This window comes from Lepisosteus platostomus, chromosome 21 (genome assembly GCF_059453375.1).
Source record: "Lepisosteus platostomus isolate fLepPlt1 chromosome 21, fLepPlt1.hap1, whole genome shotgun sequence".
NCBI lineage: Eukaryota > Metazoa > Chordata > Actinopteri > Semionotiformes > Lepisosteidae > Lepisosteus > Lepisosteus platostomus.
Window position 1 is genome coordinate 7,004,948 of NC_142631.1, and position 144,179 is coordinate 7,149,126.

Here is a 144,179-nt window from a genome sequence, read left to right on the forward strand (position 1 = left end):
ACTCAGAAGAGCCCACACACTCAGCTCTTAACCCCAGTGTGCAGAAAGTGTCAAAACGTGTTTTTCAGCAGAAATAAACATGTTTCTGCAAGTTTGGTCACCCCCATGTAAGTTATGGGGCAGTAACAGCACACTTTTGAAAACGTGTTTTTCAGCCCGAAATAAACGCGTTTTTTCAGACAACTGAATCCCTATGTAACTGCAAGGCTCAAAAGAGCCCACACACTCAGCTCTTAACCCCAGTGTGCAGAAAGTGTCAAAACGTGATTTTCAGCAGAAATAAACATGTTTCTGCAAGTTTGGTCACCCCCATGTAAGTTATGGGGCAGTAACAGCACACTCTTGAAAACGTGTTTTTCAGCCCGAAATAAACGCGTTTTTTCAGACAACTGAATCCCTATGTAACTGCAAGACTCAGAAGAGCCCACACACTCAGCTCTTAACCCCAGTGTGCAGAAAGTGTCAAAACGTGATTTTCAGCAGAAATAAACATGTTTCTGCAAGTTTGGTCACCCCCATGTAAGTTATGGGGCAGTAACAGCACACTTTTGAAAACGTGTTTTTCAGCCCGAAATAAACGCGTTTTTTCAGACAACTGAATCCCTATGTAACTGCAAGGCTCAAAAGAGCCCACACACTCAGCTCTTAACCCCAGTGTGCAGAAAGTGTCGAAACGTGTTTTTCAGCAGAAATAAACATGTTTCTGCAAGTTTGGTCACCCCCATGTAAGTTATGGGACAGTAACAGCACACTTTTGAAAACGTGTTTTTCAGCCCGAAATAAACGCGTTTTTTCAGACAACTGAATCCCTATGTAACTGCAAGGCTCAAAAGAGCCCACACACTCAGCTCTTAACCCCAGTGTGCAGAAAGTGTCAAAACGTGTTTTTCAGCAGAAATAAACATGTTTCTGCAAGTTTGGTCACCCCCATGTAAGTTATGGGGCAGTAACAGCACACTTTTGAAAACGTGTTTTTCAGCCCGAAATAAACGCGTTTTTTCAGACAACTGAATCCCTATGTAACTGCAAGACTCAGAAGAGCCCACACACTCAGCTCTTAACCCCAGTGTGCAGAAAGTGTCAAAACGTGATTTTCAGCAGAAATAAACATGTTTCTGCAAGTTTGGTCACCCCCATGTAAGTTATGGGGCAGTAACAGCACACTTTTGAAAACGTGTTTTTCAGCCCGAAATAAACGCGTTTTTTCAGACAACTGAATCCCTATGTAACTGCAAGGCTCAAAAGAGCCCACACACTCAGCTCTTAACCCCAGTGTGCAGAAAGTGTCAAAACGTGTTTTTCAGCAGAAATAAACATGTTTCTGCAAGTTTGGTCACCCCCATGTAAGTTATGGGGCAGTAACAGCACACTTTTGAAAACGTGTTTTTCAGCCCGAAATAAACGCGTTTTTTCAGACAACTGAATCCCTATGTAACTGCAAGACTCAGAAGAGCCCACACACTCAGCTCTTAACCCCAGTGTGCAGAAAGTGTCAAAACGTGATTTTCAGCAGAAATAAACATGTTTCTGCAAGTTTGGTCAACCCCATGTAAGTTATGGGGCAGTAACAGCACACTTTTGAAAACGTGTTTTTCAGCCCGAAATAAACGCGTTTTTTCAGACAACTGAATCCCTATGTAACTGCAAGGCTCAAAAGAGCCCACACACTCAGCTCTTAACCCCAGTGTGCAGAAAGTGTCAAAACGTGTTTTTCAGCAGAAATAAACATGTTTCTGCAAGTTTGGTCACCCCCATGTAAGTTATGGGGCAGTAACAGCACACTTTTGAAAACGTGTTTTTCAGCCCGAAATAAACGCGTTTTTTCAGACAACTGAATCCCTATGTAACTGCAAGGCTCAAAAGAGCCCACACACTCAGCTCTTAACCCCAGTGTGCAGAAAGTGTCAAAACGTGTTTTTCAGCAGAAATAAACATGTTTCTGCAAGTTTGGTCACCCCCATGTAAGTTATGGGGCAGTAACAGCACACTTTTGAAAACGTGTTTTTCAGCCCGAAATAAACGCGTTTTTTCAGACAACTGAATCCCTATGTAACTGCAAGGCTCAAAAGAGCCCACACACTCAGCTCTTAACCCCAGTGTGCAGAAAGTGTCAAAACGTGATTTTCAGCAGAAATAAACATGTTTCTGCAAGTTTGGTCACCCCCATGTAAGTTATGGGGCAGTAACAGCACACTTTTGAAAACGTGTTTTTCAGCCCGAAATAAACGCGTTTTTTCAGACAACTGAATCCCTATGTAACTGCAAGGCTCAAAAGAGCCCACACACTCAGCTCTTAACCCCAGTGTGCAGAAAGTGTCAAAACGTGTTTTTCAGCAGAAATAAACATGTTTCTGCAAGTTTGGTCACCCCCATGTAAGTTATGGGGCAGTAACAGCACACTTTTGAAAACGTGTTTTTCAGCCCGAAATAAACGCGTTTTTTCAGACAACTGAATCCCTATGTAACTGCAAGACTCAGAAGAGCCCACACACTCAGCTCTTAACCCCAGTGTGCAGAAAGTGTCAAAACGTGATTTTCAGCTGAAATAAACATGTTTCTGCAAGTTTGGTCACCCCCATGTAAGTTATGGGGCAGTAACAGCACAATTTTGAAAACGTGTTTTTCAGCCCGAAATAAACGCGTTTTTTCAGACAACTGAATCCCTATGTAACTGCAAGACTCAGAAGAGCCCACACACTCAGCTCTTAACCCCAGTGTGCAGAAAGTGTCAAAACGTGTTTTTCAGCAGAAATAAACATGTTTCTGCAAGTTTGGTCACCCCCATGTAAGTTATGGGGCAGTAACAGCACACTTTTGAAAACGTGTTTTTCAGCCCGAAATAAACGCGTTTTTTCAGACAACTGAATCCCTATGTAACTGCAAGGCTCAAAAGAGCCCACACACTCAGCTCTTAACCCCAGTGTGCAGAAAGTGTCAAAACGTGATTTTCAGCAGAAATAAACATGTTTCTGCAAGTTTGGTCACCCCCATGTAAGTTATGGGGCAGTAACAGCACACTCTTGAAAACGTGTTTTTCAGCCCGAAATAAACGCGTTTTTTCAGACAACTGAATCCCTATGTAACTGCAAGGCTCAAAAGAGCCCACACACTCAGCTCTTAACCCCAGTGTGCAGTAAGTGTCAAAACGTGTTTTTCAGCAGAAATAAACATGTTTCTGCAAGATTGGTCACCCCCATGTAAGTTATGGGGCAGTAACAGCACACTTTTGAAAACGTGTTTTTCAGCCCGAAATAAACGCGTTTTTTCAGACAACTGAATCCCTATGTAACTGCAAGACTCAGAAGAGCCCACACACTCAGCTCTTAACCCCAGTGTGCAGAAAGTGTCAAAACGTGATTTTCAGCTGAAATAAACATGTTTCTGCAAGTTTGGTCACCCCCATGTAAGTTATGGGGCAGTAACAGCACAATTTTGAAAACGTGTTTTTCAGCCCGAAATAAACGCGTTTTTTCAGACAACTGAATCCCTATGTAACTGCAAGACTCAGAAGAGCCCACACACTCAGCTCTTAACCCCAGTGTGCAGAAAGTGTCAAAACGTGTTTTTCAGCAGAAATAAACATGTTTCTGCAAGTTTGGTCACCCCCATGTAAGTTATGGGGCAGTAACAGCACACTTTTGAAAACGTGTTTTTCAGCCCGAAATAAACGCGTTTTTTCAGACAACTGAATCCCTATGTAACTGCAAGGCTCAAAAGAGCCCACACACTCAGCTCTTAACCCCAGTGTGCAGAAAGTGTCAAAACGTGTTTTTCAGCAGAAATAAACATGTTTCTGCAAGTTTGGTCACCCCCATGTAAGTTATGGGGCAGTAACAGCACACTTTTGAAAACGTGTTTTTCAGCCCGAAATAAACGCGTTTTTTCAGACAACTGAATCCCTATGTAACTGCAAGACTCAGAAGAGCCCACACACTCAGCTCTTAACCCCAGTGTGCAGAAAGTGTCAAAACGTGTTTTTCAGCAGAAATAAACATGTTTCTGCAAGTTTGGTCACCCCCATGTAAGTTATGGGGCAGTAACAGCACACTTTTGAAAACGTGTTTTTCAGCCCGAAATAAACGCGTTTTTTCAGACAACTGAATCCCTATGTAACTGCAAGGCTCAAAAGAGCCCACACACTCAGCTCTTAACCCCAGTGTGCAGAAAGTGTCAAAACGTGATTTTCAGCAGAAATAAACATGTTTCTGCAAGTTTTGTCACCCCCATGTAAGTTATGGGGCAGTAACAGCACACTTTTGAAAACGTGTTTTTCAGCCCGAAATAAACGCGTTTTTTCAGACAACTGAATCCCTATGTAACTGCAAGACTCAGAAGAGCCCACACACTCAGCTCTTAACCCCAGTGTGCAGAAAGTGTCAAAACGTGTTTTTCAGCAGAAATAAACATGTTTCTGCAAGTTTGGTCACCCCCATGTAAGTTATGGGGCAGTAACAGCACACTTTTGAAAACGTGTTTTTCAGCCCGAAATAAACGCGTTTTTTCAGACAACTGAATCCCTATGTAACTGCAAGGCTCAAAAGAGCCCACACACTCAGCTCTTAACCCCAGTGTGCAGAAAGTGTCAAAACGTGTTTTTCAGCAGAAATAAACATGTTTCTGCAAGTTTGGTCACCCCCATGTAAGTTATGGGGCAGTAACAGCACACTTTTGAAAACGTGTTTTTCAGCCCGAAATAAACGCGTTTTTTCAGACAACTGAATCCCTATGTAACTGCAAGACTCAGAAGAGCCCACACACTCAGCTCTTAACCCCAGTGTGCAGAAAGTGTCAAAACGTGATTTTCAGCTGAAATAAACATGTTTCTGCAAGTTTGGTCACCCCCATGTAAGTTATGGGGCAGTAACAGCACAATTTTGAAAACGTGTTTTTCAGCCCGAAATAAACGCGTTTTTTCAGACAACTGAATCCCTATGTAACTGCAAGACTCAGAAGAGCCCACACACTCAGCTCTTAACCCCAGTGTGCAGAAAGTGTCAAAACGTGTTTTTCAGCAGAAATAAACATGTTTCTGCAAGTTTGGTCACCCCCATGTAAGTTATGGGGCAGTAACAGCACACTTTTGAAAACGTGTTTTTCAGCCCGAAATAAACGCGTTTTTTCAGACAACTGAATCCCTATGTAACTGCAAGGCTCAAAAGAGCCCACACACTCAGCTCTTAACCCCAGTGTGCAGAAAGTGTCAAAACGTGATTTTCAGCAGAAATAAACATGTTTCTGCAAGTTTGGTCACCCCCATGTAAGTTATGGGGCAGTAACAGCACACTTTTGAAAACTTGTTTTTCAGCCCGAAATAAACGCGTTTTTTCAGACAACTGAATCCCTATGTAACTGCAAGGCTCAAAAGAGCCCACACACTCAGCTCTTAACCCCAGTGTGCAGAAAGTGTCAAAACGTGTTTTTCAGCAGAAATAAATATGTTTCTGCAAGTTTGGTCACCCCCATGTAAGTTATGGGGCAGTAACAGCACACTTTTGAAAACGTGTTTTTCAGCCCGAAATAAACGCGTTTTTTCAGACAACTGAATCCCTATGTAACTGCAAGACTCAGAAGAGCCCACACACTCAGCTCTTAACCCCAGTGTGCAGAAAGTGTCAAAACGTGATTTTCAGCTGAAATAAACATGTTTCTGCAAGTTTGGTCATCCCCATGTAAGTTATGGGGCAGTAACAGCACAATTTTGAAAACGTGTTTTTCAGCCCGAAATAAACGCGTTTTTTCAGACAACTGAATCCCTATGTTACTGCAAGGCTCAAAAGGGCCCACACACTCAGCTCTTAACCCCAGTGTGCAGAAAGTGTCAAAACGTGTTTTTCAGCAGAAATAAACATGTTTCTGCAAGTTTGGTCACCCCCATGTAAGTTATGGGGCAGTAACAGCACACTTTTGAAAACGTGTTTTTCAGCCCGAAATAAACGCGTGTTTTCAGACAACTTAATCCCTATGTAACTGCAAGGCTCAAAAGAGCCCACACACTCAGCTCTTAACCCCAGTGTGCAGAAAGTGTCAAAACGTGTTTTTCAGCAGAAATAAACATGTTTCTGCAAGTTTGGTCAACCCCATGTAAGTTATGGGGCAGTAACAGCACACTTTTGAAAACGTGTTTTTCAGCCCGAAATAAACGCGTTTTTTCAGACAACTGAATCCCTATGTAACTGCAAGACTCAGAAGAGCCCACACACTCAGCTCTTAACCCCAGTGTGCAGAAAGTGTCAAAACGTGATTTTCAGCAGAAATAAACATGTTTCTGCAAGTTTGGTCACCCCCATGTAAGATATGGGGCAGTAACAGCACCCTTTTGAAAACATGTTTTTCAGCCCGAAATAAACGCGTTTTTTCAGACAACTGAATCCCTATGTAACTGCAAGGCTCAAAAGAGCCCACACACTCAGCTCTTAACTCCAGTGTGCAGAAAGTGTCAAAACGTGTTTTTCAGCAGAAATAAACATGTTTCTGCAAGTTTGGTCACCCCCATGTAAGTTATGGGGCAGTAACAGCACACTTTTGAAAACATGTTTTTCAGCACGAAATAAACGCGTTTTTTCAGGCAACTGAATCCCTATGTAACTGCAAGGCTCAGAAGAGCCCACACACTCAGCTCTTAACCCCAGTGTGCAGAAAGTGTCAAAACGTGATTTTCAGCAGAAATAAACATGTTTCTGCAAGTTTGCTCACCCCCATGTAAGTTATGGGGCAGTAACAGCACACTTTTGAAAACGTGTTTTTCAGCCCGAAATAAACGCGTTTTTTCAGACAACTGAATCCCTATGTAACTGCAAGGCTCAAAAGAGCCCACACACTCAGCTCTTAACCCCAGTGTGCAGAAAGTGTCAAAACGTGTTTTTCAGCAGAAATAAACATGTTTCTGCAAGTTTTGTCACCCCCATGTAAGTTATGGGGCAGTAACAGCACACTTTTGAAAACGTGTTTTTCAGCCCGAAATAAACGCGTTTTTTCAGACAACTGAATCCCTATGTAACTGCAAGACTCAGAAGAGCCCACACACTCAGCTCTTAACCCCAGTGTGCAGAAAGTGTCAAAACGTGATTTTCAGCAGAAATAAACATGTTTCTGCAAGTTTGGTCACCCCCATGTAAGTTATGGGGAAGTAACAGCACACTTTTGAAAACGTGTTTTTCAGCCCGAAATAAACGCGTTTTTTCAGACAACTGAATCCCTATGTAACTGCAAGGCTCAAAAGAGCCCACACACTCAGCTCTTAACCCCAGTGTGCAGAAAGTGTCAAAACGTGTTTTTCAGCAGAAATAAACATGTTTCTGCAAGTTTGGTCACCCCCATGTAAGTTATGGGGCAGTAACAGCACACTTTTGAAAACGTGTTTTTCAGCACGAAATAAACGCGTTTTTTCAGGCAACTGAATCCCTATGTAACTGCAAGGCTCAGAGGAGCCCACACACTCAGCTCTTAACCCCAGTGTGCAGAAAGTGTCAAAACGTGATTTTCAGCAGAAATAAACATGTTTCTGCAAGTTTGGTCACCCCCATGTAAGTTATGGGGCAGTAACAGCACACTTTTGAAAACGTGTTTTTCAGCCCGAAATAAACGCGTTTTTTCAGACAACTGAATCCCTATGTAACTGCAAGGCTCAAAAGAGCCCACACACTCAGCTCTTAACCCCAGTGTGCAGAAAGTGTCAAAACGTGTTTTTCAGCAGAAATAAACATGTTTCTGCAAGTTTGGTCACCCCCGTGTAAGTTATGGGGCAGTAACAGCACACTTTTGAAAACGTGTTTTTCAGCCCGAAATAAACGCGTTTTTTCAGACAACTGAATCCCTATGTAACTGCAAGGCTCAAAAGAGCCCACACACTCAGCTCTTAACCCCAGTGTGCAGAAAGTGTCAAAACGTGATTTTCAGCAGAAATAAACATGTTTCTGCAAGTTTGGTCACCCCCATGTAAGTTATGGGGCAGTAACAGCACACTTTTGAAAACGTGTTTTTCAGCCCGAAATAAACGCGTTTTTTCAGACAACTGAATCCCTATGTAACTGCAAGGCTCAAAAGAGCCCACACACTCAGCTCTTAACCCCAGTGTGCAGAAAGTGTCAAAACGTGTTTTTCAGCAGAAATAAACATGTTTCTGCAAGTTTGGTCACCCCCATGTAAGTTATGGGGCAGTAACAGCACACTTTTGAAAACGTGTTTTTCAGCCCGAAATAAACGCGTTTTTTCAGACAACTGAATCCCTATGTAACTGCAAGACTCAGAAGAGCCCACACACTCAGCTCTTAACCCCAGTGTGCAGAAAGTGTCAAAACGTGTTTTTCAGCAGAAATAAACATGTTTCTGCAAGTTTGGTCACCCCCATGTAAGTTATGGGGCAGTAACAGCACACTTTTGAAAACGTGTTTTTCAGCCCGAAATAAACGCGTTTTTTCAGACAACTGAATCCCTATGTAACTGCAAGGCTCAAAAGAGCCCACACACTCAGCTCTTAACCCCAGTGTGCAGAAAGTGTCAAAACGTGATTTTCAGCAGAAATAAACATGTTTCTGCAAGTTTTGTCACCCCCATGTAAGTTATGGGGCAGTAACAGCACACTTTTGAAAACGTGTTTTTCAGCCCGAAATAAACGCGTTTTTTCAGACAACTGAATCCCTATGTAACTGCAAGACTCAGAAGAGCCCACACACTCAGCTCTTAACCCCAGTGTGCAGAAAGTGTCAAAACGTGTTTTTCAGCAGAAATAAACATGTTTCTGCAAGTTTGGTCACCCCCATGTAAGTTATGGGGCAGTAACAGCACACTTTTGAAAACGTGTTTTTCAGCCCGAAATAAACGCGTTTTTTCAGACAACTGAATCCCTATGTAACTGCAAGGCTCAAAAGAGCCCACACACTCAGCTCTTAACCCCAGTGTGCAGAAAGTGTCAAAACGTGTTTTTCAGCAGAAATAAACATGTTTCTGCAAGTTTGGTCACCCCCATGTAAGTTATGGGGCAGTAACAGCACACTTTTGAAAACGTGTTTTTCAGCCCGAAATAAACGCGTTTTTTCAGACAACTGAATCCCTATGTAACTGCAAGACTCAGAAGAGCCCACACACTCAGCTCTTAACCCCAGTGTGCAGAAAGTGTCAAAACGTGATTTTCAGCTGAAATAAACATGTTTCTGCAAGTTTGGTCACCCCCATGTAAGTTATGGGGCAGTAACAGCACAATTTTGAAAACGTGTTTTTCAGCCCGAAATAAACGCGTTTTTTCAGACAACTGAATCCCTATGTAACTGCAAGACTCAGAAGAGCCCACACACTCAGCTCTTAACCCCAGTGTGCAGAAAGTGTCAAAACGTGTTTTTCAGCAGAAATAAACATGTTTCTGCAAGTTTGGTCACCCCCATGTAAGTTATGGGGCAGTAACAGCACACTTTTGAAAACGTGTTTTTCAGCCCGAAATAAACGTGTTTTTTCAGACAACTGAATCCCTATGTAACTGCAAGGCTCAAAAGAGCCCACACACTCAGCTCTTAACCCCAGTGTGCAGAAAGTGTCAAAACGTGATTTTCAGCAGAAATAAACATGTTTCTGCAAGTTTGGTCACCCCCATGTAAGTTATGGGGCAGTAACAGCACACTTTTGAAAACTTGTTTTTCAGCCCGAAATAAACGCGTTTTTTCAGACAACTGAATCCCTATGTAACTGCAAGGCTCAAAAGAGCCCACACACTCAGCTCTTAACCCCAGTGTGCAGAAAGTGTCAAAACGTGTTTTTCAGCAGAAATAAACATGTTTCTGCAAGTTTGGTCACCCCCATGTAAGTTATGGGGCAGTAACAGCACACTTTTGAAAACGTGTTTTTCAGCCCGAAATAAACGCGTTTTTTCAGACAACTGAATCCCTATGTAACTGCAAGACTCAGAAGAGCCCACACACTCAGCTCTTAACCCCAGTGTGCAGAAAGTGTCAAAACGTGATTTTCAGCTGAAATAAACATGTTTCTGCAAGTTTGGTCATCCCCATGTAAGTTATGGGGCAGTAACAGCACAATTTTGAAAACGTGTTTTTCAGCCCGAAATAAACGCGTTTTTTCAGACAACTGAATCCCTATGTTACTGCAAGGCTCAAAAGGGCCCACACACTCAGCTCTTAACCCCAGTGTGCAGAAAGTGTCAAAACGTGTTTTTCAGCAGAAATAAACATGTTTCTGCAAGTTTGGTCACCCCCATGTAAGTTATGGGGCAGTAACAGCACACTTTTGAAAACGTGTTTTTCAGCCCGAAATAAACGCGTGTTTTCAGACAACTGAATCCCTATGTAACTGCAAGGCTCAAAAGAGCCCACACACTCAGCTCTTAACCCCAGTGTGCAGAAAGTGTCAAAACGTGTTTTTCAGCAGAAATAAACATGTTTCTGCAAGTTTGGTCACCCCCATGTAAGTTATGGGGCAGTAACAGCACACTTTTGAAAACGTGTTTTTCAGCCCGAAATAAACGCGTTTTTTCAGACAACTGAATCCCTATGTAACTGCAAGGCTCAAAAGAGCCCACACACTCAGCTCTTAACCCCAGTGTGCAGAAAGTGTCAAAACGTGTTTTTCAGCAGAAATAAACATGTTTCTGCAAGTTTGGTCACCCCCATGTAAGTTATGGGGCAGTAACAGCACACTTTTGAAAACGTGTTTTTCAGCCCGAAATAAACGCGTTTTTTCAGACAACTGAATCCCTATGTAACTGCAAGACTCAGAAGAGCCCACACACTCAGCTCTTAACCCCAGTGTGCAGAAAGTGTCAAAACGTGATTTTCAGCTGAAATAAACATGTTTCTGCAAGTTTGGTCACCCCCATGTAAGTTATGGGGCAGTAACAGCACACTTTTGAAAACGTGTTTTTCAGCCCGAAATAAACGCGTTTTTTCAGACAACTGAATCCCTATGTAACTGCAAGGCTCAAAAGAGCCCACACACTCAGCTCTTAACCCCAGTGTGCAGAAAGTGTCAAAACGTGTTTTTCAGCAGAAATAAACATGTTTCTGCAAGTTTGGTCACCCCCATGTAAGTTATGGGGCAGTAACAGCACACTTTTGAAAACGTGTTTTTCAGCCCGAAATAAACGCGTTTTTTCAGACAACTGAATCCCTATGTAACTGCAAGACTCAGAAGAGCCCACACACTCAGCTCTTAACCCCAGTGTGCAGAAAGTGTCAAAACGTGATTTTCAGCTGAAATAAACATGTTTCTGCAAGTTTGGTCACCCCCATGTAAGTTATGGGGCAGTAACAGCACAATTTTGAAAACGTGTTTTTCAGCCCGAAATAAACGCGTTTTTTCAGACAACTGAATCCCTATGTAACTGCAAGACTCAGAAGAGCCCACACACTCAGCTCTTAACCCCAGTGTGCAGAAAGTGTCAAAACGTGTTTTTCAGCAGAAATAAACATGTTTCTGCAAGTTTGGTCACCCCCATGTAAGTTATGGGGCAGTAACAGCACACTTTTGAAAACGTGTTTTTCAGCCCGAAATAAACGCGTTTTTTCAGACAACTGAATCCCTATGTAACTGCAAGACTCAGAAGAGCCCACACACTCAGCTCTTAACCCCAGTGTGCAGAAAGTGTCAAAACGTGATTTTCAGCAGAAATAAACATGTTTCTGCAAGTTTGGTCACCCCCATGTAAGTTATGGGGCAGTAACAGCACACTTTTGAAAACGTGTTTTTCATCCCGAAATAAACGCGTTTTTTCAGGCAACTGAATCCCTATGTAACTGCAAGACTCAGAAGAGCCCACACACTCAGCTCTTAACCCCAGTGTGCAGAAAGTGTCAAAACGTGATTTTCAGCAGAAATAAACATGTTTCTGCAAGTTTGGTCAACCCCATGTAAGTTATGGGGCAGTAACAGCACACTTTTGAAAACGTGTTTTTCAGCCCGAAATAAACGCGTTTTTTCAGACAACTGAATCCCTATGTAACTGCAAGACTCAGAAGAGCCCACACACTCAGCTCTTAACCCCAGTGTGCAGAAAGTGTCAAAACGTGTTTTTCAGCAGAAATAAACATGTTTCTGCAAGTTTGGTCACCCCCATGTAAGTTATGGGGCAGTAACAGCACACTTTTGAAAACGTGTTTTTCAGCCCGAAATAAACGCGTTTTTTCAGACAACTGAATCCCTATGTAACTGCAAGACTCAGAAGAGCCCACACACTCAGCTCTTAACCCCAGTGTGCAGAAAGTGTCAAAACGTGATTTTCAGCAGAAATAAACATGTTTCTGCAAGTTTGGTCACCCCCATGTAAGTTATGGGGCAGTAACAGCACACTTTTGAAAACGTGTTTTTCATCCCGAAATAAACGCGTTTTTTCAGGCAACTGAATCCCTATGTAACTGCAAGACTCAGAAGAGCCCACACACTCAGCTCTTAACCCCAGTGTGCAGAAAGTGTCAAAACGTGATTTTCAGCAGAAATAAACATGTTTCTGCAAGTTTGGTCAACCCCATGTAAGTTATGGGGCAGTAACAGCACACTTTTGAAAACGTGTTTTTCAGCCCGAAATAAACGCGTTTTTTCAGACAACTGAATCCCTATGTAACTGCAAGGCTCAAAAGAGCCCACACACTCAGCTCTTAACCCCAGTGTGCAGAAAGTGTCAAAACGTGATTTTCAGCAGAAATAAACATGTTTCTGCAAGTTTGGTCACCCCCATGTAAGTTATGGGGCAGTAACAGCACACTTTTGAAAACGTGTTTTTCAGCCCGAAATAAACGCGTTTTTTCAGACAACTGAATCCCTATGTAACTGCAAGGCTCAAAAGAGCCCACACACTCAGCTCTTAACCCCAGTGTGCAGAAAGTGTCAAAACGTGTTTTTCAGCAGAAATAAACATGTTTCTGCAAGTTTGGTCACCCCCATGTAAGTTATGGGGCAGTAACAGCACACTTTTGAAAACGTGTTTTTCAGCACGAAATAAACGCGTTTTTTCAGACAACTGAATCCCTATGTAACTGCAAGACTCAGAAGAGCCCACACACTCAGCTCTTAACCCCAGTGTGCAGAAAGTGTCAAAACGTGATTTTCAGCTGAAATAAACATGTTTCTGCAAGTTTGGTCACCCCCATGTAAGTTATGGGGCAGTAACAGCACAATTTTGAAAACGTGTTTTTCAGCCCGAAATAAACGTGTTTTTTCAGGCAACTGAATCCCTATGTAACTGCAAGACTCAGAAGAGCCCACACACTCAGCTCTTAACCCCAGTGTGCAGAAAGTGTCAAAACGTGTTTTTCAGCAGAAATAAACATGTTTCTGCAAGTTTGGTCACCCCCATGTAAGTTATGGGGCAGTAACAGCACACTTTTGAAAACGTGTTTTTCAGCCCGAAATAAACGCGTTTTTTCAGACAACTGAATCCCTATGTAACTGCAAGACTCAGAAGAGCCCACACACTCAGCTCTTAACCCCAGTGTGCAGAAAGTGTCAAAACGTGTTTTTCAGCAGAAATAAACATGTTTCTGCAAGTTTGGTCACCCCCATGTAAGTTATGGGGCAGTAACAGCACACTTTTGAAAACGTGTTTTTCAGCCCGAAATAAACGCGTTTTTTTAGACAACTGAATCCCTATGTAACTGCAAGACTCAGAAGAGCCCACACACTCAGCTCTTAACCCCAGTGTGCAGAAAGTGTCAAAACGTGATTTTCAGCAGAAATAAACATGTTTCTGCAAGTTTGGTCACCCCCATGTAAGTTATGGGGCAGTAACAGCACACTTTTGAAAACGTGTTTTTCAGCCCGAAATAAACGCGTTTTTTCAGACAACTGAATCCCTATGTTACTGCAAGGCTCAAAAGGGCCCACACACTCAGCTCTTAACCCCAGTGTGCAGAAAGTGTCAAAACGTGTTTTTCAGCAGAAATAAACATGTTTCTGCAAGTTTGGTCACCCCCATGTAAGTTATGGGGCAGTAACAGCACACTTTTGAAAACGTGTTTTTCAGCCCGAAATAAACGCGTTTTTTTCAGACAACTGAATCCCTATGTAACTGCAAGGCTCAAAAGAGCCCACACACTCAGCTCTTAACCCCAGTGTGCAGAAAGTGTCAAAACGTGTTTTTCAGCAGAAATAAACATGTTTCTGCAAGTTTGGTCACCCCCATGTAAGTTATGGGGCAGTAACAGCACACCTTTGAAAACGTGTTTTTCATCCCGAAATAAACGCGTTTTTTCAGGCAACTGAATCCCTATGTAACTGCAAGACTCAGAAGAGCCCACACACTCAGCTCTTAACCCCAGTGTGCAGAAAGTGTCAAAACGTGATTTTCAGCAGAAATAAACATGTTTCTGCAAGTTTGGTCAACCCCATGTAAGTTATGGGGCAGTAACAGCACACTTTTGAAAACGTGTTTTTCAGCCCGAAATAAACGCGTTTTTTCAGACAACTGAATCCCTATGTAACTGCAAGACTCAGAAGAGCCCACACACTCAGCTCTTAACCCCAGTGTGCAGAAAGTGTCAAAACGTGTTTTTCAGCAGAAATAAACATGTTTCTGAAAGTTTGGTCACCCCCATGTAAGTTATGGGGCAGTAACAGCACACTTTTGAAAACGTGTTTTTCAGCCCGAAATAAACGCGTTTTTTCAGACAACTGAATCCCTATGTTACTGCAAGGCTCAAAAGGGCCCACACACTCAGCTCTTAACCCCAGTGTGCAGAAAGTGTCAAAACGTGTTTTTCAGCAGAAATAAACATGTTTCTGCAAGTTTGGTCACCCCCATGTAAGTTATGGGGCAGTAACAGCACACTTTTGAAAACGTGTTTTTCAGCCCGAAATAAACGCGTTTTTTCAGACAACTGAATCCCTATGTAACTGCAAGACTCAGAAGAGCCCACACACTCAGCTCTTAACCCCAGTGTGCAGAAAGTGTCAAAACGTGTTTTTCAGCAGAAATAAACATGTTTCTGCAAGTTTGGTCACCCCCATGTAAGTTATGGGGCAGTAACAGCACACTTTTGAAAACGTGTTTTTCAGCCCGAAATAAACGCGTTTTTTCAGACAACTGAATCCCTATGTAACTGCAAGACTCAGAAGAGCCCACACACTCAGCTCTTAACCCCAGTGTGCAGAAAGTGTCAAAACGTGATTTTCAGCAGAAATAAACATGTTTCTGCAAGTTTGGTCACCCCCATGTAAGTTATGGGGCAGTAACAGCACACTTTTGAAAACGTGTTTTTCAGCCCGAAATAAACGCGTTTTTTCAGACAACTGAATCCCTATGTTACTGCAAGGCTCAAAAGGGCCCACACACTCAGCTCTTAACCCCAGTGTGCAGAAAGTGTCAAAACGTGTTTTTCAGCAGAAATAAACATGTTTCTGCAAGTTTGGTCACCCCCATGTAAGTTATGGGGCAGTAACAGCACACTTTTGAAAACGTGTTTTTCAGCCCGAAATAAACGCGTTTTTTCAGACAACTGAATCCCTATGTAACTGCAAGGCTCAAAAGAGCCCACACACTCAGCTCTTAACCCCAGTGTGCAGAAAGTGTCAAAACGTGTTTTTCAGCAGAAATAAACATGTTTCTGCAAGTTTGGTCACCCCCATGTAAGTTATGGGGCAGTAACAGCACACTTTTGAAAACGTGTTTTTCATCCCGAAATAAACGCGTTTTTTCAGGCAACTGAATCCCTATGTAACTGCAAGACTCAGAAGAGCCCACACACTCAGCTCTTAACCCCAGTGTGCAGAAAGTGTCAAAACGTGATTTTCAGCAGAAATAAACATGTTTCTGCAAGTTTGGTCAACCCCATGTAAGTTATGGGGCAGTAACAGCACACTTTTGAAAACGTGTTTTTCAGCCCGAAATAAACGCGTTTTTTCAGACAACTGAATCCCTATGTAACTGCAAGGCTCAAAAGAGCCCACACACTCAGCTCTTAACCCGTGTGCAGAAAGTGTCAAAACGTGTTTTTCAGCAGAAATAAACATGTTTCTGCAAGTTTGGTCACCCCCATGTAAGTTATGGGGCAGTAACAGCACACTTTTGAAAACGTGTTTTTCAGCCCGAAATAAACGCGTTTTTTCAGACAACTGAATCCCTATGTAACTGCAAGGCTCAAAAGAGCCCACACACTCAGCTCTTAACCCCAGTGTGCAGAAAGTGTCAAAACGTGTTTTTCAGCAGAAATAAACATGTTTCTGCAAGTTTGGTCACCCCCATGTAAGTTATGGGGCAGTAACAGCACACTTTTGAAAACGTGTTTTTCAGCCCGAAATAAACGCGTTTTTTCAGACAACTGAATCCCTATGTAACTGCAAGGCTCAAAAGAGCCCACACACTCAGCTCTTAACCCCAGTGTGCAGAAAGTGTCAAAACGTGTTTTTCAGCAGAAATAAACATGTTTCTGCAAGTTTGGTCACCCCCATGTAAGTTATGGGGCAGTAACAGCACACTTTTGAAAACGTGTTTTTCAGCCCGAAATAAACGCGTTTTTTCAGACAACTGAATCCCTATGTAACTGCAAGACTCAGAAGAGCCCACACACTCAGCTCTTAACCCCAGTGTGCAGAAAGTGTCAAAACGTGTTTTTCAGCAGAAATAAACATGTTTCTGCAAGTTTGGTCACCCCCATGTAAGTTATGGGGCAGTAACAGCACACTTTTGAAAACGTGTTTTTCAGCCCGAAATAAACGCGTTTTTTCAGACAACTGAATCCCTATGTAACTGCAAGGCTCAAAAGAGCCCACACACTCAGCTCTTAACCCCAGTGTGCAGAAAGTGTCAAAACGTGATTTTCAGCAGAAATAAACATGTTTCTGCAAGTTTTGTCACCCCCATGTAAGTTATGGGGCAGTAACAGCACACTTTTGAAAACGTGTTTTTCAGCCCGAAATAAACGCGTTTTTTCAGACAACTGAATCCCTATGTAACTGCAAGACTCAGAAGAGCCCACACACTCAGCTCTTAACCCCAGTGTGCAGAAAGTGTCAAAACGTGTTTTTCAGCAGAAATAAACATGTTTCTGCAAGTTTGGTCACCCCCATGTAAGTTATGGGGCAGTAACAGCACACTTTTGAAAACGTGTTTTTCAGCCCGAAATAAACGCGTTTTTTCAGACAACTGAATCCCTATGTAACTGCAAGGCTCAAAAGAGCCCACACACTCAGCTCTTAACCCCAGTGTGCAGAAAGTGTCAAAACGTGTTTTTCAGCAGAAATAAACATGTTTCTGCAAGTTTGGTCACCCCCATGTAAGTTATGGGGCAGTAACAGCACACTTTTGAAAACGTGTTTTTCAGCCCGAAATAAACGCGTTTTTTCAGACAACTGAATCCCTATGTAACTGCAAGACTCAGAAGAGCCCACACACTCAGCTCTTAACCCCAGTGTGCAGAAAGTGTCAAAACGTGATTTTCAGCTGAAATAAACATGTTTCTGCAAGTTTGGTCACCCCCATGTAAGTTATGGGGCAGTAACAGCACAATTTTGAAAACGTGTTTTTCAGCCCGAAATAAACGCGTTTTTTCAGACAACTGAATCCCTATGTAACTGCAAGACTCAGAAGGGCCCACACACTCAGCTCTTAACCCCAGTGTGCAGAAAGTGTCAAAACGTGTTTTTCAGCAGAAATAAACATGTTTCTGCAAGTTTGGTCACCCCCATGTAAGTTATGGGGCAGTAACAGCACACTTTTGAAAACGTGTTTTTCAGCCCGAAATAAACGCGTGTTTTCAGACAACTGAATCCCTATGTAACTGCAAGGCTCAAAAGAGCCCACACACTCAGCTCTTAACCCCAGTGTGCAGAAAGTGTCAAAACGTGTTTTTCAGCAGAAATAAACATGTTTCTGCAAGTTTGGTCAACCCCATGTAAGTTATGGGGCAGTAACAGCACACTTTTGAAAACGTGTTTTTCAGCCCGAAATAAACGCGTTTTTTCAGACAACTGAATCCCTATGTAACTGCAAGACTCAGAAGAGCCCACACACTCAGCTTAACCCCAGTGTGCAGAAAGTGTCAAAACGTGATTTTCAGCAGAAATAAACATGTTTCTGCAAGTTTGGTCACCCCCATGTAAGATATGGGGCAGTAACAGCACCCTTTTGAAAACATGTTTTTCAGCCCGAAATAAACGCGTTTTTTCAGACAACTGAATCCCTATGTAACTGCAAGGCTCAAAAGAGCCCACACACTCAGCTCTTAACTCCAGTGTGCAGAAAGTGTCAAAACGTGTTTTTCAGCAGAAATAAACATGTTTCTGCAAGTTTGGTCACCCCCATGTAAGTTATGGGGCAGTAACAGCACACTTTTGAAAACATGTTTTTCAGCACGAAATAAACGCGTTTTTTCAGGCAACTGAATCCCTATGTAACTGCAAGGCTCAGAAGAGCCCACACACTCAGCTCTTAACCCCAGTGTGCAGAAAGTGTCAAAACGTGTTTTTCAGCAGAAATAAACATGTTTCTGCAAGTTTGGTCACCCCCATGTAAGTTATGGGGCAGTAACAGCACACTTTTGAAAACGTGTTTTTCAGCCCGAAATAAACGCGTTTTTTCAGACAACTGAATACCTATGTAACTGCAAGACTCAGAAGAGCCCACACACTCAGCTCTTAACCCCAGTGTGCAGAAAGTGTCAAAACGTGTTTTTCAGCAGAAATAAACATGTTTCTGCAAGTTTGGTCACCCCCATGTAAGTTATGGGGCAGTAACAGCACACTTTTGAAAACGTGTTTTTCAGCCCGAAATAAACGCGTTTTTTCAGACAACTGAATCCCTATGTTACTGCAAGGCTCAAAAGGGCCCACACACTCAGCTCTTAACCCCAGTGTGCAGAAAGTGTCAAAACGTGTTTTTCAGCAGAAATAAACATGTTTCTGCAAGTTTGGTCACCCCCATGTAAGTTATGGGGCAGTAACAGCACACTTTTGAAAACGTGTTTTTCAGCCCGAAATAAACGCGTTTTTTCAGACAACTGAATCCCTATGTAACTGCAAGGCTCAAAAGAGCCCACACACTCAGCTCTTAACCCCAGTGTGCAGAAAGTGTCAAAACGTGTTTTTCAGCAGAAATAAACATGTTTCTGCAAGTTTGGTCACCCCCATGTAAGTTATGGGGCAGTAACAGCACACTTTTGAAAACGTGTTTTTCATCCCGAAATAAACGCGTTTTTTCAGGCAACTGAATCCCTATGTAACTGCAAGACTCAGAAGAGCCCACACACTCAGCTCTTAACCCCAGTGTGCAGAAAGTGTCAAAACGTGATTTTCAGCAGAAATAAACATGTTTCTGCAAGTTTGCTCAACCCCATGTAAGTTATGGGGCAGTAACAGCACACTTTTGAAAACGTGTTTTTCAGCCCGAAATAAACGCGTTTTTTCAGACAACTGAATCCCTATGTAACTGCAAGGCTCAAAAGAGCCCACACACTCAGCTCTTAACCCCAGTGTGCAGAAAGTGTCAAAACGTGATTTTCAGCAGAAATAAACATGTTTCTGCAAGTTTGGTCACCCCCATGTAAGTTATGGGGCAGTAACAGCACACTTTTGAAAACGTGTTTTTCAGCCCGAAATAAACGTGTTTTTTCAGGCAACTGAATCCCTATGTAACTGCAAGGCTCAAAAGAGCCCACACACTCAGCTCTTAACCCCAGTGTGCAGAAAGTGTCAAAACGTGTTTTTCAGCAGAAATAAACATGTTTCTGCAAGTTTGGTCACCCCCATGTAAGTTATGGGGCAGTAACAGCACACTTTTGAAAACGTGTTTTTCAGCCCGAAATAAACGCGTTTTTTCAGACAACTGAATCCCTATGTAACTGCAAGACTCAGAAGAGCCCACACACTCAGCTCTTAACCCCAGTGTGCAGAAAGTGTCAAAACGTGTTTTTCAGCAGAAATAAACATGTTTCTGAAAGTTTGGTCACCCCCATGTAAGTTATGGGGCAGTAACAGCACACTTTTGAAAACGTGTTTTTCAGCCCGAAATAAACGCGTTTTTTCAGACAACTGAATCCCTATGTTACTGCAAGGCTCAAAAGGGCCCACACACTCAGCTCTTAACCCCAGTGTGCAGAAAGTGTCAAAACGTGTTTTTCAGCAGAAATAAACATGTTTCTGCAAGTTTGGTCACCCCCATGTAAGTTATGGGGCAGTAACAGCACACTTTTGAAAACGTGTTTTTCAGCCCGAAATAAACGCGTTTTTTCAGACAACTGAATCCCTATGTAACTGCAAGACTCAGAAGAGCCCACACACTCAGCTCTTAACCCCAGTGTGCAGAAAGTGTCAAAACGTGTTTTTCAGCAGAAATAAACATGTTTCTGCAAGTTTGGTCACCCCCATGTAAGTTATGGGGCAGTAACAGCACACTTTTGAAAACGTGTTTTTCAGCCCGAAATAAACGCGTTTTTTCAGACAACTGAATCCCTATGTAACTGCAAGACTCAGAAGAGCCCACACACTCAGCTCTTAACCCCAGTGTGCAGAAAGTGTCAAAACGTGATTTTCAGCAGAAATAAACATGTTTCTGCAAGTTTGGTCACCCCCATGTAAGTTATGGGGCAGTAACAGCACACTTTTGAAAACGTGTTTTTCAGCCCGAAATAAACGCGTTTTTTCAGACAACTGAATCCCTATGTTACTGCAAGGCTCAAAAGGGCCCACACACTCAGCTCTTAACCCCAGTGTGCAGAAAGTGTCAAAACGTGTTTTTCAGCAGAAATAAACATGTTTCTGCAAGTTTGGTCACCCCCATGTAAGTTATGGGGCAGTAACAGCACACTTTTGAAAACGTGTTTTTCAGCCCGAAATAAACGCGTTTTTTCAGACAACTGAATCCCTATGTAACTGCAAGGCTCAAAAGAGCCCACACACTCAGCTCTTAACCCCAGTGTGCAGAAAGTGTCAAAACGTGTTTTTCAGCAGAAATAAACATGTTTCTGCAAGTTTGGTCACCCCCATGTAAGTTATGGGGCAGTAACAGCACACTTTTGAAAACGTGTTTTTCATCCCGAAATAAACGCGTTTTTTCAGGCAACTGAATCCCTATGTAACTGCAAGACTCAGAAGAGCCCACACACTCAGCTCTTAACCCCAGTGTGCAGAAAGTGTCAAAACGTGATTTTCAGCAGAAATAAACATGTTTCTGCAAGTTTGGTCAACCCCATGTAAGTTATGGGGCAGTAACAGCACACTTTTGAAAACGTGTTTTTCAGCCCGAAATAAACGCGTTTTTTCAGACAACTGAATCCCTATGTAACTGCAAGGCTCAAAAGAGCCCACACACTCAGCTCTTAACCCCAGTGTGCAGAAAGTGTCAAAACGTGTTTTTCAGCAGAAATAAACATGTTTCTGCAAGTTTGGTCACCCCCATGTAAGTTATGGGGCAGTAACAGCACACTTTTGAAAACGTGTTTTTCAGCCCGAAATAAACGCGTTTTTTCAGACAACTGAATCCCTATGTAACTGCAAGGCTCAAAAGAGCCCACACACTCAGCTCTTAACCCCAGTGTGCAGAAAGTGTCAAAACGTGTTTTTCAGCAGAAATAAACATGTTTCTGCAAGTTTGGTCACCCCCATGTAAGTTATGGGGCAGTAACAGCACACTTTTGAAAACGTGTTTTTCAGCCCGAAATAAACGCGTTTTTTCAGACAACTGAATCCCTATGTAACTGCAAGACTCAGAAGAGCCCACACACTCAGCTCTTAACCCCAGTGTGCAGAAAGTGTCAAAACGTGATTTTCAGCTGAAATAAACATGTTTCTGCAAGTTTGGTCACCCCCATGTAAGTTATGGGGCAGTAACAGCACACTTTTGAAAACGTGTTTTTCAGCCCGAAATAAACGCGTTTTTTCAGACAACTGAATCCCTATGTAACTGCAAGGCTCAAAAGAGCCCACACACTCAGCTCTTAACCCCAGTGTGCAGAAAGTGTCAAAACGTGTTTTTCAGCAGAAATAAACATGTTTCTGCAAGTTTGGTCACCCCCATGTAAGTTATGGGGCAGTAACAGCACACTTTTGAAAACGTGTTTTTCAGCCCGAAATAAACGCGTTTTTTCAGACAACTGAATCCCTATGTAACTGCAAGACTCAAAAGAGCCCACACACTCAGCTCTTAACCCCAGTGTGCAGAAAGTGTCAAAACGTGTTTTTCAGCAGAAATAAACATGTTTCTGCAAGTTTGGTCACCCCCATGTAAGTTATGGGGCAGTAACAGCACACTTTTGAAAACGTGTTTTTCATCCCGAAATAAACGCGTTTTTTCAGGCAACTGAATCCCTATGTAACTGCAAGACTCAGAAGAGCCCACACACTCAGCTCTTAACCCCAGTGTGCAGAAAGTGTCAAAACGTGATTTTCAGCAGAAATAAACATGTTTCTGCAAGTTTGGTCAACCCCATGTAAGTTATGGGGCAGTAACAGCACACTTTTGAAAACGTGTTTTTCAGCCCGAAATAAACGCGTTTTTTCAGACAACTGAATCCCTATGTAACTGCAAGGCTCAAAAGAGCCCACACACTCAGCTCTTAACCCCAGTGTGCAGAAAGTGTCAAAACGTGATTTTCAGCAGAAATAAACATGTTTCTGCAAGTTTGGTCACCCCCATGTAAGTTATGGGGCAGTAACAGCACACTTTTGAAAACGTGTTTTTCAGCCCGAAATAAACGTGTTTTTTCAGGCAACTGAATCCCTATGTAACTGCAAGGCTCAAAAGAGCCCACACACTCAGCTCTTAACCCCAGTGTGCAGAAAGTGTCAAAACGTGTTTTTCAGCAGAAATAAACATGTTTCTGCAAGTTTGGTCACCCCCATGTAAGTTATGGGGCAGTAACAGCACACTTTTGAAAACGTGTTTTTCAGCCCGAAATAAACGCGTTTTTTCAGACAACTGAATCCCTATGTTACTGCAAGGCTCAAAAGGGCCCACACACTCAGCTCTTAACCCCAGTGTGCAGAAAGTGTCAAAACGTGTTTTTCAGCAGAAATAAACATGTTTCTGCAAGTTTGGTCACCCCCATGTAAGTTATGGGGCAGTAACAGCACACTTTTGAAAACGTGTTTTTCAGCCCGAAATAAACGCGTTTTTTCAGACAACTGAATCCCTATGTAACTGCAAGGCTCAAAAGAGCCCACACACTCAGCTCTTAACCCCAGTGTGCAGAAAGTGTCAAAACGTGTTTTTCAGCAGAAATAAACATGTTTCTGCAAGTTTGGTCACCCCCATGTAAGTTATGGGGCAGTAACAGCACACTTTTGAAAACGTGTTTTTCATCCCGAAATAAACGCGTTTTTTCAGGCAACTGAATCCCTATGTAACTGCAAGACTCAGAAGAGCCCACACACTCAGCTCTTAACCCCAGTGTGCAGAAAGTGTCAAAACGTGATTTTCAGCAGAAATAAACATGTTTCTGCAAGTTTGGTCAACCCCATGTAAGTTATGGGGCAGTAACAGCACACTTTTGAAAACGTGTTTTTCAGCCCGAAATAAACGCGTTTTTTCAGACAACTGAATCCCTATGTAACTGCAAGGCTCAAAAGAGCCCACACACTCAGCTCTTAACCCCAGTGTGCAGAAAGTGTCAAAACGTGTTTTTCAGCAGAAATAAACATGTTTCTGCAAGTTTGGTCACCCCCATGTAAGTTATGGGGCAGTAACAGCACACTTTTGAAAACGTGTTTTTCAGCCCGAAATAAACGCGTTTTTTCAGACAACTGAATCCCTATGTAACTGCAAGGCTCAAAAGAGCCCACACACTCAGCTCTTAACCCCAGTGTGCAGAAAGTGTCAAAACGTGTTTTTCAGCAGAAATAAACATGTTTCTGCAAGTTTGGTCACCCCCATGTAAGTTATGGGGCAGTAACAGCACACTTTTGAAAACGTGTTTTTCAGCCCGAAATAAACGCGTTTTTTCAGACAACTGAATCCCTATGTAACTGCAAGACTCAGAAGAGCCCACACACTCAGCTCTTAACCCCAGTGTGCAGAAAGTGTCAAAACGTGATTTTCAGCTGAAATAAACATGTTTCTGCAAGTTTGGTCACCCCCATGTAAGTTATGGGGCAGTAACAGCACACTTTTGAAAACGTGTTTTTCAGCCCGAAATAAACGCGTTTTTTCAGACAACTGAATCCCTATGTAACTGCAAGGCTCAAAAGAGCCCACACACACAGCTCTTAACCCCAGTGTGCAGAAAGTGTCAAAACGTGTTTTTCAGCAGAAATAAACATGTTTCTGCAAGTTTGGTCACCCCCATGTAAGTTATGGGGCAGTAACAGCACACTTTTGAAAACGTGTTTTTCAGCCCGAAATAAACGCGTTTTTTCAGACAACTGAATCCCTATGTAACTGCAAGACTCAGAAGAGCCCACACACTCAGCTCTTAACCCCAGTGTGCAGAAAGTGTCAAAACGTGATTTTCAGCTGAAATAAACATGTTTCTGCAAGTTTGGTCACCCCCATGTAAGTTATGGGGCAGTAACAGCACAATTTTGAAAACGTGTTTTTCAGCCCGAAATAAACGCGTTTTTTCAGACAACTGAATCCCTATGTAACTGCAAGACTCAGAAGAGCCCACACACTCAGCTCTTAACCCCAGTGTGCAGAAAGTGTCAAAACGTGTTTTTCAGCAGAAATAAACATGTTTCTGCAAGTTTGGTCACCCCCATGTAAGTTATGGGGCAGTAACAGCACACTTTTGAAAACGTGTTTTTCAGCCCGAAATAAACGCGTTTTTTCAGACAACTGAATCCCTATGTAACTGCAAGACTCAGAAGAGCCCACACACTCAGCTCTTAACCCCAGTGTGCAGAAAGTGTCAAAACGTGATTTTCAGCAGAAATAAACATGTTTCTGCAAGTTTGGTCACCCCCATGTAAGTTATGGGGCAGTAACAGCACACTTTTGAAAACGTGTTTTTCATCCCGAAATAAACGCGTTTTTTCAGGCAACTGAATCCCTATGTAACTGCAAGACTCAGAAGAGCCCACACACTCAGCTCTTAACCCCAGTGTGCAGAAAGTGTCAAAACGTGATTTTCAGCAGAAATAAACATGTTTCTGCAAGTTTGGTCAACCCCATGTAAGTTATGGGGCAGTAACAGCACACTTTTGAAAACGTGTTTTTCAGCCCGAAATAAACGCGTTTTTTCAGACAACTGAATCCCTATGTAACTGCAAGACTCAGAAGAGCCCACACACTCAGCTCTTAACCCCAGTGTGCAGAAAGTGTCAAAACGTGTTTTTCAGCAGAAATAAACATGTTTCTGCAAGTTTGGTCACCCCCATGTAAGTTATGGGGCAGTAACAGCACACTTTTGAAAACGTGTTTTTCAGCCCGAAATAAACGCGTTTTTTCAGACAACTGAATCCCTATGTAACTGCAAGACTCAGAAGAGCCCACACACTCAGCTCTTAACCCCAGTGTGCAGAAAGTGTCAAAACGTGATTTTCAGCAGAAATAAACATGTTTCTGCAAGTTTGGTCACCCCCATGTAAGTTATGGGGCAGTAACAGCACACTTTTGAAAACGTGTTTTTCATCCCGAAATAAACGCGTTTTTTCAGGCAACTGAATCCCTATGTAACTGCAAGACTCAGAAGAGCCCACACACTCAGCTCTTAACCCCAGTGTGCAGAAAGTGTCAAAACGTGATTTTCAGCAGAAATAAACATGTTTCTGCAAGTTTGGTCAACCCCATGTAAGTTATGGGGCAGTAACAGCACACTTTTGAAAACGTGTTTTTCAGCCCGAAATAAACGCGTTTTTTCAGACAACTGAATCCCTATGTAACTGCAAGGCTCAAAAGAGCCCACACACTCAGCTCTTAACCCCAGTGTGCAGAAAGTGTCAAAACGTGATTTTCAGCAGAAATAAACATGTTTCTGCAAGTTTGGTCACCCCCATGTAAGTTATGGGGCAGTAACAGCACACTTTTGAAAACGTGTTTTTCAGCCCGAAATAAACGCGTTTTTTCAGACAACTGAATCCCTATGTAACTGCAAGGCTCAAAAGAGCCCACACACTCAGCTCTTAACCCCAGTGTGCAGAAAGTGTCAAAACGTGTTTTTCAGCAGAAATAAACATGTTTCTGCAAGTTTGGTCACCCCCATGTAAGTTATGGGGCAGTAACAGCACACTTTTGAAAACGTGTTTTTCAGCACGAAATAAACGCGTTTTTTCAGACAACTGAATCCCTATGTAACTGCAAGACTCAGAAGAGCCCACACACTCAGCTCTTAACCCCAGTGTGCAGAAAGTGTCAAAACGTGATTTTCAGCTGAAATAAACATGTTTCTGCAAGTTTGGTCACCCCCATGTAAGTTATGGGGCAGTAACAGCACAATTTTGAAAACGTGTTTTTCAGCCCGAAATAAACGTGTTTTTTCAGGCAACTGAATCCCTATGTAACTGCAAGACTCAGAAGAGCCCACACACTCAGCTCTTAACCCCAGTGTGCAGAAAGTGTCAAAACGTGTTTTTCAGCAGAAATAAACATGTTTCTGCAAGTTTGGTCACCCCCATGTAAGTTATGGGGCAGTAACAGCACACTTTTGAAAACGTGTTTTTCAGCCCGAAATAAACGCGTTTTTTCAGACAACTGAATCCCTATGTAACTGCAAGACTCAGAAGAGCCCACACACTCAGCTCTTAACCCCAGTGTGCAGAAAGTGTCAAAACGTGTTTTTCAGCAGAAATAAACATGTTTCTGCAAGTTTGGTCACCCCCATGTAAGTTATGGGGCAGTAACAGCACACTTTTGAAAACGTGTTTTTCAGCCCGAAATAAACGCGTTTTTTTAGACAACTGAATCCCTATGTAACTGCAAGACTCAGAAGAGCCCACACACTCAGCTCTTAACCCCAGTGTGCAGAAAGTGTCAAAACGTGATTTTCAGCAGAAATAAACATGTTTCTGCAAGTTTGGTCACCCCCATGTAAGTTATGGGGCAGTAACAGCACACTTTTGAAAACGTGTTTTTCAGCCCGAAATAAACGCGTTTTTTCAGACAACTGAATCCCTATGTTACTGCAAGGCTCAAAAGGGCCCACACACTCAGCTCTTAACCCCAGTGTGCAGAAAGTGTCAAAACGTGTTTTTCAGCAGAAATAAACATGTTTCTGCAAGTTTGGTCACCCCCATGTAAGTTATGGGGCAGTAACAGCACACTTTTGAAAACGTGTTTTTCAGCCCGAAATAAACGCGTTTTTTCAGACAACTGAATCCCTATGTAACTGCAAGGCTCAAAAGAGCCCACACACTCAGCTCTTAACCCCAGTGTGCAGAAAGTGTCAAAACGTGTTTTTCAGCAGAAATAAACATGTTTCTGCAAGTTTGGTCACCCCCATGTAAGTTATGGGGCAGTAACAGCACACTTTTGAAAACGTGTTTTTCATCCCGAAATAAACGCGTTTTTTCAGGCAACTGAATCCCTATGTAACTGCAAGACTCAGAAGAGCCCACACACTCAGCTCTTAACCCCAGTGTGCAGAAAGTGTCAAAACGTGATTTTCAGCAGAAATAAACATGTTTCTGCAAGTTTGGTCAACCCCATGTAAGTTATGGGGCAGTAACAGCACACTTTTGAAAACGTGTTTTTCAGCCCGAAATAAACGCGTTTTTTCAGACAACTGAATCCCTATGTAACTGCAAGACTCAGAAGAGCCCACACACTCAGCTCTTAACCCCAGTGTGCAGAAAGTGTCAAAACGTGTTTTTCAGCAGAAATAAACATGTTTCTGAAAGTTTGGTCACCCCCATGTAAGTTATGGGGCAGTAACAGCACACTTTTGAAAACGTGTTTTTCAGCCCGAAATAAACGCGTTTTTTCAGACAACTGAATCCCTATGTTACTGCAAGGCTCAAAAGGGCCCACACACTCAGCTCTTAACCCCAGTGTGCAGAAAGTGTCAAAACGTGTTTTTCAGCAGAAATAAACATGTTTCTGCAAGTTTGGTCACCCCCATGTAAGTTATGGGGCAGTAACAGCACACTTTTGAAAACGTGTTTTTCAGCCCGAAATAAACGCGTTTTTTCAGACAACTGAATCCCTATGTAACTGCAAGACTCAGAAGAGCCCACACACTCAGCTCTTAACCCCAGTGTGCAGAAAGTGTCAAAACGTGTTTTTCAGCAGAAATAAACATGTTTCTGCAAGTTTGGTCACCCCCATGTAAGTTATGGGGCAGTAACAGCACACTTTTGAAAACGTGTTTTTCAGCCCGAAATAAACGCGTTTTTTCAGACAACTGAATCCCTATGTAACTGCAAGACTCAGAAGAGCCCACACACTCAGCTCTTAACCCCAGTGTGCAGAAAGTGTCAAAACGTGATTTTCAGCAGAAATAAACATGTTTCTGCAAGTTTGGTCACCCCCATGTAAGTTATGGGGCAGTAACAGCACACTTTTGAAAACGTGTTTTTCAGCCCGAAATAAACGCGTTTTTTCAGACAACTGAATCCCTATGTTACTGCAAGGCTCAAAAGGGCCCACACACTCAGCTCTTAACCCCAGTGTGCAGAAAGTGTCAAAACGTGTTTTTCAGCAGAAATAAACATGTTTCTGCAAGTTTGGTCACCCCCATGTAAGTTATGGGGCAGTAACAGCACACTTTTGAAAACGTGTTTTTCAGCCCGAAATAAACGCGTTTTTTCAGACAACTGAATCCCTATGTAACTGCAAGGCTCAAAAGAGCCCACACACTCAGCTCTTAACCCCAGTGTGCAGAAAGTGTCAAAACGTGTTTTTCAGCAGAAATAAACATGTTTCTGCAAGTTTGGTCACCCCCATGTAAGTTATGGGGCAGTAACAGCACACTTTTGAAAACGTGTTTTTCATCCCGAAATAAACGCGTTTTTTCAGGCAACTGAATCCCTATGTAACTGCAAGACTCAGAAGAGCCCACACACTCAGCTCTTAACCCCAGTGTGCAGAAAGTGTCAAAACGTGATTTTCAGCAGAAATAAACATGTTTCTGCAAGTTTGGTCAACCCCATGTAAGTTATGGGGCAGTAACAGCACACTTTTGAAAACGTGTTTTTCAGCCCGAAATAAACGCGTTTTTTCAGACAACTGAATCCCTATGTAACTGCAAGGCTCAAAAGAGCCCACACACTCAGCTCTTAACCCCAGTGTGCAGAAAGTGTCAAAACGTGTTTTTCAGCAGAAATAAACATGTTTCTGCAAGTTTGGTCACCCCCATGTAAGTTATGGGGCAGTAACAGCACACTTTTGAAAACGTGTTTTTCAGCCCGAAATAAACGCGTTTTTTCAGACAACTGAATCCCTATGTAACTGCAAGGCTCAAAAGAGCCCACACACTCAGCTCTTAACCCCAGTGTGCAGAAAGTGTCAAAACGTGTTTTTCAGCAGAAATAAACATGTTTCTGCAAGTTTGGTCACCCCCATGTAAGTTATGGGGCAGTAACAGCACACTTTTGAAAACGTGTTTTTCAGCCCGAAATAAACGCGTTTTTTCAGACAACTGAATCCCTATGTAACTGCAAGACTCAGAAGAGCCCACACACTCAGCTCTTAACCCCAGTGTGCAGAAAGTGTCAAAACGTGATTTTCAGCTGAAATAAACATGTTTCTGCAAGTTTGGTCACCCCCATGTAAGTTATGGGGCAGTAACAGCACACTTTTGAAAACGTGTTTTTCAGCCCGAAATAAACGCGTTTTTTCAGACAACTGAATCCCTATGTAACTGCAAGGCTCAAAAGAGCCCACACACTCAGCTCTTAACCCCAGTGTGCAGAAAGTGTCAAAACGTGTTTTTCAGCAGAAATAAACATGTTTCTGCAAGTTTGGTCACCCCCATGTAAGTTATGGGGCAGTAACAGCACACTTTTGAAAACGTGTTTTTCAGCCCGAAATAAACGCGTTTTTTCAGACAACTGAATCCCTATGTAACTGCAAGACTCAGAAGAGCCCACACACTCAGCTCTTAACCCCAGTGTGCAGAAAGTGTCAAAACGTGATTTTCAGCTGAAATAAACATGTTTCTGCAAGTTTGGTCACCCCCATGTAAGTTATGGGGCAGTAACAGCACAATTTTGAAAACGTGTTTTTCAGCCCGAAATAAACGCGTTTTTTTCAGACAACTGAATCCCTATGTAACTGCAAGACTCAGAAGAGCCCACACACTCAGCTCTTAACCCCAGTGTGCAGAAAGTGTCAAAACGTGTTTTTCAGCAGAAATAAACATGTTTCTGCAAGTTTGGTCACCCCCATGTAAGTTATGGGGCAGTAACAGCACACTTTTGAAAACGTGTTTTTCATCCCGAAATAAACGCGTTTTTTCAGGCAACTGAATCCCTATGTAACTGCAAGACTCAGAAGAGCCCACACACTCAGCTCTTAACCCCAGTGTGCAGAAAGTGTCAAAACGTGATTTTCAGCAGAAATAAACATGTTTCTGCAAGTTTGGTCAACCCCATGTAAGTTATGGGGCAGTAACAGCACACTTTTGAAAACGTGTTTTTCAGCCCGAAATAAACGCGTTTTTTCAGACAACTGAATCCCTATGTAACTGCAAGACTCAGAAGAGCCCACACACTCAGCTCTTAACCCCAGTGTGCAGAAAGTGTCAAAACGTGTTTTTCAGCAGAAATAAACATGTTTCTGCAAGTTTGGTCACCCCCATGTAAGTTATGGGGCAGTAACAGCACACTTTTGAAAACGTGTTTTTCAGCCCGAAATAAACGCGTTTTTTCAGACAACTGAATCCCTATGTAACTGCAAGACTCAGAAGAGCCCACACACTCAGCTCTTAACCCCAGTGTGCAGAAAGTGTCAAAACGTGATTTTCAGCAGAAATAAACATGTTTCTGCAAGTTTGGTCAACCCCATGTAAGTTATGGGGCAGTAACAGCACACTTTTGAAAACGTGTTTTTCAGCCCGAAATAAACGCGTTTTTTCAGACAACTTAATCCCTATGTAACTGCAAGGCTCAAAAGAGCCCACACACTCAGCTCTTAACCCCAGTGTGCAGAAAGTGTCAAAACGTGATTTTCAGCAGAAATAAACATGTTTCTGCAAGTTTGGTCACCCCCATGTAAGTTATGGGGCAGTAACAGCACACTTTTGAAAACGTGTTTTTCAGCCCGAAATAAACGCGTTTTTTCAGACAACTGAATCCCTATGTAACTGCAAGGCTCAAAAGAGCCCACACACTCAGCTCTTAACCCCAGTGTGCAGAAAGTGTCAAAACGTGTTTTTCAGCAGAAATAAACATGTTTCTGCAAGTTTGGTCACCCCCATGTAAGTTATGGGGCAGTAACAGCACACTTTTGAAAACGTGTTTTTCAGCACGAAATAAACGCGTTTTTTCAGACAACTGAATCCCTATGTAACTGCAAGACTCAGAAGAGCCCACACACTCAGCTCTTAACCCCAGTGTGCAGAAAGTGTCAAAACGTGATTTTCAGCTGAAATAAACATGTTTCTGCAAGTTTGGTCACCCCCATGTAAGTTATGGGGCAGTAACAGCACAATTTTGAAAACGTGTTTTTCAGCCCGAAATAAACGTGTTTTTTCAGGCAACTGAATCCCTATGTAACTGCAAGACTCAGAAGAGCCCACACACTCAGCTCTTAACCCCAGTGTGCAGAAAGTGTCAAAACGTGTTTTTCAGCAGAAATAAACATGTTTCTGCAAGTTTGGTCACCCCCATGTAAGTTATGGGGCAGTAACAGCACACTTTTGAAAACGTGTTTTTCAGCCCGAAATAAACGCGTTTTTTCAGACAACTGAATCCCTATGTAACTGCAAGACTCAGAAGAGCCCACACACTCAGCTCTTAACCCCAGTGTGCAGAAAGTGTCAAAACGTGTTTTTCAGCAGAAATAAACATGTTTCTGCAAGTTTGGTCACCCCCATGTAAGTTATGGGGCAGTAACAGCACACTTTTGAAAACGTGTTTTTCAGCCCGAAATAAACGCGTTTTTTTAGACAACTGAATCCCTATGTAACTGCAAGACTCAGAAGAGCCCACACACTCAGCTCTTAACCCCAGTGTGCAGAAAGTGTCAAAACGTGATTTTCAGCAGAAATAAACATGTTTCTGCAAGTTTGGTCACCCCCATGTAAGTTATGGGGCAGTAACAGCACACTTTTGAAAACGTGTTTTTCAGCCCGAAATAAACGCGTTTTTTCAGACAACTGAATCCCTATGTTACTGCAAGGCTCAAAAGGGCCCACACACTCAGCTCTTAACCCCAGTGTGCAGAAAGTGTCAAAACGTGTTTTTCAGCAGAAATAAACATGTTTCTGCAAGTTTGGTCACCCCCATGTAAGTTATGGGGCAGTAACAGCACACTTTTGAAAACGTGTTTTTCAGCCCGAAATAAACGCGTTTTTTCAGACAACTGAATCCCTATGTAACTGCAAGGCTCAAAAGAGCCCACACACTCAGCTCTTAACCCCAGTGTGCAGAAAGTGTCAAAACGTGTTTTTCAGCAGAAATAAACATGTTTCTGCAAGTTTGGTCACCCCCATGTAAGTTATGGGGCAGTAACAGCACACTTTTGAAAACGTGTTTTTCATCCCGAAATAAACGCGTTTTTTCAGGCAACTGAATCCCTATGTAACTGCAAGACTCAGAAGAGCCCACACACTCAGCTCTTAACCCCAGTGTGCAGAAAGTGTCAAAACGTGATTTTCAGCAGAAATAAACATGTTTCTGCAAGTTTGGTCAACCCCATGTAAGTTATGGGGCAGTAACAGCACACTTTTGAAAACGTGTTTTTCAGCCCGAAATAAACGCGTTTTTTCAGACAACTGAATCCCTATGTAACTGCAAGACTCAGAAGAGCCCACACACTCAGCTCTTAACCCCAGTGTGCAGAAAGTGTCAAAACGTGTTTTTCAGCAGAAATAAACATGTTTCTGAAAGTTTGGTCACCCCCATGTAAGTTATGGGGCAGTAACAGCACACTTTTGAAAACGTGTTTTTCAGCCCGAAATAAACGCGTTTTTTCAGACAACTGAATCCCTATGTTACTGCAAGGCTCAAAAGGGCCCACACACTCAGCTCTTAACCCCAGTGTGCAGAAAGTGTCAAAACGTGTTTTTCAGCAGAAATAAACATGTTTCTGCAAGTTTGGTCACCCCCATGTAAGTTATGGGGCAGTAACAGCACACTTTTGAAAACGTGTTTTTCAGCCCGAAATAAACGCGTTTTTTCAGACAACTGAATCCCTATGTAACTGCAAGACTCAGAAGAGCCCACACACTCAGCTCTTAACCCCAGTGTGCAGAAAGTGTCAAAACGTGATTTTCAGCAGAAATAAACATGTTTCTGCAAGTTTGGTCACCCCCATGTAAGTTATGGGGCAGTAACAGCACACTTTTGAAAACGTGTTTTTCAGCCCGAAATAAACGCGTTTTTTCAGACAACTGAATCCCTATGTTACTGCAAGGCTCAAAAGGGCCCACACACTCAGCTCTTAACCCCAGTGTGCAGAAAGTGTCAAAACGTGTTTTTCAGCAGAAATAAACATGTTTCTGCAAGTTTGGTCACCCCCATGTAAGTTATGGGGCAGTAACAGCACACTTTTGAAAACGTGTTTTTCAGCCCGAAATAAACGCGTTTTTTCAGACAACTGAATCCCTATGTAACTGCAAGGCTCAAAAGAGCCCACACACTCAGCTCTTAACCCCAGTGTGCAGAAAGTGTCAAAACGTGTTTTTCAGCAGAAATAAACATGTTTCTGCAAGTTTGGTCACCCCCATGTAAGTTATGGGGCAGTAACAGCACACTTTTGAAAACGTGTTTTTCATCCCGAAATAAACGCGTTTTTTCAGGCAACTGAATCCCTATGTAACTGCAAGACTCAGAAGAGCCCACACACTCAGCTCTTAACCCCAGTGTGCAGAAAGTGTCAAAACGTGATTTTCAGCAGAAATAAACATGTTTCTGCAAGTTTGGTCAACCCCATGTAAGTTATGGGGCAGTAACAGCACACTTTTGAAAACGTGTTTTTCAGCCCGAAATAAACGCGTTTTTTCAGACAACTGAATCCCTATGTAACTGCAAGGCTCAAAAGAGCCCACACACTCAGCTCTTAACCCCAGTGTGCAGAAAGTGTCAAAACGTGTTTTTCAGCAGAAATAAACATGTTTCTGCAAGTTTGGTCACCCCCATGTAAGTTATGGGGCAGTAACAGCACACTTTTGAAAACGTGTTTTTCAGCCCGAAATAAACGCGTTTTTTCAGACAACTGAATCCCTATGTAACTGCAAGGCTCAAAAGAGCCCACACACTCAGCTCTTAACCCCAGTGTGCAGAAAGTGTCAAAACGTGTTTTTCAGCAGAAATAAACATGTTTCTGCAAGTTTGGTCACCCCCATGTAAGTTATGGGGCAGTAACAGCACACTTTTGAAAACGTGTTTTTCAGCCCGAAATAAACGCGTTTTTTCAGACAACTGAATCCCTATGTAACTGCAAGACTCAGAAGAGCCCACACACTCAGCTCTTAACCCCAGTGTGCAGAAAGTGTCAAAACGTGTTTTTCAGCAGAAATAAACATGTTTCTGCAAGTTTGGTCACCCCCATGTAAGTTATGGGGCAGTAACAGCACACTTTTGAAAACGTGTTTTTCAGCCCGAAATAAACGCGTTTTTTCAGACAACTGAATCCCTATGTAACTGCAAGGCTCAAAAGAGCCCACACACTCAGCTCTTAACCCCAGTGTGCAGAAAGTGTCAAAACGTGATTTTCAGCAGAAATAAACATGTTTCTGCAAGTTTGGTCACCCCCATGTAAGTTATGGGGCAGTAACAGCACACTTTTGAAAACGTGTTTTTCAGCCCGAAATAAACGCGTTTTTTCAGACAACTGAATCCCTATGTAACTGCAAGGCTCAAAAGAGCCCACACACTCAGCTCTTAACCCCAGTGTGCAGAAAGTGTCAAAACGTGTTTTTCAGCAGAAATAAACATGTTTCTGCAAGTTTGGTCACCCCCATGTAAGTTATGGGGCAGTAACAGCACACTTTTGAAAACGTGTTTTTCAGCCCGAAATAAACGCGTTTTTTCAGACAACTGAATCCCTATGTAACTGCAAGACTCAGAAGAGCCCACACACTCAGCTCTTAACCCCAGTGTGCAGAAAGTGTCAAAACGTGATTTTCAGCTGAAATAAACATGTTTCTGCAAGTTTGGTCACCCCCATGTAAGTTATGGGGCAGTAACAGCACAATTTTGAAAACGTGTTTTTCAGCCCGAAATAAACGCGTTTTTTCAGACAACTGAATCCCTATGTAACTGCAAGGCTCAAAAGAGCCCACACACTCAGCTCTTAACCCCAGTGTGCAGAAAGTGTCAAAACGTGTTTTTCAGCAGAAATAAACATGTTTCTGCAAGTTTGGTCACCCCCATGTAAGTTATGGGGCAGTAACAGCACACTTTTGAAAACGTGTTTTTCAGCCCGAAATAAACGCGTTTTTTCAGACAACTGAATCCCTATGTAACTGCAAGACTCAGAAGAGCCCACACACTCAGCTCTTAACCCCAGTGTGCAGAAAGTGTCAAAACGTGATTTTCAGCTGAAATAAACATGTTTCTGCAAGTTTGGTCACCCCCATGTAAGTTATGGGGCAGTAACAGCACAATTTTGAAAACGTGTTTTTCAGCCCGAAATAAACGCGTTTTTTCAGACAACTGAATCCCTATGTAACTGCAAGACTCAGAAGAGCCCACACACTCAGCTCTTAACCCCAGTGTGCAGAAAGTGTCAAAACGTGTTTTTCAGCAGAAATAAACATGTTTCTGCAAGTTTGGTCACCCCCATGTAAGTTATGGGGCAGTAACAGCACACTTTTGAAAACGTGTTTTTCAGCCCGAAATAAACGCGTTTTTTCAGACAACTGAATCCCTATGTAACTGCAAGACTCAGAAGAGCCCACACACTCAGCTCTTAACCCCAGTGTGCAGAAAGTGTCAAAACGTGATTTTCAGCAGAAATAAACATGTTTCTGCAAGTTTGGTCACCCCCATGTAAGTTATGGGGCAGTAACAGCACACTTTTGAAAACGTGTTTTTCATCCCGAAATAAACGCGTTTTTTCAGGCAACTGAATCCCTATGTAACTGCAAGACTCAGAAGAGCCCACACACTCAGCTCTTAACCCCAGTGTGCAGAAAGTGTCAAAACGTGATTTTCAGCAGAAATAAACATGTTTCTGCAAGTTTGGTCAACCCCATGTAAGTTATGGGGCAGTAACAGCACACTTTTGAAAACGTGTTTTTCAGCCCGAAATAAACGCGTTTTTTCAGACAACTGAATCCCTATGTAACTGCAAGACTCAGAAGAGCCCACACACTCAGCTCTTAACCCCAGTGTGCAGAAAGTGTCAAAACGTGTTTTTCAGCAGAAATAAACATGTTTCTGCAAGTTTGGTCACCCCCATGTAAGTTATGGGGCAGTAACAGCACACTTTTGAAAACGTGTTTTTCAGCCCGAAATAAACGCGTTTTTTCAGACAACTGAATCCCTATGTAACTGCAAGACTCAGAAGAGCCCACACACTCAGCTCTTAACCCCAGTGTGCAGAAAGTGTCAAAACGTGATTTTCAGCAGAAATAAACATGTTTCTGCAAGTTTGGTCACCCCCATGTAAGTTATGGGGCAGTAACAGCACACTTTTGAAAACGTGTTTTTCATCCCGAAATAAACGCGTTTTTTCAGGCAACTGAATCCCTATGTAACTGCAAGACTCAGAAGAGCCCACACACTCAGCTCTTAACCCCAGTGTGCAGAAAGTGTCAAAACGTGATTTTCAGCAGAAATAAACATGTTTCTGCAAGTTTGGTCAACCCCATGTAAGTTATGGGGCAGTAACAGCACACTTTTGAAAACGTGTTTTTCAGCCCGAAATAAACGCGTTTTTTCAGACAACTGAATCCCTATGTAACTGCAAGGCTCAAAAGAGCCCACACACTCAGCTCTTAACCCCAGTGTGCAGAAAGTGTCAAAACGTGATTTTCAGCAGAAATAAACATGTTTCTGCAAGTTTGGTCACCCCCATGTAAGTTATGGGGCAGTAACAGCACACTTTTGAAAACGTGTTTTTCAGCCCGAAATAAACGCGTTTTTTCAGACAACTGAATCCCTATGTAACTGCAAGGCTCAAAAGAGCCCACACACTCAGCTCTTAACCCCAGTGTGCAGAAAGTGTCAAAACGTGTTTTTCAGCAGAAATAAACATGTTTCTGCAAGTTTGGTCACCCCCATGTAAGTTATGGGGCAGTAACAGCACACTTTTGAAAACGTGTTTTTCAGCCCGAAATAAACGCGTTTTTTCAGACAACTGAATCCCTATGTAACTGCAAGACTCAGAAGAGCCCACACACTCAGCTCTTAACCCCAGTGTGCAGAAAGTGTCAAAACGTGATTTTCAGCTGAAATAAACATGTTTCTGCAAGTTTGGTCACCCCCATGTAAGTTATGGGGCAGTAACAGCACAATTTTGAAAACGTGTTTTTCAGCCCGAAATAAACGTGTTTTTTCAGGCAACTGAATCCCTATGTAACTGCAAGACTCAGAAGAGCCCACACACTCAGCTCTTAACCCCAGTGTGCAGAAAGTGTCAAAACGTGTTTTTCAGCAGAAATAAACATGTTTCTGCAAGTTTGGTCACCCCCATGTAAGTTATGGGGCAGTAACAGCACACTTTTGAAAACGTGTTTTTCAGCCCGAAATAAACGCGTTTTTTCATACAACTGAATCCCTATGTAACTGCAAGACTCAGAAGAGCCCACACACTCAGCTCTTAACCCCAGTGTGCAGAAAGTGTCAAAACGTGTTTTTCAGCAGAAATAAACATGTTTCTGCAAGTTTGGTCACCCCCATGTAAGTTATGGGGCAGTAACAGCACACTTTTGAAAACGTGTTTTTCAGCCCGAAATAAACGCGTTTTTTCAGACAACTGAATCCCTATGTAACTGCAAGACTCAGAAGAGCCCACACACTCAGCTCTTAACCCCAGTGTGCAGAAAGTGTCAAAACGTGATTTTCAGCAGAAATAAACATGTTTCTGCAAGTTTGGTCACCCCCATGTAAGTTATGGGGCAGTAACAGCACACTTTTGAAAACGTGTTTTTCAGCCCGAAATAAACGCGTTTTTTCAGACAACTGAATCCCTATGTAACTGCAAGGCTCAAAAGAGCCCACACACTCAGCTCTTAACCCCAGTGTGCAGAAAGTGTCAAAACGTGTTTTTCAGCAGAAATAAACATGTTTCTGCAAGTTTGGTCACCCCCATGTAAGTTATGGGGCAGTAACAGCACACTTTTGAAAACGTGTTTTTCAGCCCGAAATAAACGCGTGTTTTCAGACAACTGAATCCCTATGTAACTGCAAGGCTCAAAAGAGCCCACACACTCAGCTCTTAACCCCAGTGTGCAGAAAGTGTCAAAACGTGATTTTCAGCAGAAATAAACATGTTTCTGCAAGTTTGGTCACCCCCATGTAAGTTATGGGGCAGTAACAGCACACTTTTGAAAACGTGTTTTTCAGCCCGAAATAAACGCGTTTTTTCAGACAACTGAATCCCTATGTAACTGCAAGGCTCAAAAGAGCCCACACACTCAGCTCTTAACCCCAGTGTGCAGAAAGTGTCAAAACGTGTTTTTCAGCAGAAATAAACATGTTTCTGCAAGTTTGGTCACCCCCATGTAAGTTATGGGGCAGTAACAGCACACTTTTGAAAACGTGTTTTTCAGCCCGAAATAAACGCGTTTTTTCAGACAACTGAATCCCTATGTTACTGCAAGGCTCAAAAGGGCCCACACACTCAGCTCTTAACCCCAGTGTGCAGAAAGTGTCAAAACGTGTTTTTCAGCAGAAATAAACATGTTTCTGCAAGTTTGGTCACCCCCATGTAAGTTATGGGGCAGTAACAGCACACTTCTGAAAACGTGTTTTTCAGCCCGAAATAAACGCGTTTTTTCAGACAACTGAATCCCTATGTAACTGCAAGGCTCAAAAGAGCCCACACACTCAGCTCTTAACCCCAGTGTGCAGAAAGTGTCAAAACGTGTTTTTCAGCTGAAATAAACATGTTTCTGCAAGTTTGGTCACCCCCATGTAAGTTATGGGGCAGTAACAGCACACTTTTGAAAACGTGTTTTTCATCCCGAAATAAACGTGTTTTTTCAGGCAACTGAATCCCTATGTAACTGCAAGACTCAGAAGAGCCCACACACTAAGCTCTTAACCCCAGTGTGGAGAAAGTGTCAAAACGTGATTTTCAGCAGAAATAAACATGTTTCTGCAAGTTTGGTCAACCCCATGTAAGTTATGGGGCAGTAACAGCACACTTTTGAAAACGTGTTTTTCAGCCCGAAATAAACGCGTTTTTTCAGACAACTGAATCCCTATGTAACTGCAAGGCTCAAAAGAGCCCACACACTCAGCTCTTAACCCCAGTGTGCAGAAAGTGTCAAAACGTGTTTTTCAGCAGAAATAAACATGTTTCTGCAAGTTTGGTCACCCCCATGTAAGTTATGGGGCAGTAACAGCACACTTTTGAAAACGTGTTTTTCAGCCCGAAATAAACGCGTTTTTTCAGACAACTGAATCCCTATGTAACTGCAAGGCTCAAAAGAGCCCACACACTCAGCTCTTAACCCCAGTGTGCAGAAAGTGTCAAAACGTGTTTTTCAGCAGAAATAAACATGTTTCTGCAAGTTTGGTCACCCCCATGTAAGTTATGGGGCAGTAACAGCACACTTTTGAAAACGTGTTTTTCAGCCCGAAATAAACGCGTTTTTTCAGACAACTGAATCCCTATGTAACTGCAAGACTCAGAAGAGCCCACACACTCAGCTCTTAACCCCAGTGTGCAGAAAGTGTCAAAACGTGATTTTCAGCTGAAATAAACATGTTTCTGCAAGTTTGGTCACCCCCATGTAAGTTATGGGGCAGTAACAGCACAATTTTGAAAACGTGTTTTTCAGCCCGAAATAAACGCGTTTTTTCAGACAACTGAATCCCTATGTAACTGCAAGACTCAGAAGAGCCCACACACTCAGCTCTTAACCCCAGTGTGCAGAAAGTGTCAAAACGTGTTTTTCAGCAGAAATAAACATGTTTCTGCAAGTTTGGTCACCCCCATGTAAGTTATGGGGCAGTAACAGCACACTTTTGAAAACGTGTTTTTCAGCCCGAAATAAACGCGTTTTTTCAGACAACTGAATCCCTATGTAACTGCAAGACTCAGAAGAGCCCACACACTCAGCTCTTAACCCCAGTGTGCAGAAAGTGTCAAAACGTGATTTTCAGCAGAAATAAACATGTTTCTGCAAGTTTGGTCACCCCCATGTAAGTTATGGGGCAGTAACAGCACACTTTTGAAAACGTGTTTTTCAGCCCGAAATAAACGCGTTTTTTCAGACAACTGAATCCCTATGTAACTGCAAGGCTCAAAAGAGCCCACACACTCAGCTCTTAACCCCAGTGTGCAGAAAGTGTCAAAACGTGTTTTTCAGCAGAAATAAACATGTTTCTGCAAGTTTGGTCACCCCCATGTAAGTTATGGGGCAGTAACAGCACACTTTTGAAAACGTGTTTTTCAGCCCGAAATAAACGCGTTTTTTCAGACAACTGAATCCCTATGTAACTGCAAGGCTCAAAAGAGCCCACACACTCAGCTCTTAACCCCAGTGTGCAGAAAGTGTCAAAACGTGATTTTCAGCAGAAATAAACATGTTTCTGCAAGTTTGGTCACCCCCATGTAAGTTATGGGGCAGTAACAGCACACTTTTGAAAACGTGTTTTTCAGCCCGAAATAAACGCGTTTTTTCAGACAACTGAATCCCTATGTAACTGCAAGGCTCAAAAGAGCCCACACACTCAGCTCTTAACCCCAGTGTGCAGAAAGTGTCAAAACGTGTTTTTCAGCAGAAATAAACATGTTTCTGCAAGTTTGGTCACCCCCATGTAAGTTATGGGGCAGTAACAGCACACTTTTGAAAACGTGTTTTTCAGCCCGAAATAAACGCGTTTTTTCAGACAACTGAATCCCTATGTAACTGCAAGACTCAGAAGAGCCCACACACTCAGCTCTTAACCCCAGTGTGCAGAAAGTGTCAAAACGTGATTTTCAGCTGAAATAAACATGTTTCTGCAAGTTTGGTCACCCCCATGTAAGTTATGGGGCAGTAACAGCACAATTTTGAAAACGTGTTTTTCAGCCCGAAATAAACGCGTTTTTTCAGACAACTGAATCCCTATGTAACTGCAAGACTCAGAAGAGCCCACACACTCAGCTCTTAACCCCAGTGTGCAGAAAGTGTCAAAACGTGTTTTTCAGCAGAAATAAACATGTTTCTGCAAGTTTGGTCACCCCCATGTAAGTTATGGGGCAGTAACAGCACACTTTTGAAAACGTGTTTTTCAGCCCGAAATAAACGCGTTTTTTCAGACAACTGAATCCCTATGTAACTGCAAGGCTCAAAAGAGCCCACACACTCAGCTCTTAACCCCAGTGTGCAGAAAGTGTCAAAACGTGATTTTCAGCAGAAATAAACATGTTTCTGCAAGTTTGGTCACCCCCATGTAAGTTATGGGGCAGTAACAGCACACTTTTGAAAACGTGTTTTTCAGCCCGAAATAAACGCGTTTTTTCAGACAACTGAATCCCTATGTAACTGCAAGGCTCAAAAGAGCCCACACACTCAGCTCTTAACCCCAGTGTGCAGAAAGTGTCAAAACGTGTTTTTCAGCAGAAATAAACATGTTTCTGCAAGTTTGGTCACCCCCATGTAAGTTATGGGGCAGTAACAGCACACTTTTGAAAACGTGTTTTTCAGCCCGAAATAAACGCGTTTTTTCAGACAACTGAATCCCTATGTAACTGCAAGACTCAGAAGAGCCCACACACTCAGCTCTTAACCCCAGTGTGCAGAAAGTGTCAAAACGTGATTTTCAGCTGAAATAAACATGTTTCTGCAAGTTTGGTCACCCCCATGTAAGTTATGGGGCAGTAACAGCACAATTTTGAAAACGTGTTTTTCAGCCCGAAATAAACGCGTTTTTTCAGACAACTGAATCCCTATGTAACTGCAAGACTCAGAAGAGCCCACACACTCAGCTCTTAACCCCAGTGTGCAGAAAGTGTCAAAACGTGTTTTTCAGCAGAAATAAACATGTTTCTGCAAGTTTGGTCACCCCCATGTAAGTTATGGGGCAGTAACAGCACACTTTTGAAAACGTGTTTTTCAGCCCGAAATAAACGCGTTTTTTCAGACAACTGAATCCCTATGTAACTGCAAGGCTCAAAAGAGCCCACACACTCAGCTCTTAACCCCAGTGTGCAGAAAGTGTCAAAACGTGATTTTCAGCAGAAATAAACATGTTTCTGCAAGTTTGGTCACCCCCATGTAAGTTATGGGGCAGTAACAGCACACTCTTGAAAACGTGTTTTTCAGCCCGAAATAAACGCGTTTTTTCAGACAACTGAATCCCTATGTAACTGCAAGACTCAGAAGAGCCCACACACTCAGCTCTTAACCCCAGTGTGCAGAAAGTGTCAAAACGTGATTTTCAGCAGAAATAAACATGTTTCTGCAAGTTTGGTCACCCCCATGTAAGTTATGGGGCAGTAACAGCACACTTTTGAAAACGTGTTTTTCAGCCCGAAATAAACGCGTTTTTTCAGACAACTGAATCCCTATGTAACTGCAAGGCTCAAAAGAGCCCACACACTCAGCTCTTAACCCCAGTGTGCAGAAAGTGTCGAAACGTGTTTTTCAGCAGAAATAAACATGTTTCTGCAAGTTTGGTCACCCCCATGTAAGTTATGGGACAGTAACAGCACACTTTTGAAAACGTGTTTTTCAGCCCGAAATAAACGCGTTTTTTCAGACAACTGAATCCCTATGTAACTGCAAGGCTCAAAAGAGCCCACACACTCAGCTCTTAACCCCAGTGTGCAGAAAGTGTCAAAACGTGTTTTTCAGCAGAAATAAACATGTTTCTGCAAGTTTGGTCACCCCCATGTAAGTTATGGGGCAGTAACAGCACACTTTTGAAAACGTGTTTTTCAGCCCGAAATAAACGCGTTTTTTCAGACAACTGAATCCCTATGTAACTGCAAGACTCAGAAGAGCCCACACACTCAGCTCTTAACCCCAGTGTGCAGAAAGTGTCAAAACGTGATTTTCAGCAGAAATAAACATGTTTCTGCAAGTTTGGTCACCCCCATGTAAGTTATGGGGCAGTAACAGCACACTTTTGAAAACGTGTTTTTCAGCCCGAAATAAACGCGTTTTTTCAGACAACTGAATCCCTATGTAACTGCAAGGCTCAAAAGAGCCCACACACTCAGCTCTTAACCCCAGTGTGCAGAAAGTGTCAAAACGTGTTTTTCAGCAGAAATAAACATGTTTCTGCAAGTTTGGTCACCCCCATGTAAGTTATGGGGCAGTAACAGCACACTTTTGAAAACGTGTTTTTCAGCCCGAAATAAACGCGTTTTTTCAGACAACTGAATCCCTATGTAACTGCAAGACTCAGAAGAGCCCACACACTCAGCTCTTAACCCCAGTGTGCAGAAAGTGTCAAAACGTGATTTTCAGCAGAAATAAACATGTTTCTGCAAGTTTGGTCAACCCCATGTAAGTTATGGGGCAGTAACAGCACACTTTTGAAAACGTGTTTTTCAGCCCGAAATAAACGCGTTTTTTCAGACAACTGAATCCCTATGTAACTGCAAGGCTCAAAAGAGCCCACACACTCAGCTCTTAACCCCAGTGTGCAGAAAGTGTCAAAACGTGTTTTTCAGCAGAAATAAACATGTTTCTGCAAGTTTGGTCACCCCCATGTAAGTTATGGGGCAGTAACAGCACACTTTTGAAAACGTGTTTTTCAGCCCGAAATAAACGCGTTTTTTCAGACAACTGAATCCCTATGTAACTGCAAGGCTCAAAAGAGCCCACACACTCAGCTCTTAACCCCAGTGTGCAGAAAGTGTCAAAACGTGTTTTTCAGCAGAAATAAACATGTTTCTGCAAGTTTGGTCACCCCCATGTAAGTTATGGGGCAGTAACAGCACACTTTTGAAAACGTGTTTTTCAGCCCGAAATAAACGCGTTTTTTCAGACAACTGAATCCCTATGTAACTGCAAGGCTCAAAAGAGCCCACACACTCAGCTCTTAACCCCAGTGTGCAGAAAGTGTCAAAACGTGATTTTCAGCAGAAATAAACATGTTTCTGCAAGTTTGGTCACCCCCATGTAAGTTATGGGGCAGTAACAGCACACTTTTGAAAACGTGTTTTTCAGCCCGAAATAAACGCGTTTTTTCAGACAACTGAATCCCTATGTAACTGCAAGGCTCAAAAGAGCCCACACACTCAGCTCTTAACCCCAGTGTGCAGAAAGTGTCAAAACGTGTTTTTCAGCAGAAATAAACATGTTTCTGCAAGTTTGGTCACCCCCATGTAAGTTATGGGGCAGTAACAGCACACTTTTGAAAACGTGTTTTTCAGCCCGAAATAAACGCGTTTTTTCAGACAACTGAATCCCTATGTAACTGCAAGACTCAGAAGAGCCCACACACTCAGCTCTTAACCCCAGTGTGCAGAAAGTGTCAAAACGTGATTTTCAGCTGAAATAAACATGTTTCTGCAAGTTTGGTCACCCCCATGTAAGTTATGGGGCAGTAACAGCACAATTTTGAAAACGTGTTTTTCAGCCCGAAATAAACGCGTTTTTTCAGACAACTGAATCCCTATGTAACTGCAAGACTCAGAAGAGCCCACACACTCAGCTCTTAACCCCAGTGTGCAGAAAGTGTCAAAACGTGTTTTTCAGCAGAAATAAACATGTTTCTGCAAGTTTGGTCACCCCCATGTAAGTTATGGGGCAGTAACAGCACACTTTTGAAAACGTGTTTTTCAGCCCGAAATAAACGCGTTTTTTCAGACAACTGAATCCCTATGTAACTGCAAGGCTCAAAAGAGCCCACACACTCAGCTCTTAACCCCAGTGTGCAGAAAGTGTCAAAACGTGATTTTCAGCTGAAATAAACATGTTTCTGCAAGTTTGGTCATCCCCATGTAAGTTATGGGGCAGTAACAGCACAATTTTGAAAACGTGTTTTTCAGCCCGAAATAAACGCGTTTTTTCAGACAACTGAATCCCTATGTTACTGCAAGGCTCAAAAGGGCCCACACACTCAGCTCTTAACCCCAGTGTGCAGAAAGTGTCAAAACGTGTTTTTCAGCAGAAATAAACATGTTTCTGCAAGTTTGGTCACCCCCATGTAAGTTATGGGGCAGTAACAGCACACTTTTGAAAACGTGTTTTTCAGCCCGAAATAAACGCGTGTTTTCAGACAACTGAATCCCTATGTAACTGCAAGGCTCAAAAGAGCCCACACACTCAGCTCTTAACCCCAGTGTGCAGAAAGTGTCAAAACGTGTTTTTCAGCAGAAATAAACATGTTTCTGCAAGTTTGGTCAACCCCATGTAAGTTATGGGGCAGTAACAGCACACTTTTGAAAACGTGTTTTTCAGCCCGAAATAAACGCGTTTTTTCAGACAACTGAATCCCTATGTAACTGCAAGACTCAGAAGAGCCCACACACTCAGCTCTTAACCCCAGTGTGCAGAAAGTGTCAAAACGTGATTTTCAGCAGAAATAAACATGTTTCTGCAAGTTTGGTCACCCCCATGTAAGATATGGGGCAGTAACAGCACCCTTTTGAAAACATGTTTTTCAGCCCGAAATAAACGCGTTTTTTCAGACAACTGAATCCCTATGTAACTGCAAGGCTCAAAAGAGCCCACACACTCAGCTCTTAACTCCAGTGTGCAGAAAGTGTCAAAACGTGTTTTTCAGCAGAAATAAACATGTTTCTGCAAGTTTGGTCACCCCCATGTAAGTTATGGGGCAGTAACAGCACACTTTTGAAAACATGTTTTTCAGCACGAAATAAACGCGTTTTTTCAGGCAACTGAATCCCTATGTAACTGCAAGGCTCAGAAGAGCCCACACACTCAGCTCTTAACCCCAGTGTGCAGAAAGTGTCAAAACGTGATTTTCAGCAGAAATAAACATGTTTCTGCAAGTTTGCTCACCCCCATGTAAGTTATGGGGCAGTAACAGCACACTTTTGAAAACGTGTTTTTCAGCCCGAAATAAACGCGTTTTTTCAGACAACTGAATCCCTATGTAACTGCAAGGCTCAAAAGAGCCCACACACTCAGCTCTTAACCCCAGTGTGCAGAAAGTGTCAAAACGTGTTTTTCAGCAGAAATAAACATGTTTCTGCAAGTTTTGTCACCCCCATGTAAGTTATGGGGCAGTAACAGCACACTTTTGAAAACGTGTTTTTCAGCCCGAAATAAACGCGTTTTTTCAGACAACTGAATCCCTATGTAACTGCAAGACTCAGAAGAGCCCACACACTCAGCTCTTAACCCCAGTGTGCAGAAAGTGTCAAAACGTGATTTTCAGCAGAAATAAACATGTTTCTGCAAGTTTGGTCACCCCCATGTAAGTTATGGGGAAGTAACAGCACACTTTTGAAAACGTGTTTTTCAGCCCGAAATAAACGCGTTTTTTCAGACAACTGAATCCCTATGTAACTGCAAGGCTCAAAAGAGCCCACACACTCAGCTCTTAACCCCAGTGTGCAGAAAGTGTCAAAACGTGTTTTTCAGCAGAAATAAACATGTTTCTGCAAGTTTGGTCACCCCCATGTAAGTTATGGGGCAGTAACAGCACACTTTTGAAAACGTGTTTTTCAGCACGAAATAAACGCGTTTTTTCAGGCAACTGAATCCCTATGTAACTGCAAGGCTCAGAGGAGCCCACACACTCAGCTCTTAACCCCAGTGTGCAGAAAGTGTCAAAACGTGATTTTCAGCAGAAATAAACATGTTTCTGCAAGTTTGGTCACCCCCATGTAAGTTATGGGGCAGTAACAGCACACTTTTGAAAACGTGTTTTTCAGCCCGAAATAAACGCGTTTTTTCAGACAACTGAATCCCTATGTAACTGCAAGGCTCAAAAGAGCCCACACACTCAGCTCTTAACCCCAGTGTGCAGAAAGTGTCAAAACGTGTTTTTCAGCAGAAATAAACATGTTTCTGCAAGTTTGGTCACCCCCATGTAAGTTATGGGGCAGTAACAGCACACTTTTGAAAACGTGTTTTTCAGCCCGAAATAAACGCGTTTTTTCAGACAACTGAATCCCTATGTAACTGCAAGGCTCAAAAGAGCCCACACACTCAGCTCTTAACCCCAGTGTGCAGAAAGTGTCAAAACGTGATTTTCAGCAGAAATAAACATGTTTCTGCAAGTTTGGTCACCCCCATGTAAGTTATGGGGCAGTAACAGCACACTTTTGAAAACGTGTTTTTCAGCCCGAAATAAACGCGTTTTTTCAGACAACTGAATCCCTATGTAACTGCAAGGCTCAAAAGAGCCCACACACTCAGCTCTTAACCCCAGTGTGCAGAAAGTGTCAAAACGTGTTTTTCAGCAGAAATAAACATGTTTCTGCAAGTTTGGTCACCCCCATGTAAGTTATGGGGCAGTAACAGCACACTTTTGAAAACGTGTTTTTCAGCCCGAAATAAACGCGTTTTTTCAGACAACTGAATCCCTATGTAACTGCAAGACTCAGAAGAGCCCACACACTCAGCTCTTAACCCCAGTGTGCAGAAAGTGTCAAAACGTGTTTTTCAGCAGAAATAAACATGTTTCTGCAAGTTTGGTCACCCCCATGTAAGTTATGGGGCAGTAACAGCACACTTTTGAAAACGTGTTTTTCAGCCCGAAATAAACGCGTTTTTTCAGACAACTGAATCCCTATGTAACTGCAAGGCTCAAAAGAGCCCACACACTCAGCTCTTAACCCCAGTGTGCAGAAAGTGTCAAAACGTGATTTTCAGCAGAAATAAACATGTTTCTGCAAGTTTTGTCACCCCCATGTAAGTTATGGGGCAGTAACAGCACACTTTTGAAAACGTGTTTTTCAGCCCGAAATAAACGCGTTTTTTCAGACAACTGAATCCCTATGTAACTGCAAGACTCAGAAGAGCCCACACACTCAGCTCTTAACCCCAGTGTGCAGAAAGTGTCAAAACGTGTTTTTCAGCAGAAATAAACATGTTTCTGCAAGTTTGGTCACCCCCATGTAAGTTATGGGGCAGTAACAGCACACTTTTGAAAACGTGTTTTTCAGCCCGAAATAAACGCGTTTTTTCAGACAACTGAATCCCTATGTAACTGCAAGGCTCAAAAGAGCCCACACACTCAGCTCTTAACCCCAGTGTGCAGAAAGTGTCAAAACGTGTTTTTCAGCAGAAATAAACATGTTTCTGCAAGTTTGGTCACCCCCATGTAAGTTATGGGGCAGTAACAGCACTCTTTTGAAAACGTGTTTTTCAGCCCGAAATAAACGCGTTTTTTCAGACAACTGAATCCCTATGTAACTGCAAGACTCAGAAGAGCCCACACACTCAGCTCTTAACCCCAGTGTGCAGAAAGTGTCAAAACGTGATTTTCAGCTGAAATAAACATGTTTCTGCAAGTTTGGTCACCCCCATGTAAGTTATGGGGCAGTAACAGCACAATTTTGAAAACGTGTTTTTCAGCCCGAAATAAACGCGTTTTTTCAGACAACTGAATCCCTATGTAACTGCAAGACTCAGAAGAGCCCACACACTCAGCTCTTAACCCCAGTGTGCAGAAAGTGTCAAAACGTGTTTTTCAGCAGAAATAAACATGTTTCTGCAAGTTTGGTCACCCCCATGTAAGTTATGGGGCAGTAACAGCACACTTTTGAAAACGTGTTTTTCAGCCCGAAATAAACGCGTTTTTTCAGACAACTGAATCCCTATGTAACTGCAAGGCTCAAAAGAGCCCACACACTCAGCTCTTAACCCCAGTGTGCAGAAAGTGTCAAAACGTGATTTTCAGCAGAAATAAACATGTTTCTGCAAGTTTGGTCACCCCCATGTAAGTTATGGGGCAGTAACAGCACACTTTTGAAAACGTGTTTTTCAGCCCGAAATAAACGCGTTTTTTCAGACAACTGAATCCCTATGTAACTGCAAGGCTCAAAAGAGCCCACACACTCAGCTCTTAACCCCAGTGTGCAGAAAGTGTCAAAACGTGTTTTTCAGCAGAAATAAACATGTTTCTGCAAGTTTGGTCACCCCCATGTAAGTTATGGGGCAGTAACAGCACACTTTTGAAAACGTGTTTTTCAGCCCGAAATAAACGCGTTTTTTCAGACAACTGAATCCCTATGTAACTGCAAGACTCAGAAGAGCCCACACACTCAGCTCTTAACCCCAGTGTGCAGAAAGTGTCAAAACGTGATTTTCAGCTGAAATAAACATGTTTCTGCAAGTTTGGTCATCCCCATGTAAGTTATGGGGCAGTAACAGCACAATTTTGAAAACGTGTTTTTCAGCCCGAAATAAACGCGTTTTTTCAGACAACTGAATCCCTATGTTACTGCAAGGCTCAAAAGGGCCCACACACTCAGCTCTTAACCCCAGTGTGCAGAAAGTGTCAAAACGTGTTTTTCAGCAGAAATAAACATGTTTCTGCAAGTTTGGTCACCCCCATGTAAGTTATGGGGCAGTAACAGCACACTTTTGAAAACGTGTTTTTCAGCCCGAAATAAACGCGTGTTTTCAGACAACTGAATCCCTATGTAACTGCAAGGCTCAAAAGAGCCCACACACTCAGCTCTTAACCCCAGTGTGCAGAAAGTGTCAAAACGTGTTTTTCAGCAGAAATAAACATGTTTCTGCAAGTTTGGTCAACCCCATGTAAGTTATGGGGCAGTAACAGCACACTTTTGAAAACGTGTTTTTCAGCCCGAAATAAACGCGTTTTTTCAGACAACTGAATCCCTATGTAACTGCAAGACTCAGAAGAGCCCACACACTCAGCTCTTAACCCCAGTGTGCAGAAAGTGTCAAAACGTGATTTTCAGCAGAAATAAACATGTTTCTGCAAGTTTGGTCACCCCCATGTAAGATATGGGGCAGTAACAGCACCCTTTTGAAAACATGTTTTTCAGCCCGAAATAAACGCGTTTTTTCAGACAACTGAATCCCTATGTAACTGCAAGACTCAGAAGAGCCCACACACTCAGCTCTTAACCCCAGTGTGCAGAAAGTGTCAAAACGTGATTTTCAGCTGAAATAAACATGTTTCTGCAAGTTTGGTCACCCCCATGTAAGTTATGGGGCAGTAACAGCACAATTTTGAAAACGTGTTTTTCAGCCCGAAATAAACGCGTTTTTTCAGACAACTGAATCCCTATGTAACTGCAAGACTCAGAAGAGCCCACACACTCAGCTCTTAACCCCAGTGTGCAGAAAGTGTCAAAACGTGTTTTTCAGCAGAAATAAACATGTTTCTGCAAGTTTGGTCACCCCCATGTAAGTTATGGGGCAGTAACAGCACACTTTTGAAAACGTGTTTTTCAGCCCGAAATAAACGCGTTTTTTCAGACAACTGAATCCCTATGTAACTGCAAGGCTCAAAAGAGCCCACACACTCAGCTCTTAACCCCAGTGTGCAGAAAGTGTCAAAACGTGTTTTTCAGCAGAAATAAACATGTTTCTGCAAGTTTGGTCACCCCCATGTAAGTTATGGGGCAGTAACAGCACACTTTTGAAAACGTGTTTTTCAGCCCGAAATAAACGCGTTTTTTCAGACAACTGAATCCCTATGTAACTGCAAGACTCAGAAGAGCCCACACACTCAGCTCTTAACCCCAGTGTGCAGAAAGTGTCAAAACGTGTTTTTCAGCAGAAATAAACATGTTTCTGCAAGTTTGGTCACCCCCATGTAAGTTATGGGGCAGTAACAGCACACTTTTGAAAACGTGTTTTTCAGCCCGAAATAAACGCGTTTTTTCAGACAACTGAATCCCTATGTAACTGCAAGGCTCAAAAGAGCCCACACACTCAGCTCTTAACCCCAGTGTGCAGAAAGTGTCAAAACGTGATTTTCAGCAGAAATAAACATGTTTCTGCAAGTTTTGTCACCCCCATGTAAGTTATGGGGCAGTAACAGCACACTTTTGAAAACGTGTTTTTCAGCCCGAAATAAACGCGTTTTTTCAGACAACTGAATCCCTATGTAACTGCAAGACTCAGAAGAGCCCACACACTCAGCTCTTAACCCCAGTGTGCAGAAAGTGTCAAAACGTGTTTTTCAGCAGAAATAAACATGTTTCTGCAAGTTTGGTCACCCCCATGTAAGTTATGGGGCAGTAACAGCACACTTTTGAAAACGTGTTTTTCAGCCCGAAATAAACGCGTTTTTTCAGACAACTGAATCCCTATGTAACTGCAAGGCTCAAAAGAGCCCACACACTCAGCTCTTAACCCCAGTGTGCAGAAAGTGTCAAAACGTGTTTTTCAGCAGAAATAAACATGTTTCTGCAAGTTTGGTCACCCCCATGTAAGTTATGGGGCAGTAACAGCACACTTTTGAAAACGTGTTTTTCAGCCCGAAATAAACGCGTTTTTTCAGACAACTGAATCCCTATGTAACTGCAAGACTCAGAAGAGCCCACACACTCAGCTCTTAACCCCAGTGTGCAGAAAGTGTCAAAACGTGATTTTCAGCTGAAATAAACATGTTTCTGCAAGTTTGGTCACCCCCATGTAAGTTATGGGGCAGTAACAGCACAATTTTGAAAACGTGTTTTTCAGCCCGAAATAAACGCGTTTTTTCAGACAACTGAATCCCTATGTAACTGCAAGACTCAGAAGAGCCCACACACTCAGCTCTTAACCCCAGTGTGCAGAAAGTGTCAAAACGTGTTTTTCAGCAGAAATAAACATGTTTCTGCAAGTTTGGTCACCCCCATGTAAGTTATGGGGCAGTAACAGCACACTTTTGAAAACGTGTTTTTCAGCCCGAAATAAACGCGTTTTTTCAGACAACTGAATCCCTATGTAACTGCAAGGCTCAAAAGAGCCCACACACTCAGCTCTTAACCCCAGTGTGCAGAAAGTGTCAAAACGTGATTTTCAGCAGAAATAAACATGTTTCTGCAAGTTTGGTCACCCCCATGTAAGTTATGGGGCAGTAACAGCACACTTTTGAAAACGTGTTTTTCAGCCCGAAATAAACGCGTTTTTTCAGACAACTGAATCCCTATGTAACTGCAAGGCTCAAAAGAGCCCACACACTCAGCTCTTAACCCCAGTGTGCAGAAAGTGTCAAAACGTGTTTTTCAGCAGAAATAAACATGTTTCTGCAAGTTTGGTCACCCCCATGTAAGTTATGGGGCAGTAACAGCACACTTTTGAAAACGTGTTTTTCAGCCCGAAATAAACGCGTTTTTTCAGACAACTGAATCCCTATGTAACTGCAAGACTCAGAAGAGCCCACACACTCAGCTCTTAACCCCAGTGTGCAGAAAGTGTCAAAACGTGATTTTCAGCTGAAATAAACATGTTTCTGCAAGTTTGGTCATCCCCATGTAAGTTATGGGGCAGTAACAGCACAATTTTGAAAACGTGTTTTTCAGCCCGAAATAAACGCGTTTTTTCAGACAACTGAATCCCTATGTTACTGCAAGGCTCAAAAGGGCCCACACACTCAGCTCTTAACCCCAGTGTGCAGAAAGTGTCAAAACGTGTTTTTCAGCAGAAATAAACATGTTTCTGCAAGTTTGGTCACCCCCATGTAAGTTATGGGGCAGTAACAGCACACTTTTGAAAACGTGTTTTTCAGCCCGAAATAAACGCGTGTTTTCAGACAACTGAATCCCTATGTAACTGCAAGGCTCAAAAGAGCCCACACACTCAGCTCTTAACCCCAGTGTGCAGAAAGTGTCAAAACGTGTTTTTCAGCAGAAATAAACATGTTTCTGCAAGTTTGGTCAACCCCATGTAAGTTATGGGGCAGTAACAGCACACTTTTGAAAACGTGTTTTTCAGCCCGAAATAAACGCGTTTTTTCAGACAACTGAATCCCTATGTAACTGCAAGACTCAGAAGAGCCCACACACTCAGCTCTTAACCCCAGTGTGCAGAAAGTGTCAAAACGTGATTTTCAGCAGAAATAAACATGTTTCTGCAAGTTTGGTCACCCCCATGTAAGATATGGGGCAGTAACAGCACCCTTTTGAAAACATGTTTTTCAGCCCGAAATAAACGCGTTTTTTCAGACAACTGAATCCCTATGTAACTGCAAGGCTCAAAAGAGCCCACACACTCAGCTCTTAACTCCAGTGTGCAGAAAGTGTCAAAACGTGTTTTTCAGCAGAAATAAACATGTTTCTGCAAGTTTGGTCACCCCCATGTAAGTTATGGGGCAGTAACAGCACACTTTTGAAAACATGTTTTTCAGCACGAAATAAACGCGTTTTTTCAGGCAACTGAATCCCTATGTAACTGCAAGGCTCAGAAGAGCCCACACACTCAGCTCTTAACCCCAGTGTGCAGAAAGTGTCAAAACGTGTTTTTCAGCAGAAATAAACATGTTTCTGCAAGTTTGGTCACCCCCATGTAAGTTATGGGGCAGTAACAGCACACTTTTGAAAACGTGTTTTTCAGCCCGAAATAAACGCGTTTTTTCAGACAACTGAATACCTATGTAACTGCAAGACTCAGAAGAGCCCACACACTCAGCTCTTAACCCCAGTGTGCAGAAAGTGTCAAAACGTGTTTTTCAGCAGAAATAAACATGTTTCTGCAAGTTTGGTCACCCCCATGTAAGTTATGGGGCAGTAACAGCACACTTTTGAAAACGTGTTTTTCAGCCCGAAATAAACGCGTTTTTTCAGACAACTGAATCCCTATGTTACTGCAAGGCTCAAAAGGGCCCACACACTCAGCTCTTAACCCCAGTGTGCAGAAAGTGTCAAAACGTGTTTTTCAGCAGAAATAAACATGTTTCTGCAAGTTTGGTCACCCCCATGTAAGTTATGGGGCAGTAACAGCACACTTTTGAAAACGTGTTTTTCAGCCCGAAATAAACGCGTTTTTTCAGACAACTGAATCCCTATGTAACTGCAAGGCTCAAAAGAGCCCACACACTCAGCTCTTAACCCCAGTGTGCAGAAAGTGTCAAAACGTGTTTTTCAGCAGAAATAAACATGTTTCTGCAAGTTTGGTCACCCCCATGTAAGTTATGGGGCAGTAACAGCACACTTTTGAAAACGTGTTTTTCATCCCGAAATAAACGCGTTTTTTCAGGCAACTGAATCCCTATGTAACTGCAAGACTCAGAAGAGCCCACACACTCAGCTCTTAACCCCAGTGTGCAGAAAGTGTCAAAACGTGATTTTCAGCAGAAATAAACATGTTTCTGCAAGTTTGGTCAACCCCATGTAAGTTATGGGGCAGTAACAGCACACTTTTGAAAACGTGTTTTTCAGCCCGAAATAAACGCGTTTTTTCAGACAACTGAATCCCTATGTAACTGCAAGGCTCAAAAGAGCCCACACACTCAGCTCTTAACCCCAGTGTGCAGAAAGTGTCAAAACGTGATTTTCAGCAGAAATAAACATGTTTCTGCAAGTTTGGTCACCCCCATGTAAGTTATGGGGCAGTAACAGCACACTTTTGAAAACGTGTTTTTCAGCCCGAAATAAACGTGTTTTTTCAGGCAACTGAATCCCTATGTAACTGCAAGGCTCAAAAGAGCCCACACACTCAGCTCTTAACCCCAGTGTGCAGAAAGTGTCAAAACGTGTTTTTCAGCAGAAATAAACATGTTTCTGCAAGTTTGGTCACCCCCATGTAAGTTATGGGGCAGTAACAGCACACTTTTGAAAACGTGTTTTTCAGCCCGAAATAAACGCGTTTTTTCAGACAACTGAATCCCTATGTAACTGCAAGACTCAGAAGAGCCCACACACTCAGCTCTTAACCCCAGTGTGCAGAAAGTGTCAAAACGTGTTTTTCAGCAGAAATAAACATGTTTCTGAAAGTTTGGTCACCCCCATGTAAGTTATGGGGCAGTAACAGCACACTTTTGAAAACGTGTTTTTCAGCCCGAAATAAACGCGTTTTTTCAGACAACTGAATCCCTATGTTACTGCAAGGCTCAAAAGGGCCCACACACTCAGCTCTTAACCCCAGTGTGCAGAAAGTGTCAAAACGTGTTTTTCAGCAGAAATAAACATGTTTCTGCAAGTTTGGTCACCCCCATGTAAGTTATGGGGCAGTAACAGCACACTTTTGAAAACGTGTTTTTCAGCCCGAAATAAACGCGTTTTTTCAGACAACTGAATCCCTATGTAACTGCAAGACTCAGAAGAGCCCACACACTCAGCTCTTAACCCCAGTGTGCAGAAAGTGTCAAAACGTGTTTTTCAGCAGAAATAAACATGTTTCTGCAAGTTTGGTCACCCCCATGTAAGTTATGGGGCAGTAACAGCACACTTTTGAAAACGTGTTTTTCAGCCCGAAATAAACGCGTTTTTTCAGACAACTGAATCCCTATGTAACTGCAAGACTCAGAAGAGCCCACACACTCAGCTCTTAACCCCAGTGTGCAGAAAGTGTCAAAACGTGATTTTCAGCAGAAATAAACATGTTTCTGCAAGTTTGGTCACCCCCATGTAAGTTATGGGGCAGTAACAGCACACTTTTGAAAACGTGTTTTTCAGCCCGAAATAAACGCGTTTTTTCAGACAACTGAATCCCTATGTTACTGCAAGGCTCAAAAGGGCCCACACACTCAGCTCTTAACCCCAGTGTGCAGAAAGTGTCAAAACGTGTTTTTCAGCAGAAATAAACATGTTTCTGCAAGTTTGGTCACCCCCATGTAAGTTATGGGGCAGTAACAGCACACTTTTGAAAACGTGTTTTTCATCCCGAAATAAACGCGTTTTTTCAGGCAACTGAATCCCTATGTAACTGCAAGACTCAGAAGAGCCCACACACTCAGCTCTTAACCCCAGTGTGCAGAAAGTGTCAAAACGTGATTTTCAGCAGAAATAAACATGTTTCTGCAAGTTTGGTCAACCCCATGTAAGTTATGGGGCAGTAACAGCACACTTTTGAAAACGTGTTTTTCAGCCCGAAATAAACGCGTTTTTTCAGACAACTGAATCCCTATGTAACTGCAAGGCTCAAAAGAGCCCACACACTCAGCTCTTAACCCCAGTGTGCAGAAAGTGTCAAAACGTGTTTTTCAGCAGAAATAAACATGTTTCTGCAAGTTTGGTCACCCCCATGTAAGTTATGGGGCAGTAACAGCACACTTTTGAAAACGTGTTTTTCAGCCCGAAATAAACGCGTTTTTTCAGACAACTGAATCCCTATGTAACTGCAAGGCTCAAAAGAGCCCACACACTCAGCTCTTAACCCCAGTGTACAGAAAGTGTCAAAACGTGTTTTTCAGCAGAAATAAACATGTTTCTGCAAGTTTGGTCACCCCCATGTAAGTTATGGGGCAGTAACAGCACACTTTTGAAAACGTGTTTTTCAGCCCGAAATAAACGCGTTTTTTCAGACAACTGAATCCCTATGTAACTGCAAGACTCAGAAGAGCCCACACACTCAGCTCTTAACCCCAGTGTGCAGAAAGTGTCAAAACGTGATTTTCAGCTGAAATAAACATGTTTCTGCAAGTTTGGTCACCCCCATGTAAGTTATGGGGCAGTAACAGCACACTTTTGAAAACGTGTTTTTCAGCCCGAAATAAACGCGTTTTTTCAGACAACTGAATCCCTATGTAACTGCAAGGCTCAAAAGAGCCCACACACTCAGCTCTTAACCCCAGTGTGCAGAAAGTGTCAAAACGTGTTTTTCAGCAGAAATAAACATGTTTCTGCAAGTTTGGTCACCCCCATGTAAGTTATGGGGCAGTAACAGCACACTTTTGAAAACGTGTTTTTCAGCCCGAAATAAACGCGTTTTTTCAGACAACTGAATCCCTATGTAACTGCAAGACTCAAAAGAGCCCACACACTCAGCTCTTAACCCCAGTGTGCAGAAAGTGTCAAAACGTGTTTTTCAGCAGAAATAAACATGTTTCTGCAAGTTTGGTCACCCCCATGTAAGTTATGGGGCAGTAACAGCACACTTTTGAAAACGTGTTTTTCATCCCGAAATAAACGCGTTTTTTCAGGCAACTGAATCCCTATGTAACTGCAAGACTCAGAAGAGCCCACACACTCAGCTCTTAACCCCAGTGTGCAGAAAGTGTCAAAACGTGATTTTCAGCAGAAATAAACATGTTTCTGCAAGTTTGGTCAACCCCATGTAAGTTATGGGGCAGTAACAGCACACTTTTGAAAACGTGTTTTTCAGCCCGAAATAAACGCGTTTTTTCAGACAACTGAATCCCTATGTAACTGCAAGGCTCAAAAGAGCCCACACACTCAGCTCTTAACCCCAGTGTGCAGAAAGTGTCAAAACGTGATTTTCAGCAGAAATAAACATGTTTCTGCAAGTTTGGTCACCCCCATGTAAGTTATGGGGCAGTAACAGCACACTTTTGAAAACGTGTTTTTCAGCCCGAAATAAACGTGTTTTTTCAGGCAACTGAATCCCTATGTAACTGCAAGGCTCAAAAGAGCCCACACACTCAGCTCTTAACCCCAGTGTGCAGAAAGTGTCAAAACGTGTTTTTCAGCAGAAATAAACATGTTTCTGCAAGTTTGGTCACCCCCATGTAAGTTATGGGGCAGTAACAGCACACTTTTGAAAACGTGTTTTTCAGCCCGAAATAAACGCGTTTTTTCAGACAACTGAATCCCTATGTAACTGCAAGACTCAGAAGAGCCCACACACTCAGCTCTTAACCCCAGTGTGCAGAAAGTGTCAAAACGTGTTTTTCAGCAGAAATAAACATGTTTCTGAAAGTTTGGTCACCCCCATGTAAGTTATGGGGCAGTAACAGCACACTTTTGAAAACGTGTTTTTCAGCCCGAAATAAACGCGTTTTTTCAGACAACTGAATCCCTATGTTACTGCAAGGCTCAAAAGGGCCCACACACTCAGCTCTTAACCCCAGTGTGCAGAAAGTGTCAAAACGTGTTTTTCAGCAGAAATAAACATGTTTCTGCAAGTTTGGTCACCCCCATGTAAGTTATGGGGCAGTAACAGCACACTTTTGAAAACGTGTTTTTCAGCCCGAAATAAACGCGTTTTTTCAGACAACTGAATCCCTATGTAACTGCAAGACTCAGAAGAGCCCACACACTCAGCTCTTAACCCCAGTGTGCAGAAAGTGTCAAAACGTGTTTTTCAGCAGAAATAAACATGTTTCTGCAAGTTTGGTCACCCCCATGTAAGTTATGGGGCAGTAACAGCACACTTTTGAAAACGTGTTTTTCAGCCCGAAATAAACGCGTTTTTTCAGACAACTGAATCCCTATGTAACTGCAAGACTCAGAAGAGCCCACACACTCAGCTCTTAACCCCAGTGTGCAGAAAGTGTCAAAACGTGATTTTCAGCAGAAATAAACATGTTTCTGCAAGTTTGGTCACCCCCATGTAAGTTATGGGGCAGTAACAGCACACTTTTGAAAACGTGTTTTTCAGCCCGAAATAAACGCGTTTTTTCAGACAACTGAATCCCTATGTTACTGCAAGGCTCAAAAGGGCCCACACACTCAGCTCTTAACCCCAGTGTGCAGAAAGTGTCAAAACGTGTTTTTCAGCAGAAATAAACATGTTTCTGCAAGTTTGGTCACCCCCATGTAAGTTATGGGGCAGTAACAGCACACTTTTGAAAACGTGTTTTTCATCCCGAAATAAACGCGTTTTTTCAGGCAACTGAATCCCTATGTAACTGCAAGACTCAGAAGAGCCCACACACTCAGCTCTTAACCCCAGTGTGCAGAAAGTGTCAAAACGTGATTTTCAGCAGAAATAAACATGTTTCTGCAAGTTTGGTCAACCCCATGTAAGTTATGGGGCAGTAACAGCACACTTTTGAAAACGTGTTTTTCAGCCCGAAATAAACGCGTTTTTTCAGACAACTGAATCCCTATGTAACTGCAAGGCTCAAAAGAGCCCACACACTCAGCTCTTAACCCCAGTGTGCAGAAAGTGTCAAAACGTGTTTTTCAGCAGAAATAAACATGTTTCTGCAAGTTTGGTCACCCCCATGTAAGTTATGGGGCAGTAACAGCACACTTTTGAAAACGTGTTTTTCAGCCCGAAATAAACGCGTTTTTTCAGACAACTGAATCCCTATGTAACTGCAAGACTCAGAAGAGCCCACACACTCAGCTCTTAACCCCAGTGTGCAGAAAGTGTCAAAACGTGATTTTCCGCTGAAATAAACATGTTTCTGCAAGTTTGGTCACCCCCATGTAAGTTATGGGGCAGTAACAGCACAATTTTGAAAACGTGTTTTTCAGCCCGAAATAAACGCGTTTTTTCAGACAACTGAATCCCTATGTAACTGCAAGACTCAGAAGAGCCCACACACTCAGCTCTTAACCCCAGTGTGCAGAAAGTGTCAAAACGTGTTTTTCAGCAGAAATAAACATGTTTCTGCAAGTTTGGTCACCCCCATGTAAGTTATGGGGCAGTAACAGCACACTTTTGAAAACGTGTTTTTCAGCCCGAAATAAACGCGTTTTTTCAGACAACTGAATCCCTATGTAACTGCAAGACTCAGAAGAGCCCACACACTCAGCTCTTAACCCCAGTGTGCAGAAAGTGTCAAAACGTGATTTTCAGCAGAAATAAACATGTTTCTGCAAGTTTGGTCACCCCCATGTAAGTTATGGGGCAGTAACAGCACACTTTTGAAAACGTGTTTTTCATCCCGAAATAAACGCGTTTTTTCAGGCAACTGAATCCCTATGTAACTGCAAGACTCAGAAGAGCCCACACACTCAGCTCTTAACCCCAGTGTGCAGAAAGTGTCAAAACGTGATTTTCAGCAGAAATAAACATGTTTCTGCAAGTTTGGTCAACCCCATGTAAGTTATGGGGCAGTAACAGCACACTTTTGAAAACGTGTTTTTCAGCCCGAAATAAACGCGTTTTTTCAGACAACTGAATCCCTATGTAACTGCAAGACTCAGAAGAGCCCACACACTCAGCTCTTAACCCCAGTGTGCAGAAAGTGTCAAAACGTGTTTTTCAGCAGAAATAAACATGTTTCTGCAAGTTTGGTCACCCCCATGTAAGTTATGGGGCAGTAACAGCACACTTTTGAAAACGTGTTTTTCAGCCCGAAATAAACGCGTTTTTTCAGACAACTGAATCCCTATGTAACTGCAAGACTCAGAAGAGCCCACACACTCAGCTCTTAACCCCAGTGTGCAGAAAGTGTCAAAACGTGATTTTCAGCAGAAATAAACATGTTTCTGCAAGTTTGGTCACCCCCATGTAAGTTATGGGGCAGTAACAGCACACTTTTGAAAACGTGTTTTTCATCCCGAAATAAACGCGTTTTTTCAGGCAACTGAATCCCTATGTAACTGCAAGACTCAGAAGAGCCCACACACTCAGCTCTTAACCCCAGTGTGCAGAAAGTGTCAAAACGTGATTTTCAGCAGAAATAAACATGTTTCTGCAAGTTTGGTCAACCCCATGTAAGTTATGGGGCAGTAACAGCACACTTTTGAAAACGTGTTTTTCAGCCCGAAATAAACGCGTTTTTTCAGACAACTGAATCCCTATGTAACTGCAAGGCTCAAAAGAGCCCACACACTCAGCTCTTAACCCCAGTGTGCAGAAAGTGTCAAAACGTGATTTTCAGCAGAAATAAACATGTTTCTGCAAGTTTGGTCACCCCCATGTAAGTTATGGGGCAGTAACAGCACACTTTTGAAAACGTGTTTTTCAGCCCGAAATAAACGCGTTTTTTCAGACAACTGAATCCCTATGTAACTGCAAGGCTCAAAAGAGCCCACACACTCAGCTCTTAACCCCAGTGTGCAGAAAGTGTCAAAACGTGTTTTTCAGCAGAAATAAACATGTTTCTGCAAGTTTGGTCACCCCCATGTAAGTTATGGGGCAGTAACAGCACACTTTTGAAAACGTGTTTTTCAGCACGAAATAAACGCGTTTTTTCAGACAACTGAATCCCTATGTAACTGCAAGACTCAGAAGAGCCCACACACTCAGCTCTTAACCCCAGTGTGCAGAAAGTGTCAAAACGTGATTTTCAGCTGAAATAAACATGTTTCTGCAAGTTTGGTCACCCCCATGTAAGTTATGGGGCAGTAACAGCACAATTTTGAAAACGTGTTTTTCAGCCCGAAATAAACGTGTTTTTTCAGGCAACTGAATCCCTATGTAACTGCAAGACTCAGAAGAGCCCACACACTCAGCTCTTAACCCCAGTGTGCAGAAAGTGTCAAAACGTGTTTTTCAGCAGAAATAAACATGTTTCTGCAAGTTTGGTCACCCCCATGTAAGTTATGGGGCAGTAACAGCACACTTTTGAAAACGTGTTTTTCAGCCCGAAATAAACGCGTTTTTTCAGACAACTGAATCCCTATGTAACTGCAAGACTCAGAAGAGCCCACACACTCAGCTCTTAACCCCAGTGTGCAGAAAGTGTCAAAACGTGTTTTTCAGCAGAAATAAACATGTTTCTGCAAGTTTGGTCACCCCCATGTAAGTTATGGGGCAGTAACAGCACACTTTTGAAAACGTGTTTTTCAGCCCGAAATAAACGCGTTTTTTCAGACAACTGAATCCCTATGTTACTGCAAGGCTCAAAAGGGCCCACACACTCAGCTCTTAACCCCAGTGTGCAGAAAGTGTCAAAACGTGTTTTTCAGCAGAAATAAACATGTTTCTGCAAGTTTGGTCACCCCCATGTAAGTTATGGGGCAGTAACAGCACACTTTTGAAAACGTGTTTTTCAGCCCGAAATAAACGCGTTTTTTCAGACAACTGAATCCCTATGTAACTGCAAGGCTCAAAAGAGCCCACACACTCAGCTCTTAACCCCAGTGTGCAGAAAGTGTCAAAACGTGTTTTTCAGCAGAAATAAACATGTTTCTGCAAGTTTGGTCACCCCCATGTAAGTTATGGGGCAGTAACAGCACACTTTTGAAAACGTGTTTTTCATCCCGAAATAAACGCGTTTTTTCAGGCAACTGAATCCCTATGTAACTGCAAGACTCAGAAGAGCCCACACACTCAGCTCTTAACCCCAGTGTGCAGAAAGTGTCAAAACGTGATTTTCAGCAGAAATAAACATGTTTCTGCAAGTTTGGTCAACCCCATGTAAGTTATGGGGCAGTAACAGCACACTTTTGAAAACGTGTTTTTCAGCCCGAAATAAACGCGTTTTTTCAGACAACTGAATCCCTATGTAACTGCAAGGCTCAAAAGAGCCCACACACTCAGCTCTTAACCCCAGTGTGCAGAAAGTGTCAAAACGTGTTTTTCAGCAGAAATAAACATGTTTCTGCAAGTTTGGTCACCCCCATGTAAGTTATGGGGCAGTAACAGCACACTTTTGAAAACGTGTTTTTCAGCCCGAAATAAACGCGTTTTTTCAGACAACTGAATCCCTATGTAACTGCAAGACTCAGAAGAGCCCACACACTCAGCTCTTAACCCCAGTGTGCAGAAAGTGTCAAAACGTGTTTTTCAGCAGAAATAAACATGTTTCTGCAAGTTTGGTCACCCCCATGTAAGTTATGGGGCAGTAACAGCACACTTTTGAAAACGTGTTTTTCAGCCCGAAATAAACGCGTTTTTTCAGACAACTGAATCCCTATGTAACTGCAAGACTCAGAAGAGCCCACACACTCAGCTCTTAACCCCAGTGTGCAGAAAGTGTCAAAACGTGATTTTCAGCAGAAATAAACATGTTTCTGCAAGTTTGGTCACCCCCATGTAAGTTATGGGGCAGTAACAGCACACTTTTGAAAACGTGTTTTTCAGCCCGAAATAAACGCGTTTTTTCAGACAACTGAATCCCTATGTTACTGCAAGGCTCAAAAGGGCCCACACACTCAGCTCTTAACCCCAGTGTGCAGAAAGTGTCAAAACGTGTTTTTCAGCAGAAATAAACATGTTTCTGCAAGTTTGGTCACCCCCATGTAAGTTATGGGGCAGTAACAGCACACTTTTGAAAACGTGTTTTTCAGCCCGAAATAAACGCGTTTTTTCAGACAACTGAATCCCTATGTTACTGCAAGGCTCAAAAGGGCCCACACACTCAGCTCTTAACCCCAGTGTGCAGAAAGTGTCAAAACGTGTTTTTCAGCAGAAATAAACATGTTTCTGCAAGTTTGGTCACCCCCATGTAAGTTATGGGGCAGTAACAGCACACTTTTGAAAACGTGTTTTTCAGCCCGAAATAAACGCGTTTTTTCAGACAACTGAATCCCTATGTAACTGCAAGGCTCAAAAGAGCCCACACACTCAGCTCTTAACCCCAGTGTGCAGAAAGTGTCAAAACGTGTTTTTCAGCAGAAATAAACATGTTTCTGCAAGTTTGGTCACCCCCATGTAAGTTATGGGGCAGTAACAGCACACTTTTGAAAACGTGTTTTTCAGCCCGAAATAAACGCGTTTTTTCAGACAACTGAATCCCTATGTAACTGCAAGACTCAGAAGAGCCCACACACTCAGCTCTTAACCCCAGTGTGCAGAAAGTGTCAAAACGTGATTTTCAGCAGAAATAAACATGTTTCTGCAAGTTTGGTCACCCCCATGTAAGTTATGGGGCAGTAACAGCACACTTTTGAAAACGTGTTTTTCAGCCCGAAATAAACGCGTTTTTTCAGACAACTGAATCCCTATGTTACTGCAAGGCTCAAAAGGGCCCACACACTCAGCTCTTAACCCCAGTGTGCAGAAAGTGTCAAAACGTGTTTTTCAGCAGAAATAAACATGTTTCTGCAAGTTTGGTCACCCCCATGTAAGTTATGGGGCAGTAACAGCACACTTTTGAAAACGTGTTTTTCAGCCCGAAATAAACGCGTTTTTTCAGACAACTGAATCCCTATGTTACTGCAAGGCTCAAAAGGGCCCACACACTCAGCTCTTAACCCCAGTGTGCAGAAAGTGTCAAAACGTGTTTTTCAGCAGAAATAAACATGTTTCTGCAAGTTTGGTCACCCCCATGTAAGTTATGGGGCAGTAACAGCACACTTTTGAAAACGTGTTTTTCAGCCCGAAATAAACGCGTTTTTTCAGACAACTGAATCCCTATGTAACTGCAAGGCTCAAAAGAGCCCACACACTCAGCTCTTAACCCCAGTGTGCAGAAAGTGTCAAAACGTGTTTTTCAGCAGAAATAAACATGTTTCTGCAAGTTTGGTCACCCCCATGTAAGTTATGGGGCAGTAACAGCACACTTTTGAAAACGTGTTTTTCATCCCGAAATAAACGCGTTTTTTCAGGCAACTGAATCCCTATGTAACTGCAAGACTCAGAAGAGCCCACACACTCAGCTCTTAACCCCAGTGTGCAGAAAGTGTCAAAACGTGATTTTCAGCAGAAATAAACATGTTTCTGCAAGTTTGGTCAACCCCATGTAAGTTATGGGGCAGTAACAGCACACTTTTGAAAACGTGTTTTTCAGCCCGAAATAAACGCGTTTTTTCAGACAACTGAATCCCTATGTAACTGCAAGGCTCAAAAGAGCCCACACACTCAGCTCTTAACCCCAGTGTGCAGAAAGTGTCAAAACGTGTTTTTCAGCAGAAATAAACATGTTTCTGCAAGTTTGGTCACCCCCATGTAAGTTATGGGGCAGTAACAGCACACTTTTGAAAACGTGTTTTTCAGCCCGAAATAAACGCGTTTTTTCAGACAACTGAATCCCTATGTAACTGCAAGGCTCAAAAGAGCCCACACACTCAGCTCTTAACCCCAGTGTGCAGAAAGTGTCAAAACGTGTTTTTCAGCAGAAATAAACATGTTTCTGCAAGTTTGGTCACCCCCATGTAAGTTATGGGGCAGTAACAGCACACTTTTGAAAACGTGTTTTTCAGCCCGAAATAAACGCGTTTTTTCAGACAACTGAATCCCTATGTAACTGCAAGACTCAGAAGAGCCCACACACTCAGCTCTTAACCCCAGTGTGCAGAAAGTGTCAAAACGTGATTTTCAGCTGAAATAAACATGTTTCTGCAAGTTTGGTCACCCCCATGTAAGTTATGGGGCAGTAACAGCACACTTTTGAAAACGTGTTTTTCAGCCCGAAATAAACGCGTTTTTTCAGACAACTGAATCCCTATGTAACTGCAAGGCTCAAAAGAGCCCACACACTCAGCTCTTAACCCCAGTGTGCAGAAAGTGTCAAAACGTGTTTTTCAGCAGAAATAAACATGTTTCTGCAAGTTTGGTCACCCCCATGTAAGTTATGGGGCAGTAACAGCACACTTTTGAAAACGTGTTTTTCAGCCCGAAATAAACGCGTTTTTTCAGACAACTGAATCCCTATGTAACTGCAAGACTCAGAAGAGCCCACACACTCAGCTCTTAACCCCAGTGTGCAGAAAGTGTCAAAACGTGATTTTCCGCTGAAATAAACATGTTTCTGCAAGTTTGGTCACCCCCATGTAAGTTATGGGGCAGTAACAGCACAATTTTGAAAACGTGTTTTTCAGCCCGAAATAAACGCGTTTTTTCAGACAACTGAATCCCTATGTAACTGCAAGACTCAGAAGAGCCCACACACTCAGCTCTTAACCCCAGTGTGCAGAAAGTGTCAAAACGTGTTTTTCAGCAGAAATAAACATGTTTCTGCAAGTTTGGTCACCCCCATGTAAGTTATGGGGCAGTAACAGCACACTTTTGAAAACGTGTTTTTCAGCCCGAAATAAACGCGTTTTTTCAGACAACTGAATCCCTATGTAACTGCAAGACTCAGAAGAGCCCACACACTCAGCTCTTAACCCCAGTGTGCAGAAAGTGTCAAAACGTGATTTTCAGCAGAAATAAACATGTTTCTGCAAGTTTGGTCACCCCCATGTAAGTTATGGGGCAGTAACAGCACACTTTTGAAAACGTGTTTTTCATCCCGAAATAAACGCGTTTTTTCAGGCAACTGAATCCCTATGTAACTGCAAGACTCAGAAGAGCCCACACACTCAGCTCTTAACCCCAGTGTGCAGAAAGTGTCAAAACGTGATTTTCAGCAGAAATAAACATGTTTCTGCAAGTTTGGTCAACCCCATGTAAGTTATGGGGCAGTAACAGCACACTTTTGAAAACGTGTTTTTCAGCCCGAAATAAACGCGTTTTTTCAGACAACTGAATCCCTATGTAACTGCAAGACTCAGAAGAGCCCACACACTCAGCTCTTAACCCCAGTGTGCAGAAAGTGTCAAAACGTGTTTTTCAGCAGAAATAAACATGTTTCTGCAAGTTTGGTCACCCCCATGTAAGTTATGGGGCAGTAACAGCACACTTTTGAAAACGTGTTTTTCAGCCCGAAATAAACGCGTTTTTTCAGACAACTGAATCCCTATGTAACTGCAAGACTCAGAAGAGCCCACACACTCAGCTCTTAACCCCAGTGTGCAGAAAGTGTCAAAACGTGATTTTCAGCAGAAATAAACATGTTTCTGCAAGTTTGGTCACCCCCATGTAAGTTATGGGGCAGTAACAGCACACTTTTGAAAACGTGTTTTTCATCCCGAAATAAACGCGTTTTTTCAGGCAACTGAATCCCTATGTAACTGCAAGACTCAGAAGAGCCCACACACTCAGCTCTTAACCCCAGTGTGCAGAAAGTGTCAAAACGTGATTTTCAGCAGAAATAAACATGTTTCTGCAAGTTTGGTCAACCCCATGTAAGTTATGGGGCAGTAACAGCACACTTTTGAAAACGTGTTTTTCAGCCCGAAATAAACGCGTTTTTTCAGACAACTGAATCCCTATGTAACTGCAAGGCTCAAAAGAGCCCACACACTCAGCTCTTAACCCCAGTGTGCAGAAAGTGTCAAAACGTGATTTTCAGCAGAAATAAACATGTTTCTGCAAGTTTGGTCACCCCCATGTAAGTTATGGGGCAGTAACAGCACACTTTTGAAAACGTGTTTTTCAGCCCGAAATAAACGCGTTTTTTCAGACAACTGAATCCCTATGTAACTGCAAGGCTCAAAAGAGCCCACACACTCAGCTCTTAACCCCAGTGTGCAGAAAGTGTCAAAACGTGTTTTTCAGCAGAAATAAACATGTTTCTGCAAGTTTGGTCACCCCCATGTAAGTTATGGGGCAGTAACAGCACACTTTTGAAAACGTGTTTTTCAGCACGAAATAAACGCGTTTTTTCAGACAACTGAATCCCTATGTAACTGCAAGACTCAGAAGAGCCCACACACTCAGCTCTTAACCCCAGTGTGCAGAAAGTGTCAAAACGTGATTTTCAGCTGAAATAAACATGTTTCTGCAAGTTTGGTCACCCCCATGTAAGTTATGGGGCAGTAACAGCACAATTTTGAAAACGTGTTTTTCAGCCCGAAATAAACGTGTTTTTTCAGGCAACTGAATCCCTATGTAACTGCAAGACTCAGAAGAGCCCACACACTCAGCTCTTAACCCCAGTGTGCAGAAAGTGTCAAAACGTGTTTTTCAGCAGAAATAAACATGTTTCTGCAAGTTTGGTCACCCCCATGTAAGTTATGGGGCAGTAACAGCACACTTTTGAAAACGTGTTTTTCAGCCCGAAATAAACGCGTTTTTTCAGACAACTGAATCCCTATGTAACTGCAAGACTCAGAAGAGCCCACACACTCAGCTCTTAACCCCAGTGTGCAGAAAGTGTCAAAACGTGTTTTTCAGCAGAAATAAACATGTTTCTGCAAGTTTGGTCACCCCCATGTAAGTTATGGGGCAGTAACAGCACACTTTTGAAAACGTGTTTTTCAGCCCGAAATAAACGCGTTTTTTTAGACAACTGAATCCCTATGTAACTGCAAGACTCAGAAGAGCCCACACACTCAGCTCTTAACCCCAGTGTGCAGAAAGTGTCAAAACGTGATTTTCAGCAGAAATAAACATGTTTCTGCAAGTTTGGTCACCCCCATGTAAGTTATGGGGCAGTAACAGCACACTTTTGAAAACGTGTTTTTCAGCCCGAAATAAACGCGTTTTTTCAGACAACTGAATCCCTATGTTACTGCAAGGCTCAAAAGGGCCCACACACTCAGCTCTTAACCCCAGTGTGCAGAAAGTGTCAAAACGTGTTTTTCAGCAGAAATAAACATGTTTCTGCAAGTTTGGTCACCCCCATGTAAGTTATGGGGCAGTAACAGCACACTTTTGAAAACGTGTTTTTCATCCCGAAATAAACGCGTTTTTTCAGGCAACTGAATCCCTATGTAACTGCAAGACTCAGAAGAGCCCACACACTCAGCTCTTAACCCCAGTGTGCAGAAAGTGTCAAAACGTGATTTTCAGCAGAAATAAACATGTTTCTTCAAGTTTGGTCAACCCCATGTAAGTTATGGGGCAGTAACAGCACACTTTTGAAAACGTGTTTTTCAGCCCGAAATAAACGCGTTTTTTCAGACAACTGAATCCCTATGTAACTGCAAGACTCAGAAGAGCCCACACACTCAGCTCTTAACCCCAGTGTGCAGAAAGTGTCAAAACGTGTTTTTCAGCAGAAATAAACGTTTCTTCAAGTTTGGTCACCCCCATGTAAGTTATGGGGCAGTAACAGCACACTTTTGAAAACGTGTTTTTCAGCCCGAAATAAACGCGTTTTTTCAGACAACTGAATCCCTATGTTACTGCAAGGCTCAAAAGGGCCCACACACTCAGCTCTTAACCCCAGTGTGCAGAAAGTGTCAAAACGTGTTTTTCAGCAGAAATAAACATGTTTCTGCAAGTTTGGTCACCCCCATGTAAGTTATGGGGCAGTAACAGCACACTTTTGAAAACGTGTTTTTCAGCCCGAAATAAACGCGTTTTTTCAGACAACTGAATCCCTATGTAACTGCAAGACTCAGAAGAGCCCACACACTCAGCTCTTAACCCCAGTGTGCAGAAAGTGTCAAAACGTGTTTTTCAGCAGAAATAAACATGTTTCTGCAAGTTTGGTCACCCCCATGTAAGTTATGGGGCAGTAACAGCACACTTTTGAAAACGTGTTTTTCAGCCCGAAATAAACGCGTTTTTTCAGACAACTGAATCCCTATGTAACTGCAAGACTCAGAAGAGCCCACACACTCAGCTCTTAACCCCAGTGTGCAGAAAGTGTCAAAACGTGATTTTCAGCAGAAATAAACATGTTTCTGCAAGTTTGGTCACCCCCATGTAAGTTATGGGGCAGTAACAGCACACTTTTGAAAACGTGTTTTTTCAGCCCGAAATAAACGCGTTTTTTCAGACAACTGAATCCCTATGTTACTGCAAGGCTCAAAAGGGCCCACACACTCAGCTCTTAACCCCAGTGTGCAGAAAGTGTCAAAACGTGTTTTTCAGCAGAAATAAACATGTTTCTGCAAGTTTGGTCACCCCCATGTAAGTTATGGGGCAGTAACAGCACACTTTTGAAAACGTGTTTTTCAGCCCGAAATAAACGCGTTTTTTCAGACAACTGAATCCCTATGTAACTGCAAGGCTCAAAAGAGCCCACACACTCAGCTCTTAACCCCAGTGTGCAGAAAGTGTCAAAACGTGTTTTTCAGCAGAAATAAACATGTTTCTGCAAGTTTGGTCACCCCCATGTAAGTTATGGGGCAGTAACAGCACACTTTTGAAAACGTGTTTTTCATCCCGAAATAAACGCGTTTTTTCAGGCAACTGAATCCCTATGTAACTGCAAGACTCAGAAGAGCCCACACACTCAGCTCTTAACCCCAGTGTGCAGAAAGTGTCAAAACGTGATTTTCAGCAGAAATAAACATGTTTCTGCAAGTTTGGTCAACCCCATGTAAGTTATGGGGCAGTAACAGCACACTTTTGAAAACGTGTTTTTCAGCCCGAAATAAACGCGTTTTTTCAGACAACTGAATCCCTATGTAACTGCAAGGCTCAAAAGAGCCCACACACTCAGCTCTTAACCCCAGTGTGCAGAAAGTGTCAAAACGTGTTTTTCAGCAGAAATAAACATGTTTCTGCAAGTTTGGTCACCCCCATGTAAGTTATGGGGCAGTAACAGCACACTTTTGAAAACGTGTTTTTCAGCCCGAAATAAACGCGTTTTTTCAGACAACTGAATCCCTATGTAACTGCAAGGCTCAAAAGAGCCCACACACTCAGCTCTTAACCCCAGTGTGCAGAAAGTGTCAAAACGTGTTTTTCAGCAGAAATAAACATGTTTCTGCAAGTTTGGTCACCCCCATGTAAGTTATGGGGCAGTAACAGCACACTTTTGAAAACGTGTTTTTCAGCCCGAAATAAACGCGTTTTTTCAGACAACTGAATCCCTATGTAACTGCAAGACTCAGAAGAGCCCACACACTCAGCTCTTAACCCCAGTGTGCAGAAAGTGTCAAAACGTGATTTTCAGCTGAAATAAACATGTTTCTGCAAGTTTGGTCACCCCCATGTAAGTTATGGGGCAGTAACAGCACACTTTTGAAAACGTGTTTTTCAGCCCGAAATAAACGCGTTTTTTCAGACAACTGAATCCCTATGTAACTGCAAGGCTCAAAAGAGCCCACACACTCAGCTCTTAACCCCAGTGTGCAGAAAGTGTCAAAACGTGTTTTTCAGCAGAAATAAACATGTTTCTGCAAGTTTGGTCACCCCCATGTAAGTTATGGGGCAGTAACAGCACACTTTTGAAAACGTGTTTTTCAGCCCGAAATAAACGCGTTTTTTCAGACAACTGAATCCCTATGTAACTGCAAGACTCAGAAGAGCCCACACACTCAGCTCTTAACCCCAGTGTGCAGAAAGTGTCAAAACGTGATTTTCAGCTGAAATAAACATGTTTCTGCAAGTTTGGTCACCCCCATGTAAGTTATGGGGCAGTAACAGCACAATTTTGAAAACGTGTTTTTCAGCCCGAAATAAACGCGTTTTTTCAGACAACTGAATCCCTATGTAACTGCAAGACTCAGAAGAGCCCACACACTCAGCTCTTAACCCCAGTGTGCAGAAAGTGTCAAAACGTGTTTTTCAGCAGAAATAAACATGTTTCTGCAAGTTTGGTCACCCCCATGTAAGTTATGGGGCAGTAACAGCACACTTTTGAAAACGTGTTTTTCAGCCCGAAATAAACGCGTTTTTTCAGACAACTGAATCCCTATGTAACTGCAAGACTCAGAAGAGCCCACACACTCAGCTCTTAACCCCAGTGTGCAGAAAGTGTCAAAACGTGATTTTCAGCAGAAATAAACATGTTTCTGCAAGTTTGGTCACCCCCATGTAAGTTATGGGGCAGTAACAGCACACTTTTGAAAACGTGTTTTTCATCCCGAAATAAACGCGTTTTTTCAGGCAACTGAATCCCTATGTAACTGCAAGACTCAGAAGAGCCCACACACTCAGCTCTTAACCCCAGTGTGCAGAAAGTGTCAAAACGTGATTTTCAGCAGAAATAAACATGTTTCTGCAAGTTTGGTCAACCCCATGTAAGTTATGGGGCAGTAACAGCACACTTTTGAAAACGTGTTTTTCAGCCCGAAATAAACGCGTTTTTTCAGACAACTGAATCCCTATGTAACTGCAAGACTCAGAAGAGCCCACACACTCAGCTCTTAACCCCAGTGTGCAGAAAGTGTCAAAACGTGTTTTTCAGCAGAAATAAACATGTTTCTGCAAGTTTGGTCACCCCCATGTAAGTTATGGGGCAGTAACAGCACACTTTTGAAAACGTGTTTTTCAGCCCGAAATAAACGCGTTTTTTCAGACAACTGAATCCCTATGTAACTGCAAGACTCAGAAGAGCCCACACACTCAGCTCTTAACCCCAGTGTGCAGAAAGTGTCAAAACGTGATTTTCAGCAGAAATAAACATGTTTCTGCAAGTTTGGTCACCCCCATGTAAGTTATGGGGCAGTAACAGCACACTTTTGAAAACGTGTTTTTCATCCCGAAATAAACGCGTTTTTTCAGGCAACTGAATCCCTATGTAACTGCAAGACTCAGAAGAGCCCACACACTCAGCTCTTAACCCCAGTGTGCAGAAAGTGTCAAAACGTGATTTTCAGCAGAAATAAACATGTTTCTGCAAGTTTGGTCAACCCCATGTAAGTTATGGGGCAGTAACAGCACACTTTTGAAAACGTGTTTTTCAGCCCGAAATAAACGCGTTTTTTCAGACAACTGAATCCCTATGTAACTGCAAGGCTCAAAAGAGCCCACACACTCAGCTCTTAACCCCAGTGTGCAGAAAGTGTCAAAACGTGATTTTCAGCAGAAATAAACATGTTTCTGCAAGTTTGGTCACCCCCATGTAAGTTATGGGGCAGTAACAGCACACTTTTGAAAACGTGTTTTTCAGCCCGAAATAAACGCGTTTTTTCAGACAACTGAATCCCTATGTAACTGCAAGGCTCAAAAGAGCCCACACACTCAGCTCTTAACCCCAGTGTGCAGAAAGTGTCAAAACGTGTTTTTCAGCAGAAATAAACATGTTTCTGCAAGTTTGGTCACCCCCATGTAAGTTATGGGGCAGTAACAGCACACTTTTGAAAACGTGTTTTTCAGCACGAAATAAACGCGTTTTTTCAGACAACTGAATCCCTATGTAACTGCAAGACTCAGAAGAGCCCACACACTCAGCTCTTAACCCCAGTGTGCAGAAAGTGTCAAAACGTGATTTTCAGCTGAAATAAACATGTTTCTGCAAGTTTGGTCACCCCCATGTAAGTTATGGGGCAGTAACAGCACAATTTTGAAAACGTGTTTTTCAGCCCGAAATAAACGTGTTTTTTCAGGCAACTGAATCCCTATGTAACTGCAAGACTCAGAAGAGCCCACACACTCAGCTCTTAACCCCAGTGTGCAGAAAGTGTCAAAACGTGTTTTTCAGCAGAAATAAACATGTTTCTGCAAGTTTGGTCACCCCCATGTAAGTTATGGGGCAGTAACAGCACACTTTTGAAAACGTGTTTTTCAGCCCGAAATAAACGCGTTTTTTCAGACAACTGAATCCCTATGTAACTGCAAGGCTCAAAAGAGCCCACACACTCAGCTCTTAACCCCAGTGTGCAGAAAGTGTCAAAACGTGTTTTTCAGCAGAAATAAACATGTTTCTGCAAGTTTGGTCACCCCCATGTAAGTTATGGGGCAGTAACAGCACACTTTTGAAAACGTGTTTTTCAGCCCGAAATAAACGCGTTTTTTCAGACAACTGAATCCCTATGTAACTGCAAGACTCAGAAGAGCCCACACACTCAGCTCTTAACCCCAGTGTGCAGAAAGTGTCAAAACGTGATTTTCAGCTGAAATAAACATGTTTCTGCAAGTTTGGTCACCCCCATGTAAGTTATGGGGCAGTAACAGCACAATTTTGAAAACGTGTTTTTCAGCCCGAAATAAACGCGTTTTTTCAGACAACTGAATCCCTATGTAACTGCAAGACTCAGAAGAGCCCACACACTCAGCTCTTAACCCCAGTGTGCAGAAAGTGTCAAAACGTGTTTTTCAGCAGAAATAAACATGTTTCTGCAAGTTTGGTCACCCCCATGTAAGTTATGGGGCAGTAACAGCACACTTTTGAAAACGTGTTTTTCAGCCCGAAATAAACGCGTTTTTTCAGACAACTGAATCCCTATGTAACTGCAAGACTCAGAAGAGCCCACACACTCAGCTCTTAACCCCAGTGTGCAGAAAGTGTCAAAACGTGATTTTCAGCAGAAATAAACATGTTTCTGCAAGTTTGGTCACCCCCATGTAAGTTATGGGGCAGTAACAGCACACTTTTGAAAACGTGTTTTTCATCCCGAAATAAACGCGTTTTTTCAGGCAACTGAATCCCTATGTAACTGCAAGACTCAGAAGAGCCCACACACTCAGCTCTTAACCCCAGTGTGCAGAAAGTGTCAAAACGTGATTTTCAGCAGAAATAAACATGTTTCTGCAAGTTTGGTCAACCCCATGTAAGTTATGGGGCAGTAACAGCACACTTTTGAAAACGTGTTTTTCAGCCCGAAATAAACGCGTTTTTTCAGACAACTGAATCCCTATGTAACTGCAAGACTCAGAAGAGCCCACACACTCAGCTCTTAACCCCAGTGTGCAGAAAGTGTCAAAACGTGTTTTTCAGCAGAAATAAACATGTTTCTGCAAGTTTGGTCACCCCCATGTAAGTTATGGGGCAGTAACAGCACACTTTTGAAGACGTGTTTTTCAGCCCGAAATAAACGCGTTTTTTCAGACAACTGAATCCCTATGTAACTGCAAGACTCAGAAGAGCCCACACACTCAGCTCTTAACCCCAGTGTGCAGAAAGTGTCAAAACGTGATTTTCAGCAGAAATAAACATGTTTCTGCAAGTTTGGTCACCCCCATGTAAGTTATGGGGCAGTAACAGCACACTTTTGAAAACGTGTTTTTCATCCCGAAATAAACGCGTTTTTTCAGGCAACTGAATCCCTATGTAACTGCAAGACTCAGAAGAGCCCACACACTCAGCTCTTAACCCCAGTGTGCAGAAAGTGTCAAAACGTGATTTTCAGCAGAAATAAACATGTTTCTGCAAGTTTGGTCAACCCCATGTAAGTTATGGGGCAGTAACAGCACACTTTTGAAAACGTGTTTTTCAGCCCGAAATAAACGCGTTTTTTCAGACAACTGAATCCCTATGTAACTGCAAGGCTCAAAAGAGCCCACACACTCAGCTCTTAACCCCAGTGTGCAGAAAGTGTCAAAACGTGATTTTCAGCAGAAATAAACATGTTTCTGCAAGTTTGGTCACCCCCATGTAAGTTATGGGGCAGTAACAGCACACTTTTGAAAACGTGTTTTTCAGCCCGAAATAAACGCGTTTTTTCAGACAACTGAATCCCTATGTAACTGCAAGGCTCAAAAGAGCCCACACACTCAGCTCTTAACCCCAGTGTGCAGAAAGTGTCAAAACGTGTTTTTCAGCAGAAATAAACATGTTTCTGCAAGTTTGGTCACCCCCATGTAAGTTATGGGGCAGTAACAGCACACTTTTGAAAACGTGTTTTTCAGCACGAAATAAACGCGTTTTTTCAGACAACTGAATCCCTATGTAACTGCAAGACTCAGAAGAGCCCACACACTCAGCTCTTAACCCCAGTGTGCAGAAAGTGTCAAAACGTGATTTTCAGCTGAAATAAACATGTTTCTGCAAGTTTGGTCACCCCCATGTAAGTTATGGGGCAGTAACAGCACAATTTTGAAAACGTGTTTTTCAGCCCGAAATAAACGTGTTTTTTCAGGCAACTGAATCCCTATGTAACTGCAAGACTCAGAAGAGCCCACACACTCAGCTCTTAACCCCAGTGTGCAGAAAGTGTCAAAACGTGTTTTTCAGCAGAAATAAACATGTTTCTGCAAGTTTGGTCACCCCCATGTAAGTTATGGGGCAGTAACAGCACACTTTTGAAAACGTGTTTTTCAGCCCGAAATAAACGCGTTTTTTCAGACAACTGAATCCCTATGTAACTGCAAGACTCAGAAGAGCCCACACACTCAGCTCTTAACCCCAGTGTGCAGAAAGTGTCAAAACGTGTTTTTCAGCAGAAATAAACATGTTTCTGCAAGTTTGGTCACCCCCATGTAAGTTATGGGGCAGTAACAGCACACTTTTGAAAACGTGTTTTTCAGCCCGAAATAAACGCGTTTTTTTAGACAACTGAATCCCTATGTAACTGCAAGACTCAGAAGAGCCCACACACTCAGCTCTTAACCCCAGTGTGCAGAAAGTGTCAAAACGTGATTTTCAGCAGAAATAAACATGTTTCTGCAAGTTTGGTCACCCCCATGTAAGTTATGGGGCAGTAACAGCACACTTTTGAAAACGTGTTTTTCAGCCCGAAATAAACGCGTTTTTTCAGACAACTGAATCCCTATGTTACTGCAAGGCTCAAAAGGGCCCACACACTCAGCTCTTAACCCCAGTGTGCAGAAAGTGTCAAAACGTGTTTTTCAGCAGAAATAAACATGTTTCTGCAAGTTTGGTCACCCCCATGTAAGTTATGGGGCAGTAACAGCACACTTTTGAAAACGTGTTTTTCAGCCCGAAATAAACGCGTTTTTTCAGACAACTGAATCCCTATGTAACTGCAAGGCTCAAAAGAGCCCACACACTCAGCTCTTAACCCCAGTGTGCAGAAAGTGTCAAAACGTGTTTTTCAGCAGAAATAAACATGTTTCTGCAAGTTTGGTCACCCCCATGTAAGTTATGGGGCAGTAACAGCACACTTTTGAAAACGTGTTTTTCATCCCGAAATAAACGCGTTTTTTCAGGCAACTGAATCCCTATGTAACTGCAAGACTCAGAAGAGCCCACACACTCAGCTCTTAACCCCAGTGTGCAGAAAGTGTCAAAACGTGATTTTCAGCAGAAATAAACATGTTTCTGCAAGTTTGGTCAACCCCATGTAAGTTATGGGGCAGTAACAGCACACTTTTGAAAACGTGTTTTTCAGCCCGAAATAAACGCGTTTTTTCAGACAACTGAATCCCTATGTAACTGCAAGGCTCAAAAGAGCCCACACACTCAGCTCTTAACCCCAGTGTGCAGAAAGTGTCAAAACGTGTTTTTCAGCAGAAATAAACATGTTTCTGCAAGTTTGGTCACCCCCATGTAAGTTATGGGGCAGTAACAGCACACTTTTGAAAACGTGTTTTTCAGCCCGAAATAAACGCGTTTTTTCAGACAACTGAATCCCTATGTAACTGCAAGGCTCCAAAGAGCCCACACACTCAGCTCTTAACCCCAGTGTGCAGAAAGTGTCAAAACGTGTTTTTCAGCAGAAATAAACATGTTTCTGCAAGTTTGGTCACCCCCATGTAAGTTATGGGGCAGTAACAGCACACTTTTGAAAACGTGTTTTTCAGCCCGAAATAAACGCGTTTTTTCAGACAACTGAATCCCTACGTAACTGCAAGACTCAGAAGAGCCCACACACTCAGCTCTTAACCCCAGTGTGCAGAAAGTGTCAAAACGTGATTTGCAGCTGAAATAAACATGTTTCTGCAAGTTTGGTCACCCCCATGTAAGTTATGGGGCAGTAACAGCACAATTTTGAAAACGTGTTTTTCAGCCCGAAATAAACGCGTTTTTTCAGACAACTGAATCCCTATGTAACTGCAAGACTCAGAAGAGCCCACACACTCAGCTCTTAACCCCAGTGTGCAGAAAGTGTCAAAACGTGTTTTTCAGCAGAAATAAACATGTTTCTGCAAGTTTGGTCACCCCCATGTAAGTTATGGGGCAGTAACAGCACACTTTTGAAAACGTGTTTTTCAGCCCGAAATAAACGCGTTTTTTCAGACAACTGAATCCCTATGTAACTGCAAGACTCAGAAGAGCCCACACACTCAGCTCTTAACCCCAGTGTGCAGAAAGTGTCAAAACGTGATTTTCAGCAGAAATAAACATGTTTCTGCAAGTTTGGTCACCCCCATGTAAGTTATGGGGCAGTAACAGCACACTTTTGAAAACGTGTTTTTCAGCCCGAAATAAACGCGTTTTTTCAGACAACTGAATCCCTATGTAACTGCAAGACTCAGAAGAGCCCACACACTCAGCTCTTAACCCCAGTGTGCAGAAAGTGTCAAAACGTGATTTTCAGCTGAAATAAACATGTTTCTGCAAGTTTGGTCATCCCCATGTAAGTTATGGGGCAGTAACAGCACAATTTTGAAAACGTGTTTTTCAGCCCGAAATAAACGCGTTTTTTCAGACAACTGAATCCCTATGTTACTGCAAGGCTCAAAAGGGCCCACACACTCAGCTCTTAACCCCAGTGTGCAGAAAGTGTCAAAACGTGTTTTTCAGCAGAAATAAACATGTTTCTGCAAGTTTGGTCACCCCCATGTAAGTTATGGGGCAGTAACAGCACACTTTTGAAAACGTGTTTTTCAGCCCGAAATAAACGCGTTTTTTCAGACAACTGAATCCCTATGTAACTGCAAGGCTCAAAAGAGCCCACACACTCAGCTCTTAACCCCAGTGTGCAGAAAGTGTCAAAACGTGTTTTTCAGCAGAAATAAACATGTTTCTGCAAGTTTGGTCAACCCCATGTAAGTTATGGGGCAGTAACAGCACACTTTTGAAAACGTGTTTTTCAGCCCGAAATAAACGCGTTTTTTCAGACAACTGAATCCCTATGTAACTGCAAGACTCAGAAGAGCCCACACACTCAGCTCTTAACCCCAGTGTGCAGAAAGTGTCAAAACGTGATTTTCAGCAGAAATAAACATGTTTCTGCAAGTTTGGTCACCCCCATGTAAGATATGGGGCAGTAACAGCACCCTTTTGAAAACATGTTTTTCAGCCCGAAATAAATGCGTTTTTTCAGACAACTGAATCCCTATGTAACTGCAAGGCTCAAAAGAGCCCACACACTCAGCTCTTAACTCCAGTGTGCAGAAAGTGTCAAAACGTGTTTTTCAGCAGAAATAAACATGTTTCTGCAAGTTTGGTCACCCCCATGTAAGTTATGGGGCAGTAACAGCACACTTTTGAAAACATGTTTTTCAGCACGAAATAAACGCGTTTTTTCAGGCAACTGAATCCCTATGTAACTGCAAGGCTCAGAAGAGCCCACACACTCAGCTCTTAACCCCAGTGTGCAGAAAGTGTCAAAACGTGATTTTCAGCAGAAATAAACATGTTTCTGCAAGTTTGCTCACCCCCATGTAAGTTATGGGGCAGTAACAGCACACTTTTGAAAACGTGTTTTTCAGCCCGAAATAAACGCGTTTTTTCAGACAACTGAATCCCTATGTAACTGCAAGGCTCAAAAGAGCCCACACACTCAGCTCTTAACCCCAGTGTGCAGAAAGTGTCAAAACGTGTTTTTCAGCAGAAATAAACATGTTTCTGCAAGTTTTGTCACCCCCATGTAAGTTATGGGGCAGTAACAGCACACTTTTGAAAACGTGTTTTTCAGCCCGAAATAAACGCGTTTTTTCAGACAACTGAATCCCTATGTAACTGCAAGACTCAGAAGAGCCCACACACTCAGCTCTTAACCCCAGTGTGCAGAAAGTGTAAAAACGTGATTTTCAGCAGAAATAAACATGTTTCTGCAAGTTTGGTCACCCCCATGTAAGTTATGGGGAAGTAACAGCACACTTTTGAAAACGTGTTTTTCAGCCCGAAATAAACGCGTTTTTTCAGACAACTGAATCCCTATGTAACTGCAAGGCTCAAAAGAGCCCACACACTCAGCTCTTAACCCCAGTGTGCAGAAAGTGTCAAAACGTGTTTTTCAGCAGAAATAAACATGTTTCTGCAAGTTTGGTCACCCCCATGTAAGTTATGGGGCAGTAACAGCACACTTTTGAAAACGTGTTTTTCAGCACGAAATAAACGCGTTTTTTCAGGCAACTGAATCCCTATGTAACTGCAAGGCTCAGAGGAGCCCACACACTCAGCTCTTAACCCCAGTGTGCAGAAAGTGTCAAAACGTGATTTTCAGCAGAAATAAACATGTTTCTGCAAGTTTGGTCACCCCCATGTAAGTTATGGGGCAGTAAAAACACACTTTTGAAAACGTGTTTTTCAGCCCGAAATAAACGCGTTTTTTCAGACAACTGAATACCTATGTAACTGCAAGACTCAGAAGAGCCCACACACTCAGCTCTTAACCCCAGTGTGCAGAAAGTGTCAAAACGTGTTTTTCAGCAGAAATAAACATGTTTCTGCAAGTTTGGTCACCCCCATGTAAGTTATGGGGCAGTAACAGCACACTTTTGAAAACGTGTTTTTCAGCCCGAAATAAACGCGTTTCTTCAGACAACTGAATCCCTATGTTACTGCAAGGCTCAAAAGGGCCCACACACTCAGCTCTTAACCCCAGTGTGCAGAAAGTGTCAAAACGTGTTTTTCAGCAGAAATAAACATGTTTCTGCAAGTTTGGTCACCCCCATGTAAGTTATGGGGCAGTAACAGCACACTTTTGAAAACGTGTTTTTCAGCCCGAAATAAACGCGTTTTTTCAGACAACTGAATCCCTATGTAACTGCAAGGCTCAAAAGAGCCCACACACTCAGCTCTTAACCCCAGTGTGCAGAAAGTGTCAAAACGTGTTTTTCAGCAGAAATAAACATGTTTCTGCAAGTTTGGTCACCCCCATGTAAGTTATGGGGCAGTAACAGCACACTTTTGAAAACGTGTTTTTCATCCCGAAATAAACGCGTTTTTTCAGGCAACTGAATCCCTATGTAACTGCAAGACTCAGAAGAGCCCACACACTCAGCTCTTAACCCCAGTGTGCAGAAAGTGTCAAAACGTGATTTTCAGCAGAAATAAACATGTTTCTGCAAGTTTGGTCAACCCCATGTAAGTTATGGGGCAGTAACAGCACACTTTTGAAAACGTGTTTTTCAGCCCGAAATAAACGCGTTTTTTCAGACAACTGAATCCCTATGTAACTGCAAGGCTCAAAAGAGCCCACACACTCAGCTCTTAACCCCAGTGTGCAGAAAGTGTCAAAACGTGATTTTCAGCAGAAATAAACATGTTTCTGCAAGTTTGGTCACCCCCATGTAAGTTATGGGGCAGTAACAGCACACTTTTGAAAACGTGTTTTTCAGCCCGAAATAAACGCGTTTTTTCAGACAACTGAATCCCTATGTAACTGCAAGGCTCAAAAGAGCCCACACACTCAGCTCTTAACCCCAGTGTGCAGAAAGTGTCAAAACGTGTTTTTCAGCAGAAATAAACATGTTTCTGCAAGTTTGGTCACCCCCATGTAAGTTATGGGGCAGTAACAGCACACTTTTGAAAACGTGTTTTTCATCCCGAAATAAACGCGTTTTTTCAGGCAACTGAATCCCTATGTAACTGCTAGACTCAGAAGAGCCCACACACTCAGCTCTTAACCCCAGTGTGCAGAAAGTGTCAAAACGTGATTTTCAGCAGAAATAAACATGTTTCTGCAAGTTTGGTCAACCCCATGTAAGTTATGGGGCAGTAACAGCACACTTTTGAAAACGTGTTTTTCAGCCCGAAATAAACGCGTTTTTTCAGACAACTGAATCCCTATGTAACTGCAAGGCTCAAAAGAGCCCACACACTCAGCTCTTAACCCCAGTGTGCAGAAAGTGTCAAAACGTGTTTTTCAGCAGAAATAAACATGTTTCTGCAAGTTTTGTCACCCCCATGTAAGTTATGGGGCAGTAACAGCACACTTTTGAAAACGTGTTTTTCAGCCCGAAATAAACGCGTTTTTTCAGACAACTGAATCCCTATGTAACTGCAAGGCTCAAAAGAGCCCACACACTCAGCTCTTAACCCCAGTGTGCAGAAAGTGTCAAAACGTGTTTTTCAGCAGAAATAAACATGTTTCTGCAAGTTTGGTCACCCCCATGTAAGTTATGGGGCAGTAACAGCACACTTTTGAAAACGTGTTTTTCAGCCCGAAATAAACGCGTTTTTTCAGACAACTGAATCCCTATGTAACTGCAAGACTCAGAAGAGCCCACACACTCAGCTCTTAACCCCAGTGTGCAGAAAGTGTCAAAACGTGATTTTCAGCTGAAATAAACATGTTTCTGCAAGTTTGGTCACCCCCATGTAAGTTATGGGGCAGTAACAGCACAATTTTGAAAACGTGTTTTTCAGCCCGAAATAAACGCGTTTTTTCAGACAACTGAATCCCTATGTAACTGCAAGACTCAGAAGAGCCCACACACTCAGCTCTTAACCCCAGTGTGCTGAAAGTGTCAAAACGTGTTTTTCAGCAGAAATAAACATGTTTCTGCAAGTTTGGTCACCCCCATGTAAGTTATGGGGCAGTAACAGCACACTTTTGAAAACGTGTTTTTCAGCCCGAAATAAACGCGTTTTTTCAGACAACTGAATCCCTATGTAACTGCAAGACTCAGAAGAGCCCACACACTCAGCTCTTAACCCCAGTGTGCAGAAAGTGTCAAAACGTGATTTTCAGCAGAAATAAACATGTTTCTGCAAGTTTGGTCACCCCCATGTAAGTTATGGGGCAGTAACAGCACACTTTTGAAAACGTGTTTTTCAGCCCGAAATAAACGCGTTTTTTCAGACAACTGAATCCCTATGTAACTGCAAGGCTCAAAAGAGCCCACACACTCAGCTCTTAACCCCAGTGTGCAGAAAGTGTCAAAACGTGATTTTCAGCAGAAATAAACATGTTTCTGCAAGTTTGGTCACCCCCATGTAAGTTATGGGGCAGTAACAGCACACTTTTGAAAACGTGTTTTTCAGCACGAAATAAACGCGTTTTTTCAGGCAACTGAATCCCTATGTAACTGCAAGGCTCAGAAGAGCCCACACACTCAGCTCTTAACCCCAGTGTGCAGAAAGTGTCAAAACGTGATTTTCAGCAGAAATAAACATGTTTCTGCAAGTTTGCTCACCCCCATGTAAGTTATGGGGCAGTAACAGCACACTTTTGAAAACGTGTTTTTCAGCACGAAATAAACGCGTTTTTTCAGGCAACTGAATCCCTATGTAACTGCAAGGCTCAGAAGAGCCCACACACTCAGCTCTTAACCCCAGTGTGCAGAAAGTGTCAAAACGTGATTTTCAGCAGAAATAAACATGTTTCTGCAAGTTTGCTCACCCCCATGTAAGTTATGGGGCAGTAACAGCACACTTTTGAAAACGTGTTTTTCAGCCCGAAATAAACGCGTTTTTTCAGACAACTGAATCCCTATGTAACTGCAAGACTCAGAAGAGCCCACACACTCAGCTCTTAACCCCAGTGTGCAGAAAGTGTCAAAACGTGTTTTTCAGCAGAAATAAACATGTTTCTGCAAGTTTGGTCACCCCCATGTAAGTTATGGGGCAGTAACAGCACACTTTTGAAAACGTGTTTTTCAGCCCGAAATAAACGCGTTTTTTCAGACAACTGAATCCCTATGTTACTGCAAGGCTCAAAAGGGCCCACACACTCAGCTCTTAACCCCAGTGTGCAGAAAGTGTCAAAACGTGTTTTTCAGCAGAAATAAACATGTTTCTGCAAGTTTGGTCACCCCCATGTAAGTTATGGGGCAGTAACAGCACACTTTTGAAAACGTGTTTTTCAGCCCGAAATAAACGCGTTTTTTCAGACAACTGAATCCCTATGTAACTGCAAGGCTCAAAAGAGCCCACACACTCAGCTCTTAACCCCAGTGTGCAGAAAGTGTCAAAACGTGTTTTTCAGCAGAAATAAACATGTTTCTGCAAGTTTGGTCACCCCCATGTAAGTTATGGGGCAGTAACAGCACACTTTTGAAAACGTGTTTTTCAGCCCGAAATAAACGCGTTTTTTCAGACAACTGAATCCCTATGTAACTGCAAGACTCAGAAGAGCCCACACACTCAGCTCTTAACCCCAGTGTGCAGAAAGTGTCAAAACGTGATTTTCAGCTGAAATAAACATGTTTCTGCAAGTTTGGTCATCCCCATGTAAGTTATGGGGCAGTAACAGCACAATTTTGAAAACGTGTTTTTCAGCCCGAAATAAACGCGTTTTTTCAGACAACTGAATCCCTATGTTACTGCAAGGCTCAAAAGGGCCCACACACTCAGCTCTTAACCCCAGTGTGCAGAAAGTGTCAAAACGTGTTTTTCAGCAGAAATAAACATGTTTCTGCAAGTTTGGTCACCCCCATGTAAGTTATGGGGCAGTAACAGCACACTTTTGAAAACGTGTTTTTCAGCCAGAAATAAACGCGATTTTTCAGACAACTGAATCCCTATGTAACTGCAAGACTCAGAAGAGCCCACACACTCAGCTCTTAACCCCAGTGTGCAGAAAGTGTCAAAACGTGATTTTCAGCAGAAATAAACATGTTTCTGCAAGTTTGGTCACCCCCATGTAAGATATGGGGCAGTAACAGCACCCTTTTGAAAACATGTTTTTCAGCCCGAAATAAACGCGTTTTTTCAGACAACTGAATCCCTATGTAACTGCAAGGCTCAAAAGAGCCCACACACTCAGCTCTTAACTCCAGTGTGCAGAAAGTGTCAAAACGTGTTTTTCAGCAGAAATAAACATGTTTCTGCAAGTTTGGTCACCCCCATGTAAGTTATGGGGCAGTAACAGCACACTTTTGAAAACATGTTTTTCAGCACGAAATAAACGCGTTTTTTCAGGCAACTGAATCCCTATGTAACTGCAAGGCTCAGAAGAGCCCACACACTCAGCTCTTAACCCCAGTGTGCAGAAAGTGTCAAAACGTGATTTTCAGCAGAAATAAACATGTTTCTGCAAGTTTGCTCACCCCCATGTAAGTTATGGGGCAGTAACAGCACACTTTTGAAAACGTGTTTTTCAGCCCGAAATAAACGCGTTTTTTCAGACAACTGAATCCCTATGTAACTGCAAGGCTCAAAAGAGCCCACACACTCAGCTCTTAACCCCAGTGTGCAGAAAGTGTCAAAACGTGATTTTCAGCAGAAATAAACATGTTTCTGCAAGTTTGGTCACCCCCATGTAAGTTATGGGGCAGTAACAGCACACTTTTGAAAACGTGTTTTTCAGCCCGAAATAAACGCGTTTTTTCAGACAACTGAATCCCTATGTAACTGCAAGGCTCAAAAGAGCCCACACACTCAGCTCTTAACCCCAGTGTGCAGAAAGTGTCAAAACGTGTTTTTCAGCAGAAATAAACATGTTTCTGCAAGTTTGGTCACCCCCATGTAAGTTATGGGGCAGTAACAGCACACTTTTGAAAACGTGTTTTTCATCCCGAAATAAACGCGTTTTTTCAGGCAACTGAATCCCTATGTAACTGCTAGACTCAGAAGAGCCCACACACTCAGCTCTTAACCCCAGTGTGCAGAAAGTGTCAAAACGTGATTTTCAGCAGAAATAAACATGTTTCTGCAAGTTTGGTCAACCCCATGTAAGTTATGGGGCAGTAACAGCACACTTTTGAAAACGTGTTTTTCAGCCCGAAATAAACGCGTTTTTTCAGACAACTGAATCCCTATGTAACTGCAAGGCTCAAAAGAGCCCACACACTCAGCTCTTAACCCCAGTGTGCAGAAAGTGTCAAAACGTGTTTTTCAGCAGAAATAAACATGTTTCTGCAAGTTTTGTCACCCCCATGTAAGTTATGGGGCAGTAACAGCACACTTTTGAAAACGTGTTTTTCAGCCCGAAATAAACGCGTTTTTTCAGACAACTGAATCCCTATGTAACTGCAAGGCTCAAAAGAGCCCACACACTCAGCTCTTAACCCCAGTGTGCAGAAAGTGTCAAAACGTGTTTTTCAGCAGAAATAAACATGTTTCTGCAAGTTTGGTCACCCCCATGTAAGTTATGGGGCAGTAACAGCACACTTTTGAAAACGTGTTTTTCAGCCCGAAATAAACGCGTTTTTTCAGACAACTGAATCCCTATGTAACTGCAAGACTCAGAAGAGCCCACACACTCAGCTCTTAACCCCAGTGTGCAGAAAGTGTCAAAACGTGATTTTCAGCTGAAATAAACATGTTTCTGCAAGTTTGGTCACCCCCATGTAAGTTATGGGGCAGTAACAGCACAATTTTGAAAACGTGTTTTTCAGCCCGAAATAAACGCGTTTTTTCAGACAACTGAATCCCTATGTAACTGCAAGACTCAGAAGAGCCCACACACTCAGCTCTTAACCCCAGTGTGCTGAAAGTGTCAAAACGTGTTTTTCAGCAGAAATAAACATGTTTCTGCAAGTTTGGTCACCCCCATGTAAGTTATGGGGCAGTAACAGCACACTTTTGAAAACGTGTTTTTCAGCCCGAAATAAACGCGTTTTTTCAGACAACTGAATCCCTATGTAACTGCAAGACTCAGAAGAGCCCACACACTCAGCTCTTAACCCCAGTGTGCAGAAAGTGTCAAAACGTGATTTTCAGCAGAAATAAACATGTTTCTGCAAGTTTGGTCACCCCCATGTAAGTTATGGGGCAGTAACAGCACACTTTTGAAAACGTGTTTTTCAGCCCGAAATAAACGCGTTTTTTCAGACAACTGAATCCCTATGTAACTGCAAGGCTCAAAAGAGCCCACACACTCAGCTCTTAACCCCAGTGTGCAGAAAGTGTCAAAACGTGATTTTCAGCAGAAATAAACATGTTTCTGCAAGTTTGGTCACCCCCATGTAAGTTATGGGGCAGTAACAGCACACTTTTGAAAACGTGTTTTTCAGCACGAAATAAACGCGTTTTTTCAGGCAACTGAATCCCTATGTAACTGCAAGGCTCAGAAGAGCCCACACACTCAGCTCTTAACCCCAGTGTGCAGAAAGTGTCAAAACGTGATTTTCAGCAGAAATAAACATGTTTCTGCAAGTTTGCTCACCCCCATGTAAGTTATGGGGCAGTAACAGCACACTTTTGAAAACGTGTTTTTCAGCACGAAATAAACGCGTTTTTTCAGGCAACTGAATCCCTATGTAACTGCAAGGCTCAGAAGAGCCCACACACTCAGCTCTTAACCCCAGTGTGCAGAAAGTGTCAAAACGTGATTTTCAGCAGAAATAAACATGTTTCTGCAAGTTTGCTCACCCCCATGTAAGTTATGGGGCAGTAACAGCACACTTTTGAAAACGTGTTTTTCAGCCCGAAATAAACGCGTTTTTTCAGACAACTGAATCCCTATGTAACTGCAAGACTCAGAAGAGCCCACACACTCAGCTCTTAACCCCAGTGTGCAGAAAGTGTCAAAACGTGTTTTTCAGCAGAAATAAACATGTTTCTGCAAGTTTGGTCACCCCCATGTAAGTTATGGGGCAGTAACAGCACACTTTTGAAAACGTGTTTTTCAGCCCGAAATAAACGCGTTTTTTCAGACAACTGAATCCCTATGTTACTGCAAGGCTCAAAAGGGCCCACACACTCAGCTCTTAACCCCAGTGTGCAGAAAGTGTCAAAACGTGTTTTTCAGCAGAAATAAACATGTTTCTGCAAGTTTGGTCACCCCCATGTAAGTTATGGGGCAGTAACAGCACACTTTTGAAAACGTGTTTTTCAGCCCGAAATAAACGCGTTTTTTCAGACAACTGAATCCCTATGTAACTGCAAGGCTCAAAAGAGCCCACACACTCAGCTCTTAACCCCAGTGTGCAGAAAGTGTCAAAACGTGTTTTTCAGCAGAAATAAACATGTTTCTGCAAGTTTGGTCACCCCCATGTAAGTTATGGGGCAGTAACAGCACACTTTTGAAAACGTGTTTTTCAGCCCGAAATAAACGCGTTTTTTCAGACAACTGAATCCCTATGTAACTGCAAGACTCAGAAGAGCCCACACACTCAGCTCTTAACCCCAGTGTGCAGAAAGTGTCAAAACGTGATTTTCAGCTGAAATAAACATGTTTCTGCAAGTTTGGTCATCCCCATGTAAGTTATGGGGCAGTAACAGCACAATTTTGAAAACGTGTTTTTCAGCCCGAAATAAACGCGTTTTTTCAGACAACTGAATCCCTATGTTACTGCAAGGCTCAAAAGGGCCCACACACTCAGCTCTTAACCCCAGTGTGCAGAAAGTGTCAAAACGTGTTTTTCAGCAGAAATAAACATGTTTCTGCAAGTTTGGTCACCCCCATGTAAGTTATGGGGCAGTAACAGCACACTTTTGAAAACGTGTTTTTCAGCCAGAAATAAACGCGATTTTTCAGACAACTGAATCCCTATGTAACTGCAAGACTCAGAAGAGCCCACACACTCAGCTCTTAACCCCAGTGTGCAGAAAGTGTCAAAACGTGATTTTCAGCAGAAATAAACATGTTTCTGCAAGTTTGGTCACCCCCATGTAAGATATGGGGCAGTAACAGCACCCTTTTGAAAACATGTTTTTCAGCCCGAAATAAACGCGTTTTTTCAGACAACTGAATCCCTATGTAACTGCAAGGCTCAAAAGAGCCCACACACTCAGCTCTTAACTCCAGTGTGCAGAAAGTGTCAAAACGTGTTTTTCAGCAGAAATAAACATGTTTCTGCAAGTTTGGTCACCCCCATGTAAGTTATGGGGCAGTAACAGCACACTTTTGAAAACATGTTTTTCAGCACGAAATAAACGCGTTTTTTCAGGCAACTGAATCCCTATGTAACTGCAAGGCTCAGAAGAGCCCACACACTCAGCTCTTAACCCCAGTGTGCAGAAAGTGTCAAAACGTGATTTTCAGCAGAAATAAACATGTTTCTGCAAGTTTGCTCACCCCCATGTAAGTTATGGGGCAGTAACAGCACACTTTTGAAAACGTGTTTTTCAGCCCGAAATAAACGCGTTTTTTCAGACAACTGAATCCCTATGTAACTGCAAGACTCAGAAGAGCCCACACACTCAGCTCTTAACCCCAGTGTGCAGAAAGTGTCAAAACGTGTTTTTCAGCAGAAATAAACATGTTTCTGCAAGTTTGGTCACCCCCATGTAAGTTATGGGGCAGTAACAGCACACTTTTGAAAACGTGTTTTTCAGCCCGAAATAAACGCGTTTTTTCAGACAACTGAATCCCTATGTTACTGCAAGGCTCAAAAGGGCCCACACACTCAGCTCTTAACCCCAGTGTGCAGAAAGTGTCAAAACGTGTTTTTCAGCAGAAATAAACATGTTTCTGCAAGTTTGGTCACCCCCATGTAAGTTATGGGGCAGTAACAGCACACTTTTGAAAACGTGTTTTTCAGCCCGAAATAAACGCGTTTTTTCAGACAACTGAATCCCTATGTAACTGCAAGGCTCAAAAGAGCCCACACACTCAGCTCTTAACCCCAGTGTGCAGAAAGTGTCAAAACGTGATTTTCAGCAGAAATAAACATGTTTCTGCAAGTTTGGTCAACCCCATGTAAGTTATGGGGCAGTAACAGCACACTTTTGAAAACGTGTTTTTCAGCCCGAAATAAACGCGTTTTTTCAGACAACTGAATCCCTATGTAACTGCAAGGCTCAAAAGAGCCCACACACTCAGCTCTTAACCCCAGTGTGCAGAAAGTGTCAAAACGTGATTTTCAGCAGAAATAAACATGTTTCTGCAAGTTTGGTCACCCCCATGTAAGTTATGGGGCAGTAACAGCACACTTTTGAAAACGTGTTTTTCAGCCCGAAATAAACGCGTTTTTTCAGACAACTGAATCCCTATGTAACTGCAAGGCTCAAAAGAGCCCACACACTCAGCTCTTAACCCCAGTGTGCAGAAAGTGTCAAAACGTGTTTTTCAGCAGAAATAAACATGTTTTTGCAAGTTTGGTCACCCCCATGTAAGTTATGGGGCAGTAACAGCACACTTTTGAAAACGTGTTTTTCAGCACGAAATAAACGCGTTTTTTCAGACAACTGAATCCCTATGTAACTGCAAGACTCAGAAGAGCCCACACACTCAGCTCTTAACCCCAGTGTGCAGAAAGTGTCAAAACGTGATTTTCAGCTGAAATAAACATGTTTCTGCAAGTTTGGTCACCCCCATGTAAGTTATGGGGCAGTAACAGCACAATTTTGAAAACGTGTTTTTCAGCCCGAAATAAACGTGTTTTTTCAGGCAACTGAATCCCTATGTAACTGCAAGACTCAGAAGAGCCCACACACTCAGCTCTTAACCCCAGTGTGCAGAAAGTGTCAAAACGTGTTTTTCAGCAGAAATAAACATGTTTCTGCAAGTTTGGTCACCCCCATGTAAGTTATGGGGCAGTAACAGCACACTTTTGAAAACGTGTTTTTCAGCCCGAAATAAACGCGTTTTTTCAGACAACTGAATCCCTATGTAACTGCAAGACTCAGAAGAGCCCACACACTCAGCTCTTAACCCCAGTGTGCAGAAAGTGTCAAAACGTGTTTTTCAGCAGAAATAAACATGTTTCTGCAAGTTTGGTCACCCCCATGTAAGTTATGGGGCAGTAACAGCACACTTTTGAAAACGTGTTTTTCAGCCCGAAATAAACGCGTTTTTTCAGACAACTGAATCCCTATGTAACTGCAAGACTCAGAAGAGCCCACACACTCAGCTCTTAACCCCAGTGTGCAGAAAGTGTCAAAACGTGATTTTCAGCAGAAATAAACATGTTTCTGCAAGTTTGGTCACCCCCATGTAAGTTATGGGGCAGTAACAGCACACTTTTGAAAACGTGTTTTTCAGCCCGAAATAAACGCGTTTTTTCAGACAACTGAATCCCTATGTAACTGCAAGGCTCAAAAGAGCCCACACACTCAGCTCTTAACCCCAGTGTGCAGAAAGTGTCGAAACGTGTTTTTCAGCAGAAATAAACATGTTTCTGCAAGTTTGTTCACCCCCATGTAAGTTATGGGGCAGTAACAGCACACTTTTGAAAACGTGTTTTTCAGCCCGAAATAAACGCGTTTTTTCAAACAACTGAATCCCTATGTAACTGCAAGGCTCAAAAGAGCCCACACACTCAGCTCTTAACCCCAGTGTGCAGAAAGTGTCAAAACGTGTTTTTCAGCAGAAATAAACATGTTTCTGCAAGTTTGGTCACCCCCATGTAAGTTATGGGGCAGTAACAGCACACTTTTGAAAACGTGTTTTTCAGCCCGAAATAAACGCGTTTTTTCAAACAACTGAATCCCTATGTAACTGCAAGGCTCAAAAGAGCCCACACACTCAGCTCTTAACCCCAGTGTGCAGAAAGTGTCAAAACGTGATTTTCAGCAGAAATAAACATGTTTCTGCAAGTTTGGTCAACCCCATGTAAGTTATGGGGCAGTAACAGCACACTTTTGAAAACGTGTTTTTCAGCCCGAAATAAACGCGTTTTTTCAGACAACTGAATCCCTATGTAACTGCAAGGCTCAAAAGAGCCCACACACTCAGCTCTTAACCCCAGTGTGCAGAAAGTGTCAAAACGTGTTTTTCAGCAGAAATAAACATGTTTCTGCAAGTTTGGTCACCCCCATGTAAGTTATGGGGCAGTAACAGCACACTTTTGAAAACGTGTTTTTCAGCCCGAAATAAACGCGTTTTTTCAGACAACTGAATCCCTATGTAACTGCAAGGCTCCAAAGAGCCCACACACTCAGCTCTTAACCCCAGTGTGCAGAAAGTGTCAAAACGTGTTTTTCAGCAGAAATAAACATGTTTCTGCAAGTTTGGTCACCCCCATGTAAGTTATGGGGCAGTAACAGCACACTTTTGAAAACGTGTTTTTCAGCCCGAAATAAACGCGTTTTTTCAGACAACTGAATCCCTACGTAACTGCAAGACTCAGAAGAGCCCACACACTCAGCTCTTAACCCCAGTGTGCAGAAAGTGTCAAAACGTGATTTGCAGCTGAAATAAACATGTTTCTGCAAGTTTGGTCACCCCCATGTAAGTTATGGGGCAGTAACAGCACAATTTTGAAAACGTGTTTTTCAGCCCGAAATAAACGCGTTTTTTCAGACAACTGAATCCCTATGTAACTGCAAGACTCAGAAGAGCCCACACACTCAGCTCTTAACCCCAGTGTGCAGAAAGTGTCAAAACGTGTTTTTCAGCAGAAATAAACATGTTTCTGCAAGTTTGGTCACCCCCATGTAAGTTATGGGGCAGTAACAGCACACTTTTGAAAACGTGTTTTTCAGCCCGAAATAAACGCGTTTTTTCAGACAACTGAATCCCTATGTAACTGCAAGACTCAGAAGAGCCCACACACTCAGCTCTTAACCCCAGTGTGCAGAAAGTGTCAAAACGTGATTTTCAGCAGAAATAAACATGTTTCTGCAAGTTTGGTCACCCCCATGTAAGTTATGGGGCAGTAACAGCACACTTTTGAAAACGTGTTTTTCAGCCCGAAATAAACGCGTTTTTTCAGACAACTGAATCCCTATGTAACTGCAAGACTCAGAAGAGCCCACACACTCAGCTCTTAACCCCAGTGTGCAGAAAGTGTCAAAACGTGATTTTCAGCTGAAATAAACATGTTTCTGCAAGTTTGGTCATCCCCATGTAAGTTATGGGGCAGTAACAGCACAATTTTGAAAACGTGTTTTTCAGCCCGAAATAAACGCGTTTTTTCAGACAACTGAATCCCTATGTTACTGCAAGGCTCAAAAGGGCCCACACACTCAGCTCTTAACCCCAGTGTGCAGAAAGTGTCAAAACGTGTTTTTCAGCAGAAATAAACATGTTTCTGCAAGTTTGGTCACCCCCATGTAAGTTATGGGGCAGTAACAGCACACTTTTGAAAACGTGTTTTTCAGCCCGAAATAAACGCGTTTTTTCAGACAACTGAATCCCTATGTAACTGCAAGGCTCAAAAGAGCCCACACACTCAGCTCTTAACCCCAGTGTGCAGAAAGTGTCAAAACGTGTTTTTCAGCAGAAATAAACATGTTTCTGCAAGTTTGGTCAACCCCATGTAAGTTATGGGGCAGTAACAGCACACTTTTGAAAACGTGTTTTTCAGCCCGAAATAAACGCGTTTTTTCAGACAACTGAATCCCTATGTAACTGCAAGACTCAGAAGAGCCCACACACTCAGCTCTTAACCCCAGTGTGCAGAAAGTGTCAAAACGTGATTTTCAGCAGAAATAAACATGTTTCTGCAAGTTTGGTCACCCCCATGTAAGATATGGGGCAGTAACAGCACCCTTTTGAAAACATGTTTTTCAGCCCGAAATAAATGCGTTTTTTCAGACAACTGAATCCCTATGTAACTGCAAGGCTCAAAAGAGCCCACACACTCAGCTCTTAACTCCAGTGTGCAGAAAGTGTCAAAACGTGTTTTTCAGCAGAAATAAACATGTTTCTGCAAGTTTGGTCACCCCCATGTAAGTTATGGGGCAGTAACAGCACACTTTTGAAAACATGTTTTTCAGCACGAAATAAACGCGTTTTTTCAGGCAACTGAATCCCTATGTAACTGCAAGGCTCAGAAGAGCCCACACACTCAGCTCTTAACCCCAGTGTGCAGAAAGTGTCAAAACGTGATTTTCAGCAGAAATAAACATGTTTCTGCAAGTTTGCTCACCCCCATGTAAGTTATGGGGCAGTAACAGCACACTTTTGAAAACGTGTTTTTCAGCCCGAAATAAACGCGTTTTTTCAGACAACTGAATCCCTATGTAACTGCAAGGCTCAAAAGAGCCCACACACTCAGCTCTTAACCCCAGTGTGCAGAAAGTGTCAAAACGTGTTTTTCAGCAGAAATAAACATGTTTCTGCAAGTTTTGTCACCCCCATGTAAGTTATGGGGCAGTAACAGCACACTTTTGAAAACGTGTTTTTCAGCCCGAAATAAACGCGTTTTTTCAGACAACTGAATCCCTATGTAACTGCAAGACTCAGAAGAGCCCACACACTCAGCTCTTAACCCCAGTGTGCAGAAAGTGTAAAAACGTGATTTTCAGCAGAAATAAACATGTTTCTGCAAGTTTGGTCACCCCCATGTAAGTTATGGGGAAGTAACAGCACACTTTTGAAAACGTGTTTTTCAGCCCGAAATAAACGCGTTTTTTCAGACAACTGAATCCCTATGTAACTGCAAGGCTCAAAAGAGCCCACACACTCAGCTCTTAACCCCAGTGTGCAGAAAGTGTCAAAACGTGTTTTTCAGCAGAAATAAACATGTTTCTGCAAGTTTGGTCACCCCCATGTAAGTTATGGGGCAGTAACAGCACACTTTTGAAAACGTGTTTTTCAGCACGAAATAAACGCGTTTTTTCAGGCAACTGAATCCCTATGTAACTGCAAGGCTCAGAGGAGCCCACACACTCAGCTCTTAACCCCAGTGTGCAGAAAGTGTCAAAACGTGATTTTCAGCAGAAATAAACATGTTTCTGCAAGTTTGGTCACCCCCATGTAAGTTATGGGGCAGTAAAAACACACTTTTGAAAACGTGTTTTTCAGCCCGAAATAAACGCGTTTTTTCAGACAACTGAATACCTATGTAACTGCAAGACTCAGAAGAGCCCACACACTCAGCTCTTAACCCCAGTGTGCAGAAAGTGTCAAAACGTGTTTTTCAGCAGAAATAAACATGTTTCTGCAAGTTTGGTCACCCCCATGTAAGTTATGGGGCAGTAACAGCACACTTTTGAAAACGTGTTTTTCAGCCCGAAATAAACGCGTTTCTTCAGACAACTGAATCCCTATGTTACTGCAAGGCTCAAAAGGGCCCACACACTCAGCTCTTAACCCCAGTGTGCAGAAAGTGTCAAAACGTGTTTTTCAGCAGAAATAAACATGTTTCTGCAAGTTTGGTCACCCCCATGTAAGTTATGGGGCAGTAACAGCACACTTTTGAAAACGTGTTTTTCAGCCCGAAATAAACGCGTTTTTTCAGACAACTGAATCCCTATGTAACTGCAAGGCTCAAAAGAGCCCACACACTCAGCTCTTAACCCCAGTGTGCAGAAAGTGTCAAAACGTGTTTTTCAGCAGAAATAAACATGTTTCTGCAAGTTTGGTCACCCCCATGTAAGTTATGGGGCAGTAACAGCACACTTTTGAAAACGTGTTTTTCATCCCGAAATAAACGCGTTTTTTCAGGCAACTGAATCCCTATGTAACTGCAAGACTCAGAAGAGCCCACACACTCAGCTCTTAACCCCAGTGTGCAGAAAGTGTCAAAACGTGATTTTCAGCAGAAATAAACATGTTTCTGCAAGTTTGGTCAACCCCATGTAAGTTATGGGGCAGTAACAGCACACTTTTGAAAACGTGTTTTTCAGCCCGAAATAAACGCGTTTTTTCAGACAACTGAATCCCTATGTAACTGCAAGGCTCAAAAGAGCCCACACACTCAGCTCTTAACCCCAGTGTGCAGAAAGTGTCAAAACGTGATTTTCAGCAGAAATAAACATGTTTCTGCAAGTTTGGTCACCCCCATGTAAGTTATGGGGCAGTAACAGCACACTTTTGAAAACGTGTTTTTCAGCCCGAAATAAACGCGTTTTTTCAGACAACTGAATCCCTATGTAACTGCAAGGCTCAAAAGAGCCCACACACTCAGCTCTTAACCCCAGTGTGCAGAAAGTGTCAAAACGTGTTTTTCAGCAGAAATAAACATGTTTCTGCAAGTTTGGTCACCCCCATGTAAGTTATGGGGCAGTAACAGCACACTTTTGAAAACGTGTTTTTCATCCCGAAATAAACGCGTTTTTTCAGGCAACTGAATCCCTATGTAACTGCTAGACTCAGAAGAGCCCACACACTCAGCTCTTAACCCCAGTGTGCAGAAAGTGTCAAAACGTGATTTTCAGCAGAAATAAACATGTTTCTGCAAGTTTGGTCAACCCCATGTAAGTTATGGGGCAGTAACAGCACACTTTTGAAAACGTGTTTTTCAGCCCGAAATAAACGCGTTTTTTCAGACAACTGAATCCCTATGTAACTGCAAGGCTCAAAAGAGCCCACACACTCAGCTCTTAACCCCAGTGTGCAGAAAGTGTCAAAACGTGTTTTTCAGCAGAAATAAACATGTTTCTGCAAGTTTTGTCACCCCCATGTAAGTTATGGGGCAGTAACAGCACACTTTTGAAAACGTGTTTTTCAGCCCGAAATAAACGCGTTTTTTCAGACAACTGAATCCCTATGTAACTGCAAGGCTCAAAAGAGCCCACACACTCAGCTCTTAACCCCAGTGTGCAGAAAGTGTCAAAACGTGTTTTTCAGCAGAAATAAACATGTTTCTGCAAGTTTGGTCACCCCCATGTAAGTTATGGGGCAGTAACAGCACACTTTTGAAAACGTGTTTTTCAGCCCGAAATAAACGCGTTTTTTCAGACAACTGAATCCCTATGTAACTGCAAGACTCAGAAGAGCCCACACACTCAGCTCTTAACCCCAGTGTGCAGAAAGTGTCAAAACGTGATTTTCAGCTGAAATAAACATGTTTCTGCAAGTTTGGTCACCCCCATGTAAGTTATGGGGCAGTAACAGCACAATTTTGAAAACGTGTTTTTCAGCCCGAAATAAACGCGTTTTTTCAGACAACTGAATCCCTATGTAACTGCAAGACTCAGAAGAGCCCACACACTCAGCTCTTAACCCCAGTGTGCTGAAAGTGTCAAAACGTGTTTTTCAGCAGAAATAAACATGTTTCTGCAAGTTTGGTCACCCCCATGTAAGTTATGGGGCAGTAACAGCACACTTTTGAAAACGTGTTTTTCAGCCCGAAATAAACGCGTTTTTTCAGACAACTGAATCCCTATGTAACTGCAAGACTCAGAAGAGCCCACACACTCAGCTCTTAACCCCAGTGTGCAGAAAGTGTCAAAACGTGATTTTCAGCAGAAATAAACATGTTTCTGCAAGTTTGGTCACCCCCATGTAAGTTATGGGGCAGTAACAGCACACTTTTGAAAACGTGTTTTTCAGCCCGAAATAAACGCGTTTTTTCAGACAACTGAATCCCTATGTAACTGCAAGGCTCAAAAGAGCCCACACACTCAGCTCTTAACCCCAGTGTGCAGAAAGTGTCAAAACGTGATTTTCAGCAGAAATAAACATGTTTCTGCAAGTTTGGTCACCCCCATGTAAGTTATGGGGCAGTAACAGCACACTTTTGAAAACGTGTTTTTCAGCCCGAAATAAACGCGTTTTTTCAGACAACTGAATCCCTATGTAACTGCAAGGCTCAAAAGAGCCCACACACTCAGCTCTTAACCCCAGTGTGCAGAAAGTGTCAAAACGTGTTTTTCAGCAGAAATAAACATGTTTCTGCAAGTTTGGTCACCCCCATGTAAGTTATGGGGCAGTAACAGCACACTTTTGAAAACGTGTTTTTCAGCCCGAAATAAACGCGTTTTTTCAGACAACTGAATCCCTATGTAACTGCAAGACTCAGAAGAGCCCACACACTCAGCTCTTAACCCCAGTGTGCAGAAAGTGTCAAAACGTGATTTTCAGCTGAAATAAACATGTTTCTGCAAGTTTGGTCATCCCCATGTAAGTTATGGGGCAGTAACAGCACAATTTTGAAAACGTGTTTTTCAGCCCGAAATAAACGCGTTTTTTCAGACAACTGAATCCCTATGTTACTGCAAGGCTCAAAAGGGCCCACACACTCAGCTCTTAACCCCAGTGTGCAGAAAGTGTCAAAACGTGTTTTTCAGCAGAAATAAACATGTTTCTGCAAGTTTGGTCACCCCCATGTAAGTTATGGGGCAGTAACAGCACACTTTTGAAAACGTGTTTTTCAGCCAGAAATAAACGCGATTTTTCAGACAACTGAATCCCTATGTAACTGCAAGGCTCAAAAGAGCCCACACACTCAGCTCTTAACCCCAGTGTGCAGAAAGTGTCAAAACGTGTTTTTCAGCAGAAATAAACATGTTTCTGCAAGTTTGGTCAACCCCATGTAAGTTATGGGGCAGTAACAGCACACTTTTGAAAACGTGTTTTTCAGCCCGAAATAAACGCGTTTTTTCAGACAACTGAATCCCTATGTAACTGCAAGACTCAGAAGAGCCCACACACTCAGCTCTTAACCCTAGTGTGCAGAAAGTGTCAAAACGTGATTTTCAGCAGAAATAAACATGTTTCTGCAAGTTTGGTCACCCCCATGTAAGATATGGGGCAGTAACAGCACCCTTTTGAAAACATGTTTTTCAGCCCGAAATAAACGCGTTTTTTCAGACAACTGAATCCCTATGTAACTGCAAGGCTCAAAAGAGCCCACACACTCAGCTCTTAACTCCAGTGTGCAGAAAGTGTCAAAACGTGTTTTTCAGCAGAAATAAACATGTTTCTGCAAGTTTGGTCACCCCCATGTAAGTTATGGGGCAGTAACAGCACACTTTTGAAAACATGTTTTTCAGCACGAAATAAACGCGTTTTTTCAGGCAACTGAATCCCTATGTAACTGCAAGGCTCAGAAGAGCCCACACACTCAGCTCTTAACCCCAGTGTGCAGAAAGTGTCAAAACGTGATTTTCAGCAGAAATAAACATGTTTCTGCAAGTTTGCTCACCCCCATGTAAGTTATGGGGCAGTAACAGCACACTTTTGAAAACGTGTTTTTCAGCCCGAAATAAACGCGTTTTTTCAGACAACTGAATCCCTATGTAACTGCAAGACTCAGAAGAGCCCACACACTCAGCTCTTAACCCCAGTGTGCAGAAAGTGTCAAAACGTGTTTTTCAGCAGAAATAAACATGTTTCTGCAAGTTTGGTCACCCCCATGTAAGTTATGGGGCAGTAACAGCACACTTTTGAAAACGTGTTTTTCAGCCCGAAATAAACGCGTTTTTTCAGACAACTGAATCCCTATGTTACTGCAAGGCTCAAAAGGGCCCACACACTCAGCTCTTAACCCCAGTGTGCAGAAAGTGTCAAAACGTGTTTTTCAGCAGAAATAAACATGTTTCTGCAAGTTTGGTCACCCCCATGTAAGTTATGGGGCAGTAACAGCACACTTTTGAAAACGTGTTTTTCAGCCCGAAATAAACGCGTTTTTTCAGACAACTGAATCCCTATGTAACTGCAAGGCTCAAAAGAGCCCACACACTCAGCTCTTAACCCCAGTGTGCAGAAAGTGTCAAAACGTGTTTTTCAGCAGAAATAAACATGTTTCTGCAAGTTTGGTCACCCCCATGTAAGTTATGGGGCAGTAACAGCACACTTTTGAAAACGTGTTTTTCAGCCCGAAATAAACGCGTTTTTTCAGACAACTGAATCCCTATGTAACTGCAAGACTCAGAAGAGCCCACACACTCAGCTCTTAACCCCAGTGTGCAGAAAGTGTCAAAACGTGATTTTCAGCTGAAATAAACATGTTTCTGCAAGTTTGGTCATCCCCATGTAAGTTATGGGGCAGTAACAGCACAATTTTGAAAACGTGTTTTTCAGCCCGAAATAAACGCGTTTTTTCAGACAACTGAATCCCTATGTTACTGCAAGGCTCAAAAGGGCCCACACACTCAGCTCTTAACCCCAGTGTGCAGAAAGTGTCAAAACGTGTTTTTCAGCAGAAATAAACATGTTTCTGCAAGTTTGGTCACCCCCATGTAAGTTATGGGGCAGTAACAGCACACTTTTGAAAACGTGTTTTTCAGCCAGAAATAAACGCGATTTTTCAGACAACTGAATCCCTATGTAACTGCAAGACTCAGAAGAGCCCACACACTCAGCTCTTAACCCCAGTGTGCAGAAAGTGTCAAAACGTGATTTTCAGCAGAAATAAACATGTTTCTGCAAGTTTGGTCACCCCCATGTAAGATATGGGGCAGTAACAGCACCCTTTTGAAAACATGTTTTTCAGCCCGAAATAAACGCGTTTTTTCAGACAACTGAATCCCTATGTAACTGCAAGGCTCAAAAGAGCCCACACACTCAGCTCTTAACTCCAGTGTGCAGAAAGTGTCAAAACGTGTTTTTCAGCAGAAATAAACATGTTTCTGCAAGTTTGGTCACCCCCATGTAAGTTATGGGGCAGTAACAGCACACTTTTGAAAACATGTTTTTCAGCACGAAATAAACGCGTTTTTTCAGGCAACTGAATCCCTATGTAACTGCAAGGCTCAGAAGAGCCCACACACTCAGCTCTTAACCCCAGTGTGCAGAAAGTGTCAAAACGTGATTTTCAGCAGAAATAAACATGTTTCTGCAAGTTTGCTCACCCCCATGTAAGTTATGGGGCAGTAACAGCACACTTTTGAAAACGTGTTTTTCAGCCCGAAATAAACGCGTTTTTTCAGACAACTGAATCCCTATGTAACTGCAAGACTCAGAAGAGCCCACACACTCAGCTCTTAACCCCAGTGTGCAGAAAGTGTCAAAACGTGTTTTTCAGCAGAAATAAACATGTTTCTGCAAGTTTGGTCACCCCCATGTAAGTTATGGGGCAGTAACAGCACACTTTTGAAAACGTGTTTTTCAGCCCGAAATAAACGCGTTTTTTCAGACAACTGAATCCCTATGTTACTGCAAGGCTCAAAAGGGCCCACACACTCAGCTCTTAACCCCAGTGTGCAGAAAGTGTCAAAACGTGTTTTTCAGCAGAAATAAACATGTTTCTGCAAGTTTGGTCACCCCCATGTAAGTTATGGGGCAGTAACAGCACACTTTTGAAAACGTGTTTTTCAGCCCGAAATAAACGCGTTTTTTCAGACAACTGAATCCCTATGTAACTGCAAGGCTCAAAAGAGCCCACACACTCAGCTCTTAACCCCAGTGTGCAGAAAGTGTCAAAACGTGATTTTCAGCAGAAATAAACATGTTTCTGCAAGTTTGGTCAACCCCATGTAAGTTATGGGGCAGTAACAGCACACTTTTGAAAACGTGTTTTTCAGCCCGAAATAAACGCGTTTTTTCAGACAACTGAATCCCTATGTAACTGCAAGGCTCAAAAGAGCCCACACACTCAGCTCTTAACCCCAGTGTGCAGAAAGTGTCAAAACGTGATTTTCAGCAGAAATAAACATGTTTCTGCAAGTTTGGTCACCCCCATGTAAGTTATGGGGCAGTAACAGCACACTTTTGAAAACGTGTTTTTCAGCCCGAAATAAACGCGTTTTTTCAGACAACTGAATCCCTATGTAACTGCAAGGCTCAAAAGAGCCCACACACTCAGCTCTTAACCCCAGTGTGCAGAAAGTGTCAAAACGTGTTTTTCAGCAGAAATAAACATGTTTCTGCAAGTTTGGTCACCCCCATGTAAGTTATGGGGCAGTAACAGCACACTTTTGAAAACGTGTTTTTCAGCACGAAATAAACGCGTTTTTTCAGACAACTGAATCCCTATGTAACTGCAAGACTCAGAAGAGCCCACACACTCAGCTCTTAACCCCAGTGTGCAGAAAGTGTCAAAACGTGTTTTTCAGCAGAAATAAACATGTTTCTGCAAGTTTGGTCACCCCCATGTAAGTTATGGGGCAGTAACAGCACACTTTTGAAAACGTGTTTTTCAGCCCGAAATAAACGCGTTTTTTCAGACAACTGAATCCCTATGTAACTGCAAGACTCAGAAGAGCCCACACACTCAGCTCTTAACCCCAGTGTGCAGAAAGTGTCAAAACGTGTTTTTCAGCAGAAATAAACATGTTTCTGCAAGTTTGGTCACCCCCATGTAAGTTATGGGGCAGTAACAGCACACTTTTGAAAACGTGTTTTTCAGCCCGAAATAAACGCGTTTTTTCAGACAACTGAATCCCTATGTAACTGCAAGGCTCAAAAGAGCCCACACACTCAGCTCTTAACCCCAGTGTGCAGAAAGTGTCGAAACGTGTTTTTCAGCAGAAATAAACATGTTTCTGCAAGTTTGTTCACCCCCATGTAAGTTATGGGGCAGTAACAGCACACTTTTGAAAACGTGTTTTTCAGCCCGAAATAAACGCGTTTTTTCAAACAACTGAATCCCTATGTAACTGCAAGGCTCAAAAGAGCCCACACACTCAGCTCTTAACCCCAGTGTGCAGAAAGTGTCAAAACGTGTTTTTCAGCAGAAATAAACATGTTTCTGCAAGTTTGGTCACCCCCATGTAAGTTATGGGGCAGTAACAGCACACTTTTGAAAACGTGTTTTTCAGCCCGAAATAAACGCGTTTTTTCAAACAACTGAATCCCTATGTAACTGCAAGGCTCAAAAGAGCCCACACACTCAGCTCTTAACCCCAGTGTGCAGAAAGTGTCAAAACGTGATTTTCAGCAGAAATAAACATGTTTCTGCAAGTTTGGTCAACCCCATGTAAGTTATGGGGCAGTAACAGCACACTTTTGAAAACGTGTTTTTCAGCCCGAAATAAACGCGTTTTTTCAGACAACTGAATCCCTATGTAACTGCAAGGCTCAAAAGAGCCCACACACTCAGCTCTTAACCCCAGTGTGCAGAAAGTGTCAAAACGTGTTTTTCAGCAGAAATAAACATGTTTCTGCAAGTTTGGTCACCCCCATGTAAGTTATGGGGCAGTAACAGCACACTTTTGAAAACGTGTTTTTCAGCCCGAAATAAACGCGTTTTTTCAGACAACTGAATCCCTATGTAACTGCAAGGCTCCAAAGAGCCCACACACTCAGCTCTTAACCCCAGTGTGCAGAAAGTGTCAAAACGTGTTTTTCAGCAGAAATAAACATGTTTCTGCAAGTTTGGTCACCCCCATGTAAGTTATGGGGCAGTAACAGCACACTTTTGAAAACGTGTTTTTCAGCCCGAAATAAACGCGTTTTTTCAGACAACTGAATCCCTATGTAACTGCAAGACTCAGAAGAGCCCACACACTCAGCTCTTAACCCCAGTGTGCAGAAAGTGTCAAAACGTGATTTGCAGCTGAAATAAACATGTTTCTGCAAGTTTGGTCACCCCCATGTAAGTTATGGGGCAGTAACAGCACAATTTTGAAAACGTGTTTTTCAGCCCGAAATAAACGCGTTTTTTCAGACAACTGAATCCCTATGTAACTGCAAGACTCAGAAGAGCCCACACACTCAGCTCTTAACCCCAGTGTGCAGAAAGTGTCAAAACGTGATTTTCAGCAGAAATAAACATGTTTCTGCAAGTTTGGTCACCCCCATGTAAGTTATGGGGAAGTAACAGCACACTTTTGAAAACGTGTTTTTCAGCCCGAAATAAACGCGTTTTTTCAGACAACTGAATCCCTATGTAACTGCAAGGCTCAAAAGAGCCCACACACTCAGCTCTTAACCCCAGTGTGCAGAAAGTGTCAAAACGTGTTTTTCAGCAGAAATAAACATGTTTCTGCAAGTTTGGTCACCCCCATGTAAGTTATGGGGCAGTAACAGCACACTTTTGAAAACGTGTTTTTCAGCACGAAATAAACGCGTTTTTTCAGGCAACTGAATCCCTATGTAACTGCAAGGCTCAGAGGAGCCCACACACTCAGCTCTTAACCCCAGTGTGCAGAAAGTGTCAAAACGTGATTTTCAGCAGAAATAAACATGTTTCTGCAAGTTTGGTCACCCCCATGTAAGTTATGGGGCAGTAAAAACACACTTTTGAAAACGTGTTTTTCAGCCCGAAATAAACGCGTTTTTTCAGACAACTGAATACCTATGTAACTGCAAGACTCAGAAGAGCCCACACACTCAGCTCTTAACCCCAGTGTGCAGAAAGTGTCAAAACGTGTTTTTCAGCAGAAATAAACATGTTTCTGCAAGTTTGGTCACCCCCATGTAAGTTATGGGGCAGTAACAGCACACTTTTGAAAACGTGTTTTTCAGCCCGAAATAAACGCGTTTCTTCAGACAACTGAATCCCTATGTTACTGCAAGGCTCAAAAGGGCCCACACACTCAGCTCTTAACCCCAGTGTGCAGAAAGTGTCAAAACGTGTTTTTCAGCAGAAATAAACATGTTTCTGCAAGTTTGGTCACCCCCATGTAAGTTATGGGGCAGTAACAGCACACTTTTGAAAACGTGTTTTTCAGCCCGAAATAAACGCGTTTTTTCAGACAACTGAATCCCTATGTAACTGCAAGGCTCAAAAGAGCCCACACACTCAGCTCTTAACCCCAGTGTGCAGAAAGTGTCAAAACGTGTTTTTCAGCAGAAATAAACATGTTTCTGCAAGTTTGGTCACCCCCATGTAAGTTATGGGGCAGTAACAGCACACTTTTGAAAACGTGTTTTTCATCCCGAAATAAACGCGTTTTTTCAGGCAACTGAATCCCTATGTAACTGCAAGACTCAGAAGAGCCCACACACTCAGCTCTTAACCCCAGTGTGCAGAAAGTGTCAAAACGTGATTTTCAGCAGAAATAAACATGTTTCTGCAAGTTTGGTCAACCCCATGTAAGTTATGGGGCAGTAACAGCACACTTTTGAAAACGTGTTTTTCAGCCCGAAATAAACGCGTTTTTTCAGACAACTGAATCCCTATGTAACTGCAAGGCTCAAAAGAGCCCACACACTCAGCTCTTAACCCCAGTGTGCAGAAAGTGTCAAAACGTGATTTTCAGCAGAAATAAACATGTTTCTGCAAGTTTGGTCACCCCCATGTAAGTTATGGGGCAGTAACAGCACACTTTTGAAAACGTGTTTTTCAGCCCGAAATAAACGCGTTTTTTCAGACAACTGAATCCCTATGTAACTGCAAGGCTCAAAAGAGCCCACACACTCAGCTCTTAACCCCAGTGTGCAGAAAGTGTCAAAACGTGTTTTTCAGCAGAAATAAACATGTTTCTGCAAGTTTGGTCACCCCCATGTAAGTTATGGGGCAGTAACAGCACACTTTTGAAAACGTGTTTTTCATCCCGAAATAAACGCGTTTTTTCAGGCAACTGAATCCCTATGTAACTGCTAGACTCAGAAGAGCCCACACACTCAGCTCTTAACCCCAGTGTGCAGAAAGTGTCAAAACGTGATTTTCAGCAGAAATAAACATGTTTCTGCAAGTTTGGTCAACCCCATGTAAGTTATGGGGCAGTAACAGCACACTTTTGAAAACGTGTTTTTCAGCCCGAAATAAACGCGTTTTTTCAGACAACTGAATCCCTATGTAACTGCAAGGCTCAAAAGAGCCCACACACTCAGCTCTTAACCCCAGTGTGCAGAAAGTGTCAAAACGTGTTTTTCAGCAGAAATAAACATGTTTCTGCAAGTTTTGTCACCCCCATGTAAGTTATGGGGCAGTAACAGCACACTTTTGAAAACGTGTTTTTCAGCCCGAAATAAACGCGTTTTTTCAGACAACTGAATCCCTATGTAACTGCAAGGCTCAAAAGAGCCCACACACTCAGCTCTTAACCCCAGTGTGCAGAAAGTGTCAAAACGTGTTTTTCAGCAGAAATAAACATGTTTCTGCAAGTTTGGTCACCCCCATGTAAGTTATGGGGCAGTAACAGCACACTTTTGAAAACGTGTTTTTCAGCCCGAAATAAACGCGTTTTTTCAGACAACTGAATCCCTATGTAACTGCAAGACTCAGAAGAGCCCACACACTCAGCTCTTAACCCCAGTGTGCAGAAAGTGTCAAAACGTGATTTTCAGCTGAAATAAACATGTTTCTGCAAGTTTGGTCACCCCCATGTAAGTTATGGGGCAGTAACAGCACAATTTTGAAAACGTGTTTTTCAGCCCGAAATAAACGCGTTTTTTCAGACAACTGAATCCCTATGTAACTGCAAGACTCAGAAGAGCCCACACACTCAGCTCTTAACCCCAGTGTGCTGAAAGTGTCAAAACGTGTTTTTCAGCAGAAATAAACATGTTTCTGCAAGTTTGGTCACCCCCATGTAAGTTATGGGGCAGTAACAGCACACTTTTGAAAACGTGTTTTTCAGCCCGAAATAAACGCGTTTTTTCAGACAACTGAATCCCTATGTAACTGCAAGACTCAGAAGAGCCCACACACTCAGCTCTTAACCCCAGTGTGCAGAAAGTGTCAAAACGTGATTTTCAGCAGAAATAAACATGTTTCTGCAAGTTTGGTCACCCCCATGTAAGTTATGGGGCAGTAACAGCACACTTTTGAAAACGTGTTTTTCAGCCCGAAATAAACGCGTTTTTTCAGACAACTGAATCCCTATGTAACTGCAAGGCTCAAAAGAGCCCACACACTCAGCTCTTAACCCCAGTGTGCAGAAAGTGTCAAAACGTGATTTTCAGCAGAAATAAACATGTTTCTGCAAGTTTGGTCACCCCCATGTAAGTTATGGGGCAGTAACAGCACACTTTTGAAAACGTGTTTTTCAGCCCGAAATAAACGCGTTTTTTCAGACAACTGAATCCCTATGTAACTGCAAGGCTCAAAAGAGCCCACACACTCAGCTCTTAACCCCAGTGTGCAGAAAGTGTCAAAACGTGTTTTTCAGCAGAAATAAACATGTTTCTGCAAGTTTGGTCACCCCCATGTAAGTTATGGGGCAGTAACAGCACACTTTTGAAAACGTGTTTTTCAGCCCGAAATAAACGCGTTTTTTCAGACAACTGAATCCCTATGTAACTGCAAGACTCAGAAGAGCCCACACACTCAGCTCTTAACCCCAGTGTGCAGAAAGTGTCAAAACGTGATTTTCAGCTGAAATAAACATGTTTCTGCAAGTTTGGTCATCCCCATGTAAGTTATGGGGCAGTAACAGCACAATTTTGAAAACGTGTTTTTCAGCCCGAAATAAACGCGTTTTTTCAGACAACTGAATCCCTATGTTACTGCAAGGCTCAAAAGGGCCCACACACTCAGCTCTTAACCCCAGTGTGCAGAAAGTGTCAAAACGTGTTTTTCAGCAGAAATAAACATGTTTCTGCAAGTTTGGTCACCCCCATGTAAGTTATGGGGCAGTAACAGCACACTTTTGAAAACGTGTTTTTCAGCCAGAAATAAACGCGATTTTTCAGACAACTGAATCCCTATGTAACTGCAAGGCTCAAAAGAGCCCACACACTCAGCTCTTAACCCCAGTGTGCAGAAAGTGTCAAAACGTGTTTTTCAGCAGAAATAAACATGTTTCTGCAAGTTTGGTCAACCCCATGTAAGTTATGGGGCAGTAACAGCACACTTTTGAAAACGTGTTTTTCAGCCCGAAATAAACGCGTTTTTTCAGACAACTGAATCCCTATGTAACTGCAAGACTCAGAAGAGCCCACACACTCAGCTCTTAACCCTAGTGTGCAGAAAGTGTCAAAACGTGATTTTCAGCAGAAATAAACATGTTTCTGCAAGTTTGGTCACCCCCATGTAAGATATGGGGCAGTAACAGCACCCTTTTGAAAACATGTTTTTCAGCCCGAAATAAACGCGTTTTTTCAGACAACTGAATCCCTATGTAACTGCAAGGCTCAAAAGAGCCCACACACTCAGCTCTTAACTCCAGTGTGCAGAAAGTGTCAAAACGTGTTTTTCAGCAGAAATAAACATGTTTCTGCAAGTTTGGTCACCCCCATGTAAGTTATGGGGCAGTAACAGCACACTTTTGAAAACATGTTTTTCAGCACGAAATAAACGCGTTTTTTCAGGCAACTGAATCCCTATGTAACTGCAAGGCTCAGAAGAGCCCACACACTCAGCTCTTAACCCCAGTGTGCAGAAAGTGTCAAAACGTGATTTTCAGCAGAAATAAACATGTTTCTGCAAGTTTGCTCACCCCCATGTAAGTTATGGGGCAGTAACAGCACACTTTTGAAAACGTGTTTTTCAGCCCGAAATAAACGCGTTTTTTCAGACAACTGAATCCCTATGTAACTGCAAGACTCAGAAGAGCCCACACACTCAGCTCTTAACCCCAGTGTGCAGAAAGTGTCAAAACGTGTTTTTCAGCAGAAATAAACATGTTTCTGCAAGTTTGGTCACCCCCATGTAAGTTATGGGGCAGTAACAGCACACTTTTGAAAACGTGTTTTTCAGCCCGAAATAAACGCGTTTTTTCAGACAACTGAATCCCTATGTTACTGCAAGGCTCAAAAGGGCCCACACACTCAGCTCTTAACCCCAGTGTGCAGAAAGTGTCAAAACGTGTTTTTCAGCAGAAATAAACATGTTTCTGCAAGTTTGGTCACCCCCATGTAAGTTATGGGGCAGTAACAGCACACTTTTGAAAACGTGTTTTTCAGCCCGAAATAAACGCGTTTTTTCAGACAACTGAATCCCTATGTAACTGCAAGGCTCAAAAGAGCCCACACACTCAGCTCTTAACCCCAGTGTGCAGAAAGTGTCAAAACGTGTTTTTCAGCAGAAATAAACATGTTTCTGCAAGTTTGGTCACCCCCATGTAAGTTATGGGGCAGTAACAGCACACTTTTGAAAACGTGTTTTTCAGCCCGAAATAAACGCGTTTTTTCAGACAACTGAATCCCTATGTAACTGCAAGACTCAGAAGAGCCCACACACTCAGCTCTTAACCCCAGTGTGCAGAAAGTGTCAAAACGTGATTTTCAGCTGAAATAAACATGTTTCTGCAAGTTTGGTCATCCCCATGTAAGTTATGGGGCAGTAACAGCACAATTTTGAAAACGTGTTTTTCAGCCCGAAATAAACGCGTTTTTTCAGACAACTGAATCCCTATGTTACTGCAAGGCTCAAAAGGGCCCACACACTCAGCTCTTAACCCCAGTGTGCAGAAAGTGTCAAAACGTGTTTTTCAGCAGAAATAAACATGTTTCTGCAAGTTTGGTCACCCCCATGTAAGTTATGGGGCAGTAACAGCACACTTTTGAAAACGTGTTTTTCAGCCAGAAATAAACGCGATTTTTCAGACAACTGAATCCCTATGTAACTGCAAGACTCAGAAGAGCCCACACACTCAGCTCTTAACCCCAGTGTGCAGAAAGTGTCAAAACGTGATTTTCAGCAGAAATAAACATGTTTCTGCAAGTTTGGTCACCCCCATGTAAGATATGGGGCAGTAACAGCACCCTTTTGAAAACATGTTTTTCAGCCCGAAATAAACGCGTTTTTTCAGACAACTGAATCCCTATGTAACTGCAAGGCTCAAAAGAGCCCACACACTCAGCTCTTAACTCCAGTGTGCAGAAAGTGTCAAAACGTGTTTTTCAGCAGAAATAAACATGTTTCTGCAAGTTTGGTCACCCCCATGTAAGTTATGGGGCAGTAACAGCACACTTTTGAAAACATGTTTTTCAGCACGAAATAAACGCGTTTTTTCAGGCAACTGAATCCCTATGTAACTGCAAGGCTCAGAAGAGCCCACACACTCAGCTCTTAACCCCAGTGTGCAGAAAGTGTCAAAACGTGATTTTCAGCAGAAATAAACATGTTTCTGCAAGTTTGCTCACCCCCATGTAAGTTATGGGGCAGTAACAGCACACTTTTGAAAACGTGTTTTTCAGCCCGAAATAAACGCGTTTTTTCAGACAACTGAATCCCTATGTAACTGCAAGACTCAGAAGAGCCCACACACTCAGCTCTTAACCCCAGTGTGCAGAAAGTGTCAAAACGTGTTTTTCAGCAGAAATAAACATGTTTCTGCAAGTTTGGTCACCCCCATGTAAGTTATGGGGCAGTAACAGCACACTTTTGAAAACGTGTTTTTCAGCCCGAAATAAACGCGTTTTTTCAGACAACTGAATCCCTATGTTACTGCAAGGCTCAAAAGGGCCCACACACTCAGCTCTTAACCCCAGTGTGCAGAAAGTGTCAAAACGTGTTTTTCAGCAGAAATAAACATGTTTCTGCAAGTTTGGTCACCCCCATGTAAGTTATGGGGCAGTAACAGCACACTTTTGAAAACGTGTTTTTCAGCCCGAAATAAACGCGTTTTTTCAGACAACTGAATCCCTATGTAACTGCAAGGCTCAAAAGAGCCCACACACTCAGCTCTTAACCCCAGTGTGCAGAAAGTGTCAAAACGTGATTTTCAGCAGAAATAAACATGTTTCTGCAAGTTTGGTCAACCCCATGTAAGTTATGGGGCAGTAACAGCACACTTTTGAAAACGTGTTTTTCAGCCCGAAATAAACGCGTTTTTTCAGACAACTGAATCCCTATGTAACTGCAAGGCTCAAAAGAGCCCACACACTCAGCTCTTAACCCCAGTGTGCAGAAAGTGTCAAAACGTGATTTTCAGCAGAAATAAACATGTTTCTGCAAGTTTGGTCACCCCCATGTAAGTTATGGGGCAGTAACAGCACACTTTTGAAAACGTGTTTTTCAGCCCGAAATAAACGCGTTTTTTCAGACAACTGAATCCCTATGTAACTGCAAGGCTCAAAAGAGCCCACACACTCAGCTCTTAACCCCAGTGTGCAGAAAGTGTCAAAACGTGTTTTTCAGCAGAAATAAACATGTTTCTGCAAGTTTGGTCACCCCCATGTAAGTTATGGGGCAGTAACAGCACACTTTTGAAAACGTGTTTTTCAGCACGAAATAAACGCGTTTTTTCAGACAACTGAATCCCTATGTAACTGCAAGACTCAGAAGAGCCCACACACTCAGCTCTTAACCCCAGTGTGCAGAAAGTGTCAAAACGTGATTTTCAGCTGAAATAAACATGTTTCTGCAAGTTTGGTCACCCCCATGTAAGTTATGGGGCAGTAACAGCACAATTTTGAAAACGTGTTTTTCAGCCCGAAATAAACGAGTTTTTTCAGGCAACTGAATCCCTATGTAACTGCAAGACTCAGAAGAGCCCACACACTCAGCTCTTAACCCCAGTGTGCAGAAAGTGTCAAAACGTGTTTTTCAGCAGAAATAAACATGTTTCTGCAAGTTTGGTCACCCCCATGTAAGTTATGGGGCAGTAACAGCACACTTTTGAAAACGTGTTTTTCAGCCCGAAATAAACGCGTTTTTTCAGACAACTGAATCCCTATGTAACTGCAAGACTCAGAAGAGCCCACACACTCAGCTCTTAACCCCAGTGTGCAGAAAGTGTCAAAACGTGTTTTTCAGCAGAAATAAACATGTTTCTGCAAGTTTGGTCACCCCCATGTAAGTTATGGGGCAGTAACAGCACACTTTTGAAAACGTGTTTTTCAGCCCGAAATAAACGCGTTTTTTCAGACAACTGAATCCCTATGTAACTGCAAGACTCAGAAGAGCCCACACACTCAGCTCTTAACCCCAGTGTGCAGAAAGTGTCAAAACGTGATTTTCAGCAGAAATAAACATGTTTCTGCAAGTTTGGTCACCCCCATGTAAGTTATGGGGCAGTAACAGCACACTTTTGAAAACGTGTTTTTCAGCCCGAAATAAACGCGTTTTTTCAGACAACTGAATCCCTATGTAACTGCAAGGCTCAAAAGAGCCCACACACTCAGCTCTTAACCCCAGTGTGCAGAAAGTGTCGAAACGTGTTTTTCAGCAGAAATAAACATGTTTCTGCAAGTTTGTTCACCCCCATGTAAGTTATGGGGCAGTAACAGCACACTTTTGAAAACGTGTTTTTCAGCCCGAAATAAACGCGTTTTTTCAAACAACTGAATCCCTATGTAACTGCAAGGCTCAAAAGAGCCCACACACTCAGCTCTTAACCCCAGTGTGCAGAAAGTGTCAAAACGTGTTTTTCAGCAGAAATAAACATGTTTCTGCAAGTTTGGTCACCCCCATGTAAGTTATGGGGCAGTAACAGCACACTTTTGAAAACGTGTTTTTCAGCCCGAAATAAACGCGTTTTTTCAGACAACTGAATCCCTATGTAACTGCAAGACTCAGAAGAGCCCACACACTCAGCTCTTAACCCCAGTGTGCAGAAAGTGTCAAAACGTGATTTTCAGCAGAAATAAACATGTTTCTGCAAGTTTGGTCACCCCCATGTAAGTTATGGGGCAGTAACAGCACAATTTTGAAAACGTGTTTTTCAGCCCGAAATAAACGCGTTTTTTCAGACAACTGAATCCCTATGTTACTGCAAGGCTCAAAAGGGCCCACACACTCAGCTCTTAACCCCAGTGTGCAGAAAGTGTCAAAACGTGTTTTTCAGCAGAAATAAACATGTTTCTGCAAGTTTGGTCACCCCCATGTAAGTTATGGGGCAGTAACAGCACACTTTTGAAAACGTGTTTTTCAGCCCGAAATAAACGCGTTTTTTCAGACAACTGAATCCCTATGTAACTGCAAGGCTCAAAAGAGCCCACACACTCAGCTCTTAACCCCAGTGTGCAGAAAGTGTCAAAACGTGTTTTTCAGCAGAAATAAACATGTTTCTGCAAGTTTGGTCACCCCCATGTAAGTTATGGGGCAGTAACAGCACACTTTTGAAAACGTGTTTTTCATCCCGAAATAAACGCGTTTTTTCAGGCAACTGAATCCCTATGTAACTGCAAGACTCAGAAGAGCCCACACACTCAGCTCTTAACCCCAGTGTGCAGAAAGTGTCAAAACGTGATTTTCAGCAGAAATAAACATGTTTCTGCAAGTTTGGTCAACCCCATGTAAGTTATGGGGCAGTAACAGCACACTTTTGAAAACGTGTTTTTCAGCCCGAAATAAACGCGTTTTTTCAGACAACTGAATCCCTATGTAACTGCAAGGCTCAAAAGAGCCCACACACTCAGCTCTTAACCCCAGTGTGCAGAAAGTGTCAAAACGTGTTTTTCAGCAGAAATAAACATGTTTCTGCAAGTTTGGTCACCCCCATGTAAGTTATGGGGCAGTAACAGCACACTTTTGAAAACGTGTTTTTCAGCCCGAAATAAACGCGTTTTTTCAGACAACTGAATCCCTATGTAACTGCAAGGCTCAAAAGAGCCCACACACTCAGCTCTTAACCCCAGTGTGCAGAAAGTGTCAAAACGTGTTTTTCAGCAGAAATAAACATGTTTCTGCAAGTTTGGTCACCCCCATGTAAGTTATGGGGCAGTAACAGCACACTTTTGAAAACGTGTTTTTCAGCCCGAAATAAACGCGTTTTTTCAGACAACTGAATCCCTATGTAACTGCAAGACTCAGAAGAGCCCACACACTCAGCTCTTAACCCCAGTGTGCAGAAAGTGTCAAAACGTGATTTTCAGCTGAAATAAACATGTTTCTGCAAGTTTGGTCACCCCCATGTAAGTTATGGGGCAGTAACAGCACAATTTTGAAAACGTGTTTTTCAGCCCGAAATAAACGCGTTTTTTCAGACAACTGAATCCCTATGTAACTGCAAGACTCAGAAGAGCCCACACACTCAGCTCTTAACCCCAGTGTGCAGAAAGTGTCAAAACGTGTTTTTCAGCAGAAATAAACATGTTTCTGCAAGTTTGGTCACCCCCATGTAAGTTATGGGGCAGTAACAGCACACTTTTGAAAACGTGTTTTTCAGCCCGAAATAAACGCGTTTTTTCAGACAACTGAATCCCTATGTAACTGCAAGACTCAGAAGAGCCCACACACTCAGCTCTTAACCCCAGTGTGCAGAAAGTGTCAAAACGTGATTTTCAGCAGAAATAAACATGTTTCTGCAAGTTTGGTCACCCCCATGTAAGTTATGGGGCAGTAACAGCACACTTTTGAAAACGTGTTTTTCAGCCCGAAATAAACGCGTTTTTTCAGACAACTGAATCCCTATGTAACTGCAAGGCTCAAAAGAGCCCACACACTCAGCTCTTAACCCCAGTGTGCAGAAAGTGTCAAAACGTGATTTTCAGCAGAAATAAACATGTTTCTGCAAGTTTGGTCACCCCCATGTAAGTTATGGGGCAGTAACAGCACACTTTTGAAAACGTGTTTTTCAGCCCGAAATAAACGCGTTTTTTCAGACAACTGAATCCCTATGTAACTGCAAGGCTCAAAAGAGCCCACACACTCAGCTCTTAACCCCAGTGTGCAGAAAGTGTCAAAACGTGTTTTTCAGCAGAAATAAACATGTTTCTGCAAGTTTGGTCACCCCCATGTAAGTTATGGGGCAGTAACAGCACACTTTTGAAAACGTGTTTTTCAGCCCGAAATAAACGCGTTTTTTCAGACAACTGAATCCCTATGTAACTGCAAGACTCAGAAGAGCCCACACACTCAGCTCTTAACCCCAGTGTGCAGAAAGTGTCAAAACGTGATTTTCAGCTGATATAAACATGTTTCTGCAAGTTTGGTCATCCCCATGTAAGTTATGGGGCAGTAACAGCACAATTTTGAAAACGTGTTTTTCAGCCCGAAATAAACGCGTTTTTTCAGACAACTGAATCCCTATGTTACTGCAAGGCTCAAAAGGGCCCACACACTCAGCTCTTAACCCCAGTGTGCAGAAAGTGTCAAAACGTGTTTTTCAGCAGAAATAAACATGTTTCTGCAAGTTTGGTCACCCCCATGTAAGTTATGGGGCAGTAACAGCACACTTTTGAAAACGTGTTTTTCAGCCCGAAATAAACGCGTTTTTTCAGACAACTGAATCCCTATGTAACTGCAAGGCTCAAAAGAGCCCACACACTCAGCTCTTAACCCCAGTGTGCAGAAAGTGTCAAAACGTGTTTTTCAGCAGAAATAAACATGTTTCTGCAAGTTTGGTCACCCCCATGTAAGTTATGGGGCAGTAACAGCACACTTTTGAAAACGTGTTTTTCATCCCGAAATAAACGCGTTTTTTCAGACAACTGAATCCCTATGTAACTGCAAGGCTCAAAAGAGCCCACACACTCAGCTCTTAACCCCAGCTTGCAGAAAGTGTCAAAACGTGTTTTTCAGCAGAAATAAACATGTTTCTGCAAGTTTGGTCACCCCCATGTACGTTATGGGGCAGTAACAGCACACTTTTGAAAACGTGTTTTTCAGCCCGAAATAAACGCGTTTTTTCAGACAACTGAATCCCTATGTAACTGCAAGGCTCAAAAGAGCCCACACACTCAGCTCTTAACCCCAGTGTGCAGAAAGTGTCAAAACGTGTTTTTCAGCAGAAATAAACATGTTTCTGCAAGTTTGGTCACCCCCATGTAAGTTATGGGGCAGTAACAGCACACTTTTGAAAACGTGTTTTTCAGCCCGAAATAAACGCGTTTTTTCAGACAACTGAATCCCTATGTAACTGCAAGGCTCAAAAGAGCCCACACACTCAGCTCTTAACCCCAGTGTGCAGAAAGTGTCAAAACGTGTTTTTCAGCAGAAATAAACATGTTTCTGCAAGTTTGGTCACCCCCATGTAAGTTATGGGGCAGTAACAGCACACTTTTGAAAACGTGTTTTTCAGCCCGAAATAAACGCGTTTTTTCAGACAACTGAATCCCTTTGTAACTGCAAGACTCAGAAGAGCCCACACACTCAGCTCTTAACCCCAGTGTGCAGAAAGTGTCAAAACGTGATTTTCAGCTGAAATAAACATGTTTCTGCAAGTTTGGTCACCCCCATGTAAGTTATGGGGCAGTAACAGCACAATTTTGAAAACGTGTTTTTCAGCCCGAAATAAACGCGTTTTTTCAGACAACTGAATCCCTATGTAACTGCAAGACTCAGAAGAGCCCACACACTCAGCTCTTAACCCCAGTGTGCAGAAAGTGTCAAAACGTGTTTTTCAGCAGAAATAAACATGTTTCTGCAAGTTTGGTCACCCCCATGTAAGTTATGGGGCAGTAACAGCACACTTTTGAAAACGTGTTTTTCAGCCCGAAATAAACGCGTTTTTTCAGACAACTGAATCCCTATGTAACTGCAAGACTCAGAAGAGCCCACACACTCAGCTCTTAACCCCAGTGTGCAGAAAGTGTCAAAACGTGATTTTCAGCTGATATAAACATGTTTCTGCAAGTTTGGTCATCCCCATGTAAGTTATGGGGCAGTAACAGCACAATTTTGAAAACGTGTTTTTCAGCCCGAAATAAACGCGTTTTTTCAGACAACTGAATCCCTATGTTACTGCAAGGCTCAAAAGGGCCCACACACTCAGCTCTTAACCCCAGTGTGCAGAAAGTGTCAAAACGTGTTTTTCAGCAGAAATAAACATGTTTCTGCAAGTTTGGTCACCCCCATGTAAGTTATGGGGCAGTAACAGCACACTTTTGAAAACGTGTTTTTCAGCCCGAAATAAACGCGTTTTTTCAGACAACTGAATCCCTATGTAACTGCAAGGCTCAAAAGAGCCCACACACTCAGCTCTTAACCCCAGTGTGCAGAAAGTGTCAAAACGTGTTTTTCAGCAGAAATAAACATGTTTCTGCAAGTTTGGTCACCCCCATGTAAGTTATGGGGCAGTAACAGCACACTTTTGAAAACGTGTTTTTCATCCCGAAATAAACGCGTTTTTTCAGACAACTGAATCCCTATGTAACTGCAAGGCTCAAAAGAGCCCACACACTCAGCTCTTAACCCCAGTGTGCAGAAAGTGTCAAAACGTGTTTTTCAGCAGAAATAAACATGTTTCTGCAAGTTTGGTCACCCCCATGTACGTTATGGGGCAGTAACAGCACACTTTTGAAAACGTGTTTTTCAGCCCGAAATAAACGCGTTTTTTCAGACAACTGAATCCCTATGTAACTGCAAGGCTCAAAAGAGCCCACACACTCAGCTCTTAACCCCAGTGTGCAGAAAGTGTCAAAACGTGTTTTTCAGCAGAAATAAACATGTTTCTGCAAGTTTGGTCACCCCCATGTAAGTTATGGGGCAGTAACAGCACACTTTTGAAAACGTGTTTTTCAGCCCGAAATAAACGCGTTTTTTCAGACAACTGAATCCCTATGTAACTGCAAGGCTCAAAAGAGCCCACACACTCAGCTCTTAACCCCAGTGTGCAGAAAGTGTCAAAACGTGTTTTTCAGCAGAAATAAACATGTTTCTGCAAGTTTGGTCACCCCCATGTAAGTTATGGGGCAGAAACAGCACACTTTTGAAAACGTGTTTTTCAGCCCGAAATAAACGCGTTTTTTCAGACAACTGAATCCCTTTGTAACTGCAAGACTCAGAAGAGCCCACACACTCAGCTCTTAACCCCAGTGTGCAGAAAGTGTCAAAACGTGATTTTCAGCTGAAATAAACATGTTTCTGCAAGTTTGGTCACCCCCATGTAAGTTATGGGGCAGTAACAGCACAATTTTGAAAACGTGTTTTTCAGCCCGAAATAAACGCGTTTTTTCAGACAACTGAATCCCTATGTAACTGCAAGACTCAGAAGAGCCCACACACTCAGCTCTTAACCCCAGTGTGCAGAAAGTGTCAAAACGTGTTTTTCAGCAGAAATAAACATGTTTCTGCAAGTTTGGTCACCCCCATGTAAGTTATGGGGCAGTAACAGCACACTTTTGAAAACGTGTTTTTCAGCCCGAAATAAACGCGTTTTTTCAGACAACTGAATCCCTATGTAACTGCAAGACTCAGAAGAGCCCACACACTCAGCTCTTAACCCCAGTGTGCAGAAAGTGTCAAAACGTGATTTTCAGCAGAAATAAACATGTTTCTGCAAGTTTGGTCACCCCCATGTAAGTTATGGGGCAGTAACAGCACACTTTTGAAAACGTGTTTTTCAGCCCGAAATAAACGCGTTTTTTCAGACAACTGAATCCCTATGTAACTGCAAGGCTCAAAAGAGCCCACACACTCAGCTCTTAACCCCAGTGTGCAGAAAGTGTCAAAACGTGATTTTCAGCAGAAATAAACATGTTTCTGCAAGTTTGGTCACCCCCATGTAAGTTATGGGGCAGTAACAGCACACTTTTGAAAACGTGTTTTTCAGCCCGAAATAAACGCGTTTTTTCAGACAACTGAATCCCTATGTAACTGCAAGGCTCAAAAGAGCCCACACACTCAGCTCTTAACCCCAGTGTGCAGAAAGTGTCAAAACGTGTTTTTCAGCAGAAATAAACATGTTTCTGCAAGTTTGGTCACCCCCATGTAAGTTATGGGGCAGTAACAGCACACTTTTGAAAACGTGTTTTTCAGCCCGAAATAAACGCGTTTTTTCAGACAACTGAATCCCTATGTAACTGCAAGACTCAGAAGAGCCCACACACTCAGCTCTTAACCCCAGTGTGCAGAAAGTGTCAAAACGTGATTTTCAGCTGAAATAAACATGTTTCTGCAAGTTTGGTCATCCCCATGTAAGTTATGGGGCAGTAACAGCACAATTTTGAAAACGTGTTTTTCAGCCCGAAATAAACGCGTTTTTTCAGACAACTGAATCCCTATGTTACTGCAAGGCTCAAAAGGGCCCACACACTCAGCTCTTAACCCCAGTGTGCAGAAAGTGTCAAAACGTGTTTTTCAGCAGAAATAAACATGTTTCTGCAAGTTTGGTCACCCCCATGTAAGTTATGGGGCAGTAACAGCACACTTTTGAAAACGTGTTTTTCAGCCCGAAATAAACGCGTTTTTTCAGACAACTGAATCCCTATGTAACTGCAAGGCTCAAAAGAGCCCACACACTCAGCTCTTAACCCCAGTGTGCAGAAAGTGTCAAAACGTGTTTTTCAGCAGAAATAAACATGTTTCTGCAAGTTTGGTCAACCCCATGTAAGTTATGGGGCAGTAACAGCACACTTTTGAAAACGTGTTTTTCAGTCCGAAATAAACGCGTTTTTTCAGACAACTGAATCCCTATGTAACTGCAAGACTCAGAAGAGCCCACACACTCAGCTCTTAACCCCAGTGTGCAGAAAGTGTCAAAACGTGATTTTCAGCAGAAATAAACATGTTTCTGCAAGTTTGGTCACCCCCATGTAAGATATGGGGCAGTAACAGCACCCTTTTGAAAACATGTTTTTCAGCCCGAAATAAACGCGTTTTTTCAGACAACTGAATCCCTATGTAACTGCAAGGCTCAAAAGAGCCCACACACTCAGCTCTTAACTCCAGTGTGCAGAAAGTGTCAAAACGTGTTTTTCAGCAGAAATAAACATGTTTCTGCAAGTTTGGTCACCCCCATGTAAGTTATGGGGCAGTAACAGCACACTTTTGAAAACATGTTTTTCAGCACGAAATAAACGCGTTTTTTCAGGCAACTGAATCCCTATGTAACTGCAAGGCTCAGAAGAGCCCACACACTCAGCTCTTAACCCCAGTGTGCAGAAAGTGTCAAAACGTGATTTTCAGCAGAAATAAACATGTTTCTGCAAGTTTGCTCACCCCCATGTAAGTTATGGGGCAGTAACAGCACACTTTTGAAAACGTGTTTTTCAGCCCGAAATAAACGCGTTTTTTCAGACAACTGAATCCCTATGTAACTGCAAGGCTCAAAAGAGCCCACACACTCAGCTCTTAACCCCAGTGTGCAGAAAGTGTCAAAACGTGTTTTTCAGCAGAAATAAACATGTTTCTGCAAGTTTTGTCACCCCCATGTAAGTTATGGGGCAGTAACAGCACACTTTTGAAAACGTGTTTTTCAGCCCGAAATAAACGCGTTTTTTCAGACAACTGAATCCCTATGTAACTGCAAGACTCAGAAGAGCCCACACACTCAGCTCTTAACCCCAGTGTGCAGAAAGTGTCAAAACGTGATTTTCAGCAGAAATAAACATGTTTCTGCAAGTTTGGTCACCCCCATGTAAGTTATGGGGAAGTAACAGCACACTTTTGAAAACGTGTTTTTCAGCCCGAAATAAACGCGTTTTTTCAGACAACTGAATCCCTATGTAACTGCAAGGCTCAAAAGAGCCCACACACTCAGCTCTTAACCCCAGTGTGCAGAAAGTGTCAAAACGTGTTTTTCAGCAGAAATAAACATGTTTCTGCAAGTTTGGTCACCCCCATGTAAGTTATGGGGCAGTAACAGCACACTTTTGAAAACGTGTTTTTCAGCACGAAATAAACGCGTTTTTTCAGGCAACTGAATCCCTATGTAACTGCAAGGCTCAGAGGAGCCCACACACTCAGCTCTTAACCCCAGTGTGCAGAAAGTGTCAAAACGTGATTTTCAGCAGAAATAAACATGTTTCTGCAAGTTTGGTCACCCCCATGTAAGTTATGGGGCAGTAACAGCACACTTTTGAAAACGTGTTTTTCAGCCCGAAATAAACGTGTTTTTTCAGGCAACTGAATCCCTATGTAACTGCAAGACTCAGAAGAGCCCACACACTCAGCTCTTAACCCCAGTGTGCAGAAAGTGTCAAAACGTGTTTTTCAGCAGAAATAAACATGTTTCTGCAAGTTTGGTCACCCCCATGTAAGTTATGGGGCAGTAACAGCACACTTTTGAAAACGTGTTTTTCAGCCCGAAATAAACGCGTTTTTTCAGACAACTGAATACCTATGTAACTGCAAGACTCAGAAGAGCCCACACACTCAGCTCTTAACCCCAGTGTGCAGAAAGTGTCAAAACGTGTTTTTCAGCAGAAATAAACATGTTTCTGCAAGTTTGGTCACCCCCATGTAAGTTATGGGGCAGTAACAGCACACTTTTGAAAACGTGTTTTTCAGCCCGAAATAAACGCGTTTTTTCAGACAACTGAATCCCTATGTTACTGCAAGGCTCAAAAGGGCCCACACACTCAGCTCTTAACCCCAGTGTGCAGAAAGTGTCAAAACGTGTTTTTCAGCAGAAATAAACATGTTTCTGCAAGTTTGGTCACCCCCATGTAAGTTATGGGGCAGTAACAGCACACTTTTGAAAACGTGTTTTTCAGCCCGAAATAAACGCGTTTTTTCAGACAACTGAATCCCTATGTAACTGCAAGGCTCAAAAGAGCCCACACACTCAGCTCTTAACCCCAGTGTGCAGAAAGTGTCAAAACGTGATTTTCAGCAGAAATAAACATGTTTCTGCAAGTTTGGTCAACCCCATGTAAGTTATGGGGCAGTAACAGCACACTTTTGAAAACGTGTTTTTCAGCCCGAAATAAACGCGTTTTTTCAGACAACTGAATCCCTATGTAACTGCAAGGCTCAAAAGAGCCCACACACTCAGCTCTTAACCCCAGTGTGCAGAAAGTGTCAAAACGTGTTTTTCAGCAGAAATAAACATGTTTCTGCAAGTTTGGTCACCCCCATGTAAGTTATGGGGCAGTAACAGCACACTTTTGAAAACGTGTTTTTCAGCCCGAAATAAACGCGTTTTTTCAGACAACTGAATCCCTATGTAACTGCAAGGCTCAAAAGAGCCCACACACTCAGCTCTTAACCCCAGTGTGCAGAAAGTGTCAAAACGTGTTTTTCAGCAGAAATAAACATGTTTCTGCAAGTTTGGTCACCCCCATGTAAGTTATGGTGCAGTAACAGCACACTTTTGAAAACGTGTTTTTCAGCCCGAAATAAACGCGTTTTTTCAGACAACTGAATCCCTATGTAACTGCAAGACTCAGAAGAGCCCACACACTCAGCTCTTAACCCCAGTGTGCAGAAAGTGTCAAAACGTGATTTTCAGCTGAAATAAACATGTTTCTGCAAGTTTGGTCACCCCCATGTAAGTTATGGGGCAGTAACAGCACAATTTTGAAAACGTGTTTTTCAGCCCGAAATAAACGCGTTTTTTCAGACAACTGAATCCCTATGTAACTGCAAGACTCAGAAGAGCCCACACACTCAGCTCTTAACCCCAGTGTGCAGAAAGTGTCAAAACGTGTTTTTCAGCAGAAATAAACATGTTTCTGCAAGTTTGGTCACCCCCATGTAAGTTATGGGGCAGTAACAGCACACTTTTGAAAACGTGTTTTTCAGCCCGAAATAAACGCGTTTTTTCAGACAACTGAATCCCTATGTAACTGCAAGACTCAGAAGAGCCCACACACTCAGCTCTTAACCCCAGTGTGCAGAAAGTGTCAAAACGTGATTTTCAGCAGAAATAAACATGTTTCTGCAAGTTTGGTCACCCCCATGTAAGTTATGGGGCAGTAACAGCACACTTTTGAAAACGTGTTTTTCAGCCCGAAATAAACGCGTTTTTTCAGACAACTGAATCCCTATGTAACTGCAAGGCTCAAAAGAGCCCACACACTCAGCTCTTAACCCCAGTGTGCAGAAAGTGTCAAAACGTGATTTTCAGCAGAAATAAACATGTTTCTGCAAGTTTGGTCACCCCCATGTAAGTTATGGGGCAGTAACAGCACACTTTTGAAAACGTGTTTTTCAGCCCGAAATAAACGCGTTTTTTCAGACAACTGAATCCCTATGTAACTGCAAGGCTCAAAAGAGCCCACACACTCAGCTCTTAACCCCAGTGTGCAGAAAGTGTCAAAACGTGTTTTTCAGCAGAAATAAACATGTTTCTGCAAGTTTGGTCACCCCCATGTAAGTTATGGGGCAGTAACAGCACACTTTTGAAAACGTGTTTTTCAGCCCGAAATGAACGCGTTTTTTCAGACAACTGAATCCCTATGTAACTGCAAGACTCAGAAGAGCCCACACACTCAGCTCTTAACCCCAGTGTGCAGAAAGTGTCAAAACGTGATTTTCAGCTGAAATAAACATGTTTCTGCAAGTTTGGTCATCCCCATGTAAGTTATGGGGCAGTAACAGCACAATTTTGAAAACGTGTTTTTCAGCCCGAAATAAACGCGTTTTTTCAGACAACTGAATCCCTATGTTACTGCAAGGCTCAAAAGGGCCCACACACTCAGCTCTTAACCCCAGTGTGCAGAAAGTGTCAAAACGTGTTTTTCAGCAGAAATAAACATGTTTCTGCAAGTTTGGTCACCCCCATGTAAGTTATGGGGCAGTAACAGCACACTTTTGAAAACGTGTTTTTCAGCCCGAAATAAACGCGTTTTTTCAGACAACTGAATCCCTATGTAACTGCAAGGCTCAAAAGAGCCCACACACTCAGCTCTTAACCCCAGTGTGCAGAAAGTGTCAAAACGTGTTTTTCAGCAGAAATAAACATGTTTCTGCAAGTTTGGTCACCCCCATGTAAGTTATGGGGCAGTAACAGCACACTTTTGAAAACGTGTTTTTCATCCCGAAATAAACGCGTTTTTTCAGGCAACTGAATCCCTATGTAACTGCAAGACTCAGAAGAGCCCACACACTCAGCTCTTAACCCCAGTGTGCAGAAAGTGTCAAAACGTGATTTTCAGCAGAAATAAACATGTTTCTGCAAGTTTGGTCAACCCCATGTAAGTTATGGGGCAGTAACAGCACACTTTTGAAAACGTGTTTTTCAGCCCGAAATAAACGCGTTTTTTCAGACAACTGAATCCCTATGTAACTGCAAGGCTCAAAAGAGCCCACACACTCAGCTCTTAACCCCAGTGTGCAGAAAGTGTCAAAACGTGTTTTTCAGCAGAAATAAACATGTTTCTGCAAGTTTGGTCACCCCCATGTAAGTTATGGGGCAGTAACAGCACACTTTTGAAAACGTGTTTTTCAGCCCGAAATAAACGCGTTTTTTCAGACAACTGAATCCCTATGTAACTGCAAGGCTCAAAAGAGCCCACACACTCAGCTCTTAACCCCAGTGTGCAGAAAGTGTCAAAACGTGTTTTTCAGCAGAAATAAACATGTTTCTGCAAGTTTGGTCACCAACATGTAAGTTATGGGGCAGTAACAGCACACTTTTGAAAACGTGTTTTTCAGCCCGAAATAAACGCGTTTTTTCAGACAACTGAATCCCTATGTAACTGCAAGACTCAGAAGAGCCCACACACTCAGCTCTTAACCCCAGTGTGCAGAAAGTGTCAAAACGTGTTTTTCAGCAGAAATAAACATGTTTCTGCAAGTTTGGTCACCCCCATGTAAGTTATGGGGCAGTAACAGCACACTTTTGAAAACGTGTTTTTCAGCCCGAAATAAACGCGTTTTTTCAGACAACTGAATACCTATGTAACTGCAAGACTCAGAAGAGCCCACACACTCAGCTCTTAACCCCAGTGTGCAGAAAGTGTCAAAACGTGTTTTTCAGCAGAAATAAACATGTTTCTGCAAGTTTGGTCACCCCCATGTAAGTTATGGGGCAGTAACAGCACACTTTTGAAAACGTGTTTTTCAGCCCGAAATAAACGCGTTTTTTCAGACAACTGAATCCCTATGTTACTGCAAGGCTCAAAAGGGCCCACACACTCAGCTCTTAACCCCAGTGTGCAGAAAGTGTCAAAACGTGTTTTTCAGCAGAAATAAACATGTTTCTGCAAGTTTGGTCACCCCCATGTAAGTTATGGGGCAGTAACAGCACACTTTTGAAAACGTGTTTTTCAGCCCGAAATAAACGCGTTTTTTCAGACAACTGAATCCCTATGTAACTGCAAGGCTCAAAAGAGCCCACACACTCAGCTCTTAACCCCAGTGTGCAGAAAGTGTCAAAACGTGATTTTCAGCAGAAATAAACATGTTTCTGCAAGTTTGGTCAACCCCATGTAAGTTATGGGGCAGTAACAGCACACTTTTGAAAACGTGTTTTTCAGCCCGAAATAAACGCGTTTTTTCAGACAACTGAATCCCTATGTAACTGCAAGGCTCAAAAGAGCCCACACACTCAGCTCTTAACCCCAGTGTGCAGAAAGTGTCAAAACGTGTTTTTCAGCAGAAATAAACATGTTTCTGCAAGTTTGGTCACCCCCATGTAAGTTATGGGGCAGTAACAGCACACTTTTGAAAACGTGTTTTTCAGCCCGAAATAAACGCGTTTTTTCAGACAACTGAATCCCTATGTAACTGCAAGGCTCAAAAGAGCCCACACACTCAGCTCTTAACCCCAGTGTGCAGAAAGTGTCAAAACGTGTTTTTCAGCAGAAATAAACATGTTTCTGCAAGTTTGGTCACCCCCATGTAAGTTATGGGGCAGTAACAGCACACTTTTGAAAACGTGTTTTTCAGCCCGAAATAAACGCGTTTTTTCAGACAACTGAATCCCTATGTAACTGCAAGACTCAGAAGAGCCCACACACTCAGCTCTTAACCCCAGTGTGCAGAAAGTGTCAAAACGTGTTTTTCAGCAGAAATAAACATGTTTCTGCAAGTTTGGTCACCCCCATGTAAGTTATGGGGCAGTAACAGCACACTTTTGAAAACGTGTTTTTCAGCCCGAAATAAACGCGTTTTTTCAGACAACTGAATACCTATGTAACTGCAAGACTCAGAAGAGCCCACACACTCAGCTCTTAACCCCAGTGTGCAGAAAGTGTCAAAACGTGTTTTTCAGCAGAAATAAACATGTTTCTGCAAGTTTGGTCACCCCCATGTAAGTTATGGGGCAGTAACAGCACACTTTTGAAAACGTGTTTTTCAGCCCGAAATAAACGCGTTTTTTCAGACAACTGAATCCCTATGTTACTGCAAGGCTCAAAAGGGCCCACACACTCAGCTCTTAACCCCAGTGTGCAGAAAGTGTCAAAACGTGTTTTTCAGCAGAAATAAACATGTTTCTGCAAGTTTGGTCACCCCCATGTAAGTTATGGGGCAGTAACAGCACACTTTTGAAAACGTGTTTTTCAGCCCGAAATAAACGCGTTTTTTCAGACAACTGAATCCCTATGTAACTGCAAGGCTCAAAAGAGCCCACACACTCAGCTCTTAACCCCAGTGTGCAGAAAGTGTCAAAACGTGATTTTCAGCAGAAATAAACATGTTTCTGCAAGTTTGGTCAACCCCATGTAAGTTATGGGGCAGTAACAGCACACTTTTGAAAACGTGTTTTTCAGCCCGAAATAAACGCGTTTTTTCAGACAACTGAATCCCTATGTAACTGCAAGGCTCAAAAGAGCCCACACACTCAGCTCTTAACCCCAGTGTGCAGAAAGTGTCAAAACGTGTTTTTCAGCAGAAATAAACATGTTTCTGCAAGTTTGGTCACCCCCATGTAAGTTATGGGGCAGTAACAGCACACTTTTGAAAACGTGTTTTTCAGCCCGAAATAAACGCGTTTTTTCAGACAACTGAATCCCTATGTAACTGCAAGGCTCAAAAGAGCCCACACACTCAGCTCTTAACCCCAGTGTGCAGAAAGTGTCAAAACGTGTTTTTCAGCAGAAATAAACATGTTTCTGCAAGTTTGGTCACCCCCATGTAAGTTATGGGGCAGTAACAGCACACTTTTGAAAACGTGTTTTTCAGCCCGAAATAAACGCGTTTTTTCAGACAACTGAATCCCTATGTAACTGCAAGACTCAGAAGAGCCCACACACTCAGCTCTTAACCCCAGTGTGCAGAAAGTGTCAAAACGTGATTTTCAGCTGAAATAAACATGTTTCTGCAAGTTTGGTCACCCCCATGTAAGTTATGGGGCAGTAACAGCACAATTTTGAAAACGTGTTTTTCAGCCCGAAATAAACGCGTTTTTTCAGACAACTGAATCCCTATGTAACTGCAAGACTCAGAAGAGCCCACACACTCAGCTCTTAACCCCAGTGTGCAGAAAGTGTCAAAACGTGTTTTTCAGCAGAAATAAACATGTTTCTGCAAGTTTGGTCACCCCCATGTAAGTTATGGGGCAGTAACAGCACACTTTTGAAAACGTGTTTTTCAGCCCGAAATAAACGCGTTTTTTCAGACAACTGAATCCCTATGTAACTGCAAGACTCAGAAGAGCCCACACACTCAGCTCTTAACCCCAGTGTGCAGAAAGTGTCAAAACGTGATTTTCAGCAGAAATAAACATGTTTCTGCAAGTTTGGTCACCCCCATGTAAGTTATGGGGCAGTAACAGCACACTTTTGAAAACGTGTTTTTCAGCCCGAAATAAACGCGTTTTTTCAGACAACTGAATCCCTATGTAACTGCAAGGCTCAAAAGAGCCCACACACTCAGCTCTTAACCCCAGTGTGCAGAAAGTGTCAAAACGTGATTTTCAGCAGAAATAAACATGTTTCTGCAAGTTTGGTCACCCCCATGTAAGTTATGGGGCAGTAACAGCACACTTTTGAAAACGTGTTTTTCAGCCCGAAATAAACGCGTTTTTTCAGACAACTGAATCCCTATGTAACTGCAAGGCTCAAAAGAGCCCACACACTCAGCTCTTAACCCCAGTGTGCAGAAAGTGTCAAAACGTGTTTTTCAGCAGAAATAAACATGTTTCTGCAAGTTTGGTCACCCCCATGTAAGTTATGGGGCAGTAACAGCACACTTTTGAAAACGTGTTTTTCAGCCCGAAATGAACGCGTTTTTTCAGACAACTGAATCCCTATGTAACTGCAAGACTCAGAAGAGCCCACACACTCAGCTCTTAACCCCAGTGTGCAGAAAGTGTCAAAACGTGATTTTCAGCTGAAATAAACATGTTTCTGCAAGTTTGGTCATCCCCATGTAAGTTATGGGGCAGTAACAGCACAATTTTGAAAACGTGTTTTTCAGCCCGAAATAAACGCGTTTTTTCAGACAACTGAATCCCTATGTTACTGCAAGGCTCAAAAGGGCCCACACACTCAGCTCTTAACCCCAGTGTGCAGAAAGTGTCAAAACGTGTTTTTCAGCAGAAATAAACATGTTTCTGCAAGTTTGGTCACCCCCATGTAAGTTATGGGGCAGTAACAGCACACTTTTGAAAACGTGTTTTTCAGCCCGAAATAAACGCGTTTTTTCAGACAACTGAATCCCTATGTAACTGCAAGGCTCAAAAGAGCCCACACACTCAGCTCTTAACCCCAGTGTGCAGAAAGTGTCAAAACGTGTTTTTCAGCAGAAATAAACATGTTTCTGCAAGTTTGGTCACCCCCATGTAAGTTATGGGGCAGTAACAGCACACTTTTGAAAACGTGTTTTTCATCCCGAAATAAACGCGTTTTTTCAGGCAACTGAATCCCTATGTAACTGCAAGACTCAGAAGAGCCCACACACTCAGCTCTTAACCCCAGTGTGCAGAAAGTGTCAAAACGTGATTTTCAGCAGAAATAAACATGTTTCTGCAAGTTTGGTCAACCCCATGTAAGTTATGGGGCAGTAACAGCACACTTTTGAAAACGTGTTTTTCAGCCCGAAATAAACGCGTTTTTTCAGACAACTGAATCCCTATGTAACTGCAAGGCTCAAAAGAGCCCACACACTCAGCTCTTAACCCCAGTGTGCAGAAAGTGTCAAAACGTGTTTTTCAGCAGAAATAAACATGTTTCTGCAAGTTTGGTCACCCCCATGTAAGTTATGGGGCAGTAACAGCACACTTTTGAAAACGTGTTTTTCAGCCCGAAATAAACGCGTTTTTTCAGACAACTGAATCCCTATGTAACTGCAAGGCTCAAAAGAGCCCACACACTCAGCTCTTAACCCCAGTGTGCAGAAAGTGTCAAAACGTGTTTTTCAGCAGAAATAAACATGTTTCTGCAAGTTTGGTCACCCCCATGTAAGTTATGGGGCAGTAACAGCACACTTTTGAAAACGTGTTTTTCAGCCCGAAATAAACGCGTTTTTTCAGACAACTGAATCCCTATGTAACTGCAAGACTCAGAAGAGCCCACACACTCAGCTCTTAACCCCAGTGTGCAGAAAGTGTCAAAACGTGTTTTTCAGCAGAAATAAACATGTTTCTGCAAGTTTGGTCACCCCCATGTAAGTTATGGGGCAGTAACAGCACACTTTTGAAAACGTGTTTTTCAGCCCGAAATAAACGCGTTTTTTCAGACAACTGAATACCTATGTAACTGCAAGACTCAGAAGAGCCCACACACTCAGCTCTTAACCCCAGTGTGCAGAAAGTGTCAAAACGTGTTTTTCAGCAGAAATAAACATGTTTCTGCAAGTTTGGTCACCCCCATGTAAGTTATGGGGCAGTAACAGCACACTTTTGAAAACGTGTTTTTCAGCCCGAAATAAACGCGTTTTTTCAGACAACTGAATCCCTATGTTACTGCAAGGCTCAAAAGGGCCCACACACTCAGCTCTTAACCCCAGTGTGCAGAAAGTGTCAAAACGTGTTTTTCAGCAGAAATAAACATGTTTCTGCAAGTTTGGTCACCCCCATGTAAGTTATGGGGCAGTAACAGCACACTTTTGAAAACGTGTTTTTCAGCCCGAAATAAACGCGTTTTTTCAGACAACTGAATCCCTATGTAACTGCAAGGCTCAAAAGAGCCCACACACTCAGCTCTTAACCCCAGTGTGCAGAAAGTGTCAAAACGTGATTTTCAGCAGAAATAAACATGTTTCTGCAAGTTTGGTCAACCCCATGTAAGTTATGGGGCAGTAACAGCACACTTTTGAAAACGTGTTTTTCAGCCAGAAATAAACGCGTTTTTTCAGACAACTGAATCCCTATGTAACTGCAAGGCTCAAAAGAGCCCACACACTCAGCTCTTAACCCCAGTGTGCAGAAAGTGTCAAAACGTGTTTTTCAGCAGAAATAAACATGTTTCTGCAAGTTTGGTCACCCCCATGTAAGTTATGGGGCAGTAACAGCACACTTTTGAAAACGTGTTTTTCAGCCCGAAATAAACGCGTTTTTTCAGACAACTGAATCCCTATGTAACTGCAAGGCTCAAAAGAGCCCACACACTCAGCTCTTAACCCCAGTGTGCAGAAAGTGTCAAAACGTGTTTTTCAGCAGAAATAAACATGTTTCTGCAAGTTTGGTCACCCCCATGTAAGTTATGGGGCAGTAACAGCACACTTTTGAAAACGTGTTTTTCAGCCCGAAATAAACGCGTTTTTTCAGACAACTGAATCCCTATGTAACTGCAAGACTCAGAAGAGCCCACACACTCAGCTCTTAACCCCAGTGTGCAGAAAGTGTCAAAACGTGATTTTCAGCTGAAATAAACATGTTTCTGCAAGTTTGGTCACCCCCATGTAAGTTATGGGGCAGTAACAGCACAATTTTGAAAACGTGTTTTTCAGCCCGAAATAAACGCGTTTTTTCAGACAACTGAATCCCTATGTAACTGCAAGACTCAGAAGAGCCCACACACTCAGCTCTTAACCCCAGTGTGCAGAAAGTGTCAAAACGTGTTTTTCAGCAGAAATAAACATGTTTCTGCAAGTTTGGTCACCCCCATGTAAGTTATGGGGCAGTAACAGCACACTTTTGAAAACGTGTTTTTCAGCCCGAAATAAACGCGTTTTTTCAGACAACTGAATCCCTATGTAACTGCAAGACTCAGAAGAGCCCACACACTCAGCTCTTAACCCCAGTGTGCAGAAAGTGTCAAAACGTGATTTTCAGCAGAAATAAACATGTTTCTGCAAGTTTGGTCACCCCCATGTAAGTTATGGGGCAGTAACAGCACACTTTTGAAAACGTGTTTTTCAGCCCGAAATAAACGCGTTTTTTCAGACAACTGAATCCCTATGTAACTGCAAGGCTCAAAAGAGCCCACACACTCAGCTCTTAACCCCAGTGTGCAGAAAGTGTCAAAACGTGATTTTCAGCAGAAATAAACATGTTTCTGCAAGTTTGGTCACCCCCATGTAAGTTATGGGGCAGTAACAGCACACTTTTGAAAACGTGTTTTTCAGCCCGAAATAAACGCGTTTTTTCAGACAACTGAATCCCTATGTAACTGCAAGACTCAGAAGAGCCCACACACTCAGCTCTTAACCCCAGTGTGCAGAAAGTGTCAAAACGTGTTTTTCAGCAGAAATAAACATGTTTCTGCAAGTTTGGTCACCCCCATGTAAGTTATGGGGCAGTAACAGCACACTTTTGAAAACGTGTTTTTCAGCCCGAAATAAACGCGTTTTTTCAGACAACTGAATACCTATGTAACTGCAAGACTCAGAAGAGCCCACACACTCAGCTCTTAACCCCAGTGTGCAGAAAGTGTCAAAACGTGTTTTTCAGCAGAAATAAACATGTTTCTGCAAGTTTGGTCACCCCCATGTAAGTTATGGGGCAGTAACAGCACACTTTTGAAAACGTGTTTTTCAGCCCGAAATAAACGCGTTTTTTCAGACAACTGAATCCCTATGTAACTGCAAGGCTCAAAAGAGCCCACACACTCAGCTCTTAACCCCAGTGTGCAGAAAGTGTCAAAACGTGATTTTCAGCAGAAATAAACATGTTTCTGCAAGTTTGGTCAACCCCATGTAAGTTATGGGGCAGTAACAGCACACTTTTGAAAACGTGTTTTTCAGCCCGAAATAAACGCGTTTTTTCAGACAACTGAATCCCTATGTAACTGCAAGGCTCAAAAGAGCCCACACACTCAGCTCTTAACCCCAGTGTGCAGAAAGTGTCAAAACGTGTTTTTCAGCAGAAATAAACATGTTTCTGCAAGTTTGGTCACCCCCATGTAAGTTATGGGGCAGTAACAGCACACTTTTGAAAACGTGTTTTTCAGCCCGAAACAAACGCGTTTTTTCAGACAACTGAATCCCTATGTAACTGCAAGGCTCAAAAGAGCCCACACACTCAGCTCTTAACCCCAGTGTGCAGAAAGTGTCAAAACGTGTTTTTCAGCAGAAATAAACATGTTTCTGCAAGTTTGGTCACCCCCATGTAAGTTATGGGGCAGTAACAGCACACTTTTGAAAACGTGTTTTTCAGCCCGAAATAAACGCGTTTTTTCAGACAACTGAATCCCTATGTAACTGCAAGACTCAGAAGAGCCCACACACTCAGCTCTTAACCCCAGTGTGCAGAAAGTGTCAAAACGTGTTTTTCAGCAGAAATAAACATGTTTCTGCAAGTTTGGTCACCCCCATGTAAGTTATGGGGCAGTAACAGCACACTTTTGAAAACGTGTTTTTCAGCCCGAAATAAACGCGTTTTTTCAGACAACTGAATACCTATGTAACTGCAAGACTCAGAAGAGCCCACACACTCAGCTCTTAACCCCAGTGTGCAGAAAGTGTCAAAACGTGTTTTTCAGCAGAAATAAACATGTTTCTGCAAGTTTGGTCACCCCCATGTAAGTTATGGGGCAGTAACAGCACACTTTTGAAAACGTGTTTTTCAGCCCGAAATAAACGCGTTTTTTCAGACAACTGAATCCCTATGTTACTGCAAGGCTCAAAAGGGCCCACACACTCAGCTCTTAACCCCAGTGTGCAGAAAGTGTCAAAACGTGTTTTTCAGCAGAAATAAACATGTTTCTGCAAGTTTGGTCACCCCCATGTAAGTTATGGGGCAGTAACAGCACACTTTTGAAAACGTGTTTTTCAGCCCGAAATAATCGCGTTTTTTCAGACAACTGAATCCCTATGTAACTGCAAGGCTCAAAAGAGCCCACACACTCAGCTCTTAACCCCAGTGTGCAGAAAGTGTCAAAACGTGATTTTCAGCAGAAATAAACATGTTTCTGCAAGTTTGGTCAACCCCATGTAAGTTATGGGGCAGTAACAGCACACTTTTGAAAACGTGTTTTTCAGCCCGAAATAAACGCGTTTTTTCAGACAACTGAATCCCTATGTAACTGCAAGGCTCAAAAGAGCCCACACACTCAGCTCTTAACCCCAGTGTGCAGAAAGTGTCAAAACGTGTTTTTCAGCAGAAATAAACATGTTTCTGCAAGTTTGGTCACCCCCATGTAAGTTATGGGGCAGTAACAGCACACTTTTGAAAACGTGTTTTTCAGCCCGAAATGAACGCGTTTTCTCAGACAACTGAATCCCTATGTAACTGCAAGACTCAGAAGAGCCCACACACTCAGCTCTTAACCCCAGTGTGCAGAAAGTGTCAAAACGTGATTTTCAGCTGAAATAAACATGTTTCTGCAAGTTTGGTCATCCCCATGTAAGTTATGGGGCAGTAACAGCACAATTTTGAAAACGTGTTTTTCAGCCCGAAATAAACGCGTTTTTTCAGACAACTGAATCCCTATGTTACTGCAAGGCTCAAAAGGGCCCACACACTCAGCTCTTAACCCCAGTGTGCAGAAAGTGTCAAAACGTGTTTTTCAGCAGAAATAAACATGTTTCTGCAAGTTTGGTCACCCCCATGTAAGTTATGGGGCAGTAACAGCACACTTTTGAAAACGTGTTTTTCAGCCCGAAATAAACGCGTTTTTTCAGACAACTGAATCCCTATGTAACTGCAAGGCTCAAAAGAGCCCACACACTCAGCTCTTAACCCCAGTGTGCAGAAAGTGTCAAAACGTGTTTTTCAGCAGAAATAAACATGTTTCTGCAAGTTTGGTCACCCCCATGTAAGTTATGGGGCAGTAACAGCACACTTTTGAAAACGTGTTTTTCATCCCGAAATAAACGCGTTTTTTCAGGCAACTGAATCCCTATGTAACTGCAAGACTCAGAAGAGCCCACACACTCAGCTCTTAACCCCAGTGTGCAGAAAGTGTCAAAACGTGATTTTCAGCAGAAATAAACATGTTTCTGCAAGTTTGGTCAACCCCATGTAAGTTATGGGGCAGTAACAGCACACTTTTGAAAACGTGTTTTTCAGCCCGAAATAAACGCGTTTTTTCAGACAACTGAATCCCTATGTAACTGCAAGGCTCAAAAGAGCCCACACACTCAGCTCTTAACCCCAGTGTGCAGAAAGTGTCAAAACGTGTTTTTCAGCAGAAATAAACATGTTTCTGCAAGTTTGGTCACCCCCATGTAAGTTATGGGGCAGTAACAGCACACTTTTGAAAACGTGTTTTTCAGCCCGAAATAAACGCGTTTTTTCAGACAACTGAATCCCTATGTAACTGCAAGGCTCAAAAGAGCCCACACACTCAGCTCTTAACCCCAGTGTGCAGAAAGTGTCAAAACGTGTTTTTCAGCAGAAATAAACATGTTTCTGCAAGTTTGGTCACCCCCATGTAAGTTATGGGGCAGTAACAGCACACTTTTGAAAACGTGTTTTTCAGCCCGAAATAAACGCGTTTTTTCAGACAACTGAATCCCTATGTAACTGCAAGACTCAGAAGAGCCCACACACTCAGCTCTTAACCCCAGTGTGCAGAAAGTGTCAAAACGTGATTTTCAGCTGAAATAAACATGTTTCTGCAAGTTTGGTCACCCCCATGTAAGTTATGGGGCAGTAACAGCACAATTTTGAAAACGTGTTTTTCAGCCCGAAATAAACGCGTTTTTTCAGACAACTGAATCCCTATGTAACTGCAAGACTCAGAAGAGCCCACACACTCAGCTCTTAACCCCAGTGTGCAGAAAGTGTCAAAACGTGTTTTTCAGCAGAAATAAACATGTTTCTGCAAGTTTGGTCACCCCCATGTAAGTTATGGGGCAGTAACAGCACACTTTTGAAAACGTGTTTTTCAGCCCGAAATAAACGCGTTTTTTCAGACAACTGAATCCCTATGTAACTGCAAGACTCAGAAGAGCCCACACACTCAGCTCTTAACCCCAGTGTGCAGAAAGTGTCAAAACGTGATTTTCAGCAGAAATAAACATGTTTCTGCAAGTTTGGTCACCCCCATGTAAGTTATGGGGCAGTAACAGCACACTTTTGAAAACGTGTTTTTCAGCCCGAAATAAACGCGTTTTTTCAGACAACTGAATCCCTATGTAACTGCAAGGCTCAAAAGAGCCCACACACTCAGCTCTTAACCCCAGTGTGCAGAAAGTGTCAAAACGTGATTTTCAGCAGAAATAAACATGTTTCTGCAAGTTTGGTCACCCCCATGTAAGTTATGGGGCAGTAACAGCACACTTTTGAAAACGTGTTTTTCAGCCCGAAATAAACGCGTTTTTTCAGACAACTGAATCCCTATGTAACTGCAAGACTCAGAAGAGCCCACACACTCAGCTCTTAACCCCAGTGTGCAGAAAGTGTCAAAACGTGTTTTTCAGCAGAAATAAACATGTTTCTGCAAGTTTGGTCACCCCCATGTAAGTTATGGGGCAGTAACAGCACACTTTTGAAAACGTGTTTTTCAGCCCGAAATAAACGCGTTTTTTCAGACAACTGAATACCTATGTAACTGCAAGACTCAGAAGAGCCCACACACTCAGCTCTTAACCCCAGTGTGCAGAAAGTGTCAAAACGTGTTTTTCAGCAGAAATAAACATGTTTCTGCAAGTTTGGTCACCCCCATGTAAGTTATGGGGCAGTAACAGCACACTTTTGAAAACGTGTTTTTCAGCCCGAAATAAACGCGTTTTTTCAGACAACTGAATCCCTATGTTACTGCAAGGCTCAAAAGGGCCCACACACTCAGCTCTTAACCCCAGTGTGCAGAAAGTGTCAAAACGTGTTTTTCAGCAGAAATAAACATGTTTCTGCAAGTTTGGTCACCCCCATGTAAGTTATGGGGCAGTAACAGCACACTTTTGAAAACGTGTTTTTCAGCCCGAAATAAACGCGTTTTTTCAGACAACTGAATCCCTATGTAACTGCAAGGCTCAAAAGAGCCCACACACTCAGCTCTTAACCCCAGTGTGCAGAAAGTGTCAAAACGTGATTTTCAGCAGAAATAAACATGTTTCTGCAAGTTTGGTCAACCCCATGTAAGTTATGGGGCAGTAACAGCACACTTTTGAAAACGTGTTTTTCAGCCCGAAATAAACGCGTTTTTTCAGACAACTGAATCCCTATGTAACTGCAAGGCTCAAAAGAGCCCACACACTCAGCTCTTAACCCCAGTGTGCAGAAAGTGTCAAAACGTGTTTTTCAGCAGAAATAAACATGTTTCTGCAAGTTTGGTCACCCCCATGTAAGTTATGGGGCAGTAACAGCACACTTTTGAAAACGTGTTTTTCAGCCCGAAACAAACGCGTTTTTTCAGACAACTGAATCCCTATGTAACTGCAAGGCTCAAAAGAGCCCACACACTCAGCTCTTAACCCCAGTGTGCAGAAAGTGTCAAAACGTGTTTTTCAGCAGAAATAAACATGTTTCTGCAAGTTTGGTCACCCCCATGTAAGTTATGGGGCAGTAACAGCACACTTTTGAAAACGTGTTTTTCAGCCCGAAATAAACGCGTTTTTTCAGACAACTGAATCCCTATGTAACTGCAAGACTCAGAAGAGCCCACACACTCAGCTCTTAACCCCAGTGTGCAGAAAGTGTCAAAACGTGTTTTTCAGCAGAAATAAACATGTTTCTGCAAGTTTGGTCACCCCCATGTAAGTTATGGGGCAGTAACAGCACACTTTTGAAAACGTGTTTTTCAGCCCGAAATAAACGCGTTTTTTCAGACAACTGAATACCTATGTAACTGCAAGACTCAGAAGAGCCCACACACTCAGCTCTTAACCCCAGTGTGCAGAAAGTGTCAAAACGTGTTTTTCAGCAGAAATAAACATGTTTCTGCAAGTTTGGTCACCCCCATGTAAGTTATGGGGCAGTAACAGCACACTTTTGAAAACGTGTTTTTCAGCCCGAAATAAACGCGTTTTTTCAGACAACTGAATCCCTATGTTACTGCAAGGCTCAAAAGGGCCCACACACTCAGCTCTTAACCCCAGTGTGCAGAAAGTGTCAAAACGTGTTTTTCAGCAGAAATAAACATGTTTCTGCAAGTTTGGTCACCCCCATGTAAGTTATGGGGCAGTAACAGCACACTTTTGAAAACGTGTTTTTCAGCCCGAAATAATCGCGTTTTTTCAGACAACTGAATCCCTATGTAACTGCAAGGCTCAAAAGAGCCCACACACTCAGCTCTTAACCCCAGTGTGCAGAAAGTGTCAAAACGTGATTTTCAGCAGAAATAAACATGTTTCTGCAAGTTTGGTCAACCCCATGTAAGTTATGGGGCAGTAACAGCACACTTTTGAAAACGTGTTTTTCAGCCCGAAATTTTTTTCAGACAACTGAATCCCTATGTAACTGCAAGGCTCAAAAGAGCCCACACACTCAGCTCTTAACCCCAGTGTGCAGAAAGTGTCAAAACGTGTTTTTCAGCAGAAATAAACATGTTTCTGCAAGTTTGGTCACCCCCATGTAAGTTATGGGGCAGTAACAGCACACTTTTGAAAACGTGTTTTTCAGCCCGAAATGAACGCGTTTTCTCAGACAACTGAATCCCTATGTAACTGCAAGACTCAGAAGAGCCCACACACTCAGCTCTTAACCCCAGTGTGCAGAAAGTGTCAAAACGTGATTTTCAGCTGAAATAAACATGTTTCTGCAAGTTTGGTCATCCCCATGTAAGTTATGGGGCAGTAACAGCACAATTTTGAAAACGTGTTTTTCAGCCCGAAATAAACGCGTTTTTTCAGACAACTGAATCCCTATGTTACTGCAAGGCTCAAAAGGGCCCACACACTCAGCTCTTAACCCCAGTGTGCAGAAAGTGTCAAAACGTGTTTTTCAGCAGAAATAAACATGTTTCTGCAAGTTTGGTCACCCCCATGTAAGTTATGGGGCAGTAACAGCACACTTTTGAAAACGTGTTTTTCAGCCCGAAATAAACGCGTTTTTTCAGACAACTGAATCCCTATGTAACTGCAAGGCTCAAAAGAGCCCACACACTCAGCTCTTAACCCCAGTGTGCAGAAAGTGTCAAAACGTGTTTTTCAGCAGAAATAAACATGTTTCTGCAAGTTTGGTCACCCCCATGTAAGTTATGGGGCAGTAACAGCACACTTTTGAAAACGTGTTTTTCATCCCGAAATAAACGCGTTTTTTCAGGCAACTGAATCCCTATGTAACTGCAAGACTCAGAAGAGCCCACACACTCAGCTCTTAACCCCAGTGTGCAGAAAGTGTCAAAACGTGATTTTCAGCAGAAATAAACATGTTTCTGCAAGTTTGGTCAACCCCATGTAAGTTATGGGGCAGTAACAGCACACTTTTGAAAACGTGTTTTTCAGCCCGAAATAAACGCGTTTTTTCAGACAACTGAATCCCTATGTAACTGCAAGGCTCAAAAGAGCCCACACACTCAGCTCTTAACCCCAGTGTGCAGAAAGTGTCAAAACGTGTTTTTCAGCAGAAATAAACATGTTTCTGCAAGTTTGGTCACCCCCATGTAAGTTATGGGGCAGTAACAGCACACTTTTGAAAACGTGTTTTTCATCCCGAAATAAACGCGTTTTTTCAGGCAACTGAATCCCTATGTAACTGCAAGACTCAGAAGAGCCCACACACTCAGCTCTTAACCCCAGTGTGCAGAAAGTGTCAAAACGTGATTTTCAGCAGAAATAAACATGTTTCTGCAAGTTTGGTCAACCCCATGTAAGTTATGGGGCAGTAACAGCACACTTTTGAAAACGTGTTTTTCAGCCCGAAATAAACGCGTTTTTTCAGACAACTGAATCCCTATGTAACTGCAAGGCTCAAAAGAGCCCACACACTCAGCTCTTAACCCCAGTGTGCAGAAAGTGTCAAAACGTGTTTTTCAGCAGAAATAAACATGTTTCTGCAAGTTTGGTCACCCCCATGTAAGTTATGGGGCAGTAACAGCACACTTTTGAAAACGTGTTTTTCAGCCCGAAATAAACGCGTTTTTTCAGACAACTGAATCCCTATGTAACTGCAAGGCTCAAAAGAGCCCACACACTCAGCTCTTAACCCCAGTGTGCAGAAAGTGTCAAAACGTGTTTTTCAGCAGAAATAAACATGTTTCTGCAAGTTTGGTCACCCCCATGTAAGTTATGGGGCAGTAACAGCACACTTTTGAAAACGTGTTTTTCAGCCCGAAATAAACGCGTTTTTTCAGACAACTGAATCCCTATGTAACTGCAAGACTCAGAAGAGCCCACACACTCAGCTCTTAACCCCAGTGTGCAGAAAGTGTCAAAACGTGATTTTCAGCTGAAATAAACATGTTTCTGCAAGTTTGGTCACCCCCATGTAAGTTATGGGGCAGTAACAGCACAATTTTGAAAACGTGTTTTTCAGCCCGAAATAAACGCGTTTTTTCAGACAACTGAATCCCTATGTAACTGCAAGACTCAGAAGAGCCCACACACTCAGCTCTTAACCCCAGTGTGCAGAAAGTGTCAAAACGTGTTTTTCAGCAGAAATAAACATGTTTCTGCAAGTTTGGTCACCCCCATGTAAGTTATGGGGCAGTAACAGCACACTTTTGAAAACGTGTTTTTCAGCCCGAAATAAACGCGTTTTTTCAGACAACTGAATCCCTATGTAACTGCAAGACTCAGAAGAGCCCACACACTCAGCTCTTAACCCCAGTGTGCAGAAAGTGTCAAAACGTGATTTTCAGCAGAAATAAACATGTTTCTGCAAGTTTGGTCACCCCCATGTAAGTTATGGGGCAGTAACAGCACACTTTTGAAAACGTGTTTTTCAGCCCGAAATAAACGCGTTTTTTCAGACAACTGAATCCCTATGTAACTGCAAGGCTCAAAAGAGCCCACACACTCAGCTCTTAACCCCAGTGTGCAGAAAGTGTCAAAACGTGATTTTCAGCAGAAATAAACATGTTTCTGCAAGTTTGGTCACCCCCATGTAAGTTATGGGGCAGTAACAGCACACTTTTGAAAACGTGTTTTTCAGCCCGAAATAAACGCGTTTTTTCAGACAACTGAATCCCTATGTAACTGCAAGGCTCAAAAGAGCCCACACACTCAGCTCTTAACCCCAGTGTGCAGAAAGTGTCAAAACGTGTTTTTCAGCAGAAATAAACATGTTTCTGCAAGTTTGGTCACCCCCATGTAAGTTATGGGGCAGTAACAGCACACTTTTGAAAACGTGTTTTTCAGCCCGAAATAAACGCGTTTTTTCAGACAACTGAATCCCTATGTAACTGCAAGACTCAGAAGAGCCCACACACTCAGCTCTTAACCCCAGTGTGCAGAAAGTGTCAAAACGTGATTTTCAGCTGAAATAAACATGTTTCTGCAAGTTTGGTCATCCCCATGTAAGTTATGGGGCAGTAACAGCACAATTTTGAAAACGTGTTTTTCAGCCCGAAATAAACGCGTTTTTTCAGACAACTGAATCCCTATGTTACTGCAAGGCTCAAAAGGGCCCACACACTCAGCTCTTAACCCCAGTGTGCAGAAAGTGTCAAAACGTGTTTTTCAGCAGAAATAAACATGTTTCTGCAAGTTTGGTCACCCCCATGTAAGTTATGGGGCAGTAACAGCACACTTTTGAAAACGTGTTTTTCAGCCCGAAATAAACGCGTTTTTTCAGACAACTGAATCCCTATGTAACTGCAAGGCTCAAAAGAGCCCACACACTCAGCTCTTAACCCCAGTGTGCAGAAAGTGTCAAAACGTGTTTTTCAGCAGAAATAAACATGTTTCTGCAAGTTTGGTCACCCCCATGTAAGATATGGGGCAGTAACAGCACCCTTTTGAAAACATGTTTTTCAGCCCGAAATAAACGCGTTTTTTCAGACAACTGAATCCCTATGTAACTGCAAGGCTCAAAAGAGCCCACACACTCAGCTCTTAACTCCAGTGTGCAGAAAGTGTCAAAACGTGTTTTTCAGCAGAAATAAACATGTTTCTGCAAGTTTGGTCACCCCCATGTAAGTTATGGGGCAGTAACAGCACACTTTTGAAAACATGTTTTTCAGCACGAAATAAACGCGTTTTTTCAGGCAACTGAATCCCTATGTAACTGCAAGGCTCAGAAGAGCCCACACACTCAGCTCTTAACCCCAGTGTGCAGAAAGTGTCAAAACGTGATTTTCAGCAGAAATAAACATGTTTCTGCAAGTTTGCTCACCCCCATGTAAGTTATGGGGCAGTAACAGCACACTTTTGAAAACGTGTTTTTCAGCCCGAAATAAACGCGTTTTTTCAGACAACTGAATCCCTATGTAACTGCAAGGCTCAAAAGAGCCCACACACTCAGCTCTTAACCCCAGTGTTCAGAAAGTGTCAAAACGTGTTTTTCAGCAGAAATAAACATGTTTCTGCAAGTTTTGTCACCCCCATGTAAGTTATGGGGCAGTAACAGCACACTTTTGAAAACGTGTTTTTCAGCCCGAAATAAACGCGTTTTTTCAGACAACTGAATCCCTATGTAACTGCAAGACTCAGAAGAGCCCACACACTCAGCTCTTAACCCCAGTGTGCAGAAAGTGTCAAAACGTGATTTTCAGCAGAAATAAACATGTTTCTGCAAGTTTGGTCACCCCCATGTAAGTTATGGGGAAGTAACAGCACACTTTTGAAAACGTGTTTTTCAGCCCGAAATAAACGCGTTTTTTCAGACAACTGAATCCCTATGTAACTGCAAGGCTCAAAAGAGCCCACACACTCAGCTCTTAACCCCAGTGTGCAGAAAGTGTCAAAACGTGTTTTTCAGCAGAAATAAACATGTTTCTGCAAGTTTGGTCACCCCCATGTAAGTTATGGGGCAGTAACAGCACACTTTTGAAAACGTGTTTTTCAGCACGAAATAAACGCGTTTTTTCAGGCAACTGAATCCCTATGTAACTGCAAGGCTCAAAAGAGCCCACACACTCAGCTCTTAACCCCAGTGTGCAGAAAGTGTCAAAACGATATTTTCAGCAGAAATAAACATGTTTCTGCAAGTTTGGTCACCCCCATGTAAGTTATGGGGCAGTAACAGCACACTTTTGAAAACGTGTTTTTCAGCCCGAAATAAACGCGTTTTTTCAGACAACTGAATCCCTATGTAACTGCAAGGCTCAAAAGAGCCCACACACTCAGCTCTTAACCCCAGTGTGCAGAAAGTGTCAAAACGTGTTTTTCAGCAGAAATAAACATGTTTCTGCAAGTTTGGTCACCCCCATGTAAGTTATGGGGCAGTAACAGCACACTTTTGAAAACGTGTTTTTCAGCCCGAAATAAACGCGTTTTTTCAGACAACTGAATCCCTATGTAACTGCAAGACTCAGAAGAGCCCACACACTCAGCTCTTAACCCCAGTGTGCAGAAAGTGTCAAAACGTGATTTTCAGCTGAAATAAACATGTTTCTGCAAGTTTGGTCATCCCCATGTAAGTTATGGGGCAGTAACAGCACAATTTTGAAAACGTGTTTTTCAGCCCGAAATAAACGCGTTTTTTCAGACAACTGAATCCCTATGTTACTGCAAGGCTCAAAAGGGCCCACACACTCAGCTCTTAACCCCAGTGTGCAGAAAGTGTCAAAACGTGTTTTTCAGCAGAAATAAACATGTTTCTGCAAGTTTGGTCACCCCCATGTAAGTTATGGGGCAGTAACAGCACACTTTTGAAAACGTGTTTTTCAGCCCGAAATAAACGCGTGTTTTCAGACAACTGAATCCCTATGTAACTGCAAGGCTCAAAAGAGCCCACACACTCAGCTCTTAACCCCAGTGTGCAGAAAGTGTCAAAACGTGTTTTTCAGCAGAAATAAACATGTTTCTGCAAGTTTGGTCAACCCCATGTAAGTTATGGGGCAGTAACAGCACACTTTTGAAAACGTGTTTTTCAGCCCGAAATAAACGCGTTTTTTCAGACAACTGAATCCCTATGTAACTGCAAGACTCAGAAGAGCCCACACACTCAGCTCTTAACCCCAGTGTGCAGAAAGTGTCAAAACGTGATTTTCAGCAGAAATAAACATGTTTCTGCAAGTTTGGTCACCCCCATGTAAGATATGGGGCAGTAACAGCACCCTTTTGAAAACATGTTTTTCAGCCCGAAATAAACGCGTTTTTTCAGACAACTGAATCCCTATGTAACTGCAAGGCTCAAAAGAGCCCACACACTCAGCTCTTAACTCCAGTGTGCAGAAAGTGTCAAAACGTGTTTTTCAGCAGAAATAAACATGTTTCTGCAAGTTTGGTCACCCCCATGTAAGTTATGGGGCAGTAACAGCACACTTTTGAAAACATGTTTTTCAGCACGAAATAAACGCGTTTTTTCAGGCAACTGAATCCCTATGTAACTGCAAGGCTCAGAAGAGCCCACACACTCAGCTCTTAACCCCAGTGTGCAGAAAGTGTCAAAACGTGTTTTTCAGCAGAAATAAACATGTTTCTGCAAGTTTGGTCACCCCCATGTAAGTTATGGGGCAGTAACAGCACACTTTTGAAAACGTGTTTTTCAGCCCGAAATAAACGCGTTTTTTCAGACAACTGAATACCTATGTAACTGCAAGACTCAGAAGAGCCCACACACTCAGCTCTTAACCCCAGTGTGCAGAAAGTGTCAAAACGTGTTTTTCAGCAGAAATAAACATGTTTCTGCAAGTTTGGTCACCCCCATGTAAGTTATGGGGCAGTAACAGCACACTTTTGAAAACGTGTTTTTCAGCCCGAAATAAACGCGTTTTTTCAGACAACTGAATCCCTATGTTACTGCAAGGCTCAAAAGGGCCCACACACTCAGCTCTTAACCCCAGTGTGCAGAAAGTGTCAAAACGTGTTTTTCAGCAGAAATAAACATGTTTCTGCAAGTTTGGTCACCCCCATGTAAGTTATGGGGCAGTAACAGCACACTTTTGAAAACGTGTTTTTCAGCCCGAAATAAACGCGTTTTTTCAGACAACTGAATCCCTATGTAACTGCAAGGCTCAAAAGAGCCCACACACTCAGCTCTTAACCCCAGTGTGCAGAAAGTGTCAAAACGTGTTTTTCAGCAGAAATAAACATGTTTCTGCAAGTTTGGTCACCCCCATGTAAGTTATGGGGCAGTAACAGCACACTTTTGAAAACGTGTTTTTCATCCCGAAATAAACGCGTTTTTTCAGGCAACTGAATCCCTATGTAACTGCAAGACTCAGAAGAGCCCACACACTCAGCTCTTAACCCCAGTGTGCAGAAAGTGTCAAAACGTGATTTTCAGCAGAAATAAACATGTTTCTGCAAGTTTGGTCAACCCCATGTAAGTTATGGGGCAGTAACAGCACACTTTTGAAAACGTGTTTTTCAGCCCGAAATAAACGCGTTTTTTCAGACAACTGAATCCCTATGTAACTGCAAGGCTCAAAAGAGCCCACACACTCAGCTCTTAACCCCAGTGTGCAGAAAGTGTCAAAACGTGATTTTCAGCAGAAATAAACATGTTTCTGCAAGTTTGGTCACCCCCATGTAAGTTATGGGGCAGTAACAGCACACTTTTGAAAACGTGTTTTTCAGCCCGAAATAAACGTGTTTTTTCAGGCAACTGAATCCCTATGTAACTGCAAGGCTCAAAAGAGCCCACACACTCAGCTCTTAACCCCAGTGTGCAGAAAGTGTCAAAACGTGTTTTTCAGCAGAAATAAACATGTTTCTGCAAGTTTGGTCACCCCCATGTAAGTTATGGGGCAGTAACAGCACACTTTTGAAAACGTGTTTTTCAGCCCGAAATAAACGCGTTTTTTCAGACAACTGAATCCCTATGTAACTGCAAGACTCAGAAGAGCCCACACACTCAGCTCTTAACCCCAGTGTGCAGAAAGTGTCAAAACGTGTTTTTCAGCAGAAATAAACATGTTTCTGAAAGTTTGGTCACCCCCATGTAAGTTATGGGGCAGTAACAGCACACTTTTGAAAACGTGTTTTTCAGCCCGAAATAAACGCGTTTTTTCAGACAACTGAATCCCTATGTTACTGCAAGGCTCAAAAGGGCCCACACACTCAGCTCTTAACCCCAGTGTGCAGAAAGTGTCAAAACGTGATTTTCAGCAGAAATAAACATGTTTCTGCAAGTTTGGTCACCCCCATGTAAGTTATGGGGCAGTAACAGCACACTTTTGAAAACGTGTTTTTCAGCCCGAAATAAACGTGTTTTTTCAGGCAACTGAATCCCTATGTAACTGCAAGGCTCAAAAGAGCCCACACACTCAGCTCTTAACCCCAGTGTGCAGAAAGTGTCAAAACGTGTTTTTCAGCAGAAATAAACATGTTTCTGCAAGTTTGGTCACCCCCATGTAAGTTATGGGGCAGTAACAGCACACTTTTGAAAACGTGTTTTTCAGCCCGAAATAAACGCGTTTTTTCAGACAACTGAATCCCTATGTAACTGCAAGACTCAGAAGAGCCCACACACTCAGCTCTTAACCCCAGTGTGCAGAAAGTGTCAAAACGTGTTTTTCAGCAGAAATAAACATGTTTCTGAAAGTTTGGTCACCCCCATGTAAGTTATGGGGCAGTAACAGCACACTTTTGAAAACGTGTTTTTCAGCCCGAAATAAACGCGTTTTTTCAGACAACTGAATCCCTATGTTACTGCAAGGCTCAAAAGGGCCCACACACTCAGCTCTTAACCCCAGTGTGCAGAAAGTGTCAAAACGTGTTTTTCAGCAGAAATAAACATGTTTCTGCAAGTTTGGTCACCCCCATGTAAGTTATGGGGCAGTAACAGCACACTTTTGAAAACGTGTTTTTCAGCCCGAAATAAACGCGTTTTTTCAGACAACTGAATCCCTATGTAACTGCAAGACTCAGAAGAGCCCACACACTCAGCTCTTAACCCCAGTGTGCAGAAAGTGTCAAAACGTGTTTTTCAGCAGAAATAAACATGTTTCTGCAAGTTTGGTCACCCCCATGTAAGTTATGGGGCAGTAACAGCACACTTTTGAAAACGTGTTTTTCAGCCCGAAATAAACGCGTTTTTTCAGACAACTGAATCCCTAT